The sequence below is a fragment of the Petromyzon marinus genome, chromosome 2, assembly GCF_048934315.1.
Source record: "Petromyzon marinus isolate PM22_M1 ecotype Great Lakes invasive population chromosome 2, UKy_Petmar_22M1.pri1.0, whole genome shotgun sequence".
In the NCBI taxonomy this organism is placed as follows: Eukaryota; Metazoa; Chordata; class Hyperoartia; order Petromyzontiformes; family Petromyzontidae; genus Petromyzon; species Petromyzon marinus.
In genome coordinates this window covers 24,539,604-24,683,782 of record NC_133668.1, presented here as the reverse complement: position 1 = coordinate 24,683,782, position 144,179 = coordinate 24,539,604, and the positions used below count along the sequence as shown (strand labels likewise).

The window sequence follows — 144,179 nt, the reverse complement described above, 5'->3', positions numbered from 1 at the left end:
GATAGAAACTGGAGCTTGGAGTTGGAGATCGAAACTGGAGCTGGAGTTGGAGATTGAAACTGGAGCTAGGAGTTGGAGATTGAAACTGGAGCTAGGAGTTGGAGATGGAAACTGGAGCTGGAGTTGGAGATAGAAACTGGAGCTAGGAGTTGGAGATAGAAACTGGAGCTAGGAGTTGGAGATAGAAACTGGAGCTACGAGTTGGAGATATAAACTGGAGCTAGGATTTGGAGATAGAAACTGGAGCTAGGAGTTGGAGATCGAAACTGGAGCTGGAATTGGAGATTGAAAATGGAGCTAGGAGTTGGAGATTGAAACTGGAGCTAGGAGTTGGAGATAGAAACTGGAGCTTGGAGTTGGAGATTGAAACTGGAGCTAGGAGTTGGAGATAGAAGCTGGAGCTACGAGTTGGAAATTTAAACTGGAGCTAGGAGTTGAAGATAGAAACTGGAGCTAGGAGTTGGAGATAGAAGCTGTAGCTAGGAGTTGGAGATAGAAGCTGGAGCTAGGTGTTGGAGATAGAAACTGGAGCTAGGAGTTGGAGATAGAAACTGGAGCTAGGAGTTGGAGATATAAACTGGAGCTAGGAGTTGAAGATAGAAGCTGTAGCTAGGAGTTGGAGATAGAAACTGGAGCTAGGAGTTGGAGATATAAATTGGAGCTAGGATTTGGAGATAGAAACTGGAGCTTGGAGTTGGAGATCGAAACTGGAGCTGGAGTTGGAGATTGAAACTGGAGCTAGGAGTTGGAGATTGAAACTGGAGCTAGGAGTTGGAGATGGAAACTGGAGCTGGAGTTGGAGATAGAAACTGGAGCTAGGAGTTGGAGATAGAAACTGGAGCTAGGAGTTGGAGATAGAAACTGGAGCTAGGAGTTGGAGATATAAACTGGAGCTAGGATTTGGAGATAGAAACTGGAGCTAGGAGTTGGAGATCGAAACTGGAGCTGGGAGTTGGAGATACAAACTGGAGCTAGGAGTTGGAGATAGAAACTGGAGCTTGGAGTTGGAGATACAAACTGGAGCTAGGAGTTGGAGATAGAAACTGGAGCTAGGAGTTGGAGATTGAAACTGGAGCTAGGAGTTGGAGATAGAAGCTGGAGCTACGAGTTGGAAATTGAAACTGGAGCTAGGAGTTGAAGATAGAAACTGGAGCTAGGAGTTGGAGATAGAAACTGGAGCTAGGAGTTGGAGATAGAAACTGGAGCTACGAGTTGAAGATAGAAACTAGAGCTAGGAGTTGGAGATAGAAACTGGAGCTAGGAGTTTAAGATAGAAACGGGAGCTAGGATTTGGAAATAGAAACTAGAGTCAGGAGTTGAAGATAGAAGGTGGAGATAGGAGTTGGAGATATAAACTGGAGCTTGGAGTTAGAGATATAAACTGGAGCTAGGAGTTGGAGATAGAAACTGGAGCTAGGAGTTGGAGATAGAAACTGGAGCTAGGAGTTGAAGATAGAAGCTGTAGCTAGGAGTTGGAGATAGAAGCTGGAGCTAGGTGTTGGAGATAGAAACTGGAGCTAGGAGTTGGAGATAGAAACTGGAGCTAGGAGTTGGAGATATAAACTGGAGCTAGGAGTTGGAGATAGAAACTGGAGCTAACAGTTGGAGATAGAAACTGGAGCTAGGAGTTGGAGATAGAAACTGGAGCTAGGAGTTGAAGATAGAAGCTGTAGCTAGGAGTTGGAGATAGAAACTGGAGCTAGGAGTTGGAGATATAAACTGGAGCTAGGAGTTGGAGATAGAAACTGGAGCTAGGAGTTGGAGATAGAAACTGGAGCTAGGAGTTGGAGATAGCAGCTGGAGCTAAGAGTTGAAGATAGAAGCTATAGCTATGAGTTGGAGATAGAAATTGGAGCTAGGATTTGGAGATAGAAACTGGAGCTTGGAGTTGGAGATCGAAACTGGAGCTGGAGTTGGAGATTGAAACTGGAGCTAGGAGTTGGAGATTGAAACTGGAGCTAGGAGTTGGAGATGGAAACTGGAGCTTGGAGTTGGAGATACAAACTGGAGCTAGGAGTTGGAGATAGAAACTAGAGTTAGGAGTTGAAGATAGAAGGTGGAGATAGGAGTTGGAGATATAAACTGGAGCTAGGAGTTAGAGATATAAACTGGAGCTAGGAGTTGGAGATAGAAACTGGAGCTAGGATTTGGAGATATAAACTGGAGCTAGGAGTTGGAGATCGAAACTGGAGCTGGAATTGGAGATTGAAAATGGAGCTAGGAGTTGGAGATTGAAACTGGAGCTAGGAGTTGGAGATAGAAACTGGAGCTTGGAGTTGGAGATTGAAACTGGAGCTAGGAGTTGGAGATAGAAGCTGGAGCTACGAGTTGGAAATTTAAACTGGAGCTAGGAGTTGAAGATAGAAACTGGAGCTAGGAGTTGGAGATAGAAGCTGTAGCTAGGAGTTGGAGATAGAAGCTGGAGCTAGGTGTTGGAGATAGAAACTGGAGCTAGGAGTTGGAGATAGAAACTGGAGCTAGGAGTTGGAGATATAAACTGGAACTAGGAGTTGAAGATAGAAGCTGTAGCTAGGAGTTGGAGATAGAAACTGGAGCTAGGAGTTGGAGATATAAATTGGAGCTAGGATTTGGAGATAGAAACTGGAGCTTGGAGTTGGAGATCGAAACTGGAGCTGGAGTTGGAGATTGAAACTGGAGCTAGGAGTTGGAGATTGAAACTGGAGCTAGGAGTTGGAGATGGAAACTGGAGCTGGAGTTGGAGATAGAAACTGGAGCTAGGAGTTGGAGATAGAAACTGGAGCTAGGAGTTGGAGATAGAAACTGGAGCTAGGAGTTGGAGATATAAACTGGAGCTAGGATTTGGAGATAGAAACTGGAGCTAGGAGTTGGAGATCGAAACTGGAGCTGGAATTGGAGATTGAAAATGGAGCTAGGAGTTGGAGATTGACACTGGAGCTAGGAGTTGGAGATAGAAACTGGAGCTTGGAGTTGGAGATACAAACTGGAGCTAGGAGTTGGAGATAGAAACTGGAGCTAGGAGTTGGAGATTGAAACTGGAGCTAGGAGTTGGAGATAGAAGCTGGAGCTACGAGTTGGAAATTGAAACTGGAGCTAGGAGTTGAAGATAGAAACTGGAGCTAGGAGTTGGAGATAGAAACTGGAGCTAGGAGTTGGAGATAGAAACTGGAGCTACGAGTTGAAGATAGAAACTAGAGCTAGGAGTTGGAGATAGAAACTGGAGCTAGGAGTTTAAGATAGAAACGGGAGCTAGGATTTGGAAATAGAAACTAGAGTCAGGAGTTGAAGATAGAAGGTGGAGATAGGAGTTGGAGATATAAACTGGAGCTTGGAGTTAGAGATATAAACTGGAGCTAGGAGTTGGAGATAGAAACTGGAGCTAGGAGTTGGAGATAGAAACTGGAGCTAGGAGTTGAAGATAGAAGCTGTAGCTAGGAGTTGGAGATAGAAGCTGGAGCTAGGTGTTGGAGATAGAAACTGGAGCTAGGAGTTGGAGATAGAAACTGGAGCTAGGAGTTGGAGATATAAACTGGAGCTAGGAGTTGGAGATAGAAACTGGAGCTAACAGTTGGAGATAGAAACTGGAGCTAGGAGTTGGAGATAGAAACTGGAGCTAGGAGTTGAAGATAGAAGCTGTAGCTAGGAGTTGGAGATAGAAACTGGAGCTAGGAGTTGGAGATATAAACTGGAGCTAGGAGTTGGAGATAGAAACTGGAGCTAGGAGTTGGAGATAGAAACTGGAGCTAGGAGTTGGAGATAGCAGCTGGAGCTAAGAGTTGAAGATAGAAGCTATAGCTATGAGTTGGAGATAGAAATTGGAGCTAGGATTTGGAGATAGAAACTGGAGCTTGGAGTTGGAGATCGAAACTGGAGCTGGAGTTGGAGATTGAAACTGGAGCTAGGAGTTGGAGATTGAAACTGGAGCTAGGAGTTGGAGATGGAAACTGGAGCTTGGAGTTGGAGATACAAACTGGAGCTAGGAGTTGGAGATAGAAACTAGAGTTAGGAGTTGAAGATAGAAGGTGGAGATAGGAGTTGGAGATATAAACTGGAGCTAGGAGTTAGAGATATAAACTGGAGCTAGGAGTTGGAGATAGAAACTGGAGCTAGGATTTGGAGATATAAACTGGAGCTAGGAGTTGGAGATCGAAACTGGAGCTGGAATTGGAGATTGAAAATGGAGCTAGGAGTTGGAGATTGAAAATGGAGCTAGGAGTTGGAGATAGAAACTGGAGCTTGGAGTTGGAGATACAAACTGGAGCTAGGAGTTGGAGATTGAAACTGGAGCTAGGAGTTGGAGATAGAAGCTGGAGCTACGAGTTGGAAATTGAAACTGGAGCTAGGAGTTGAAGATAGAAACTGGAGCTAGGAGTTGGAGATAGAAACTGGAGCTAGGAGTTGGAGATAGAAACTGGAGCTACGAGTTGAAGATAGAAACTAGAGCTAGGAGTTGGAGATAGAAACTGGAGCTTGGAGTTGGAGATCGAAACTGGAGCTGGAGTTGGAGATTGAAACTGGAGCTAGGAGTTGGAGATTGAAACTGGAGCTAGGAGTTGGAGATGGAAACTGGAGCTGGAGTTGGAGATAGAAACTGGAGCTAGGAGTTGGAGATAGAAACTGGAGCTAGGAGTTGGAGATAGAAACTGGAGCTACGAGTTGGAGATATAAACTGGAGCTAGGATTTGGAGATAGAAACTGGAGCTAGGAGTTGGAGATCGAAACTGGAGCTGGAATTGGAGATTGAAAATGGAGCTAGGAGTTGGAGATTGAAACTGGAGCTAGGAGTTGGAGATAGAAACTGGAGCTTGGAGTTGGAGATTGAAACTGGAGCTAGGAGTTGGAGATAGAAGCTGGAGCTACGAGTTGGAAATTTAAACTGGAGCTAGGAGTTGAAGATAGAAACTGGAGCTAGGAGTTGGAGATAGAAGCTGTAGCTAGGAGTTGGAGATAGAAGCTGGAGCTAGGTGTTGGAGATAGAAACTGGAGCTAGGAGTTGGAGATAGAAACTGGAGCTAGGAGTTGGAGATATAAACTGGAGCTAGGAGTTGAAGATAGAAGCTGTAGCTAGGAGTTGGAGATAGAAACTGGAGCTAGGAGTTGGAGATATAAATTGGAGCTAGGATTTGGAGATAGAAACTGGAGCTTGGAGTTGGAGATCGAAACTGGAGCTGGAGTTGGAGATTGAAACTGGAGCTAGGAGTTGGAGATTGAAACTGGAGCTAGGAGTTGGAGATGGAAACTGGAGCTGGAGTTGGAGATAGAAACTGGAGCTAGGAGTTGGAGATAGAAACTGGAGCTAGGAGTTGGAGATAGAAACTGGAGCTAGGAGTTGGAGATATAAACTGGAGCTAGGATTTGGAGATAGAAACTGGAGCTAGGAGTTGGAGATCGAAACTGGAGCTGGAATTGGAGATTGAAAATGGAGCTAGGAGTTGGAGATTGACACTGGAGCTAGGAGTTGGAGATAGAAACTGGAGCTTGGAGTTGGAGATACAAACTGGAGCTAGGAGTTGGAGATAGAAACTGGAGCTAGGAGTTGGAGATTGAAACTGGAGCTAGGAGTTGGAGATAGAAGCTGGAGCTACGAGTTGGAAATTGAAACTGGAGCTATGAGTTGAAGATAGAAACTGGAGCTAGGAGTTGGAGATAGAAACTGGAGCTAGGAGTTGGAGATAGAAACTGGAGCTACGAGTTGAAGATAGAAACTAGAGCTAGGAGTTGGAGATCGAAACTGGAGCTAGGAGTTTAAGATAGAAACGGGAGCTAGGATTTGGAAATAGAAACTAGAGTCAGGAGTTGAAGATAGAAGGTGGAGATAGGAGTTGGAGATATAAACTGGAGCTTGGAGTTAGAGATATAAACTGGAGCTAGGAGTTGGAGATAGAAACTGGAGCTAGGAGTTGGAGATAGAAACTGGAGCTAGGAGTTGAAGATAGAAGCTGTAGCTAGGAGTTGGAGATAGAAGCTGGAGCTAGGTGTTGGAGATAGAAACTGGAGCTAGGAGTTGGAGATAGAAACTGGAGCTAGGAGTTGGAGATATAAACTGGAGCTAGGAGTTGGAGATAGAAACTGGAGCTAACAGTTGGAGATAGAAACTGGAGCTAGGAGTTGGAGATAGAAACTGGAGCTAGGAGTTGAAGATAGAAGCTGTAGCTAGGAGTTGGAGATAGAAACTGGAGCTAGGAGTTGGAGATATAAACTGGAGCTAGGAGTTGGAGATAGAAACTGGAGCTAGGAGTTGGAGATAGAAACTGGAGCTAGGAGTTGGAGATAGCAGCTGGAGCTAAGAGTTGAAGATAGAAGCTATAGCTATGAGTTGGAGATAGAAATTGGAGCTAGGATTTGGAGATAGAAACTGGAGCTTGGAGTTGGAGATCGAAACTGGAGCTGGAGTTGGAGATTGAAACTGGAGCTAGGAGTTGGAGATTGAAACTGGAGCTAGGAGTTGGAGATGGAAACTGGAGCTTGGAGTTGGAGATACAAACTGGAGCTAGGAGTTGGAGATAGAAACTAGAGTTAGGAGTTGAAGATAGAAGGTGGAGATAGGAGTTGGAGATATAAACTGGAGCTAGGAGTTAGAGATATAAACTGGAGCTAGGAGTTGGAGATAGAAACTGGAGCTAGGATTTGGAGATATAAACTGGAGCTAGGAGTTGGAGATCGAAACTGGAGCTGGAATTGGAGATTGAAAATGGAGCTAGGAGTTGGAGATTGAAAATGGAGCTAGGAGTTGGAGATAGAAACTGGAGCTTGGAGTTGGAGATACAAACTGGAGCTAGGAGTTGGAGATTGAAACTGGAGCTAGGAGTTGGAGATAGAAGCTGGAGCTACGAGTTGGAAATTGAAACTGGAGCTAGGAGTTGAAGATAGAAACTGGAGCTAGGAGTTGGAGATAGAAACTGGAGCTAGGAGTTGGAGATAGAAACTGGAGCTACGAGTTGAAGATAGAAACTAGAGCTAGGAGTTGGAGATAGAAACTGGAGCGAGGAGTTTAAGATAGAAACGGGAGCTAGGATTTGGAAATAGAAACTAGAGTTAGGAGTTGAAGATAGAAGGTGGAGATAGGAGTTGGAGATATAAACTGGAGCTAGGAGTTAGAGATATAAATTGGAGCTAGGAGTTGGAGATAGAAACTGGAGCTAGGAGTTGGAGATAGAAACTGGAGATAGGAGTTGAAGATAGAAGCTGTAGCTAGGAGTTGGAGATAGAAGCTGGAGCTAGGTGTTGGAGATAGAAACTGGAGCTAGGAGTTGGAGATAGAAACTGGAGCTAGGAGTTAGAGATATAAACTGGAGCTAGGAGTTGGAGATAGAAACTGGAGCTAACAGTTGGAGATAGAAACTGGAGCTAGGAGTTGGAGATAGAAACTGGAGCTAGGAGTTGAAGATAGAAGCTGTAGCTAGGAGTTGGAGATAGAAACTGGAGCTAGGAGTTGGAGATATAAATTGGAGCTAGGATTTGGAGATAGAAACTGGAGCTTGGAGTTGGAGATCGAAACTGGAGCTGGAGTTGGAGATTGAAACTGGAGCTTGGAGTTGGAGATTGAAACTGGAGCTAGGAGTTGGAGATGGAAACTGGAGCTGGAGTTGGAGATAGAAAATGGAGCTAGGAGTTGGAGATAGAAACTGGAGCTAGGAGTTGGAGATAGAAACTGGAGCTACGAGTTGGAGATATAAACTGGAGCTAGGATTTGGAGATAGAAACTGGAGCTAGGAGTTGGAGATCGAAACTGGAGCTGGAATTGGAGATTGAAAATGGAGCTAGGAGTTGGAGATTGAAACTGGAGCTAGGAGTTGGAGATAGAAACTGGAGCTTGGAGTTGGAGATACAAACTGGAGCTAGGAGTTGGAGATAGAAACTGGAGCTAGGAGTTGGAGATTGAAACTGGAGCTAGGAGTTGGAGATAGAAGCTGGAGCTACGAGTTGGAAATTTAAACTGGAGCTAGGAGTTGAAGATAGAAACTGGAGCTAGGAGTTGGAGATAGAAACTGGAGCTAGGAGTTGGAGATAGAAACTGGAGCTACGAGTTGAAGATAGAAACTAGAGCTAGGAGTTGGAGATAGAAACTGGAGCTAGGAGTTTAAGATAGAAATGGGAGCTAGGATTTGGAAATAGAAACTAGAGTTAGGAGTTGAAGATAGAAGGTGGAGATAGGAGTTGGAGATATAAACTGGAGCTAGGAGTTAGAGATATAAACTGGAGCTAGGAGTTGGAGATAGAAACTGGAGCTAGGAGTTGGAGATAGAAAGTGGAGCTAGGAGTTGAAGATAGAAGCTGTAGCTAGGAGTTGGAGATAGAAGCTGGAGCTAGGTGTTGGAGATAGAAACTGGAGCTAGGAGTTGGAGATAGAAACTGGAGCTAGGAGTTGGAGATATAAACTGGAGCTAGGAGTTGAAGATAGAAGCTGTAGCTAGGAGTTGGAGATAGAAACTGGAGCTAGGAGTTGGAGATATAAATTGGAGCTAGGATTTGGAGATAGAAACTGGAGCTTGGAGTTGGAGATCGAAACTGGAGCTGGAGTTGGAGATTGAAACTGGAGCTAGGAGTTGGAGATTGAAACTGGAGCTAGGAGTTGGAGATGGAAACTGGAGCTGGAGTTGGAGATAGAAACTGGAGCTAGGAGTTGGAGATAGAAACTGGAGCTAGGAGTTGGAGATAGAAACTGGAGCTAGGAGTTGGAGATATGAACTGGAGCTAGGATTTGGAGATAGAAACTGGAGCTAGGAGTTGGAGATCGAAACTGGAGCTGGAATTGGAGATTGAAAATGGAGCTAGGAGTTGGAGATTGAAACTGGAGCTAGGAGTTGGAGATAGAAACTGGAGCTTGGAGTTCGAGATTGAAACTGGAGCTAGGAGTTGGAGATAGAAGCTGGAGCTACGAGTTGGAAATTGAAACTGGAGCTAGGAGTTGAAGATAGAAACTGGAGCTAGGAGTTGGAGATAGAAGCTGTAGCTAGGAGTTGGAGATAGAAGCTGGAGCTAGGTGTTGGAGATAGAAACTGGAGCTAGGAGTTGGAGATAGAAACTGGAGCTAGGAGTTGGAGATATAAACTGGAGCTAGGAGTTGAAGATAGAAGCTGTAGCTAGGAGTTGGAGATAGAAACTGGAGCTAGGAGTTGGAGATATAAATTGGAGCTAGGATTTGGAGATAGAAACTGGAGCTTGGAGTTGGAGATCGAAACTGGAGCTGGAGTTGGAGATTGAAACTGGAGCTAGGAGATGGAGATTGAAACTGGAGCTAGGAGTTGGAGATGGAAACTGGAGCTGGAGTTGGAGATAGAAACTGGAGCTAGGAGTTGGAGATAGAAACTGGAGCTAGGATTTGGAGATAGAAACTGGAGCTAGGAGTTGGAGATTTAAACTGGAGCTAGGATTTGGAGATAGAAACTGGAGCTAGGAGTTGGAGATCGAAACTGGAGCTGGAATTGGAGATTGAAAATGGAGCTAGGAGTTGGAGATTGAAACTGGAGCTAGGAGTTGGAGATAGAAACTGGAGCTTGGAGTTGGTGATACAAACTGGAGCTAGGAGTTGGAGATAGAAACTGGAGCTAGGAGTTGGAGATTGAAACTGGAGCTAGGAGTTGGAGATAGAAGCTGGAGCTACGAGTTGGAAATTGAAACTGGAGCTAGGAGTTGAAGATAGAAACTGGAGCTAGGAGTTGGAGATAGAAACTGGAGCTAGGAGTTGGAGATAGAAACTGGAGCTACGAGTTGAAGATAGAAACTAGAGCTAGGAGTTGGAGATAGAAACTGGAGCTAGGAGTTTAAGATAGAAACGGGAGCTAGGATTTGGAAATAGAAACTAGAGTCAGGAGTTGAAGATAGAAGGTGGAGATAGGAGTTGGAGATATAAACTGGAGCTTGGAGTTAGAGATATAAACTGGAGCTAGGAGTTGGAGATAGAAACTGGAGCTAGGAGTTGGAGATAGAAAGTGGAGCTAGGAGTTGAAGATAGAAGCTGTAGCTAGGAGTTGGAGATAGAAGCTGGAGCTAGGTGTTGGAGATAGAAACTGGAGCTAGGAGTTGGAGATAGAAACTGGAGCTAGGAGTTGGAGATATAAACTGGAGCTAGGAGTTGAAGATAGAAGCTGTAGCTAGGAGTTGGAGATAGAAACTGGAGCTAGGAGTTGGAGATATAAACTGGAGCTAGGATTTGGAGATAGAAACTGGAGCTAGGAGTTGGAGATCGAAACTGGAGCTGGAATTGGAGATTGAAAATGGAGCTAGGAGTTGGAGATTGAAAATGGAGCTAGGAGTTGGAGATAGAAACTGGAGCTTGGAGTTGGAGATACAAACTGGAGCTAGGAGTTGGAGATTGAAACTGGAGCTAGGAGTTGGAGATAGAAGCTGGAGCTACGAGTTGGAAATTGAAACTGGAGCTAGGAGTTGAAGATAGAAACTGGAGCTAGGAGTTGGAGATAGAAACTGGAGCTAGGAGTTGGAGATAGAAACTGGAGCTACGAGTTGAAGATAGAAACTAGAGCTAGGAGTTGGAGATAGAAACTGGAGCTAGGAGTTTAAGATAGAAACGGGAGCTAGGATTTGGAAATAGAAACTAGAGTCAGGAGTTGAAGATAGAAGGTGGAGATAGGAGTTGGAGATATAAACTGGAGCTTGGAGTTAGAGATATAAACTGGAGCTAGGAGTTGGAGATAGAAACTGGAGCTAGGAGTTGGAGATAGAAACTGGAGCTAAGAGTTGAAGATAGAAGCTGTAGCTAGGAGTTGGAGATAGAAGCTGGAGCTAGGTGTTGGAGATAGAAACTGGAGCTAGGAGTTGGAGATAGAAACTGGAGCTAGGAGTTGGAGATATAAACTGGAGCTAGGAGTTGGAGATAGAAACTGGAGCTAACAGTTGGAGATAGAAACTGGAGCTAGGAGTTGGAGATAGAAACTGGAGCTAGGAGTTGAAGATAGAAGCTGTAGCTAGGAGTTGGAGATAGAAACTGGAGCTAGGAGTTGGAGATATAAACTGGAGCTAGGAGTTGGAGATAGAAACTGGAGCTAGGAGTTGGAGATAGAAACTGGAGCTAGGAGTTGGAGATAGCAGCTGGAGCTAAGAGTTGAAGATAGAAGCTATAGCTATGAGTTGGAGATAGAAATTGGAGCTAGGATTTGGAGATAGAAACTGGAGCTTGGAGTTGGAGATCGAAACTGGAGCTGGAGTTGGAGATTGAAACTGGAGCTAGGAGTTGGAGATTGAAACTGGAGCTAGGAGTTGGAGATGGAAACTGGAGCTTGGAGTTGGAGATACAAACTGGAGCTAGGAGTTGGAGATAGAAACTAGAGTTAGGAGTTGAAGATAGAAGGTGGAGATAGGAGTTGGAGATATAAACTGGAGCTAGGAGTTAGAGATATAAACTGGAGCTAGGAGTTGGAGATAGAAACTGGAGCTAGGATTTGGAGATAGAAACTGGAGCTAGGAGTTGGAGATCGAAACTGGAGCTGGAATTGGAGATTGAAAATGGAGCTAGGAGTTGGAGATTGAAAATGGAGCTAGGAGTTGGAGATAGAAACTGGAGCTTGGAGTTGGAGATACAAACTGGAGCTAGGAGTTGGAGATTGAAACTGGAGCTAGGAGTTGGAGATAGAAGCTGGAGCTACGAGTTGGAAATTGAAACTGGAGCTAGGAGTTGAAGATAGAAACTGGAGCTAGGAGTTGGAGATAGAAACTGGAGCTAGGAGTTGGAGATAGAAACTGGAGCTACGAGTTGAAGATAGAAACTAGAGCTAGGAGTTGGAGATAGAAACTGGAGCTAGGAGTTTAAGATAGAAACGGGAGCTAGGATTTGGAAATAGAAACTAGAGTTAGGAGTTGAAGATAGAAGGTGGAGATAGGAGTTGGAGATATAAACTGGAGCTAGGAGTTAGAGATATAAATTGGAGCTAGGAGTTGGAGATAGAAACTGGAGCTAGGAGTTGGAGATAGAAACTGGAGATAGGAGTTGAAGATAGAAGCTGTAGCTAGGAGTTGGAGATAGAAGCTGGAGCTAGGTGTTGGAGATAGAAACTGGAGCTAGGAGTTGGAGATAGAAACTGGAGCTAGGAGTTAGAGATATAAACTGGAGCTAGGAGTTGGAGATAGAAACTGGAGCTAACAGTTGGAGATAGAAACTGGAGCTAGGAGTTGGAGATAGAAACTGGAGCTAGGAGTTGAAGATAGAAGCTGTAGCTAGGAGTTGGAGATAGAAACTGGAGCTAGGAGTTGGAGATATAAATTGGAGCTAGGATTTGGAGATAGAAACTGGAGCTTGGAGTTGGAGATCGAAACTGGAGCTGGAGTTGGAGATTGAAACTGGAGCTAGGAGTTGGAGATTGAAACTGGAGCTAGGAGTTGGAGATGGAAACTGGAGCTGGAGTTGGAGATAGAAACTGGAGCTAGGAGTTGGAGATAGAAACTGGAGCTAGGAGTTGGAGATAGAAACTGGAGCTACGAGTTGGAGATATAAACTGGAGCTAGGATTTGGAGATAGAAACTGGAGCTAGGAGTTGGAGATCGAAACTGGAGCTGGAATTGGAGATTGAAAATGGAGCTAGGAGTTGGAGATTGAAACTGGAGCTAGGAGTTGGAGATAGAAACTGGAGCTTGGAGTTGGAGATTGAAACTGGAGCTAGGAGTTGGAGATAGAAGCTGGAGCTACGAGTTGGAAATTTAAACTGGAGCTAGGAGTTGAAGATAGAAACTGGAGCTAGGAGTTGGAGATAGAAGCTGTAGCTAGGAGTTGGAGATAGAAGCTGGAGCTAGGTGTTGGAGATAGAAACTGGAGCTAGGAGTTGGAGATAGAAACTGGAGCTAGGAGTTGGAGATATAAACTGGAGCTAGGAGTTGAAGATAGAAGCTGTAGCTAGGAGTTGGAGATAGAAACTGGAGCTAGGAGTTGGAGATATAAATTGGAGCTAGGATTTGGAGATAGAAACTGGAGCTTGGAGTTGGAGATCGAAACTGGAGCTGGAGTTGGAGATTGAAACTGGAGCTAGGAGTTGGAGATTGAAACTGGAGCTAGGAGTTGGAGATGGAAACTGGAGCTGGAGTTGGAGATAGAAACTGGAGCTAGGAGTTGGAGATAGAAACTGGAGCTAGGAGTTGGAGATAGAAACTGGAGCTAGGAGTTGGAGATATAAACTGGAGCTAGGATTTGGAGATAGAAACTGGAGCTAGGAGTTGGAGATCGAAACTGGAGCTGGAATTGGAGATTGAAAATGGAGCTAGGAGTTGGAGATTGACACTGGAGCTAGGAGTTGGAGATAGAAACTGGAGCTTGGAGTTGGAGATACAAACTGGAGCTAGGAGTTGGAGATAGAAACTGGAGCTAGGAGTTGGAGATTGAAACTGGAGCTAGGAGTTGGAGATAGAAGCTGGAGCTACGAGTTGGAAATTGAAACTGGAGCTAGGAGTTGAAGATAGAAACTGGAGCTAGGAGTTGGAGATAGAAACTGGAGCTAGGAGTTGGAGATAGAAACTGGAGCTACGAGTTGAAGATAGAAACTAGAGCTAGGAGTTGGAGATAGAAACTGGAGCTAGGAGTTTAAGATAGAAACGGGAGCTAGGATTTGGAAATAGAAACTAGAGTCAGGAGTTGAAGATAGAAGGTGGAGATAGGAGTTGGAGATATAAACTGGAGCTTGGAGTTAGAGATATAAACTGGAGCTAGGAGTTGGAGATAGAAACTGGAGCTAGGAGTTGGAGATAGAAACTGGAGCTAGGAGTTGAAGATAGAAGCTGTAGCTAGGAGTTGGAGATAGAAGCTGGAGCTAGGTGTTGGAGATAGAAACTGGAGCTAGGAGTTGGAGATAGAAACTGGAGCTAGGAGTTGGAGATATAAACTGGAGCTAGGAGTTGGAGATAGAAACTGGAGCTAACAGTTGGAGATAGAAACTGGAGCTAGGAGTTGGAGATAGAAACTGGAGCTAGGAGTTGAAGATAGAAGCTGTAGCTAGGAGTTGGAGATAGAAACTGGAGCTAGGAGTTGGAGATATAAACTGGAGCTAGGAGTTGGAGATAGAAACTGGAGCTAGGAGTTGGAGATAGAAACTGGAGCTAGGAGTTGGAGATAGCAGCTGGAGCTAAGAGTTGAAGATAGAAGCTATAGCTATGAGTTGGAGATAGAAATTGGAGCTAGGATTTGGAGATAGAAACTGGAGCTTGGAGTTGGAGATCGAAACTGGAGCTGGAGTTGGAGATTGAAACTGGAGCTAGGAGTTGGAGATTGAAACTGGAGCTAGGAGTTGGAGATGGAAACTGGAGCTTGGAGTTGGAGATACAAACTGGAGCTAGGAGTTGGAGATAGAAACTAGAGTTAGGAGTTGAAGATAGAAGGTGGAGATAGGAGTTGGAGATATAAACTGGAGCTAGGAGTTAGAGATATAAACTGGAGCTAGGAGTTGGAGATAGAAACTGGAGCTAGGATTTGGAGATATAAACTGGAGCTAGGAGTTGGAGATCGAAACTGGAGCTGGAATTGGAGATTGAAAATGGAGCTAGGAGTTGGAGATTGAAAATGGAGCTAGGAGTTGGAGATAGAAACTGGAGCTTGGAGTTGGAGATACAAACTGGAGCTAGGAGTTGGAGATTGAAACTGGAGCTAGGAGTTGGAGATAGAAGCTGGAGCTACGAGTTGGAAATTGAAACTGGAGCTAGGAGTTGAAGATAGAAACTGGAGCTAGGAGTTGGAGATAGAAACTGGAGCTAGGAGTTGGAGATAGAAACTGGAGCTACGAGTTGAAGATAGAAACTAGAGGTAGGAGTTGGAGATAGAAACTGGAGCTAGGAGTTTAAGATAGAAACGGGAGCTAGGATTTGGAAATAGAAACTAGAGTTAGGAGTTGAAGATAGAAGGTGGAGATAGGAGTTGGAGATATAAACTGGAGCTAGGAGTTAGAGATATAAATTGGAGCTAGGAGTTGGAGATAGAAACTGGAGCTAGGAGTTGGAGATAGAAACTGGAGATAGGAGTTGAAGATAGAAGCTGTAGCTAGGAGTTGGAGATAGAAGCTGGAGCTAGGTGTTGGAGATAGAAACTGGAGCTAGGAGTTGGAGATAGAAACTGGAGCTAGGAGTTAGAGATATAAACTGGAGCTAGGAGTTGGAGATAGAAACTGGAGCTAACAGTTGGAGATAGAAACTGGAGCTAGGAGTTGGAGATAGAAACTGGAGCTAGGAGTTGAAGATAGAAGCTGTAGCTAGGAGTTGGAGATAGAAACTGGAGCTAGGAGTTGGAGATATAAATTGGAGCTAGGATTTGGAGATAGAAACTGGAGCTTGGAGTTGGAGATCGAAACTGGAGCTGGAGTTGGAGATTGAAACTGGAGCTTGGAGTTGGAGATTGAAACTGGAGCTAGGAGTTGGAGATGGAAACTGGAGCTGGAGTTGGAGATAGAAACTGGAGCTAGGAGTTGGAGATAGAAACTGGAGCTAGGAGTTGGAGATAGAAACTGGAGCTACGAGTTGGAGATATAAACTGGAGCTAGGATTTGGAGATAGAAACTGGAGCTAGGAGTTGGAGATCGAAACTGGAGCTGGAATTGGAGATTGAAAATGGAGCTAGGAGTTGGAGATTGAAACTGGAGCTAGGAGTTGGAGATAGAAACTGGAGCTTGGAGTTGGAGATACAAACTGGAGCTAGGAGTTGGAGATAGAAACTGGAGCTAGGAGTTGGAGATTGAAACTGGAGCTAGGAGTTGGAGATAGAAGCTGGAGCTACGAGTTGGAAATTTAAACTGGAGCTAGGAGTTGAAGATAGAAACTGGAGCTAGGAGTTGGAGATAGAAACTGGAGCTAGGAGTTGGAGATAGAAACTGGAGCTACGAGTTGAAGATAGAAACTAGAGCTAGGAGTTGGAGATAGAAACTGGAGCTAGGAGTTTAAGATAGAAACGGGAGCTAGGATTTGGAAATAGAAACTAGAGTTAGGAGTTGAAGATAGAAGGTGGAGATAGGAGTTGGAGATATAAACTGGAGCTAGGAGTTAGAGATATAAACTGGAGCTAGGAGTTGGAGATAGAAACTGGAGCTAGGAGTTGGAGATAGAAAGTGGAGCTAGGAGTTGAAGATAGAAGCTGTAGCTAGGAGTTGGAGATAGAAGCTGGAGCTAGGTGTTGGAGATAGAAACTGGAGCTAGGAGTTGGAGATAGAAACTGGAGCTAGGAGTTGGAGATATAAACTGGAGCTAGGAGTTGAAGATAGAAGCTGTAGCTAGGAGTTGGAGATAGAAACTGGAGCTAGGAGTTGGAGATATAAATTGGAGCTAGGATTTGGAGATAGAAACTGGAGCTTGGAGTTGGAGATCGAAACTGGAGCTGGAGTTGGAGATTGAAACTGGAGCTAGGAGTTGGAGATTGAAACTGGAGCTAGGAGTTGGAGATGGAAACTGGAGCTGGAGTTGGAGATAGAAACTGGAGCTAGGAGTTGGAGATAGAAACTGGAGCTAGGAGTTGGAGATAGAAACTGGAGCTAGGAGTTGGAGATATGAACTGGAGCTAGGATTTGGAGATAGAAACTGGAGCTAGGAGTTGGAGATCGAAACTGGAGCTGGAATTGGAGATTGAAAATGGAGCTAGGAGTTGGAGATTGAAACTGGAGCTAGGAGTTGGAGATAGAAACTGGAGCTTGGAGTTCGAGATTGAAACTGGAGCTAGGAGTTGGAGATAGAAGCTGGAGCTACGAGTTGGAAATTGAAACTGGAGCTAGGAGTTGAAGATAGAAACTGGAGCTAGGAGTTGGAGATAGAAGCTGTAGCTAGGAGTTGGAGATAGAAGCTGGAGCTAGGTGTTGGAGATAGAAACTGGAGCTAGGAGTTGGAGATAGAAACTGGAGCTAGGAGTTGGAGATATAAACTGGAGCTAGGAGTTGAAGATAGAAGCTGTAGCTAGGAGTTGGAGATAGAAACTGGAGCTAGGAGTTGGAGATATAAATTGGAGCTAGGATTTGGAGATAGAAACTGGAGCTTGGAGTTGGAGATCGAAACTGGAGCTGGAGTTGGAGATTGAAACTGGAGCTAGGAGATGGAGATTGAAACTGGAGCTAGGAGTTGGAGATGGAAACTGGAGCTGGAGTTGGAGATAGAAACTGGAGCTAGGAGTTGGAGATAGAAACTGGAGCTAGGAGTTGGAGATAGAAACTGGAGCTAGGAGTTGGAGATATAAACTGGAGCTAGGATTTGGAGATAGAAACTGGAGCTAGGAGTTGGAGATCGAAACTGGAGCTGGAATTGGAGATTGAAAATGGAGCTAGGAGTTGGAGATTGAAACTGGAGCTAGGAGTTGGAGATAGAAACTGGAGCTTGGAGTTGGAGATACAAACTGGAGCTAGGAGTTGGAGATAGAAACTGGAGCTAGGAGTTGGAGATTGAAACTGGAGCTAGGAGTTGGAGATAGAAGCTGGAGCTACGAGTTGGAAATTGAAACTGGAGCTAGGAGTTGAAGATAGAAACTGGAGCTAGGAGTTGGAGATAGAAACTGGAGCTAGGAGTTGGAGATAGAAACTGGAGCTACGAGTTGAAGATAGAAACTAGAGCTAGGAGTTGGAGATAGAAACTGGAGCTAGGAGTTTAAGATAGAAACGGGAGCTAGGATTTGGAAATAGAAACTAGAGTCAGGAGTTGAAGATAGAAGGTGGAGATAGGAGTTGGAGATATAAACTGGAGCTTGGAGTTAGAGATATAAACTGGAGCTAGGAGTTGGAGATAGAAACTGGAGCTAGGAGTTGGAGATAGAAAGTGGAGCTAGGAGTTGAAGATAGAAGCTGTAGCTAGGAGTTGGAGATAGAAGCTGGAGCTAGGTGTTGGAGATAGAAACTGGAGCTAGGAGTTGGAGATAGAAACTGGAGCTAGGAGTTGGAGATATAAACTGGAGCTAGGAGTTGAAGATAGAAGCTGTAGCTAGGAGTTGGAGATAGAAACTGGAGCTAGGAGTTGGAGATATAAACTGGAGCTAGGATTTGGAGATAGAAACTGGAGCTAGGAGTTGGAGATCGAAACTGGAGCTGGAATTGGAGATTGAAAATGGAGCTAGGAGTTGGAGATTGAAACTGGAGCTAGGAGTTGGAGATAGAAACTGGAGCTTGGAGTTGGAGATACAAACTGGAGCTAGGAGTTGGAGATAGAAACTGGAGCTAGGAGTTGGAGATTGAAACTGGAGCTAGGAGTTGGAGATAGAAGCTGGAGCTACGAGTTGGAAATTTAAACTGGAGCTAGGAGTTGAAGATAGAAACTGGAGCTAGGAGTTGGAGATAGAAACTGGAGCTAGGAGTTGGAGATAGAAACTGGAGCTATGAGTTGAAGATAGAAACTAGAGCTAGGAGTTGGAGATAGAAACTGGAGCTAGGAGTTTAAGATAGAAACGGGAGCTAGGATTTGGAAATAGAAACTAGAGTTAGGAGTTGAAGATAGAAGGTGGAGATAGGAGTTGGAGATATAAACTGGAGCTAGGAGTTAGAGATATAAACTGGAGCTAGGAGTTGGAGATAGAAACTGGAGCTAGGAGTTGGAGATAGAAAGTGGAGCTAGGAGTTGAAGATAGAAGCTGTAGCTAGGAGTTGGAGATAGAAGCTGGAGCTAGGTGTTGGAGATAGAAACTGGAGCTAGGAGTTGGAGATAGAAACTGGAGCTAGGAGTTGGAGATATAAACTGGAGCTAGGAGTTGAAGATAGAAGCTGTAGCTAGGAGTTGGAGATAGAAACTGGAGCTAGGAGTTGGAGATATAAATTGGAGCTAGGATTTGGAGATAGAAACTGGAGCTTGGAGTTGGAGATCGAAACTGGAGCTGGAGTTGGAGATTGAAACTGGAGCTAGGAGTTGGAGATTGAAACTGGAGCTAGGAGTTGGAGATGGAAACTGGAGCTGGAGTTGGAGATAGAAACTGGAGCTAGGAGTTGGAGATAGAAACTGGAGCTAGGAGTTGGAGATAGAAACTGGAGCTAGGAGTTGGAGATATGAACTGGAGCTAGGATTTGGAGATAGAAACTGGAGCTAGGAGTTGGAGATCGAAACTGGAGCTGGAATTGGAGATTGAAAATGGAGCTAGGAGTTGGAGATTGAAACTGGAGCTAGGAGTTGGAGATAGAAACTGGAGCTTGGAGTTCGAGATTGAAACTGGAGCTAGGAGTTGGAGATAGAAGCTGGAGCTACGAGTTGGAAATTGAAACTGGAGCTAGGAGTTGAAGATAGAAACTGGAGCTAGGAGTTGGAGATAGAAGCTGTAGCTAGGAGTTGGAGATAGAAGCTGGAGCTAGGTGTTGGAGATAGAAACTGGAGCTAGGAGTTGGAGATAGAAACTGGAGCTAGGAGTTGGAGATATAAACTGGAGCTAGGAGTTGAAGATAGAAGCTGTAGCTAGGAGTTGGAGATAGAAACTGGAGCTAGGAGTTGGAGATATAAATTGGAGCTAGGATTTGGAGATAGAAACTGGAGCTTGGAGTTGGAGATCGAAACTGGAGCTGGAGTTGGAGATTGAAACTGGAGCTAGGAGATGGAGATTGAAACTGGAGCTAGGAGTTGGAGATGGAAACTGGAGCTGGAGTTGGAGATAGAAACTGGAGCTAGGAGTTGGAGATAGAAACTGGAGCTAGGAGTTGGAGATAGAAACTGGAGCTAGGAGTTGGAGATATAAACTGGAGCTAGGATTTGGAGATAGAAACTGGAGCTAGGAGTTGGAGATCGAAACTGGAGCTGGAATTGGAGATTGAAAATGGAGCTAGGAGTTGGAGATTGAAACTGGAGCTAGGAGTTGGAGATAGAAACTGGAGCTTGGAGTTGGAGATACAAACTGGAGCTAGGAGTTGGAGATAGAAACTGGAGCTAGGAGTTGGAGATTGAAACTGGAGCTAGGAGTTGGAGATAGAAGCTGGAGCTACGAGTTGGAAATTGAAACTGGAGCTAGGAGTTGAAGATAGAAACTGGAGCTAGGAGTTGGAGATAGAAACTGGAGCTAGGAGTTGGAGATAGAAACTGGAGCTACGAGTTGAAGATAGAAACTAGAGCTAGGAGTTGGAGATAGAAACTGGAGCTAGGAGTTTAAGATAGAAACGGGAGCTAGGATTTGGAAATAGAAACTAGAGTCAGGAGTTGAAGATAGAAGGTGGAGATAGGAGTTGGAGATATAAACTGGAGCTTGGAGTTAGAGATATAAACTGGAGCTAGGAGTTGGAGATAGAAACTGGAGCTAGGAGTTGGAGATAGAAACTGGAGCTAGGAGTTGAAGATAGACGCTGTAGCTAGGAGTTGGAGATAGAAGCTGGAGCTAGGTGTTGGAGATAGAAACTGGAGCTAGGAGTTGGAGATAGAAACTGGAGCTAGGAGTTGGAGAAATAAACTGGAGCTAGGAGTTGGAGATAGAAACTGGAGCTAACAGTTGGAGATATAAACTGGAGCTAGGAGTTGGAGATAGAAACTGGAGCTAGGAGTTGAAGATAGAAGCTGTAGCTAGGAGTTGGAGATAGAAACTGGAGCTAGGAGTTGGAGATATAAACTGGAGCTAGGAGTTGGAGATAGAAACTGGAGCTAGGAGTTGGAGATAGAAACTGGAGCTAGGAGTTGGAGATAGCAGCTGGAGCTAAGAGTTGAAGATAGAAGCTATAGCTATGAGTTGGAGATAGAAATTGGAGCTAGGATTTGGAGATAGAAACTGGAGCTTGGAGTTGGAGATCGAAACTGGAGCTGGAGTTGGAGATTGAAACTGGAGCTAGGAGTTGGAGATTGAAACTGGAGCTAGGAGTTGGAGATGGAAACTGGAGCTTGGAGTTGGAGATACAAACTGGAGCTAGGAGTTGGAGATAGAAACTGGAGCTAGGAGTTGGAGATATAAACTGGAGCTAGGATTTGGAGATAGAAACTGGAGCTAGGAGTTGGAGATCGAAACTGGAGCTGGAATTGGAGATTGAAAATGGAGCTAGGAGTTGGAGATTGAAACTGGAGCTAGGAGTTGGAGATAGAAACTGGAGCTTGGAGTTGGAGATACAAACTGGAGCTAGGAGTTGGAGATAGAAACTGGAGCTAGGAGTTGGAGATTGAAACTGGAGCTAGGAGTTGGAGATAGAAGCTGGAGCTACGAGTTGGAAATTTAAACTGGAGCTAGGAGTTGAAGATAGAAACTGGAGCTAGGAGTTGGAGATAGAAACTGGAGCTAGGAGTTGGAGATAGAAACTGGAGCTATGAGTTGAAGATAGAAACTAGAGCTAGGAGTTGGAGATAGAAACTGGAGCTAGGAGTTTAAGATAGAAACGGGAGCTAGGATTTGGAAATAGAAACTAGAGTTAGGAGTTGAAGATAGAAGGTGGAGATAGGAGTTGGAGATATAAACTGGAGCTAGGAGTTAGAGATATAAACTGGAGCTAGGAGTTGGAGATAGAAACTGGAGCTAGGAGTTGGAGATAGAAAGTGGAGCTAGGAGTTGAAGATAGAAGCTGTAGCTAGGAGTTGGAGATAGAAGCTGGAGCTAGGTGTTGGAGATAGAAACTGGAGCTAGGAGTTGGAGATAGAAACTGGAGCTAGGAGTTGGAGATATAAACTGGAGCTAGGAGTTGAAGATAGAAGCTGTAGCTAGGAGTTGGAGATAGAAACTGGAGCTAGGAGTTGGAGATATAAATTGGAGCTAGGATTTGGAGATAGAAACTGGAGCTTGGAGTTGGAGATCGAAACTGGAGCTGGAGTTGGAGATTGAAACTGGAGCTAGGAGTTGGAGATTGAAACTGGAGCTAGGAGTTGGAGATGGAAACTGGAGCTGGAGTTGGAGATAGAAACTGGAGCTAGGAGTTGGAGATAGAAACTGGAGCTAGGAGTTGGAGATAGAAACTGGAGCTAGGAGTTGGAGATATGAACTGGAGCTAGGATTTGGAGATAGAAACTGGAGCTAGGAGTTGGAGATCGAAACTGGAGCTGGAATTGGAGATTGAAAATGGAGCTAGGAGTTGGAGATTGAAACTGGAGCTAGGAGTTGGAGATAGAAACTGGAGCTTGGAGTTCGAGATTGAAACTGGAGCTAGGAGTTGGAGATAGAAGCTGGAGCTACGAGTTGGAAATTGAAACTGGAGCTAGGAGTTGAAGATAGAAACTGGAGCTAGGAGTTGGAGATAGAAGCTGTAGCTAGGAGTTGGAGATAGAAGCTGGAGCTAGGTGTTGGAGATAGAAACTGGAGCTAGGAGTTGGAGATAGAAACTGGAGCTAGGAGTTGGAGATATAAACTGGAGCTAGGAGTTGAAGATAGAAGCTGTAGCTAGGAGTTGGAGATAGAAACTGGAGCTAGGAGTTGGAGATATAAATTGGAGCTAGGATTTGGAGATAGAAACTGGAGCTTGGAGTTGGAGATCGAAACTGGAGCTGGAGTTGGAGATTGAAACTGGAGCTAGGAGATGGAGATTGAAACTGGAGCTAGGAGTTGGAGATGGAAACTGGAGCTGGAGTTGGAGATAGAAACTGGAGCTAGGAGTTGGAGATAGAAACTGGAGCTAGGAGTTGGAGATAGAAACTGGAGCTAGGAGTTGGAGATATAAACTGGAGCTAGGATTTGGAGATAGAAACTGGAGCTAGGAGTTGGAGATCGAAACTGGAGCTGGAATTGGAGATTGAAAATGGAGCTAGGAGTTGGAGATTGAAACTGGAGCTAGGAGTTGGAGATAGAAACTGGAGCTTGGAGTTGGAGATACAAACTGGAGCTAGGAGTTGGAGATAGAAACTGGAGCTAGGAGTTGGAGATTGAAACTGGAGCTAGGAGTTGGAGATAGAAGCTGGAGCTACGAGTTGGAAATTGAAACTGGAGCTAGGAGTTGAAGATAGAAACTGGAGCTAGGAGTTGGAGATAGAAACTGGAGCTAGGAGTTGGAGATAGAAACTGGAGCTACGAGTTGAAGATAGAAACTAGAGCTAGGAGTTGGAGATAGAAACTGGAGCTAGGAGTTTAAGATAGAAACGGGAGCTAGGATTTGGAAATAGAAACTAGAGTCAGGAGTTGAAGATAGAAGGTGGAGATAGGAGTTGGAGATATAAACTGGAGCTTGGAGTTAGAGATATAAACTGGAGCTAGGAGTTGGAGATAGAAACTGGAGCTAGGAGTTGGAGATAGAAACTGGAGCTAGGAGTTGAAGATAGACGCTGTAGCTAGGAGTTGGAGATAGAAGCTGGAGCTAGGTGTTGGAGATAGAAACTGGAGCTAGGAGTTGGAGATAGAAACTGGAGCTAGGAGTTGGAGATATAAACTGGAGCTAGGAGTTGGAGATAGAAACTGGAGCTAACAGTTGGAGATATAAACTGGAACTAGGAGTTGGAGATAGAAACTGGAGCTAGGAGTTGAAGATAGAAGCTGTAGCTAGGAGTTGGAGATAGAAACTGGAGCTAGGAGTTGGAGATATAAACTGGAGCTAGGAGTTGGAGATAGAAACTGGAGCTAGGAGTTGGAGATAGAAACTGGAGCTAGGAGTTGGAGATAGCAGCTGGAGCTAAGAGTTGAAGATAGAAGCTATAGCTATGAGTTGGAGATAGAAATTGGAGCTAGGATTTGGAGATAGAAACTGGAGCTTGGAGTTGGAGATCGAAACTGGAGCTGGAGTTGGAGATTGAAACTGGAGCTAGGAGTTGGAGATTGAAACTGGAGCTAGGAGTTGGAGATGGAAACTGGAGCTTGGAGTTGGAGATACAAACTGGAGCTAGGAGTTGGAGATAGAAACTGGAGCTAGGAGTTGGAGATTGAAACTGGAGCTAGGAGTTGGAGATAGAAACTGGAGCTACGAGTTGGAGATTGAAACTGGAGCTAGGAGTTGGAGATATAAACTGGAGCTAGGATTTGGAGATAGAAACTGGAGCTAGGAGTTGGAGATCGAAACTGGAGCTGGAGTTGGAGATTGAAACTGGAGCTAGGAGTTGGAGATAGAAACTGGAGCTTGGAGTTGGAGATACAAACTGGAGCTAGGAGTTGGAGATAGAAACTGGAGCTACGAGTTGAAGATAGAAACTAGAGCTAGGAGTTGGAGATAGAAACTGGAGCTAGGAGTTTAAGATAGAAACGGGAGCTAGGATTTGGAAATAGAAACTAGAGTCAGGAGTTGAAGATAGAAGGTGGAGATAGGAGTTGGAGATATAAACTGGAGCTTGGAGTTAGAGATATAAACTGGAGCTAGGAGTTGGAGATAGAAACTGGAGCTAGGAGTTGGAGATAGAAACTGGAGCTAGGAGTTGAAGATAGACGCTGTAGCTAGGAGTTGGAGATAGAAGCTGGAGCTAGGTGTTGGAGATAGAAACTGGAGCTAGGAGTTGGAGATAGAAACTGGAGCTAGGAGTTGGAGATATAAACTGGAGCTAGGAGTTGGAGATAGAAACTGGAGCTAACAGTTGGAGATATAAACTGGAGCTAGGAGTTGGAGATAGAAACTGGAGCTAGGAGTTGAAGATAGAAGCTGTAGCTAGGAGTTGGAGATAGAAACTGGAGCTAGGAGTTGGAGATATAAACTGGAGCTAGGAGTTGGAGATAGAAACTGGAGCTAGGAGTTGGAGATAGAAACTGGAGCTAGGAGTTGGAGATAGCAGCTGGAGCTAAGAGTTGAAGATAGAAGCTATAGCTATGAGTTGGAGATAGAAATTGGAGCTAGGATTTGGAGATAGAAACTGGAGCTTGGAGTTGGAGATCGAAACTGGAGCTGGAGTTGGAGATTGAAACTGGAGCTAGGAGTTGGAGATTGAAACTGGAGCTAGGAGTTGGAGATGGAAACTGGAGCTTGGAGTTGGAGATACAAACTGGAGCTAGGAGTTGGAGATAGAAACTGGAGCTAGGAGTTGGAGATATAAACTGGAGCTAGGATTTGGAGATAGAAACTGGAGCTAGGAGTTGGAGATCGAAACTGGAGCTGGAATTGGAGATTGAAAATGGAGCTAGGAGTTGGAGATTGAAACTGGAGCTAGGAGTTGGAGATAGAAACTGGAGCTTGGAGTTGGAGATACAAACTGGAGCTAGGAGTTGGAGATAGAAACTGGAGCTAGGAGTTGGAGATTGAAACTGGAGCTAGGAGTTGGAGATAGAAGCTGGAGCTACGAGTTGGAAATTTAAACTGGAGCTAGGAGTTGAAGATAGAAACTGGAGCTAGGAGTTGGAGATAGAAACTGGAGCTAGGAGTTGGAGATAGAAACTGGAGCTATGAGTTGAAGATAGAAACTAGAGCTAGGAGTTGGAGATAGAAACTGGAGCTAGGAGTTTAAGATAGAAACGGGAGCTAGGATTTGGAAATAGAAACTAGAGTTAGGAGTTGAAGATAGAAGGTGGAGATAGGAGTTGGAGATATAAACTGGAGCTAGGAGTTAGAGATATAAACTGGAGCTAGGAGTTGGAGATAGAAACTGGAGCTAGGAGTTGGAGATAGAAAGTGGAGCTAGGAGTTGAAGATAGAAGCTGTAGCTAGGAGTTGGAGATAGAAGCTGGAGCTAGGTGTTGGAGATAGAAACTGGAGCTAGGAGTTGGAGATAGAAACTGGAGCTAGGAGTTGGAGATATAAACTGGAGCTAGGAGTTGAAGATAGAAGCTGTAGCTAGGAGTTGGAGATAGAAACTGGAGCTAGGAGTTGGAGATATAAATTGGAGCTAGGATTTGGAGATAGAAACTGGAGCTTGGAGTTGGAGATCGAAACTGGAGCTGGAGTTGGAGATTGAAACTGGAGCTAGGAGTTGGAGATTGAAACTGGAGCTAGGAGTTGGAGATGGAAACTGGAGCTGGAGTTGGAGATAGAAACTGGAGCTAGGAGTTGGAGATAGAAACTGGAGCTAGGAGTTGGAGATAGAAACTGGAGCTAGGAGTTGGAGATATGAACTGGAGCTAGGATTTGGAGATAGAAACTGGAGCTAGGAGTTGGAGATCGAAACTGGAGCTGGAATTGGAGATTGAAAATGGAGCTAGGAGTTGGAGATTGAAACTGGAGCTAGGAGTTGGAGATAGAAACTGGAGCTTGGAGTTCGAGATTGAAACTGGAGCTAGGAGTTGGAGATAGAAGCTGGAGCTACGAGTTGGAAATTGAAACTGGAGCTAGGAGTTGAAGATAGAAACTGGAGCTAGGAGTTGGAGATAGAAGCTGTAGCTAGGAGTTGGAGATAGAAGCTGGAGCTAGGTGTTGGAGATAGAAACTGGAGCTAGGAGTTGGAGATAGAAACTGGAGCTAGGAGTTGGAGATATAAACTGGAGCTAGGAGTTGAAGATAGAAGCTGTAGCTAGGAGTTGGAGATAGAAACTGGAGCTAGGAGTTGGAGATATAAATTGGAGCTAGGATTTGGAGATAGAAACTGGAGCTTGGAGTTGGAGATCGAAACTGGAGCTGGAGTTGGAGATTGAAACTGGAGCTAGGAGATGGAGATTGAAACTGGAGCTAGGAGTTGGAGATGGAAACTGGAGCTGGAGTTGGAGATAGAAACTGGAGCTAGGAGTTGGAGATAGAAACTGGAGCTAGGAGTTGGAGATAGAAACTGGAGCTAGGAGTTGGAGATATAAACTGGAGCTAGGATTTGGAGATAGAAACTGGAGCTAGGAGTTGGAGATCGAAACTGGAGCTGGAATTGGAGATTGAAAATGGAGCTAGGAGTTGGAGATTGAAACTGGAGCTAGGAGTTGGAGATAGAAACTGGAGCTTGGAGTTGGAGATACAAACTGGAGCTAGGAGTTGGAGATAGAAACTGGAGCTAGGAGTTGGAGATTGAAACTGGAGCTAGGAGTTGGAGATAGAAGCTGGAGCTACGAGTTGGAAATTGAAACTGGAGCTAGGAGTTGAAGATAGAAACTGGAGCTAGGAGTTGGAGATAGAAACTGGAGCTAGGAGTTGGAGATAGAAACTGGAGCTACGAGTTGAAGATAGAAACTAGAGCTAGGAGTTGGAGATAGAAACTGGAGCTAGGAGTTTAAGATAGAAACGGGAGCTAGGATTTGGAAATAGAAACTAGAGTCAGGAGTTGAAGATAGAAGGTGGAGATAGGAGTTGGAGATATAAACTGGAGCTTGGAGTTAGAGATATAAACTGGAGCTAGGAGTTGGAGATAGAAACTGGAGCTAGGAGTTGGAGATAGAAACTGGAGCTAGGAGTTGAAGATAGACGCTGTAGCTAGGAGTTGGAGATAGAAGCTGGAGCTAGGTGTTGGAGATAGAAACTGGAGCTAGGAGTTGGAGATAGAAACTGGAGCTAGGAGTTGGAGATATAAACTGGAGCTAGGAGTTGGAGATAGAAACTGGAGCTAACAGTTGGAGATATAAACTGGAGCTAGGAGTTGGAGATAGAAACTGGAGCTAGGAGTTGAAGATAGAAGCTGTAGCTAGGAGTTGGAGATAGAAACTGGAGCTAGGAGTTGGAGATATAAACTGGAGCTAGGAGTTGGAGATAGAAACTGGAGCTAGGAGTTGGAGATAGAAACTGGAGCTAGGAGTTGGAGATAGCAGCTGGAGCTAAGAGTTGAAGATAGAAGCTATAGCTATGAGTTGGAGATAGAAATTGGAGCTAGGATTTGGAGATAGAAACTGGAGCTTGGAGTTGGAGATCGAAACTGGAGCTGGAGTTGGAGATTGAAACTGGAGCTAGGAGTTGGAGATTGAAACTGGAGCTAGGAGTTGGAGATGGAAACTGGAGCTTGGAGTTGGAGATACAAACTGGAGCTAGGAGTTGGAGATAGAAACTGGAGCTAGGAGTTGGAGATTGAAACTGGAGCTAGGAGTTGGAGATAGAAACTGGAGCTACGAGTTGGAGATTGAAACTGGAGCTAGGAGTTGGAGATATAAACTGGAGCTAGGATTTGGAGATAGAAACTGGAGCTAGGAGTTGGAGATCGAAACTGGAGCTGGAGTTGGAGATTGAAACTGGAGCTAGGAGTTGGAGATAGAAACTGGAGCTTGGAGTTGGAGATACAAACTGGAGCTAGGAGTTGGAGATAGAAACTGGAGCTAGGAGTTGGAGATTGAAACTGGAGCTAGGAGTTGGAGATAGAAGCTGGAGCTACGAGTTGGAAATTGAAACTGGAGCTAGGAGTTGAAGATAGAAACTGGAGCTAGGAGTTGGAGATAGAAACTGGAGCTAGGAGTTGGAGATAGAAACTGGAGCTACGAGTTGAAGATAGAAACTAGAGCTAGGAGTTGGAGATAGAAACTGGAGCTAGGAGTTTAAGATAGAAACGGGAGCTAGGATTTGGAAATAGAAACTAGAGTCAGGAGTTGAAGATAGAAGGTGGAGATAGGAGTTGGAGATATAAACTGGAGCTTGGAGTTAGAGATATAAACTGGAGCTAGGAGTTGGAGATAGAAACTGGAGCTAGGAGTTGGAGATAGAAACTGGAGCTAGGAGTTGAAGATAGAAGCTGTAGCTAGGAGTTGGAGATAGAAGCTGGAGCTAGGTGTTGGAGATAGAAACTGGAGCTAGGAGTTGGAGATAGAAACTGGAGCTAGGAGTTGGAGATATAAACTGGAGCTAGGAGTTGGAGATAGAAACTGGAGCTAACAGTTGGAGATAGAAACTGGAGCTAGGAGTTGGAGATAGAAACTGGAGCTAGGAGTTGAAGATAGAAGCTGTAGCTAGGAGTTGGAGATAGAAACTGGAGCTAGGAGTTGGAGATATAAACTGGAGCTAGGAGTTGGAGATAGAAACTGGAGCTAGGAGTTGGAGATAGAAACTGGAGCTAGGAGTTGGAGATAGCAGCTGGAGCTAAGAGTTGAAGATAGAAGCTATAGCTATGAGTTGGAGATAGAAATTGGAGCTAGGATTTGGAGATAGAAACTGGAGCTTGGAGTTGGAGATCGAAACTGGAGCTGGAGATTGAAACTGGAGCTAGGAGTTGGAGATTGAAACTGGAGCTAGGAGTTGGAGATGGAAACTGGAGCTTGGAGTTGGAGATACAAACTGGAGCTAGGAGTTGGAGATAGAAACTGGAGCTAGGAGTTGGAGATTGAAACTGGAGCTAGGAGTTGGAGATAGAAACTGGAGCTACCAGTTGGAGATTGAAACTGGAGCTAGGAGTTGAAGATATAAACTGTAGCTAGGAGTTGGAGATAGAAACTGGAGCTAGGAGTTGGCGATATAAACTGGAGCTAGGAGTTGGAGATAGAAGTTGGAGATAGGAGTTGGAGATATAAATTGGAGCTTGGAGTTGGAGATAGAAACTGGAGCTAGGAGTTGGAGATAGAAACTGGAGCTAGGAGTTGGAGATAGAAACTGGAGCTAGGAGTTGGAGATAGAAACTGGAGCTAGGATTTGGAGATAGAAACTAGAGCTAGGAGTTGAAGATAGAAGTTGGAGATAGGAGTTGGAGATATAAACTGGAGCTAGGAGTTGGAGATAGAAACTGGAGCTAGGAGTTGGAGATAGAAACTGGAGCTAGAGGTTTTAGATAGAAACTGGAGCTAGGATTTGGAAATAGAAACTAGAGCTAGGAGTTGAAGATAAAAGGTGGAGATAGGAGTTGGAGATATTAACTGGAGCTAGGAGTTGGAGATAGAAACTGGAGCTAGGAGTTTGAGATAGAAACTGGAGCTAGGAGTTGGAGATAGAAGCTGGAGCTAGGAGTTGGAGATTGAAACTGGAGCTAGGAGTTGAAGATAGAAACTGGAGCTAGGATTTGGAAATAGAAACTAGAGCTAGGAGTTGAAGATAGAAGGTGGAGATAGGAGTTGGAGATAGAAGCTGTAGCTAGGAGTTGGAGATAGAAGCTGGAGCTAGGAGTTGGAGATAGAAATTGGAGCTAGGAGTTGGAGATACAAACTGGAGCTAGGAGTTGAAGATAGAAGCTGGAGCTAGGAAGTGGAGATAGAAACTGGAGCTAGGAGTTGGAGATAGAAACTGGAGCTAGGAGTTGGAGATAGAAACTGGAGATAGGATGATTTGGAGATAGAAACTGGAGCTAGGAGTTGGAGATATAAACTAGAGCTACGAGTTGGAGATTGAAACTGGAGCTAGGAGTTGAAGATAGAAACTGTAGCTAGGAGTTGGAGATAGAAACTGGAGCTAGGAGTTGGCGATATAAACTGGAGCTAGGAGTTGGAGATAGAAGTTGGAGATAGGAGTTGGAGATATAAATTGGAGCTTGGAGTTGGAGATAGAAACTGGAGCTAGGAGTTGGAGATAGAAACTGGAGCTAGGAGTTGGAGATAGAAACTGGAGCTAGGAGTTGGAGATAGAAACTGGAGCTAGGATTTGGAGATAGAAACTAGAGCTAGGAGTTGAAGATAGAAGTTGGAGATAGGAGTTGGAGATATAAACTGGAGCTAGGAGTTGGAGATAGAAACTGGAGCTAGGAGTTGGAGATAGAAACTGGAGCTAAAGGTTTTAGATAGAAACTGGAGCTAGGATTTGGAAATAGAAACTAGAGCTAGGAGTTGAAGATAAAAGGTGGAGATAGGAGTTGGAGATATTAACTGGAGCTATGAGTTGGAGATAGAAACTGGAGCTAGGAGTTCGAGATAGAAACTGGAGCTAGGAGTTGGAGATAGAAGCTGGAGCTAGGAGTTGGAGATTGAAACTGGAGCTAGGAGTTGAAGATAGAAACTGGAGCTAGGATTTGGAAATAGAAACTAGAGCTAGGAGTTGAAGATAGAAGGTGGAGATAGGAGTTGGAGATAGAAGCTGTAGCTAGGAGTTGGAGATAGAAGCTGGAGCTAGGAGTTGGAGATAGAAATTGGAGCTAGGAGTTGGAGATAGAAACTGGAGCTAGGAGTTGGAGATAGAAATTGGATCTGGGAGTTGGAGATGGAAATTGGAGCTAGGAGTTGAAGATATAATCTGGAGCTAGGAGTTGAAGATAGAATCTGGAGATAGGATGATTTGGAGATAGAAACTGGAGCTAGGAGTTGGAGATATAAACTAGAGCTACGAGTTGGAGATTGAAACTGGAGCTAGGAGTTGAAGATAGAAACTGTAGCTAGGAGTTGGAGATAGAAACTGGAGCTAGGAGTTGGCGATATAAACTGGAGCTAGGAGTTGGAGATAGAAGTTGGAGATAGGAGTTGGAGATATAAATTGGAGCTTGGAGTTGGAGATAGAAACTGGAGCTAGGAGTTGGAGATAGAAACTGGAGCTAAGAGTTGGAGATAGAAACTGGAGCTAGGAGTTGGAGATAGAAACTGGAGCTAGGATTTGGAGATAGAAACTAGAGCTAGGAGTTGAAGATAGAAGTTGGAGATAGGAGTTGGAGATATAAACTGGAGCTAGGAGTTGGAGATAGAAACTGGAGCTAGGAGTTGGAGATAGAAACTGGAGCTAAAGGTTTTAGATAGAAACTGGAGCTAGGATTTGGAAATAGAAACTAGAGCTAGGAGTTGAAGATAAAAGGTGGAGATAGGAGTTGGAGATATTAACTGGAGCTAGGAGTTGGAGATAGAAACTGGAGCTAGGAGTTCGAGATAGAAACTGGAGCTAGGAGTTGGAGATAGAAGCTGGAGCTAGGAGTTGGAGATTGAAACTGGAGCTAGGAGTTGAAGATAGAAACTGGAGCTAGGATTTGGAAATAGAAACTAGAGCTAGGAGTTGAAGATAGAAGGTGGAGATAGGAGTTGGAGATAGAAGCTGTAGCTAGGAGTTGGAGATAGAAGCTGGAGCTAGGAGTTGGAGATAGAAATTGGAGCTAGGAGTTGGAGATAGAAACTGGAGCTAGGAGTTGGAGATAGAAATTGGATCTGGGAGTTGGAGATGGAAATTGGAGCTAGGAGTTGAAGATATAATCTGGAGCTAGGAGTTGAAGATAGAATCTGGAGATAGGATGATTTGGAGATAGAAACTGGAGCTAGGAGTTGGAGATATAAACTAGAGCTACGAGTTGGAGATTGAAACTGGAGCTAGGAGTTGAAGATAGAAACTGTAGCTAGGAGTTGGAGATAGAAACTGGAGCTAGGAGTTGGCGATATAAACTGGAGCTAGGAGTTGGAGATAGAAGTTGGAGATAGGAGTTGGAGATATAAATTGGAGCTTGGAGTTGGAGATAGAAACTGGAGCTAGGAGTTGGAGATAGAAACTGGAGCTAAGAGTTGGAGATAGAAACTGGAGCTAGGAGTTGGAGATAGAAACTGGAGCTAGGATTTGGAGATAGAAACTAGAGCTAGGAGTTGAAGATAGAAGTTGGAGATAGGAGTTGGAGATATAAACTGGAGCTAGGAGTTGGAGATAGAAACTGGAGCTAGGAGTTGGAGATAGAAACTGGAGCTAAAGGTTTTAGATAGAAACTGGAGCTAGGATTTGGAAATAGAAACTAGAGCTAGGAGTTGAAGATAAAAGGTGGAGATAGGAGTTGGAGATATTAACTGGAGCTAGGAGTTGGAGATAGAAACTGGAGCTAGGAGTTCGAGATAGAAACTGGAGCTAGGAGTTGGAGATAGAAGCTGGAGCTAGGAGTTGGAGATTGAAACTGGAGCTAGGAGTTGAAGATAGAAACTGGAGCTAGGATTTGGAAATAGAAACTAGAGCTAGGAGTTGAAGATAGAAGGTGGAGATAGGAGTTGGAGATAGAAGCTGTAGCTAGGAGTTGGAGATAGAAGCTGGAGCTAGGAGTTGGAGATAGAAATTGGAGCTAGGAGTTGGAGATAGAAACTGGAGCTAGGAGTTGGAGATAGAAATTGGATCTGGGAGTTGGAGATGGAAATTGGAGCTAGGAGTTGAAGATATAATCTGGAGCTAGGAGTTGAAGATAGAATCTGGAGATAGGAGTTGGAGATAGAAACTGGAGCAATGAGTTGGAGATAGAAACTAGAGCTAGAAGTTGGAGATAGAAGCTGGAGCTAGGAGTTGGAGATAGAAACTGGAGCTAGGAGTTGGAGATGGAAACTGGAGCTAGGAGTTGGAGATAGAAACTGGAGCTAGGAGTTAGAGATAGCAGCTGGAGCTAGGAATTGAAGATAGAAGCTCTATCTAGGAGTTGGAGATATAAACTGGAGCTAGGAGTTGGAGATATAAACTGGAGCTAGGAGTTGGAGATAGCAGCTAGAGCTAGGAGTTGGAGATAGAAGCTGGAGCTAGGAGTTGAAGATAGAAACTGGAGCTAGGAGTTGGAGATAGAAACTGGAGCTAGGAGTTGAAGATAGAAACTGGAGCTAGGAGTTGGAGATAGAAACTGGAGCTAGGCGTTGGAGATAGAAACTGGAGCTAGGAGTTGAAGCGAATAGTTGGAGCTAGGAGTTGGATCTAGGAACTTAATCTAGGAGTTGGAGTTAAGAGTTGGAACTAGGCTTGGTCATCATCATCAAGCCTGTCCAGAATGGCGAGTGTGGTCAGCATAAACAGCCCAGCTGCATGTGTGTTCATTTTGATGGTTTGCTTTGAGGTAATTTCCCAAAGATCATGACATTTCGCTCCTCATGAATTAGATATTTTCAGCCGCGGCTCATTAAAACGCACCGAACTCCAGTAGTTTATATTCCGAGATACTCTCTGTGTGTGATGAACGACTCTTGTGGACATTTCTAATGTTTTTTTTTCAATGACGAATTGCACCGAATATTATTCAATTCGGTTTTGATCTGATACCACGTGAAAACCCATTGACACGTTTCAGATCTCACCGCCGACTTCGCGCACCAAGTCAACGATGCGAGTGTTCTTTGTTGTTTATTAAAAAAAAAAGGTTTTAATTGCCGTGCGGGGAAACTCACCGCCGCTATTATCGCAACGCGCGTCAACGTTACCACTGCGGATATTTAAACAGTAAACATCGCGCGCGCGCGTTTGGGCGGAGACGAATCGCCCTAACAACGATGACAAGCGAACAAACTTGGTCATGTTATTAACGTTCGTCGGAAGCCTTAATAAGAGTTCGCGACGGCTGAGGAGGAGCATGCAGGGGCTACTATTGCGTCGCGTGATTATCGAGCGACCTTTTTTCTTTTAAGAAAAACGCCGACTTTGCGTCATTGACTTTGTGTCATTGACTCAAAGACGAGGTCGGTGTTTTCGTTGGGCACGAGACAGTAATTTAAAGCCTTCCCCTCCCCCAACACCAAAACAATCGCCATTCGCCACGAAGTGACGGTTATGTCACCACGGCGCCTGTGCCAGGCTAGGTGCACTTTAAGGCCACGTGAAGCGTCGAAGGCTCGCTGGCAGGAGGTCTCGGGAACAGAGCCAGCAGGTGCCATGGGTTGGCTGACTGAGATTCACCTCCCTCACCCGCCTCTACACCCGTCCCCCTCACCCCCTCTCTTCCCCCCACCCCATGCCCACCACTGAGACATTCTACCCACACCAACTACCCGAAGCTTGTGCAAGAACACAATCGCGAACACAAATAAGCACGGCTTGGGGAAAGCAGCCTTGCAATGGAGAAACGCGAAATTGAAATCTGAAATGCTTTCAGAGTAGGCGGGTTCGCGACATCAAGTGTCCTGTAAATTGCACTCTCAAGGGGGCTGTTGTTTGTTGATGTTGTTGCCGCTTCTTTGGATGTCCCTGCGTCGTATGCGCCATGAGTTGTGAGGTTTGCCACGACGGCACTCCGGTGGGGTGTAAGGAAGGGGGTGAGATGCGAACGCATGCCTTCGTTTTATTATTATTATTTACACGCTTTTATTTAACTCACTGTCTGTTGCATCCTCAAATCTTGTAACTCAATTTTAACCCACTTCCCAATGTCGTATCGACTGCAAACTTGGTATACGTATGTCATGTTGATGACAATACTATATTGTATCATTAAAATAAGACATTTTTTTTAAAGCTAATTGTCCACGCTCAACTGACGTTGGCTGTAAATCACCACGGTCCCCTTACGTTATGGCAAGAAGCTTCGGCGGACACTTCCTGGAGTCGGAGTTTCTGCCGTTACTCGCACGGTACATTTAATTAAAGCGTGTTTAAAAAAAAAGCATTTTTAAATATTACTTATTTACCCGCACGCGCGCGCGCACGCACGCACGCGCCTCTTGGCGCAACGTCGAGAGGAGCCGGCCTCCCTTCTGTGCAGGATTCCGCCGAACGCTTCCCCCGCTGCCGCGGCGGCGTCTGCGGCACGAGGTTTGTCGCGAGGCGATGTCTTTGTTTTCCCCTTTCGATCGGCGAGCCATCGCACTCCCCTCGCTGTGTGTGCGCAGTACGTTGAACTTCTCTCGCACCGTACGCAGCCAACCGTGCCAATCGGAGGTGGTGGCGGCGGCGGCGGGCATCAAAACTGAACACCGTTGTATAAGCACAGTGTCACCTCGACTGTGCAGACGCAGTTTACACATAATTCACGCATTACGCTTCCCGCTTTTATTATACAGTGAAACCTTGGATTGCGTTTCCGGAACGAATAATGCTCGCAATCCAAGGTTCCACTGTAATTAGTTTGTTTTATTATCCCCTCCATCCCCAGTGAAGTTAGAGAGCAGTGGTGCAGTGATTAGCAAGCACAGGAGCTGGGGTCTGGGGCGGACACCTTTCCACCCGATACCCCTCCGTGTAAATTTGTCTGACAATTGCCCCGTCACGACCATCAGTCGCGAGCTGTCGCCTTATAAGGGAAATTGAGTCGTCGGTCGCAGTCGTGGCCAATGCTTACAGAACGAACCTCGTCGCTTAACATTAACTTCATTTGATTGGCTCGAGCAGTGGGTCTTAAACCTCTACTGCGGCCTCGCACCCCTTTGGTTCTCAATCGTAAAACCAAAAAATGCGTAATGTTTGATGAAATAAAGTGAGCTGTTACTTACGTGCCCGTGTTTAATTTGTATTTTCGATTATTTACATTCTAAGAAAAAAATCTGCCCATGTCTCGCACCCCCAGGGGGTGCGTGCACACCAACTTAAGAATCAAACGGGCTTGAACAAAAGGTGAAGGTGAAACAAGGTGTCACGATAATACTCTCGCTTTCGCCCAGAAACGATCAGCGATGAGCCACTTTGATTATCGGTGACTCGCGTCATTAAAGCACCCACAGACGACCACTCGGCTGCCCGCCGTCCAACCTCTGGAATATGTTTGATTCCTTCACGTGATGCGGTGATTTTTTTGTGTTGTTCCGATCGCCATTTGCTTCTTCGTTGCTGTTGTTTTTGATTGTCTTTTTTTTAGGTAACCCAGGTCGACACTCTTGAGACTCTATCCCGGTCTCTACTGCGAGTTCTCAGCTGGTTACACAAAATGAAACCTGACCCTATGGTTACGGCGGTGCTGCTCTGTTTTCTAGAGATTGGACAGCGAAACTCCGTGGCTGTAACTTCCTGCGGCTCCCCGTGTGGCGATCTGAAACTCGCACGGAACAAAAAATCCCCGCCCGCCTCGGCCATGTGCAACAAATTTCGTCTCGTTGGCCGCTGGTCGTAGTGCATCTTAGCGCGCAAAAGAAACCCGAGGGATTTGAATCCTTGCGCTGCGGCTAAAATGAATGCGTAAAGCAAGCAGAAGATTTGTCGTCTCCTCCGTTTGCAGAACGAATACGTTAGAAGGTCGCGCTCATAATTATCCTTGCAGCAGCGGCATATGGCTTGCCATCAAAGACGGTGACCGCATCGCGCACTTTAAGATGCGCTTCTGCGGCCGCCTGGAACAGTCTTCCTATCGCTATTAGGAAGCCACTGGATGAAGTGAAGCCACTTTTTAAATCAATCGATTGAGAGCTCATTTCTTTAGAACTGCTTTTTGTGTTCAGTTTATTGTCCCCCCACCCCGCACCTCCGATTAGCACGGTTGGCTACGTACGGTGCCAAAATAAGTTCAACATACATACGTACCTATATACACACACACCCACACGCAATCGCACAGAGACAACGAATCTCCTCGTGTTGCCCTCATCGATAACGTTCCAAGTCTGCTGTTGTCAGCGAGCACCTAGCGGGGCTGGCAAGGTGCTCGGGGCGGTGGTGTCGCCAACGCAATGCCCACCCGCCCGGGCTGCCCGGCCTTGTCCCCTGGCTTCACTTCATCGCTCCCGCGTCACCAAAAAAAAGCCCACACACAGTGGCCGAAAGTGATTTACCGAATACTTGCATTTTGAGGTGCAATTTCGAGCTGCATATCGTGATGCAATTTGCGTGAACGACGCGCTACGCCAATTATCAATTCTGATGATTATCACGTCCAGCTGGATGGATTGGAACACCGTGGTCTGTGTTGAACCCCATGGTGTAAATGTGAGTGTTTCTTGTCGTGCTTGTTGTTGTTGCTATATCTGCTGCTGAGCTGATGCTGCTTCCGCAACGCTGCGACCCTTGCGGCAGCGTGCGAGGATCGCAGTGTATTTCAGGGCCCACCCCAACTCCCCTCCAGGACTCCCCCGGAGCTAAGCCCCTGGACAGCTCCAGCCGAGATGAAGGCCTGCCTCTCGGCGTGCGACCGTGGTGCAAGGTGGCACCAGGGAGGGCAGGAAAGGTTGCGGGATAACGTCGCTTCTCGCGTGATTCGCGTCGGCTCACACGGCCGGGACCTTACCCGTAAAGTCGTGTTTGTTCACTTCTCGTGTTCAACACCTGGGAAGTAAGACAAAGATCCCCCCCGCCCCAGCCGTGTAGCCTTAACAGATGGTTGGGGCAAGTGCTTTTAGCGAGCTGCAGCTATGAACACACAAAGACAAAGATCACCCAGGTAGCCTCTAGCAGACTGTAGGGGCAAGTGCTTTTAGCGAGCAGCAATTACGGAGGCCGGCACGGCACCTCCTCGGCTCTTTCCGCCGTTGCCTCGTCCGGAGGGATTTTCCCGCTCGGCTTTGCGCTGTGTTCAATATCAGCGACAGCCAATTTTATGCGCCTGCCATTCTTTGTGCAATATCAATAGATGCGATCGCGCAGTTTAAAACCGCGTGTGCGGGAACTGGATACCGTCAAAGTCGTGGGTGCGAATTTAGAGTCAGCATGTGTGTCGCCTGATTATAGGCACGGTCATCGATTTGTAAAAAAAAATGTTTAACTTCTTTTAAAACATGCCATCGTCCATTGAGATGCAGCAGCATTGTGATCTTGACCTGGGTACACAGACGTGGTAAAAAATAATTACATTTTGTTCAATAATTTTATTAGCCCATCCCGCTGTGTATGCTTTTCGCGGAATTAACATCCGTCGTGTTTTCGGGTTGTTACCGCACGCTGTCTGACGTTTCGCTCCCGCGTGCCGCGAGCTCGGTCAGGAAAACTGGGAGCCGGTCTGCGGCACGATGAATATGCGACCGTCGCACTCTCGCTGACGACGGGGCAGAAAGCCACGCCACGCTCGTGCACGAACAAACAAATGAAAGAGCGAGCGGGTGACGCGTCCCGGTCGGCACGCTCGCTCGCGGGACGAGTTTCGGTCCCGCCCACCGGGTGACGTCACGGTGAGAAATTAAAAAAAATACCTGGGGAGTTGTCACCTAACGAGCGAGGCGGAGGGAGACCCCCTTCCTCCCCCCCTCCCCCAGCATGCGGTCGGATCGCTCCTCTCCCCTCCGTCGTGGGTCGTGACTCCCCGACAATCTCGGCTGACGACGCAGCCTGGGAGACTCCTCCGGGGTTGACGTCGATTTCCAACTCCCCCCCACCTCCCCCCCCCCCCAAGCAGCGTGGTAGCCGTTAAATGTACAGGCGGTCGGGGTGCTCCCGCTCACATAGCCACGGCCTAAAGTGGCCCCCAGGCCCCCCAAGTTTCATTCCTCACGCCGGCCGGGTCGGGCGCGGTACGCGCGGCGGCGGCGGTGGCAGCGGTGCGGCGTGCCGCGGTCACCCTCATCGCGAGTCCACGCCGTTGCCGTTGCCGGTGCTTTCGGGAGTCGGAGGCTCCGGGCGGTCGCACGAGCGCTCGCGGAGCTGGTGCAGCTCCTCCCAGCGGCGCCGGTTCGCCACGATGCCGTCCAGCATCGGCCGCAGCCGGGAGCTCATCCTCGCCAGCGTCTGTGGTGGCGGGGGAGGGTTGGGTGGGGGGGGGGGAATCGATGGGGGGTGGGGGGGGGGGAGAAGAGCCACAGAAGGGAGCAGTTGGCACAAATCTGTCACCAATTTCTAACGAGCGTAACGGAAGGGGAACTCCCCAGCACCCAACCATCAGGGGGGCGTCGCTTTCTCGCGAGCATTGGCGCACGCTAAATCGGTATCCGTTCATGTCGCCGTTATAAGCCATGGTCTAGCCACTGCTGGACCAAGGCTTCTCCAAGCCGCCGCCGCCGCCATCCTTCGCCAGTCTTCGCGATGTAGCCGGTCTATTCAAGTGTCTGCACATGAACCGACTGAATCGCTCATTTTCTGATTGAATCGCTCCATCTCCGATTGCGTCGCTCCATCTCCGATCGAATCGCCTCCATCTCCGATCGAATCGCCTCCACCTCCGATTGAATTACTCCATCTCCGCGGAGTAGACATAGCCTCCCTCGTGCGCTTTGGTCGTTATCTCTCAAAAATCCCCGCCTGACGACACTATAAACTGTGCTGTGCGTATCTTCCCCTTCTGCCTTAGCAAGATGGCCGCCTGAGGCGCGCTCGCTCCCGGGCCGCTCCCGGGGCGCGCTCCCAGCAGCGGCTGCCGGGGGCCGCTTGTGAGGGGGCCGACGGAGCCAACGGAGGGAGCCGATGGAGCCGATGGAGCCGGGGGGGCCGGGGGGGGGCCGACGGAGCCAGGGGGGGCCGACGGAGCTGGGGGGGGGGGTGACGGAACCGGGGGGGGGGCGACAGAGCCGGGGGGGCGACGGAGCTGGGGGGGGGGGCGATGGAGCCGGGGGGGCCCGACGGCGCGAGCAGAGGGAGCCGACACTGACTCACTCACACATCGTACACTGACTCACTCACATCATGCACTGACTCACTCACACATCATACACTGACTCACTCACACATCATGCACTGACTCACTCACACATCATACACTGACTCACTCACACATCATACACTGACTCACTCACACATCATACACTGACTCACTCACATCATGCACTGACTCACTCACACATCATGCACTGACTCGCTCATCATGCGCTTACTCACTCACACATCATACAGTGAGGGAAAAAAGTATTTGATCCCCTGCTGATTTTGTACGTTTGCCCACTGAAAAAGAAATGATCAGTCTATAATTTTAATGGTAGGTTTATTTGAACAGTGAGAGACAGAATAACAACAAAAAAAATCCAGAAAAACGCATGTCAAAAATGTTATAAATTGATTTGCATTTTAATGAAGGAAATAAGTATTTGACCCCCTCTCAATCAGAAAGATTTCTGGCTCCCAGGTGTCTTTTATACAGGTAACGAGCTGAGATTAGGAGCACACTCTTAAAGGGAGTGCTCCTAATCTCAGCTTGTTACCTGTATAAAAGACTCCTGTCCACAGAAGCAATCAATCAGATTCCAAACTCTCCACCATGGCCAAGACCAAATAGCTCTCCAAGGATGTCAGGGACAAGATTGTAGACCTACACAAGACTGGAATGGGCTACAAGACCATTGCCAAGCAGCTTGGTGAGAAGGTGACAACAGTTGGTGCGATTATTCGCAAATGGAAGAAACACAAAAGAACTGTCAATCTCCCTCGGCATGGGGCTCCATGCAAGATCTCACCTCGTGGAGTTGCAATGATCATGAGAACGGTGAAGTATCAGCCCAGAACTACACGGGAGGATCTTGTCAATGATCTCAAGGCAGCTGGGACCATTGTCACCAAGAAAACAATTGGTGACACACTATGCCGTGAAGGACTGAAATCCTGCAGCGCCCGCAAGGTCCCCCTGCTCAAGAAAGCACATATACATGCCCGTCTGAAGTTTGCCAATGAACATCTGAATGATTCAGAGGACAACTGGGTGAAAGTGTTGAGGTCAGATGAGACCAAAATGGAGCTCTTTGGCATCAACTCAACTCGCCGTGTTTGGAGGAGGAGGAGGAATGCTGCCTATGACCCCAAGAACACCATCCCCACCGTCAAACATGGAGGTGGGACAACTTCACCGCATCAAAGGGACGATGGACGGGGCCATGTACCGTCAAATCTTGGGTGAGAACCTCCTTCCCTCAGCCAGGGTATTGAAAATGGGTCGTGGATGGGTATTCCAGCATGACAATGACCCAAAACACACGGCCAAGGCAACAAAGGAATGGCTCAAGAAGAAGCACTTTAAGGGCCTAGAGTGGCCTAGCCAGTCTCCAGACCTTAACCCCATAGAAAATCTGTGGAGGGAGCTGAAGGTTCGAGTTGCCAAACGTCAGCCTCGAAACCTTAATGACTTGGAGAAGATCTGCAAAGAGGAGTGGGACAAAACCCCTCCTGAGATGTGTGCAAACCTGGTGGCCAGCTACAAGAAACGTCTGACCTCTGTGATTGCCAACAAGGGTTTTGCCACCAAGTACTAAGTCAATTTATAACATTTTTGACATGCGTTTTTCTGGATTTTTTTGTTGTTATTCTGTCTCTCAGTGTTAAAATAAACCTACCATTAAAATTATAGACTGATCATTTTTTTGTCAGTGGGCAAACGTACAAAATCAGCAGGGGATCAAATAATTTTTTCCCTCACTGTACACTCGCACAACCACTGACCCATTCACTCCTCATACACAGGTTCACTCATCCTGTGCTGGCTCACTCGCACATCATACACTGACTCACTCATCATGCGCTGACTAACACATCGTGCGCTGACTCACACATCATACACTCACTCACACTGCCACTGACTCACACATCATACACTGACTCACTCATCATACACTGACTCACTAATCATACACTGACTCACACATCATACACTCACTCACGCTGCTGACTCACTCACACATCATACACTGGGAGAGTCGTGCTGCCAGCTATGGTTGCAGGTTTTTGTCGTACGTGTTATGTATATTGTTTATTGTTAAATTTAAAATCACAGTTCCTATGATTACTGTTGTTACATTGTTTTTATAGCTTTATTTTGGTGATTCGAAAACATATGGTTAATCTAAATTGTCTTATGGTTGTTGTTGTTGGCTTGCACCACATTGATTTTTGCACACAACGTTTTAATAAGTTTTTTTGTGTGGAATATTTGCTGGTTTATTCCAGGATGTTTCTGTTATGCGTTGTCGCTTTAAGATGTTCTGTGTTCAAAATTTTGTTTGTTGCGGTTGCACCCGACTTAAGAGCCGCATGGATCACAGGGCTATACCTAATAAATGAAACTTGAAACTGCCATAACCCCCATGGGAGTGGGAGAGGTGGTGCCTACATCTGTAGAATCAAGTCTGAATGTCTGCCTGCTCAGGAAGGGTGATGATGCACTTCTGTGCATCGTGCGCGCTTTCAGATGCGCTTCTTCGGCCGTCTGGGACGCTCTTCCGATATTAGGAAGCCACTGGAACTATGCGACCTTTAAATTATCTAGATTGGCGAACTCATTTCCTTAGAACTGCTTTTCGTGTTTAGTTTGTTGTCCTTCCCCCGCGCCTCCGATGAGCGTCGAGCGTAGTACATCGCATCTCGCCCCATCGCTACATTATGTATGGGGAAGATAGTTTTCGCAGAACGCCTTTTTCGCTTGCCACGGCACTTCTCAGTAACACATCTCCCGCGTTCAACGAAGACTTACTTGTACATTAATTAACGTTGCTGCGTTGCCCTCCCCCCGCGCACCCCTTGCTGGCCAACACGAATCCCTGCAGCTGTCAGCGGTGGCCCCATTAGGAACACTATCTAGGCTAAAAAAGTCCCTGCTTAGCTTTCCGAGTAGTGATGGAATAGGGCGGCGCACTCCGGGGCGATGCTGCCTGCAGGCTATTCGGGGCGGCCCTGAAGAGAGCCGAAGGCAAACGCTCGCGCATGCGACGCGTGTGATGAGCATGTCGCATAATGCACGCGATCCTGCGTGTTCTACATTGCTTCATTAAACCGCGCGTACATCGAGGCTGTTTTGTTACTGTTGCCTCCCTAAGCGCGCTCTCAACCCACTCGCCAAAGTTGTCCTCCAGCAAATTCAAGCGTGCGTACACAATTACTGCGCAAGAAAGTGAATATTTATGAATTTAACAAAGCATAAAATGTTCAACGTGAAACGTGATTTCAGCTTGGTGTTGTTGTTTTTGTATCCACTACGCTGCCGAAAACGCCTTCGCAAAATAAAGCCACCGCATATGCTACGTGCCGTCGGGGTGGAGCGGTGGCACGGTGATTAGCGCACTGCGCGACGAACCCAAACACCCGGGTTCGATTTCCGGGCCACGGCTAAGATCGGTGACGAATAACCAAAGCGGTTCCCGTCACCAAAACCCGCACCGACGATCGTGGTGAAGTTTGGTCAAACGGCCCTTCCTGCCCAACACAGCGTGATAGGACCATCATCCGGCAGTGGATTGCTATAGGGCTGTTGTATCGCAGCGAGGGTTGGCAACAGCTCGCGGGGGGGGGGGCTTCATTCAGCAGTGGATCGATTATGGCCAAAGATGATGTTGATTATTATGATATGCTAAGCGAGCAGGAAGCCGACACGTAAGAGTTACAATTTGGACGGAATACAGTAGATGTGAGCATCTCAGTGGTCAAGCTCTGGTCTGGGAGGGATGAGTGTCCCAGAATGGAAGGAGCCAGGGGTCTAAAAACTAAAAACATTTATTTTTATTTTACCAGGTAAGGTCCACTGTATCTGTGTAGCTCCCTTTTTTTAGAAGGGATCTGGCCACAACCGATAGCTCACACGAAGTGGCTTGTCGCGAGGAAATTTACAGCAGCCAAATACTCTCAATGCACGCTTCTAAATGTGGAGGGGAACATCGGAGGACCCGGAGAAAAAATCCACGTGACCTCGGGGAGAGAGAGACATGCAAACTCCAAATATACAGCAGGCGTCTGGGTCGGGATCAAACCCACGACATCCTATATACCAGGCGAGGTAGTTAACATCTCGCCACCGTGGCACCGATTTAAGTGGCACCATAACACCCGACTGCACTCCTCACTGCTGTGGGGCGCCGCTGTTCTATAATTCATGGGAGGTTCACGCGCGCACGCACGCTCATGCACGCACGCGCGTATCGGCCTTATGGCTCTGCACACACCCCCCCCCCCCCCCCCGTGTGCAAAAAAAACAGCGCGAGCCCCCGTCCGAGTTGTTTGTCACGGTCGCGTGGAGTGAGGCTCTCCTCCTGCTTCTACCGCCGCCGCCGCTGCTGCTGCTAGCGCGCTCACAGAAGGGTGGCGACGGGGGAACGACCGTTCTTGCGGCACCGTCCGCCGCAACACGTCTGTCACCACCGCTCGGTAATTCTAATATTATTGTCTATCCACCACGAGTCACGCTGAGTATTAGGACTCATTTTCAGGTGGGTCCTGCTGCTGCTGCTGCATTGGGTTTTCATTTGAAGACGTTTTCAGTCGATTCATTATTACACTTGCGAGAGGAAACCGGAGCTCTCGACGGTCGGCAATGCTCAATCCCCGTACAGATGGTAACAGATGTCGATTAGTCCACATTTTGCTGTGCCGCCTTCTCCTGGCGAGCCACAGTAGGGCACCTCCTCGACTTCCACGCGCAGGGAGTTTCAAAACTTTCGATGAGCTACCAACCCATGTTGCTGCCTCCACAGCACTTGATTACTGACCACGTGCAAAGTCGCCGCAGTCCTTTATATAATAGGCACGGGGACAGGTTCTGATATGGCCGATTTAGTCAGGAATACAACTGTCTGGTCTGGCCATTTTCTTATACAGGTAATTAATATGAAGACAATACGATTATACAGACATTTGCCAATCCACCATTGGACAAATACCTCTTCACGTTGCGTCGCTTTGTGGGGCGTTGTTTTTGACCACCCTTTATCACGCTGGTGTCATTGTAGGTTGATGAAGTGCGGCGTCCAGGATCGGTTCAGGTATCGCTCGTCGCAAATCTTAGCTTTGGCCAGGAATCAAACTCAGCCAGCCGGGGGTTCACTGCGCAATGCATTAAACACTTCCACCGATTTTTTTTTTTATATCGCCACGATGCCACTGAAGGAAGAGCTTTCGGCAGTGGAGAAGCAGTGACCCCCAAGAGCCGCAGCGTGGCCACGCTTCCGGTAGCACTGAGGAATGAATTCGCAAACGTTAACTACCTCGCCTGGTATACAGAATGTCACGGGTTCAATCCCGACCCTGACGCCTGCTATATATTTGGCCTTTGCATGTCTCTCTCCGGGTCCTCTGTTTTCCCCCTCCACATTTAATAGATGCGTTTAGATTGTTTGGCTGCTACATATTTCCACGTAATAAGCAATTTCGTTGTAGCCAGGTCGCTTTTGAAAAATACGTTATCTCAATGGGCTTCATTTGGTAGGATGGGGATGGTTTAGTTGTGTTTGTATGTGTTCTGGTGATTTGTTTTCCCGTTCTTATACTTTGCACTCCAAACATGTTTTTGTATTGTTTGTTGTTGTAACGTTCTTACCTGCCCCGACTAGACATCTGTGAAAAAGAGCTTCATAGCTCATCAGATTCCTCCAGTATAAATAGTCTCTCTCTCGCTCTCTATCAATTTCTCTCTATCTCTGTCTCTGGCAATTCTGTATGGTCTCACAAGCATTATCGCTGCTGCTGCTGCTGCTGCCGCCGTTGCTGCTGTTGCCTCGCTGGCCAATGGTGGCGGCTATTGCGGTAGAGAACTCACGATGAGATCAATGATCCAGCAGTAAAGCCCCCCCCCCCCCCCCGCGGCGAATCTCGCGGCCGCGTGGGTGGATTGGTGAGTTGGTGGGTGGATTGGTGGGTTGGTTGGGTGGTTGGGTGGGTTGGGTGGGTTGGTTGGGTGGGTGGGTGGTTGTTGGGTGGGTGGTTGTTGGGTGGGTGCGTGGCGAGCGAGCGAGTCCTCCCATTAGGGCAAAAAGTGGAAGTTCACGCTCGCATATGTAAACAATAATGCTCACTCACAGCAGCATTAACAAATAATGGAACGTGGGGGATGGGTGGCTTTAATGAAGGCGCAGTGCATGCGCGTAAATCACACGCAACTAGCCCATTGTTCACGAAAATGTTCGCGTGGTTCGTTGATAGGGCAACCGATGACAAATGCCGCGCACTTCATCCGCTCGTAAATTGCAATGTACGGTACGTGCCGTAATAAGGAAATTAATAACGATGACGCCGAAGGGAAACCGGTTGTAATTGTGAAAACACTCCTTGGTACAAATAAAAAAAGTAATAGTTATTTGAAACAGAAAATAGTTTAATAAAAAGAAATCGCCCTATGCAAAGCCGCAGCGCTTTGATTCCAGCGCTGACGTATTGCTCACGTCAATGAGGTCCTGGTAGACGGCGCGAAATAATCAATTATTCTTTTCGCAAGCCAAGACCTTTTTACACGCTCGCGTGAGAAAGTGACTCTACGTCACGGTGAGATTGGGGGGCCGGGATGGGGGGCGGAATGCGTTGGGCTGAGTGTGAGCACATGCGTGGGTACATATATAAACAGGTAACAAAGATAAATATCCCCCGTATAGCCCTAACAGACTGTTGGGGCAAGTGGTGTTAGCGAGCACCTATGAAGGCTGGCACGGCATACGAGGGGGTGGGTGGCCAGCACAACGCCCGGTCGCCTATGTTTCTCCAGTGGCGATGTTTACACATGGCACCAGGTACTCATTTACAGGTTGAGTCGACCTAGGGGAGGCCCACCGATTCAGATAATCGTCACTGGTTTTGGCCGTGAGCACGAATCGATCCCGGGTGGCTGGGCTCTGGGCACAGTGCGCTAACCGCTTCGCTACCCCTCCCATATATATATGTACAAACATTTCCCTTTGCCGCAATGAAAACTAAACAGCGTTCTCCTGAAAAATTGGATACCCGCCGCATCAAGGGTGAGCAAAGCAATGCCACCCACGCCGGGCACTGCATGCAGCGGTGGCAAACGGCTCGCCCTCCCTGGCTCCGGGGAAACCCGGCTGTGCGTGCAATGCGATTCGGCATGCATGTATGGCTGTATGTTGAACTTCTTTCGCACCTTATGTAGCCAACCGTGCTAATCGACTTACTAAGCACACACATATCCGTGATCGCGTGTGTCGGTATGTACACGGCGTGTGAGAGTCCGCTCTAAACTATACTATATTGACCAAAACTATGTTTTACTTCACCAGCTAAGGCCCCATTGAGCTATGTAGCTCTTTTTCAGAAGCGACCTGGCCATCACAAATGATAGCTCAACGTAAGTGGCTTTTCATCATGCGGACATTTTATAGCAGCCAAATAACTCTAATCGCTTGACGTTTATTCTAAACGTGGAGGGGGGAAAAAAGTAACCTGGAGAAAATAAAGCGTGGCACTCCTGGACAAATGCAGAAATCATACATTATTTAATAAAATAAATGAGACACAGACAGACAGACGGACGGACGGATGACAGGGCCGGTGCACGTTCAGGATCTTGCCTGGTAGAGGGGTAGACAAATGCCATCGATCCACTCGAGTTGTAGCCCTGGTAGCTCGTCCTTACGGTTTCGATCAAAGATCGCCTGTGCACGGACGATGACACAAGTTGGGGGGGGGCAGGTGGGGCAGGTTTCACTCTCAACGCACGGGGACTGCCAAGTAGCGCAACGCTGTGCGAGAACGCCATCCGCAGTTCGGCAGAGCCCGTTGACGACGTCAGAGTAGGTGGATCACGGAGAGACGGCGTTAAGAGGAGAACCGGACCCGCCAACCGCTCTCGACCCTCAATGCTTTGTTGTGGACCACCGTGCTCTGGCATAATCAGATCGTTTCGAAATTCAGAATCAGAATCAAAATATTTGTTTATACTGGAGGAATCCGATCCGACCAGACAAAGCCCACTGAGGTAATAACTTACTTTTTAAAAGCGACCTGGCCACAAATGACATCTCAACAAATTGGCCCATCGTCATTTGGACATTTCTAGCAGCAAAATTATCTAAATCGTCCAAAGGCATGTTTCAAAATCGTACCGAGTTTGCAACAGTTCCGCGGACCAACTGCCCATGGCCCTAGCGCACCGCAGCTTCAGGAACCTCACTGCTCTACCCATGGCACGCACTCTGCCCTCTCAAAGGAGTGAAGTGACCGCCGTACCACCCCCCCCGCTCCCCCCCCCCTACAATGAACCGCCAACTCACGCCATGCGGAGCAGATCTCCCAGGAGAAGCGGCGGGGGAAGTCGCGTCGCGAGTAATAATTTAATCGCCGTCGTCGCTTCAGCCAGCCGCTCTAAGCCGCTGTCGATTCTACCACCTCCCCCCCATCCCCACCAGACGCTGATGGTCCTGGCAACTCGTTTGCTTAAGAGCTTAAGAGCTCTTAAACAAACTGGGCTCAGCTCCACGCCGGCGATCGCGGACGTCTCGGGTGCGGTCGATCGGCGAGAGCCGGGGTCGGCGCTTAGATTGTGGCGGCGCGGCGTGGCCTTACGAGCGTGAAATGGGGCTGCACTCGCAGCTGAGCCGACTGAAAAATTGGATACCCGCCGCTTAAATAATGACGGTTATATATATTTTTTATATATTGATATGTAGACAGTGCCTCTCGTTCCACAATCACAAAGCGTGGTTGCTAAGCATAGCCCCAAAGGCCCCCAAAACGCCATGCGGCCAGCAACTAACCGCGCTGCCGCTGGTGAAGTCGATCTTCTTCTTTGGTACGGCTGATGTAGTTGCAGAGCAAAACAACTACAATTTCACAATTTCAGGTGGTCAAGCCAGATAGCCGCTGTTAGGAATAGCGGAGGGTACTGCTGTGATGTCTCCTTCGTATGTGTAGCGATATACTCTGAGACACTAGGAATAGCTTTCACAGGGCACAAGGGGTAACTACACTTCAGTCAGGACAGCCAACAGACTGCCTGACTGACAACGCCGAGAAGGTGAAGACGGTGACGAAGACTCCGGCAGCCCAACGGGATTCTACTCCAAACAACAGCCCCGAGCCTTCGCTCGAGTCCCCTTTTATCCTCCTGGCGTGGCCTCGCTCCGCCCCCGGCCACGCCCCCCTTCTGGAACCTACTACTGAGTTCCCGGGTTCACCTCATGTGCCCCTTCTATCAAATTTGCCCTACATCCATCTCTCTGCTTATAACTTTAATCTAAATTGTCTTATGGTTGTTATTGTTTGGCTTGCATCCCACTGGGGTTTTTAAACACAGCGTTGATATACGGTGCTTTTTCTGGAAGACTTTGCTGTTTTTCCCTGGATTTTTTGTTTGTGTGTAGTCACTTTAAGATTTTTCTTGTTCATGTTTTTGTTTGTTGCGGTTGCACCCGTTTCAAGAGCTGCATGGCTCACAGGGCTATACCTATTAAATGAACTGAACTGAACGTAACCTGCTGACAGATAGGGCTGCTGCTGAATTAAATACAGTGTCTTGTATTGTTTTTTTGGGGGGCAGAATTCTTAAATAATAACCTGCAAAGATGTCAGGGACAAACATTCCTCTTAGCCTAACCTCCGCCACTGATGTTATTATTTTGGACAAAGCATATTTAGAGCATTTATTTTCAATAGAGAGGCAGTAATACAATGGCATTTCACGGGGGAAATTACTTTCATTTGTACAGGGCCTGCTAGCTGCAACCATGGGATCAAGTTATCCTCCTGGATTTCTGATTGCTTAGCCGTGCACAAAATAGGTGACCATGTGCATTGTCCTGCAGTAATAAAAGAGCAGCCCCCTGCACATAAAACCCAAACTCCTATACGTTCCCGGTATATTTTTTCCTTGTCTCCTCAAAATCGGAAGAAGATATTAATGAGTGAATGAGTGAACAAGAGATGTCGCGACCTCCCCCCAGACGTAGAGGCAGCGTGTGCTCACAGTCCCTCCGCCACCACGAGCGGAGCCGCGTCGCGTTTGCCGAGCGCAACGCAGAGAAAAAAAGAAGCAGTAGTTCTGAAACTAAACTTAAGCATTTTTAAAATATTTTTCAGAAGTGACCTAGCTATCACAAATGATGGCTCAACTTGACTGGAGGGGCGCCACGGAGGAATATCGCGCCACAAAACGTGTGTTGGATCTGAAAAAATAAGACAGAAAATTGCACGTGCGAGCGCTTTGTGAAGATTGGCTCCTCATTGCAACAAACCACTGCGGCCGTGCGATCAGAGGCGTGACAAAGCAGCCTTTCGCTGCTCGCGACACCAAGTAAATTTATGGTACGCACGTACGCGGCGAGCGAGATGCGGCAAACCAAGCGGCGCTCTCACCGCGGGCGTGAGCTTCAGCTCCGATCGCTCGCGGTCGCCCTGCTCAAAAAACTCGCTTGTCACCAGCTCGGCCACCTGCACGCGAACGGAGACACGCGGGCGATGTTTAGACACGGCACCAGGTTCTCATTTGAGGTTGAGCCGACCTAGGGGGAGTCCCAGGACTGATTCAGATGGCCGTGAGCGAGAACCGATCCCAGGTCGCCGGGTTCGCAGCGCAGCGTGCTAACCATCACACCACCGCTCCCCATATATATGCAAAGACATGATCCCTTGCATAGCTTTTAACAGACTGTTGGGGCGAATGCTGTAAGCGAGCAGCACCTATGAAGGCCGGCACGGCACATGAGGGGGTGGGTGGCCAACACCACGCCCGACCGCCTTTGTCTCCCCAGTAGCGATGTTTACACACTGCACCAGGTACTCATTTGAGGCTGAGTCGACCTAGGGGAGGCCCATGACCGGTTCAGATAATCGTCATTGGTGTTGGCCGTGAGCGGGAATCAAACTCGGCTCACCGGGTTCGTAGTGCAATGTACTAACCGCTACACGACTGCTCCCCACTGTGCATATATATGCACACACACAAATTTCTGTCCTGGCAAACCTGGTAAATCTCCCCAGGGCATTACAAGTCCCGAATGTGGAACAATTATAAAAAGTTATCCACCGCTAAAGATAAGGCATTTGTCTCCGTGTAGTTCTCGCCTTTCTGGTATCGTGAGATGCCCTTTTCCCTCTTCCCACGATGCGTCCTGGTATTTAGAGGGGGGGGGGGGGGAGGTCAACCCTGCTAACGTGTGTAAACCCTCACTAGCGGAGTCAGGAAAACGTCCAAATGTAGGACTTCAGAGCTCGCACAATCATTGGTGCCGGGCTCTGGCTGCCTTGCCCCACTTGTCTGTGGTTTCCCGTGCCTCCGGAACGAATCTCTCCCTCGCCCTGAGAGCGAGTGAAAGACTGTCACCGTTGCACGGTTCCCCACAACATCATTTCACGACGTCGCTCGCTTTCCGAGCGATGGCCGGGATCGAGCGGAGAGACCGAGGTGCGCGGCCCTTGCCTTCCTCGAGATATCCCAGGGCTTGGTGACGGCACCCAGGTCGCACGCCGTCATCAGCATTGACCTGCGGGGATTGCAGCACCATGACCTCGGCGTCACACAGGCGCGCGGGCTGCAAGAGCCGTAACAAAAGTGGCCCTAAAATTTCAGATTTAAAATTACGCAGGTGAATAATATAATCATTAATAATATAAACGGCCAACTTTATCTGTGATGAATATGATGAACGCTGCACTTCCCATCGTATTCATGCAAACCTACGCGCCCCCTGCATGAACAACGGAGGCGCAGGGACAGACGTTCGATTACGTTGGAATCGATCTGCAGATGGCGGTCTTCTCACACAGCCAGCTCATTGTCGCCTTATCTCGATCCCGCAATCCCAAACAGGTGTAAGTCCGCATCGAACCGAACCCCCAGCAGTGACGTGCGGTGAGGTCAATGGCTGGCGAGGCACTGGCTAGTGTCAAAGCCAGATTCACACACTGAGGGGGGCGTGGCCTCACTGAGGGGGGCGTGTTAGACACGTCCCCCTCAGTGAGCCAGATGTGATAGCTGCCTCCCCTGGTGCTTTTTCATTGCATTTTCATGACGAAACCAGCGAGCCTAAATACAGGGTGTTTAAAAAAGATGGACCCGATTTGAAATCTCTATATCTCTGCAACAACGAACCGCCCATGAATGAAACTCTTACCACTTGAAAGGGCGGGGCATAGAGTTTCAAATATTTACCGCTAGATGCCTCTCCCAGCGCACAAACAGCCCCTAGCCTCAGTCATTCGCAAGATGGTGACCCCGCAACACAAGGCGTTTTGCGTTCTGCAGTTCAGCAAGACTGAATCCGTAATTGTGGTGCAGCGTGCGTTTCAACGGCGTTTTGGCATTGATCCGCCAATGTCAAAGAGCATTCATCGTTGGTACCGACAATTTGAGGAAACGGGCTGCTGTTGATGTAAGGTGAAGAGCACAGGGCGACCACGCACCTCGGAGTAAAGCATGAGAAGAGAGGTGTTTGGGACGAATTCAACTATCATCTCGATATACTCTTTGGTTTTTTCGGTAAAGTCACAAAATAAATAAAATAAAATAAATAAAAACAACTAAATTAGTTGTTTTCATTTTTTTTACCTATGTGACTTTACCAAAAAAAACAAAGAGTATGAATCCTTGCAGTCGCGAAAGCTAAAAATCTATCGTCTCGATGTTGTCCGTACAGCAGATGGAGGGCACATCGAGCATTTATAAAATGGTTAGTAAAACTTTAAAACTCATTAAACCGTTTGCAACTTTTTGTGTAATTGTAACATTTTGCCATCGTGAAATATACTGATTTGAAATTGGGTCAATATTTTTAAACACCCTGTATATTTATACACATACGTGAAATAAGTTACCTGGCATATGGAAGGTGAGGACATGAAATGAAGGGGTCTACAAACATTACATTGGTGACATACTGAGATAGTAACAGGCACGCGCTTAGTAACCCAGTTGCTGAGGGGTTGCGCAATCAGGGGAGGCTGAGCTTGTCACTGCCTCACCTCTCGCCTCTTCCTGTATTTGCAGCGGAGCTCCGCAAATTTGGCGATTTTGACTCTAAAAATGATTGGAATCGTACAGAAATTACATTTATAACACAGATCAGTGGAAAAATATTAATATTTATTCAACGGTTTTACTTAACTTGACTACTATGTTTGTCGTGGTCAAATCTTGTAATCAAAATGTAGTCTACTTTCTGTTGTCCAATGAATTACAAATTTTGCACACGTACTTAGATCCGGTGACAATGCATGCCTGTATCAAAATCGGCCCCAATTAATCAATTAATTGCCTCTTTTAAAGCAATTAACATTTTGTATGGACGGCTTATTAATTAAATACTTATTTGGGTAGGTCAAAAACGCCGCGGTCCAAAAAAGTCTGGAATCGCCTCGCCCAAGAAGCAGGCGCCACGTGTAATAAAGATGTCATCCACTTCCCGTTGTCCAATCGAGTTATTTACTTTTTAGTGCACTTTAAAATAAAACCGTTGTTTTGACAAAACTTTTTTTAAGGAGTTTATTTTATTTGATTATTCATATTTTTTTACTTTCAGTAACAGCTATTTTCATTGGCGTATGGAGTATGGCAGGTGAGGCTGTGCCTCCCCTGCCTCCCCTGACCGCACGTGCCTGACCTCCAGCAAGGACATCTACTTAACGACGTTTTCAATGAAGTCTTCCAGATGTAAAATGATACTTATACATAAACAACTTTCTCTGATTATGATGAATATGATGAACGCTTGAGAGAGAGAGAGAGAACGAGGCTATTCAATGTTGATTCCCAAAATCGACTTGGCCCCCACCGACACGACTTTTGCCATTTGTTTTGCGATGACGACAATTTCCCATTCTCCCCGCATACGCTATCACAATCAACAAGTCGCAGGGACAGACGTTCCATTACGTTGGTAAGCGCACAACTTTATCTATCTTTCTATGATGAATACTAGGTTGTTGGGGGGCGACGCAGGCGCCCCCCAACCAATCATATAATTGTTTACACAGAAGAGACTCGCTTTGTTTCAAGACTATTTTTTGTTTTTCTTCCAGAGGGCCCTTATTAGGCTTTCGGAGTCGGGGTTGACGATCGCTAGTCTGCGTTTCCCAATTTAGTAACTCGTGTAAACTCTTCAACTTTGGTAAATGTTGGATCGATGACACCGGCACACAATGGCCCTCTCGATGGGGATGTCATCCATGGGACCTTTAGCGTTCGCCACGAACCGCAATACTCTTGCATTCTTTACGGTTACTACAACACCCGCGCATATGAACCATTAAAAGGTTCATTTTATCCCGCGAAGAAATGCGGATCAATCTTTTGAGCTGTTATTGCCTCTTGAAAAGCCACAGAGCAGTAATGCATAATTTATTGGAAATTACTATAATGTATGTGTGTGCACGTGTGCACGTGTGTGTGTGTGTACATGCGTACGCGTGTGTGCGTGTGTATTAGTCATAGCTTTATTTCTGGTTTCTGATGAGGGATGCAAAATTTATATGGAAAAAAAATGAGCCGCGCTCGCTCACCCTGGCTCCACGTACCTTAGCATCTCTCTTTGGTCCCGTGCGTTCCAGTCATGCGTTCCCATGGACACCAGCTCAAAGAACTTGGTCCTCTGCCTGGTGAGAACAAACGCAGTAAACACAAGAGCCCTCGCATATGAAAATAACATCGAAGAGCGAGTATCCTGCGATCGTGATGATTGCGCGGTTGTCTGGCTTGACCATCTGAATGTGAAAATGTAGTTGTTGCTTTGTTTTTACATCGGCCCTGCGAAAGAATATTAGGCCCTGCCCTTTGCTTTCATGTGTCCACGTGTGTGTGTTTTCACAACGTACGTGTGCTTGCAGTGCGTGTGTCCGTGTGTGTTTGGCTGTTTGCACATGTGCATGTGTTTGCATCGTCTGCGTGTCCGCGTGCGTTTGCACCATGCGCGCGTTACTGGAAATAGAGTGTGAGGTCCGTGGCCAGGATCGCTTGCTTGAGCAGCTGCATCATGCTGCCGTACTCGCGCGAAGAGAGTTTGCCGAATATGTTCTGGCCCTGTGGGAGAGGCGAGTGAGAGATTACGGGAAGACGAACGGACCCATTGGAGTAGCAGCAGCGGCAGAAGCAGCAGTGGATGCAGCAGAAGCAGCTTCAGAAGCAGCAGAAGCATGAGAAGCAATACATGTATGTATATTAGTGTTCTTTCACACCGTATGCAACTAACCGTGCAAATCGCAGCTAACCGTGCAAATGGGAAGTACGGGGAAAGGACAACAAACTAAACTGCAGCAGATGCAGGAGAAGCAGAATCAGCAGAAGCAAAAGCAGGATAAGCAGCAGCAGATGCAGTAGATGCAGCAGGATTAGATGCAGGAGAAGCAGAATCAGCAGAAGCAAAAGCAGGATAAGCAGCAGCAGATGCAGTAGATGCAGCAGGATTAGATGCAGGAGGAGCAGAATCAGTAGAAGCAGCGGAAGCAGGATAAGCAGTAGATGCAGCATATGCAGAAGCAGCAGAATCAATATATGCAGCAGCAGGAGGAAATGCAGCAGGTGCAGGAGCAACAGAATAAGTAGAAGCAGCAGCTACAGAAGCAACAGAAGAGCTACAAACAGCAGCAGCAGCGACGACAGCGCAAAGCGAGCCGCACGTGCCGGCATGCCCACAAGGCTCCCTCAGCATTCATCCATTCATTCGTTTAGACTGTAGTAGAGCCATCGTTTATTTATGAGCGGCTGATGGCCCGTCCCGGGCTAGCCGCATGCAGCTGCCCCTGGCTGTCACGGTGGCGAGATGTTAACTACCTCGCCTGGCATACAGGAGGTCGCGGGTTCGATCCCCATCCCGACCCTGACGCCTTTATATTTGGAGTTCGCGTGTCTTTCACCCGGTCGTCGCGTGGATTGTTTTTCTCCGGGTCCTCCGGTTTTTCCCTCTACATTTATAAACATGCATTTGGAGGATTTTGCTTGCGATAAACTTCCTACGTGATAAGGCGCTTCGTTGAGCCATCATTTGTGGCCAGGTCACTTCTGAAAAACGAGATGGATAGCTCAGTGGGCCTTACCTGGTAAAATAAAAAAATATATAATTTGTCGTTTCTTTCTCCTTCGCACTGCTCCCATTTTGGAACGCGTATGGTGTGGCGTATCGCATTGAAGCCAAACCATGGTTGGCATGGGGCCCTGGTGCGAAGAATCGGAGTCAAGACAATATGTATTTAAACTGGAGGAAATCCGATCAGCTATAAAGCTCTTTTTCACAGATGGCCAGTAGTTTTCGCTGATGTGGGGGACCCCGTGTTACAATTTCCACGCCCCTCCTCCCCATCTTCGTAGTCCACCCGTCTAAGGGGCCCGATGCAGTTGAGTTGCATAGCCTGCACACTCGACAGCTGCTACACCAGTGCCGCCTTCGGCGTACCTCGCTCTGCAGGATCATCACGGCATGGTTGAAGTGGTGGTGCTCTAGTGTGGCCGACGTGCCGTAGAGCCTGGCAAGAGCCGAGCCACTCCTACGGGCGCCACGGAGAAGAGACACGGAGAGGGGGGGTTGGGGGAGGAGAGGGGGCGGGGGGGTGGAGGGGGGGTGATAGTTTGCTTCCGACCTCAAAACTAAGGGGGGGGGGTCCCAATATATGTATGTTGTGTGTCGAACTTCTTTTGCACCGTACTTAGCCAACTGTGATAATCGGGAGGCACGGGAGGACAACAAACTTAACATGGTGTGCTGCTGTGTGTACTGCTGTGTAGGGACCTCGTGGCATTTTGGCCGGGGTCTCCCCCTACCAATGATTCACTGCTAAGGGGGTAAGGTTAAACTTCGGTCAGCCAAAGGGACATTTGGTGGTGCGGGGCACCCCTTGGTTGGCGCATGGGGCCCTGGCCAGCCGCTGCTCCGCTCACTTTGCCTGGAAGGCATTGTTGGTGCCACGGTGGTCGAGGTCGTGGCACAGGCAGCCAACCATGAGCGCCAGCTTCTCCGAGTCGGTGAACACCTCGGATAGCGCCGCCGTCTGTGTGTGGGGGGGGGGGGGGGGACAGCGACACGGTGAGCCAGACAATGATGGCCAGGGGGAGGAGGGAGGTTATGGACACCGGGAGAAATTATCAATATTGTTCATTTATATTACTATAGAATAGTGCGTCCTTATATGGTGCCCGATCCGAAAATACGACGGGGACATCAGAGTGACACACGCCGCTGCTACGCCTGACGCGGTAATCTGGCTTGACCACCTGAATGCAATCCACATCGGCCGTACGAACGGAGATTACTATTCTTCTCTATCCAGGAACACCTCACAAGAGTCTGAAGACTCTCTTTCAGGAGGGTTCTGTCAAGCTTTAGGAGTAGTCGTAGTCATAGTCGCAAAGCAATCAATGGTCCGTTTCAAATGTTCCTCCAGGTGTCGCGATCGATCGCTCCGAGCCAGGCTTTAACTTCGTATATATCCAGGTATCACTGTACTGTAGGTGTCATCGCAAATTTAGTACAGCAATTCACAGGTTAAATGTTTCAGCATCGGGGATGTTGGAGGCCATTGTGGGGTAAGATGGTGTGCGGTGTGTTTGTGTATGTGCAGAGTCGTCCCTAGGGGTTATGGCGAATCGGGGCGACCGCCCCGGGCCCTGGACTTTGGGGGGAGGGGGGGGCGCGCTTCAATGTCACGGTGTCAGATGTGTAGTGAGTCCAACTGAGTCGCAGACGTTATCTTGGGAGCAACACTATTTATTCCGCAAATTAACACATCACACAATCTACACTCGGGTCTCGAATGTCTATCTAACCAAGCTACGCCAGAACTACACACAGTTCGCTATCCCGGCCCGGACCACAAGCTGGGTCCCGGACTGCGTGGCTAGAGGCTTCTTCTCCCCGACCTGGATCTTCTTCACACCAGCACACGAAGAACCTCTAGCTCCTCACGGGGCCCCCGTTATATGCCCCTGGGCTGGGGCTGGCTCCGCCCCGCCCACCTTCCTGATCTCTCGAGCTCTTTCTCGAAGGTTCCTGAGAGCTCTTTTAGACCATGTGACCGCTCAACGGCCCCTGTCCACCGGTGGTCCCCCTCCAATATCATCCGGTCACGTGTCAGCAGGTCAACCAGCGTATCATGCCCTAACATAACCCTAGCTGGCTGACACTCCCTCTCGCTCCCTCACCGGGAGCCCGCACCGCACACTGCTCGAGGTGCCTCCGTGCTGACCAGCGCTCACCTATGCCCCGCTAGGGCTGGTACTACACCCCGTAAGCGGGATACACAAAATGTCAGCACATTATCTGCCATGACTTCGTAAGCCCGGCACCACACAGTGACAATGACAGTCACTACATCACCCCCCCCCCTTCCGTAGCTTCCCGCTGTCCCGGCCGACACGAGTGGCCGCGTGCGAGGCATCAGTCATGCGGCGCCTGGGGGTGGAACAGAAACACTCTCCTGATGCACGCCCCAGCTCGTCGGGTAATTTAGGAGATGTGCCCACTGGCACCTGCGGACAATGCAACCAGGCCCTGTCCCCCGGCGACCAATCGCACAAGGAAACACGGGCACCTTTGAGCCGCTCGTTGGCCAGCTGCCTGGCCCGAGAGTTAACACTGGTGGCTTCCCGCGCCTCGTAAAGTTTTCCGATCGTGAACCTAATCGAGGCAGAAATTTTGGACACCTTCGGGGCGGACACGGCCAGTAATTGGACATCGATGGGAGAATCATACTCTCTCCCATACATCAAAAAGAAGGGAGAGTAGCCGGTGGACGTGTGAGAGGTCATCCTATAAGCGGCAAGAACCGCAGGAATATGCAAATCCCAATCGGCCTGTGACTCGCTGACCAAGTGACTCAACCTGGAGGTCAGAATCTGGTGTAGGCGTTCGACCATGCCATCCATTTGCGGGTGGTACGGCGACGTGCGTACCTTTTTCATTCCCAGCAGATCGCAAACCTCACGCAGCAGCTTGGGGGATTTTTTTTTGCCCTGATCCGTCGAGAGGCGCTCAGGGGCACCTTTATCCAGAACATAGCCATTAAGGAACGCCTCGGTAATAGCCACAGCCGATTGATTAGGGAGCGGCCAAGCCATAGGCCAGCATGAGAAATACTCAACGCTTACGAGTAATTTGATTCCATGCGCAGAAGCGGGAAATGGCCCGAGAATATCGAGGGCAACAATTTCATTTGCCCATGACACCTCGATGGATTGCAGCGGAGGACAACAGGATCTCGCCGGCGGCTTCCGCCGGGCACATTGCACGCAGCCTTTCAGTAGAGCCTCAACGTTGTGATAATTGACCGGAATGCTGGTCCACAATCAGCCCGTATTGGAGCGCCGCATGATCGGAGCGCACCTCGAAGTATCGCCCGTACAAGTATGGCCGATATTGTTGCACAAAAACCACAATGGCCAATAGGTCCCGGCGCGTTAAGCAGTACCGCTGCTCAGCCGGAGACAGCACCCTGCTGCCATAGACGACCACGTGCTCCACGCCATTTACGACTTGGGATAACACCGCACCAATGCCGGTATTACTGGCGTCCGTGTCCAAAATAAACGGCACTGAAAAGTCGGGATAACGCAGGGGAGGGGCGTTAACCAGCCCATCGCGAATAGAGCGGAATCCAACCTCCTCCTCCCCCCAATGAAATTTTTGGCCCTTTGCTGTCAGGGCGTGGAGAGGTTTAGCTACTGATGCGAACCCCGCGACAAATCGGCGATAATAAAAGGCAAAGCCGATGGAAGTGCGCACCTCGCTGGCCGAGGTGGGGGTCGGCCATGTCCAAACGCAAGCAGTGTTCTCGGGGTCCGTTGCGATACCCGATTCGCTGACTATGTGGCCCAAGTATCAAACAGATTTTTGGAGCAGATGACATTTTTGGGTCGTGAATTTAAAGTCGACCGCACACATCTTAATGAAAACAGCCCGCAGGCAATCCAAATGCTCATCGAACGTGCGGCCGAAAACGATGACGTCATCCAAGTAGATTAGGCACGAATCCCACTGGAGGCCCACCAAAACCAATTCCATCAACCTCTGAAAAGTGGCCGGCATGGAATGGAGCACCATCGGGAGCCGGTTAAACTCGAACAACCCCTGCGGTGTTCAAAAAGCCGTCTTGGCCCTAGAGGCCTCGTCAAAGCGGCAACTGCCAAAAACCTGACAAAAGGTCAAGGGTGGAAAACAACCACGCGCCCGCCAGAGCATCCAATGAATCGTCCATATGAGGCAAGAGGTATGCATCTGCGACAGAAACTTTGTTAAGTTTCCGGCAATCGACACAAAAACGCAGACTGCCATCGTGCTTCTTAACAAGGACGATCGGAGCGCCCCATGGACTGGTGGACGGCAAAATGATATCCGCGGCCAACATTTCATCAACCGCCGCACGAACGTGTTCCTTTTCGGCCGGACTCAGGCGGTAAGGATTGTGCCGAATGGGGGCGGCATCACCCATGTCAATATGGTGGCTCAACAGGGACGTGTGCCCTATATCAAATTTACATTGACTAAAAATGCCTGAAAACTCCCGCAGGATCGCTCTCAGCTTTCATATTTGTCCCGCGGATATATCGCCGCATTCCAAGCATAGCTTGTCCATCCATGCCTCATCCACAATCGGAGGTCTGTGAGACCGAACGCCGACCCCGACATTTCCCGCGACATCCACCTCCGGATACACCGGAGACGCGTGAAATGGAACCCTCCTGAATAACCGTAGTGTCCGACCTGGCATTAAGAACTTGTATGAACAAAGCCTGGTCCCGGGAGACCAGCGTCTGAGCCGCAATGAGCGACATCCCCCGACTAAGCTTATTCGAGAGACCCAACACAATACCGTCCTCCACAGTGCGTGCATACGCCGCCCCGACGGCAATTCCAAACAGCATTGACCAGGGCTGTTCCAAACAGCCCTGGTCAATGCAAATTTTCCGGGGGCATCTTGCCAAGAAAATCAGTCCCTAGCAAGCACGGGACAACCAGGGCCGTAGAAACCAAAACATGGCCCGACAATTGGAGATCGGCAATGCGCAACGCAACGGAAATCCGAACGATTATCCACAACGATCCGACGTTGGCGGCGAAACATGGAGCATCCACCGGCTCCAAAACTCGACACCGGGGGTGCAAAATGTTGCAAATTAGTTCAGAAATAATGGTTGAAGACACGCCGGTATCAACAAGCATGCGTACTTCATCCCCCTCAATGAACCCAAGCACGGCCGACGATCCCGCGGTCACCACGACCACGCGATGAGCCAGCTCCAACCACTGATTTGGTTGGTCCGCACATTGCGAACATGCACGGACTCCCCCCGAAACTGCACGAACCCCTCCGGGGCCGAGTGTGAGGTGCGCTGCGACTCGCCTTAGAGGGCAGGGAGTCGTAGGAAGGTGAACGTCCCGGGGCCCGCCGATGAGCAGGTGACCCGGCCGCCGCTGGATTGGGATGAAGCAGCCCTCGCCCGCCGCCGATCGTCCTGCCGCCAATCTCCATCATCCTGACAATCACCGCTCCGCTGATACATCGAGCATGCGGAACCAGGCTCCTCATCCGCGTGGGCCTCGGGCTCCGCGGAAGACGCAGAGCACGCCACCAACACCCTGCCACGTTGCAGGGTCTGCTGCGCCTATATGCACCTGGTGATCTTGACCAAAGACACCTCCCCGTCCTCGGTGGGAAGCACAGTACGGAGATCCTTGGCGAGTCCCAACATCTTCTCGAGGACCAAGGCGTCAAGGCCATTGTGATCCATTTTCAGGAACGCGGCCTTCGCCAGCGCCAAAAGTGCACTCCTGTAAGCGAGGGCCGACTCACCATCCTCTTTCCGCCTCACGGACGAACTTCTGACAGGTGTTCAGTGGAGGCTCGAAAACAGCGGCCATCTGGTCAAATGCCTGCGTGAGGGTGAACCTCTCGGACAGCGGGATGGTGAGGAACGCCGCCAAAGCATCATCGACAAGAGCGGCAGGCAGCGCCTTCAGCGCGTCCCCCTCCGACTATCCCGCCAAGTCGGCATTAGTGAGAAATCGCCGCGTAAATGCCAGCCAATCACCGCTGGCAGCAACAAATTCTTTAATGAAGGGAGGCCGACGGCGGAGCGACTGGACGTCGATCGATGAGGACGTCCCCGCTTCAAGCTTGGCGGGCTCCACGCTCCCCACCAGCGGCAGAATGGCACTCGCAAGTGCGGGCAGCGGCGATGGCGTTCCCACCTTGTGTGAAATGGTGGCCGAGTCACCCCGTGCGGAGAGCTCCGCCGCCCCCTCCTTCACCGTCGAGGATAGGGACCGTATCTCGACGAGGATGGCGGGCGCCGCTTGGAGGAGTTCAGCGAGACGGCCGTGCGCGTCCCTGACGAGCTCCTCCACTGAAGGCGAGGCGCTCCGTGCCCCGACTGCGCCGTGCTCCGTGGGCAGTGTCTCTGCTCCTTCCTCGTCGTCTTCATTGTCTGATGCACGTACACGAACTCTGCGACGCGTAGACATGACTCGTCTACCGCTAGCTACAGCCTAGCAAGTTGGCCACTTCCGACACCAGTTGTTGTGAGTCCAACTGAGTCGCAGACGTTATCTTGGGAGCAACACTATTTATCCCGCAACTTAATACAAACTCACACAATCTACAGTCGAGTCTCGAATGCCCATCTAACCACACTATGGCAGAACTAGACACGGTTCGCTATCCTGGCCCGGACCACAAGCTGGGTCCCGGACCGCATGGCTTGAGGCTTCTTCTCCCCGATGTGGATCTTCTTCACAACAGCACATGAAGAACCTCGAGCTCCTCACGGGGCCCCTGTTAGATGCCCCTGGGCTGGGGCTGGCTCCGCCCTTCACCCCGCCCACCTTCCAGATATCTCGAGCTCTTTTTCGAAGGTTCCCGAGTGCCCTTTTAGACCACGTGACCGCCCAGCGGCCCCCGTCCACCGGTGGCCCCCCTCCAATATCATCCGGTCAGGTGTCAGCAGGTCAACCAGCGTATCATGCCCCAACGTAACCCTGGCTGGCTGACGCTCCCTCTCGCTTCCTCATCGGGAACCCGCACCGCACACTGCTCGCGGTGCCTCCGCGCTGACCAGCGCTCACCCAAGCCCCGTTAGGGCTGGTACTACACCCCGTAAGTCGGCTACACATAATGTCAGCACATTATCCGCCATGACTTCGCAAGCCCGGCACCACACAGTGACAATCACAGTCACTACAGATGTACCACTTCTGATTTACTTTGAAGACGTTGGGGTGGCTGGGGGGGGAGCTCCACATGGTGTGATTTTCTCCGGACTCCGTATCCCCCTCTATGGACGGCACTCTGCGGTGTGTGTGGTATGCGTGTGGTGTGTGAGGTGTGCGTGTGTTGTGTGTGTGGTGTGTGTGGTGTGTGTTTTTAGGCGGTAGTATAGCGGTTAGCGCGCTGCGGTACGAACCCGGCATCTCGAGTTCAATTCCCCACTTACGGCCAACACCAGTGACAATTATCTGAATCGGTCCTGGGCCCTCCCCTAGGTCAACTCAGCCTCAAATGAGCACCTGGTGTGATGTGTAAACATTGCCACTGGGGAGACAAAGGCGGCCGGGCGTAGTGCTGGCCACCCGCCCCGTTGTGTGACATGGCAGCCTTCATAGATGCTACTCGCTAACAGCACTTGCCCCAACAGTCTGTTAAAGGGTATACGGGGGGGCCTTTTTCTTTGTCTGCGCGTGATGAAAGGGGCCACCCCCCACCGTCATCATGGCGAACATGCACTGCGCCACGTTGAAGGCGTGCCGCCAGTTGTGGTACTGCACCAGGCGGTAGTTCTTCCTTACGGTCAGCAGCCACCGGCACAGCGTCTGTGTGTGGTGAGGGGAGGGGTGGCACACGTACGGGCACAATGGGGTCAGGGTGACGGGGGGGGGGGGGCTGCAGTGTCAGTTCGATGAGGGGGGTGGGGGGTTATGGCTGAGAGGCAGGGGGGGACACCGACCACCCCCCACCGCCGCCCTCTTGAGGCTTGTCACGATGCGTCGATTCAACTTAAATTACAATAAATATGAAGACAAAAATCCAAACCCATCGCTCAACCTGACGCACTCTTTTTTCCCCTCCTACCGGATCTCAGATCTCTGCTGGCTATGACAAAGTTGTTGTTTTTTTCTCCCAGCGAGGGGGTGGCTTATTTATTTATCGCAGGCGACACAAGCATCTTAGTACATCAATGAGGCACCACGGTGGCGAGATGCAAACCGCCTCGCCTGGTGTATAGGGGGACATGGGTTCGATCCTGACCCTGACGATGTCTGTATATTTGGAGTTTGCGTATTTTATCTTCTCTGGTTTTTCCCTCCACATTTAAAACAAGCGTACAGAGCATTTGGCTACTTTTGGTTTTCACTTGAAAAGTGAATTCGATGAGCTATCATTTGTGGCCAGGTCACTGCTGAAAACGAGCTACACATGTGAGTGGGCCTTACCTGGTAACATTTTAAATAGTTTAGTATAAATAGTTGGGCCAGGTGGCTCTGCGTTAGAATGCGCAGCTCGCAAATTGGAAAGTTCCCGACTTAAAATCCTGGTCAAGGGGTTGACTCTGTCTCCTCCACGGCCCGGCACCACTTTGTTTGTTATCATATGGAGATACTCGGCCCTGCCCGAGGAATGTGGAATTTCCTATCGCTGGTTCAAGAGCTGTTAAACAGTGTTCACTTGAACGGGAAATTACTTGAATTTTGACTTAAATTAATTGGAGAACAACAGTTCATTCGAACTGCATTTTGTGTTTTCAGTTTGTTGTCCTTCCCCCATGCTTTGCGATAGAAGTTCAACATTACATGCACACATACAAAAAGCGGGAGGCAATGTTGAATACAACAGTGGATGTAAAACCCCTGAAGAAGAGAGATTACAGTCCAACGTGACCCCCGTAGCCCCGTCACGGGGGGGCGCGCGCACCTCGTAGTCAATGCGGAACGTCTGCACGAGCCCGAGGTCGGTGAACATGCGCAGGGAGGCGGTGATCATTGCGTCGTGGTCCAGCGAGAAGTCGTCGAAGTGGAACTCGTCGATGCCAAGCTCGCACACCAGAGGGATCTCCGCTGCCTACCAAGGAAGGAGGAGGGTGCAAGGGGGGCAGAGGGGCAGGGGAGCAGAGGGTAGTGGGGAAGCTAACTCCCCCCCCCCTTTTTCCTGAAGACAACCGTTTGCGTTGCGATTGAAACGTCGTAGTTTTGTTATTTTTTGCTTATTTTCTTTGAACCTATCTTCGTGACTTTACCGAAAGACCCAATAATATGAATTCCTGCAGTCACGAAAGCATTAAGTCAAGATTTAACCGCCTCTACGTGGAGGGTTTCCACACAACTATTAGATCTTTTAACAAACTTCGAGACAAAAAGGCTCACCTGATCGAGTCGCTCACATTTCTGAAGAGATGCCGTGACACCAAGGTAATACCGATCGCCTTTACACTCACATCTGCTGCTGTCACTTCTCCCAATGCTAAACGGATCTTGTTCAGGGCTGGCTTAGCCCTGATCTCAGAGAGAATAAGATTGCTCCGATTTGAACTAGACAATTTAGACAAGACTCCTCGGGTCATTGACGGAAAAAAATGTCTACATCTGATTGGAAACATGTAGACAACATGACAGCCTCTTCAGCCACCTCAATGTCAAAGATAAGCTGATTTCCAAGTTAAACCTCTTTTCCAAGAAGAAGCCAGGTCCACACATCAAAAGGTTAGACGTTGACAAGATTGTTATCAATCAGAGTAACAGTCCAATTTCAGACAGCCTAAAATCGGTTCTAGCCAAAGGGTTGAATTTCGCAGTCACCCCTAAACACATCCCAGTTCATGATATCATTGTCCAGGTCGACGTAGCCGAAATTGCCACTATCCTCAAAAACGCGAAGACACCTATTAGTAACATCAGTAAAGATTAGTGCTTTGAGCTTTCTCAATTAAAAAATAGAGATTAAATCATCATTCTCTCAGCCGACAAGGGCAATGCCACGGTTATCATGGATAAAACCACATACAATGACAAAATTCAGGACCTACTTAATGATGGTAGCTATATCAAAATTAAAAGAAATCCCACCAACCGATTCATTACGAAAATCAACAATATCATCACTGATTCGACATCTTTGATCGAACCAACCAAGCGGTTTTCTTTAAAACCCTCTGCTGCTAGACCACCTAGATTGTATGGCTTACCAAAAATCCATAAAGGGACACCCCTTCATCCTATCGTCTCCACCATTGACTCACCCACCTACAAACTGGCCCGATTTCTGTCTGAGACCTTACAACCATTCTTTGGTAAGACCATCTCAGCTGTACTCAACTCAGCTCACTTGGTATCGTTAATTAAGGACATCTCACTATCTCCAGGTGATTTGCTCGTTAATTTTAGATGTGGTTTCTTTGTTTACCAAAGTTGCTGTGTTTGACACCATTGCAATCATTGAAGATTTGGTCCAACAAGGACTGAATGCTGGTGAGACACTGCCTCACCAACACTTACTTCACCTGGAATGGAACATTCTACAAACAAGCTGAAGGTACCCCAATGGGTTCTCCCTTATCTCCAGTTGTAGCCAATGTTTTCATGGAAAAATTTGAGACAGATGCCATCCAGGCATCCACTCTACGTCGGTCCTTGTGGAAGAGGTACGTAGATGACACATTCGTCATCTGGCCACATGGCCGACCAGCTTTGAACCAATTCCTCAACTACATCAATTCCATACACCCAGCCATAAAATTCACCATGGAGGTGGAAAAGGATGGAAAGTTACAATTCTTGAATGTTTTAATCGAAAAGAGACCAGATGGCTCAATGGGACACTGTCTACAGGAAAGCCACCCATACGGATGCCTACCTAAAACCAGACTCTCACCACCATCCATCCCAGAAGAATTCCCTCATTAAAACTCTACACCATAGAGCTCAATGTATTTCCGACCATCATCACCTAGCCAGTGAACTGGAACACATACACCAAGCTCTCAAGATGAATGGATATTCAGACTACACAATCCGTAAAGCTATCACCCCAACCGTTGGGAAAGAACCATCTGAGGACCCAATCAAAATCATTACCTTACTATACATACAGCGCTGTCTGTCCTACCAGACAGTCTCGTCCCTTCACCTGATGAAGGCCGCTTGTGTTGTGGCCGAAACGTCGTGAGAATATTATTGTGTTATTTTATTTTATCAATTTATTATTTTATTCTCATTCTACGTGACTTTACCGAAAGAACCAAAGAAGATTCTTCATATATATGTACACATACATTTTGGAAACATCTTCACATCTGGCATTTCCGGTTGAGTTTGAAGGAGTCGCAGGGGTGGGTGGGAGGGCTTGCACACACAGTGCGAACATGGTCCATTGTCCGAAACGTCGCTTATTACATCTGTCTTCCGTGTCTCCTGCCAGTGATATATATTCAATCGACGAATATGCGCGAACACAAATCGTCCGTTGAAATCCCGACGACGCCCGCAATGGTGGGGGCTGTTACCTTCAGCGTGTCTACCTCGGCCTTGGTGCAGGTGGCGTGGTAAGACAGCACCTGCAATCGCGACAACGGGGTGGGGTGGACGTGACGGTCAACGCGGCGTTTAGCGCAGTGGTTCTCAGCGCTTTTATTTGGCTACTGTGCACCCATTGTTGTATGTGTATACATGTGAAGTAGGCTGGAAAACAGGAAAACTCAAAGTGTGTTGTTGCTGTTGTTCGGAAAAATGGAAGGAACCCGAAAGAGAGGAAGACCTAATGGAGAATGGCTTGGACGACGACATTAAGAGTTTGGTGCCAGAAAGATGTGCACACTGCTTGAGTATATTGGCACAAGACAGAGGAAAGTTTAAACAAATGACGAATGTGCAGTGGACACCTATGGGCTATTTGCCCATGGATCGTGATGATAATAATCCCTTGTTGAATTTTGTTTCAACCGAGTACGCCCCTTGCATGACCCAACATGGTTCTGAGAAAGAAATGTATGAATCACGTACATCAATATTGTAGCCAATCGTCCATTTTGTGAGGTATCCTTATCTGAGGCATCCTCTCTCTGAGTCATCCTCTCTCTCTCTCGGAGTCATCCTCTCTCTCTGAGTCATTCTCTCTCTGAGTCATCCTCTCTCTCTCTCTCTGAGTTATCCTCTCTCTCTCTCTCGGAGTTGTTCTCTCTCTGAAGCATCCTCTCTCTGAGTCATCCTCTCTCTCTCTCGGAGTCATCCTCTCTCTCTCAGTCATTCTCGCTCTCCGAGTCATCCTCTCTCTCTCTCGGAGTCGTCCCCTCTCTCTCTACGAGAGCAAGCGCATACTGTGCAGCGGCGGTGGCACAGGGTCACAAGTTGAATTCTTATTCATGCTCATCTGAGCAGGGCATCACGTGCCACAGGGTCGTTTCTGTGCTAAAGTGGCGATTATTCACGCATCTCAACAAGTCTATTTCACCTGCTGGTGAAATAAAAGATACCGCTACAACTACTCAGCAGCACAATCAGAATTTTTATTTATACTGGAGGAATCCGATTAGCTATGAAGCTCTTTTTCACAGATGTCCAGCAGCAATGGGGTGGGTGGGCGTGGGGGGGAGGTGTCTTCCAGGATTTCTGTCAAAATGTGCGGTGATAATTGGGATCTGGGCCACCACAAGAGCTGTCCATAGGGTATGGCGAATCGGGGTGACTGCCCCGGGCCCCACGCTTTGGGGGGGTGGGCGACCGTGCTTCGACGTCACGGTGTCAGATGTAACACTTGCGCAACCTCCCCCCCACCCCATGGACGGCCGTGGCTGCCACCACGCACAGGTTTAGTATGTACGTTGAACGTCTTTCGCACCATACGTAGCCAACCGTGTGCTGCGCTAAATCGGAGGTGCGGGGAGAAGACCAACAAACTAAACGCAAAGAAGCAGTTCAAAAGAAAGAAGTTTTCAATCTCGATTACAATAAAACCTTGGATTGCGAGCATAATTAGTTCCAGAACCGTGTTTGTAATCCAAAGTACTCGTATATCAAAGCACTCGCATATCAGTTGTGATCACATGACGCTCGCCAAACAAAGCGTATACGTACTACTCGTATTGCAAGACCTCGCTCGATTATCAAATTAATTTCGATTTAAAGCTTTCGTGACTGCAAGGATTCATCTTCTTTGGTTCTTTCGGTAAAGTCACGTAGAATGAGAATAAAATAATAAATTGATAAAATAAAATAACACAATAATATTCTCACGACGTTTCGCCCACAACACAAGCGGCCTTCATCAGGTGAAGGAACGAGACTGTCTGGAGGACTGTCTGGAGGACAGTCTCGTCCCTTCACCTGATGAAGGCCGCTTGTGTTGTGGCCGAAGCGTCATGAGAATATTGTGTTATTTTATTTTATCAATTTATTATTTTATTCTCATTCTACGTGACTTTACCGAAAGAACCAAAGAAGATGTATCAAATTAATATTTAAAAAAAAATGTGCTCGTCTTGCAAAACACTCGCAGACCAGGTTACTCGCAATCCAAGGTTTTACTGTATTTAAAAGTGACATAGCTCCAGCGGCTGGCTTCCTGGAAGGAAGAGCAAATGCGCCTGGGGTCTGAGAAAGAGTGCGCCACGCGTCAACGTGAATGATCAATGGGCGGCGGCGGTCGGCACTCACATCCAGAGCCACCGACTGCTTGGCGAAGGACTTCTTCACTTGATTGTACATGATGGTGTTATTTATTCCCAGTCCACAGAAGATGACAAAAGCCTGGCGAGAAAACGGTGCACGACAAAAAACAGAAATCAACCGTAATGCTTCGCCCCGCGTTAAAGTTAAACCAACACAAAAAAGAAGAGAGAGGGGGGGGGGGGGGATAAGTGCACTGATTGACGCCTTATTTCGTGACAGCAAGTAAACAGCGGTGGAAGGGGAGAGAATAATAAAAAAACATATATACCTCGAAAAGCCTTTGATCATCGTCGTCAAAAGGCTTGCCATCGATCCGGTTCAGAATCTGCGCAACACCTGCACACAAAAGCCACCACGGGTTGATATTCCAAAGTGCCTGGGATTCGATTCCTGACTTAAATTAAACTAAACACATATTTTTTTATTTTACCAGGTAAGGCCCACTGTAGCTATGTAGCTGTTTTTCAGAAGCGAACTGGCTATCACAAATGATAGCACAATTAAGTGGCTTATCATGTGGAAACTTATCAGCCAAAAACTCGAAATGTGGAGGGGAAAACCGGAGGACCCCGAGAAAATGCCTAATAGACAGCAGGCGTCTGGGTCGGGATCGAACCCCCGACTTCCTGTATACCAGGCGAGGTAGTTAACATCTCACCACCTCGGCGACTCGGGCGCTGCGTGAAGCGATGCCATCATTATTAGCGACGTAGTTGAATGCGGTATATGATGGCCATAAACAAGTCTATCCTGGGCATGTGTTTACCCGTTCATTCAGGGGTGTGTGGGCAGCACCATGCCCAGCCGCCTTCGTCTCTTCAATGCTGATATTTACGCACGGCAGAAGCTACTCATTTCAGGCTGAGTCGACATAAGGGAGGCCCAGGACTGTTTCAAACATCTGCCGCTTGTTTTTTGGTCATGATCGGGAATCGAACTCTGGGTCGCCGGGTTTGTAGTGCAGTGCGATAACCGCTATAGTGCTACACTACTGCTCACAGATGCATGTGTGTGCGCACGCATACAGACACGCACACACTTTATTTGTTTTTAGTGTCACTCTTGTCAAATTTTCCTGTGCCCTGCAAGTTTTCTGTTGAAACAGAAGCCAGCTCCCGCTGCACGGAGAGGGAGAGGCACGCGGCATATCGTGGTGCAATACACGTGGTGGTGGTTAGGCCTCGGCAAGGTAAGGTAAAAGGTAAAAACAACGAGCCTACCTTTACCCTACCTTTTACCTTACCACAATACAATAATTCTACCCTACTTTTTACCCTTCAGCAGGTAAGGTAAAAGGTTAAAAGCAACGAGCCTACCTTTTACCCTTACCCCATACAAATTACCCGATTACAGGGTAATTACTGGGGTACTACTACACATGCAGGTAAATGCTAGGTAGAGCGCTTTATTCATATAGAATACTCTCAATGATTCCAATTTTACATGCTTTCTTTTAACTCACTCTGTTGTTGTCGTTGTATCCTCAAATCTTGTAACTCAATTTTAACCCACGTCCCAATGTGGTATCGACTGCAAACTTGGTATACTTATGTCATACTGATGACAATACGATATTCTATCATTAAAAATAAAATACAAATATTTTTAAACATCTTTTATATGTTATGTTTCGGCTTGGGTCGAACTAAATAAAAATATTTTTAAACATTATTTTTTATATGTTATGTTTCGGCTTGGGTCAAACTGTCCACAGTCAACTGACGTTGGCTGTAATTGCCCACGGCCCCTTAGGTTGTGGCAAGCTCGGGTCCACTTCCTGGAGTCGTGGAGTTCTGCCATTACCCGTACATTTCATAAAAACGTGTTAAATTTTTTTTTTATATTACTTATTAAATGGAGGCCACGGACTGCGCCACGGAGCTTTTAGCGGTAAACAAGGCACCGTATTTACCGGGTTAATATTTCGCGCTACGTTTACCCTACTGGGTAATTCTTCCGAGCTACCTTTACCCTACCCTTTACCTTACTCCTTTGCATGTCGACACCTTTACCCTTTACCTTTACACTTTTACCCGGTAAAAAAGGTAAATTACCTTACCTTGCCGAGGCCTAGTGGTAGTGGCGGTGGCTGTAATGATGTCCTTTTGCGACGTGAAGTTTTGCGGGTTTCGGTCCATACCCGACCCTAGTTCTAGTACCCGCACCGCTGTGGTTTAGTTTATAGTGGAACCCCTGTTTTACTTGACGCACCCAATGACTGGGTGCAGAGTATAACAAGGATTACTGCAAAATAACAGCGTTTATTTTTAATTCAAATTTTTATAGTTATTAAATTTTTTTATGGTGGCAAGTTTGCTACTTACCCGCAGGGAGTGAAAATATCACCAGCAAATAATACCAACCAAAATCACCATCATAACAGCAGCAATAACAAACAACACAATTCTATAACCCGACAATACCTGTTTCACGGATTTCTTCAAATACAAACGCCGACGGATGACAACTACGGAGTGTTCCGCCAGTTCTTGAACAGATTAGATAAAACGTTCCAACGACAACTCCAGCCTTAGGCGGTCACCTCCCCTTCTTCCCCAGCTGTCGAAGCCTCCCCCCACAGTCTTCAGCATTCATGAGGGCTACTTTCATTCCAGCGGCGGGGTGGTTTTTCGTGACGATCCACTCCTGGGTGGCGGACAGGTGAACAGAACCGTTGTCCACTGCAAGACTCCAGATGGTTGTGCTCCTAAGCCAGCCATCTGCCGTCACCAACAATCCTGGCCCCAAGATGACGCTTGCTTACACAGCGCACATTTGATCAGACCAGTAGGCCATTGAAGAACTACCAGTTGATTGTGCTTATGAGCCAGCGAAACTGCTGTTACACCGCTCCTGGCTCCAAGACGATGCTTGTTGGGATGGCACACTTGTGAGCAGTCAACAGCAGAACCCCAGTCGCTCACAGGCCAGCAAGTTGTCGTCACCACCACTCCCGGCTCCAACTTCAGACCGTCGTCCTCTTCAAGGTGGCCGCCTCGTGGCAAAAATTCACCTCCATAACAAAATGGCCGCCTCACCAATACACCCGGGCACACTGCGGTCGTGACGCAGTTTGAATATCTGACACCCACGCTATGTTTCTTTTTCACCTGACACTTTGCTCAGCTCCCGAAATTTTCCTCTGTCATTACTTAGCTTATTTCAGGCCCCAATGGCCCTCACTTCAGGAAACCAAATGTTCTAACTCGTATTCTCTAAGCCGCATGGCCGCCCTGCGTATCCCTTCACTCCTCGTCCCTCTCGTCCCTCCCCTGTCACCTGGTTCCCCTTTCCAAAGCTCCACCCACTCCTGTCAATCCGAACCCCTCACCGATCAAGAGACACCCTGCCCACGAAGCGTCCCTGCCCCCAAACCACAGTGGCCCAGGCAGTCAGAGCCACTCAGCCGCAATCTCACGGGGAGGCGAGCGATGATAGCCCACGAGATGCGACTCGCTAAGCCCATGACCGGTTCGGACACTGGAATTGAACTCAGGTAGCTGAGGTTCACAGGGCAGCAGTGCATGATCAACCGCACCATGTTCTCCACCCAGTTCCATTTTCATCATCATCATTATCACCACCATCAGCCGAGGTCAATCCACTGCTGGACGAAGGTCTACTCCAAGCTGCTGCTACCAAGCACTTCTGACGATCCTGCTATGTGAGCAACCGGCACACGAACGGATTGAATCGCTCCATCTCCTTCGGTGGGTTCGTCCTCTTTAATGCGGATCATGTAGTTACCAAACTCACTCAGTAGGGGGCACAGCTGGTGCGTCTGCCAGTCATCTCAGTCAGTCAGCCCATGGCACCTGCTGGGTTTGTCCCGTGACCCTTTCTGCCAGCGAGCCTTCGACACTTCACGTGGCCCTCGGGGTGCACCTTGCCTGGCACAGGCGCCGTGTTGATGTCACCATCACTTCGTGGTAACTGGCGGGTATTATTGCTTGCTCAGCTCTTTTCGGTTCCGCTCTATCGACTTTGGCTGCTCGGAGCTCGAGTCGGCGAGACCGCTGCAAGTGTGACGGGCAAGAGACTCCTAGCCGCTGTTGAACGGCCACTGAAGTGGCTTTCACCAGCCTCCCCCGGGCGTCTGCTGGGAGCTGCCAAATGAACACTGCCACTGCGAGCGGCGGAGGAGGAGGAAGCAGGAGGCAGTGCCGTCTCGGCAGGAATTAATTAAACTCCAGCAAAAGGGGAGTGTTTCACACACTCCCTAGGAAAATGCATGCTTTGACTGAGCTCAGGGCATCCGCGTTTCTCCTCCCAATACTGCTTGTCAAAGCACTTCACTCGCAAGCAAAAGGTTGTGTGTCCAAGTCCCGGTCGGGAATCGACGAAGGTTATTATCATCGTCACCGTCGTCGGCATCAGCAATGATCAATCCTCTGCCGGACGAAGGCTTCACTCTGCACGCAAAAGCCGTCTGCCCCCTCCCTTAACGATTTCACAACGCGGCGAATGATCGAGCCTCCTCCTGCACACCCAGGGGGATTGGAGCGGGGAGTTCGTCGCCAACAAGGCAGAAGCGTTCCTGAGCCCGTGACGCACGGCCCTCGTGACTGGAACTCTTCATGAAGAATGAGTGACGGGTCCTGGGGAATCTATTAAATTGGCCACGTAGCTCGGCGACAGAGCAAGCGACTCGCAATCACAAGGGGGGGGAGGGGGGGTGGGGCTGACTTAGCCCATCAACCCACTGAGGTCGATTAAAATCACAACCAATTGTGGGGAGGTCTATACCGTGTAGTGGTTAGTCTGTTCTGTTCGCGTTAGCCATTGAGCGTTGATGGGCACGAACGGGACTTACCGATGATCTCGTGGCTGCTGTTCCAGATTGGCACACACAGCACCGAGCAGATGTGAAATCCGGACATTTGGTCTGCGTGCTGCATCCAGACGAATGCACACACGCACACACGTACAAGCGGTATCGGTATATATGTATGTTGCACTTCTTTCGAACCGTATTTGGCCAACTGTGCTAATCGGAGGTGCGGGGGAAGTACAACAAACTAAACACAAAAAGCAGTTCTAAAGAAATTAGTTTTCAATCTAGATTTAAAAGTGCATAACTTCAATGGCTTTATAACATCATAAGGAAGAGCGTTCCTGCCGTCCACAGAAGCGCATCTGAAAGTGCACGGTGCAGTGACCATCTTTGTTTGATCACTAGCCAGAAGCTGCTGCTGCGAGGATGACCGATGTTAGCATACTCATGTACCATGAGTGAGTTTATACTGCTCGTCTCACATTTATAGCCCTGACCCAGTGGTGGAAACCCCACATCCATATGGCAGGGGGCGAGTCTATCCATAGGACAAACACATTTTTTTGATATCCCCTTGCTTGACCACCTCTGTTTTGAAAGACTGCGTTGATGATTTCGGTGGAGCCGTTAACTGAGCTCGAATCGTGATTGGTAAGTTTACCTATTCCAACCCTCTGTGGCTTAATCCACCATCCATTCGAATCAGAGGGGAAGTCAGCGGCAGTTGTCTTATCGAACAATTGCTCCCGACCATAGCAATGTGGAATTTCCTTCGTTGGCTGAGGATGTTTGATGAGCACTGCTCCGAAGCAATATTGATTTTTATTAAACTTAACTATTTTTTATTTACCAGATAAGCCCACTAAGCTATATAGCTCTTTTTTGGAAGTGACCTGGCCACAAATGACAGCTCAATATAGTGGCTTATCACGTGGAAATGTATTTTTCTAAATGGGGGGGGAAAAACCGGAGGACCGAGATGAAAATCCACGTGACCACGGGGAAAGAGACACGCAAACTCCAAATGTACAGGTATCAGGGTAAGGATCGAACCCACGACCTCATGTATACCGGGCGAGGTAGTTAACATCTCGCCACCGTGGCACCATATTATTATTAAAGTTAGCAAAGCAGAAGCACTTGCCATCAATAAGACAAAACAGCAGCAACAGAGAGAGGGAGAGATGAACTCAGGTGGGAAGATGAGATGTCTCAAACTCCTTCATCGCGTCTCAAATCCATGAGCGCAGAATCTTTGACTGAGCTCTCGGAAGCACTTTCGCTCCATACGCCACAGTGTTGTGCAGCACAAGGTCCGGCGTTTCGCTCTTAATGCTGGGAACATCTTCGGGAGCCCATATGGAGCGATCTCACTTCTCTGCAGGGGCTCCCGAAGCCCGTGGAGCAAAAAACACCGGACGGGGTTCGGTGTGCCCAATATCGAAATCTGAGATCCACACCACTCCGCCGCGGCGCGAACCTATGCGGTGGTGGTGGGCCTCGACTCGGTCATTGGCAGGTGAGTGGCGGTGGTGGAGGAGGAGGAGGGGTGGGCCGCTCGCTCACCTTTGTGTCGAAGCGTGGGTCCTGGTAGACGTCGCTGATGTTGACGGGGAGGCCTGTGGAGGCCACCAGCTCGGCGATGCTATTGTTGATCAGCCAGTCAGAGCTCATGGCCTTCTCCAGGCTGCCTTCACACCGGGGGGAGGGCAGCCGTCACGTGACGTACAAAGGTGACAATGTCCACATACGGCGACAGCTTTGCGCTCCCGATGACGCTGCCCCCGGCGAGATTGTCGGCCGCCGGCTCTCTGTCGCGCTTCCGCAAATGTCGTTCGGCCGCACGCGAGACGTCAGACATCGTCGTGCGCAACAGCAGGCAGTGCAGCACCACAAGCACCCCCCCCCCCCGCCGAAAGCTGCTTCAACGCGCATGCACGCACGGTGAGCTGAAGTATCGATCGTGATACTATGAACGAATCGTGATGCGTCGTCCCACCCCAAGAGTGCACTATTAATGATTGGCCTTGGCATGAACTGTTTAGTGCGAGGCTGAGAGCAGTGTGGGAATTGATGTGGCGGAGGGGAGGAGGAGGGGGGTTGATCGGCAAAGTTGATTTCACTACGTGGGCCATGAATTGATATTGATGACCGCTTCTGAACTTGCAAGGCCATCCCTAATGGTGTAAGAGTGCAGCAGGAGGAGATGTGTGTACAGTACGTACGTATGTGTTAACTTCTTTTGCACCGTACGTAGCCAATTGTGCTAATTGGAGGTGCGGGCGAAGGACCGCATGAGATGGTGAAGTCTTGCCGTGGGATGCTCTGATGCGATGTTTGGTAACGATCAGCTGGGGAATGAGACATCATCACCTGCTCTCCGTGTCGCCGCTGCACTTGGGCGACATCAGCTCGAAGGTTTTGCTGAACTTGACAACCTGCAGAGATGCAACGGGCATTCAACCATGTTTTTTCTTCTTCTAGGACTACAATTCGGACAGAAATAGTTTTGAATCGTCAAGTGGCTTAATACACAACAACAACAACCGCCATTCGCCACTAAGTGGCGGTCACGTCACCACAGCACTTTATGCCAGGCTATGTGCACTTTGAGGCCACGTGCAGTGCCGAACGCTCGCTGACAGGAGATCATGGGACAGACCCAGGTGCCATGGATTGACTGACCAAGATGACTGGCAGATGCATCACCTGTGTGCTTGTCAAAATATGACAAATACTTCGAGCCAATTAGGACTGTAATTCACAAATAAATAATTTGCCTACTCTTATTATTAAGGAATAAATGCCCGTAAAATACCATGGTGTTATGACATACGTGGACTAACTGCCTCTCTCCATGCACGCTGGGATGGTGATAGTGCAAAGTCAATTTCATGCATGCCATCAAACTATTGCTCTATTCCATACACAACCCATGTTTTTTTTAATGTACATAACCCCTTTCCCATTCGGAGACGTCTGCAAGTTACAGGGTGGGTTGCGTTCACCGCTGAATCTCGGATCGCGCAAACGGTTGAGCGTTAATTTTATTGAGACATTGCACTCGCCGCAAAGAACCGTAGCGACACGATCGCACTCTACAATGGCTGGCGCCAAACTGTGCCACATGCCCTCCCGCATGGCCTTTTACTTATGTTCCTGGTCCAACGACGTATGTGAATAACTAATGACGTAAATGTACGTTACATAATTGGAAATTGAAAAGGGATCATTATCTTCACAATGTCACGATCGCCGCATGTGTTATTGGGACGATATCAGAACATTTGACCGTGAGGTTGCCCAATTTGCGGAGGCACCTGCTCACCGGCGACTCGATGTCCTCCAGCAGAAGCACGGAGCAGCACTCGCACTTCAGCAAGGCCTGGGCGCGGTGCATGATCTTGCGGACAACCTTCTCCAGGTGTGTCTGCTCCTCGAACAGGTCATTGACCACCTCCAGAAGGGCCTAGAAGTAATTCCACGTAGCAGCCCCCCCACTCCCGAATGACACTTTGTCACTTACATCATTCACCCAGCCTTATAGCACAAAGGACTGGCCAGGTGGCACCGGTGTTGAGAGCAACTGACTCATCATGGGAAAGTTACACTTTCAAAAAATGTGGTTCAGTTGGTCGCCTCGGCCTACCGTCACTTTGGAGTTCGATTAATGATTTATAATAAAAGGGCCTTTGTCCAATCTGCTGCCGAATGAAGGCCTCCCCATGATGTGTCGGTCAAGAGGATTGTTTGGCTATACTTCACCATTCTGGTCAGTGCGTGTTTGTGAAGGGGGGCCCAGGAGCAGTTCCAATACCACTCGCCACTCATGTAATCCATCGCCGGGAATCAAACTCATGCGACAACACTGCTCCTCCAACAGCATTTAAGGTGTCAGCGTAATGAGTTTCCCTTTGTGGAGAGTAACATTCGTAGTGGTGTGGACAGACTAGGTCTTGTCATGGAAATATGGAATTGTATTCTCACTGGCTCCAAGCTGCTAATGCTCATTTGCGCAGAGGGAATACTTTGACTTGAAACCATAAACATGCAGGGAAATAAATTCCCCTTCTCAGATTAGTGTACGGCGCCAAATAAGTTCAACATACATGCAACATACATGCATACATAAAAACAGAAGGCAGAGACATCGCTTTTCAACAATCAGCGTTTACAAATTGAAAACATGGCTCGAGAGTTGTTCTGCCCCATGACAGATATGGGGGTGTTGATTACACAGGAACTTCCTGATATCGTGTTGAGTTTGGTCACGTGACCAGAACGTTACGATTTAACATTCTCTAAGCCATGAGGCTGGGTATCAGCCATTACACAGAGTACAAAATGGAGGCACAAATAGCGTCTCAGTGAAGACAGGTGCATCTGTTCATTGTGGGACTTTAAAGAGCATTGTCTGTAAGTTCGTTTACATTCTAATAAGACTGGGAATGCTGTTATAATGTTGGGATTGCCGTTATAATGCTGTAAATGCCTTTATAATGCTGTTAAATTGTTATGATAAATATGAGGCCTAGTTAACAACGAAGCCTGCCACTTGCATTATTGTGAATGTTACTTGTAATTGAATAAGTCGAGTCAGACTTGTACCCATGTAACTTTAATGTGATCTTGAGAGCAAGGATGAAGAAGTATCTCATCCATAGTTCAGTGTTATGTGCAGCGCTGTGCATTTAGTCTGCAGTATGGTGATTACACAAAGTGACCTTATTTAACACAGTAGCTTGTTCTCTTGTATAGTTATTCAGTGCTAATGGAGGTGCCTGGTCCATCCAATACCTATTGAGTTTCATGTTATCTAAGACAATGTTATAATGCTGCAGTGTTCATTGTGAAGTGGAGTACGAAGGTGCGTTGTGGAAACAGCGTGATTACATGATCACACAGTACGGGTTATCTTGGGTCAGCCTGTAGTGAAGGCAAATACAGTGCAGGTTATGTTGGGGCAATTAAGCTGGGGTAACCGTGGACGGCTGTGATTGGTTGGTGCTGTTGCTGGGGCTGGAGAGGCGTCTGGAAGTCTGAGGAGAAACAGGTGCGACGGTCACGCTGAGCGCCGTTGGGACGCGGGTTAATTAATTGGGGGTGTAATGAGAGCGGGTACAAGAGTGGGAGTCGGAGTCAACAGAGGGGGTTGAGTTGAAGGAGGTGAGCTTGGAGATGGGTTGAAGTTGAAGAGCTTAAGGGAGCTGGAGTGAAGAGTTGGAGTTGGGAGCTGGACGAGGCAAGACGTGGAGTTTGGAGAAGAGTTTGGAGACAGAATTGGAAACAGAGTTTGGAGACAGAATTGGAAATAGAGTTTGGAGACAGAATTGGAAACAGAGTTTGGAGACAGAGTTGGAGACGGAGTTTGGAAACAGAGTGTGGAGCGAAGCTGAAGAAGAGAAGCAGCTAGCAGTAGAGAGAGCGTAACGATAGCGGAGCTGAAGACCCTGTGTGCGAAGTCGCTGTGTGCGAAGACGCTGTGTGCGGAGTTGCTGAGTGCGGAGTCGCTGAGTGCGGAGTCGCTGAGTGCGGAGGAAGCGAAGTAATTGTGGGGAGTGGAGAGACAAAGGTGGCGGGCGAGTCGAGTGAAGCATGGCGAGCGAGCCGTGGCGACTAGGATACTGTGGAATGTGGAGGACATGCTGAGAGTTGTAAATAAAGCGGTGTTCGAAGAAAGACAGAAGTTGTCCGAGTGAAATCTAACACTACAATTGTATTGATATTCCAAGTATTAACAGATGCTGTATTTTGTGCTGTGTTTTTCCATCAGTTTTGCCTCATTAAATTCATTAAATACGTTGGAGTCGGATGTTCACCCTGGCTCTGAAAGTTTATTGAATGCGCGGTTAACTACTCAGATAGTGGTGCAACGCAGCGCACAGTGAGGCCGAGACAAGAGTCAATTGGGATTAAAGGCCCCTTTCGTGAGAAGGAAAACTAACAAAAATATGGTAAAAATGTCATGACCGAAAAATTATTCCATGGAATGTTAAAACTTACAGTGTAAAACGACAAAATCCACACGAAAATATGTTGCGCCAAATATAAAACATGCCTGCTCTGCTTACAATCACACACAGAACACGGCAGCAGCTACATATATGGGCAGTTTCTATCGGCAGGCATAACCACGGCAAATACATAGTTGTTTTTTAATTAAAAGAAACGCCCAGTTATTACATTTTAACAACTCAAGGAATACATTTAGACCTGCTACATTGCGTGGGCGGAAGTGTGACTCTTGGTGTCTCGTAAAAGTGGGTCGATGCCATCTAGAATCAGGCGTTAGTGACGCCAGTATATTTTAAGGCGTTAGTGACGCCAGTATATATTTTCAGGCATTAGTGATGCCAGTATAATTTAAGGCGTTAGTAATGCCGGTAGATTTTTTTTATGTGTTAGTGACACCAGTATATTTTAAGGTTTGAGTGACGCAAAAAAATAATCGCTCACTGGAGAGAAGACCAGAGAGGAAGTGACCAAATAATTCGTCAAAAACACTGGCCCCCAATAGAAAAAAATTAATAAGCGACGTTTTGGGCATTGACCCTGTATTTAATCTTTCAGGGCAGTGTTGTTGACAAATGTGATGAGTGTTTTTTGCGTGTTGTCGTTAACTGCGTTTGTGCCGCCACTGTCAACACAGCAGCATTACCACAAACTTTATTTAATGTTGTAAGAGCAAGTGAGCTCTCCTGGGGGACAAAGAGGCAGTTAATTGAAACTATAAATAAATCATTTTATTTTACCAGGTAAGGCCCACTGAGCAATGTAGCTCTGTTTCAAAAGTGACCTGGCCACAAATGATAGCTCAACGAAGTGGCTTATCATGTAGAAATATATAGCAAAATACTCTAAACGGGTGTTTATTCTAAATGTGGATGGAAAAACTGGACGACCCGGAGAAAAATCCACCTGCCCACAGAGAGAATATGCAAACTCCAAATATAGAGCAGGAGTCAGGGTCGGGATCGAACTCACCACCTCCTGTATACCAGGTGAGGTATTTAACATCTCACCACCGTGGATTGATTGGCAATGAGCTGTTTTTTTTTAATTGGGAGCTCTGGACGTTCCCAGGGATTAAACAAAACATTGATCCGCATCTGATCGGGCAGCTTTAGAAGCGTACCACACAAATCCATCATTGAGATTCCAAGGGGTTAAGGCGCAGATAAATTGTCCTTTGAGGTTCACTCAAGTCCCATGGAATTTTTTGTAAACAATGAGCGGCGCGTGATCCAAAAGTGGTGGTGGGCGGGGGGGAGGGCGATCATTTTCAACCATGGACACGTAGTACGGCCGGATATCCCCGTCGTCTTGGCCTCTTTATCTCTGCCTCTCTCGTTCTCTCTCTGGGGGTGGGTGCATGCGTAGATCGCGTGGAGTGGGTCGAGAGCTGCTCACCCGACTGCGGTCGTATTCCTTGCGGGACGCGGCGAACAGCTGAGCGTTGGCGATGCCGATCCCGCAGAAGGGCAGGTACATCTGCAGCACCTGCGTGGACAAATCATGCGCCGCGATTTTGGTGAGCGGCCTGTTTAACACACCGAATGGGACAAAACAAAACAAATCTCACTTGCTCTACTGTATTGATAAGGCAAATATTCCCCAGTATAGCCTTCACAGACCTTTTTTTTTATCGGTGGGCAAGTGCTGTTGGCACGTGGCAGCGATGAAAGCCGGAACGGCACACGAGAAGGGGTGGGTGGCCTGCTACCACGCCTGGCTGCCCTTGTCAAGGGCCGGTTCAGATCATCGTCACTGACGTCGGTAGCTGTGAGCGGGAATCGAACTCAGGTCGCCGGGTTCGTTGCGCTGCGATATAACTGCGCCACCGCTTGCTGTATAATCATGATCATCAGCAGCTGGGACGATCTTTCCACTGCTCGATAAGCAACATCATCCATAAGCCGTGAAACCATCTCACGCACTTTTACGATTAAACAATCCATCGGGCTCCTGCGCACGACATAATCTCATCGGCTGCCATATCAGCGTCAGATGATGTTGACATAACACGATAATAGGGATTAGTTTAGTACACACAATTGAATGGATGTACAATGTGCTTGCAAGTTGATATTTACGTGCGAAATGTCGTACTCAGATTGCAAATGTTGTGGCTTTGCTCTCCAACACACTGGTATTGCTGTACTAGTGTTGTGTCGTAACTATTGACACCCAGGAGACTTGTAAAGGAAGACGGAGACGAGGATTGCTACATAGCGCTGCTTTCCATTTATTCACAACTGTTACACACTCTTATACACTCTGTTGCCACTCTCTACACTCGACGCTTACACACGTCAGAACTCTGTCCTTTACGCGGACATCCCTCAGCTATCTCAGCCCCGGTACGGCTTCCCCTATGTCCATCACCTCGTCTGCCCCGGGCGGGGGCTCACCCATCACCGCCCGGCGACGAGGTGAGACCTCTACATCTCTAACCCCTCGATGACATGACGTCATCACATCACGTATTCCCTCTACAGATGACATGATGTCATCCAACTACTCCTCGACACTAGTAACGAATTTGCACGTTCTGTTTACGTGACAAATCATATTAATTGGATGTGTCGGGCGGTGGCGGGTTTAACGACACATTTATATATTTACGCGATCTAACCCAAAAAAAACCCTCTATCATGGATGATAGCGGTCGCGAAAGCCTCCTACTACGTTTTAAAACAACAAGATAACCCGAAACGAAGTCAGGCAACAGCCCTTCCGTCACAGCACAAAGAGAATCCAAAGGTGCAGGCGGCCAGGGACGTCGAAAATAGGCGACGTGTCGGGCAATGCCCCTCTGCCTCTGGATATCTTGACCTCTCTGGCCTCTCCACGTGCACTGAAGAAGGGTGACTGCCCGAAACATCGCCTATATTTTTGTTTTATTTCTAGTGCAGTGCTATTGACGGGTGTACCACAGTGATTTGTGTTTGTTCTTGGCTGTGGGTATGCATCACTGCCAATGCAGCAGCAGCAGCGGCGGCGGTAGCACAGCCTGAAGACTGCGTGTGGTTAGATTCAGCGTTAGCTGATGCTCAAGTCGGGTGGCGCGTTGCGCTGCTTTACTGAAGGCTGACGACGGCACGCAACATTGTTCAATGAGGGTGATCAATAAGGGGAACCAGTTCAGCTGTGTTCGCATTGATTCATGCCTAAGCATTGTCTCTGCACGCGTTTCTTGGACGGCGCCAATCGCTGCAACCCCCCCCCTCCCCACGGCCTTTTGACCAAATCGCCTGGAATGTGCACGAAGACTCTAGCTTGGACAGCTAGCACACATCGATGGGCCACCCAAAATGCAAAAAACACAGGCGTTATAGGCTGTTGCGAGGCTACGGTGCGGTCAGCGGTGCTGCAAGACTCCATTGTTATACGCTCCCCGTTGTATTCTCCCCGACATTGTCAATTCACACTGACCGGCGTGGTGAAGTATGTTGTTCAAATTAACCCCACCACGCGAACATCGTGGGTAGGCCCTCGTCCTGCAGTGGATATACAGAGGGCGTTATGGCAATGCTGTGTATATATACGTGCATGATATTCTACTGCTAGCAATAATGCACAAGTGCAGACAACAAAAACAAATTCGTAGCATACGTGCTATGAAGAAAGGACCATCGCTAACAGCGTCGCCTGTTCTATATATACTTTTTGTATGAGCTATGTTTTTATTTCTTTTTTTTTACCAGCTAAAGCCTACTGAGCTGTATAGCTCTTTTCTCAGAATTGACCTGGCCACAAATGATAGCTCAACAAAGTGGCTTATGACGTGGAACTTTAGAGCAGTAGCCATTTACTCTGAACGCACGATGTTCATTATAAATGTGGAGGGGGAAAAGCGGAGGACCCCGAGAAAAATCCATGCGACCACGGGGAGAGTGAGCATGCAGACTCCAAATATACAACAGGCGTCATGGTCGGGATCGAACCCACGACCTCCTACACACCAGGCGAAGTAATCAACATCTCGCCACCGTGCCGCCCCTTTTTTATTTTAAGACCCCAGTCTCGTTGACGGGTGCGTTTCGTTGTTTTTGTTTGTTGTTGCAGACCACAGATAGACAGCGAGCTTTATTTGGTACAGCAGGCGATTGCCCGTCGAGAGCAAACACCTCTTTGTCAATGGGCGGGGGGTGAGATCTGTACCAAAATAAACGCCGAGGGACATGCACAACGGGCGGCGATCCCTGCCTCTGCCACCGCAAACATCACCTGTGCGCCAACGGTGTCGCCGGGGCTCCAAGCGGCTAACCGGCAGAACCTCGTGACTGATGTCCGTGCTGGGGAAATAAAATCCCCCCCCCCCCAAAAAAAAAAGAAATCTCAAAGCCAGAGGGGAAAACGTGGACTTTATTGCATCCATTGCTCACCGGCGTGCACACTAAGCGAGCTGGTAATTGGAGGAGTCCCCTGCTCTGATCGGTGCTGAGTGGCCCAAATAAAAGAGCCGCCTCATCCGTGAGGGAGCCTCCGGTGGCCGGAGACGAATCAAAGGGGTCAGGTCGCCGGGGCCATGGATTTCTGTCGATGCCGCCCAGGGAAATTAAACCGGGGCGTGCGAGCGGTGCGCCGCACGCGTCTGGTGGGCGGGGGATGTGTGCGACTGGAACGATTGCGCGGTGCTGAGATCGGAGAGGGGGGTGGCTAGGGCACGGGGCGGGGGGGGGCTATTCTGATACCAGAACAGTCTTAAATACCTGAGCCCAGAATGGCAATGACCTGGCCAAGCCCCCTTCCCCCAAAGAAAATCCCCCCCCCCCCCGCCTGCTCTATGAGTCCAGTGTGCCTGATACCGTCGATGTAACTGGTAATGCCGTCCAAAACGTCAGGATGTTGCAATGCATGATGTGAGGGAGGATGTGGAATCAACATATAAAAAGAGAGTTTAGGAATTTCCAAAACTTTATTTGGATAAGCACGGTGGAAATGTTCCACTGTTGTTGTGCCTTTATTTTACCCACGACAAAGGTCACGTGTCACACGTTGGTCATCATTAATAACAGAGGTCATCGGTTCCTTCCGGTCTGAATAAAGACCCCATTCGACTCACGTCAGCACATTGACAATTCCTCAAGCGAAATGTGCGACTGACAGACTGACTAACCCACTGAAAATGTGTGTTTCCGTATCGTGCAGACATGGTTAGACACGAGTACGTGGACTATGCCATGGATACGCGAGCCCCAGCCATAGCAATGTGTAATTTACATTACTGTCTTGGGGCTTCTAAGCAATTGGAGTGCACCAGCCACATTGACTCGAGCGGGGACACATAAAGGCCCGGCCGCCTTTGTCTCCCCAGGTACTCATTTGCGACTGAGTCGACCTAGCTGAGGCGCAGAATCATTTAGCGTAACTAGCGTGGGGGCAGGGGGTGTGCCTTGCCCCCCTCTACCAAAGCTACGAGTTGGGGCCCTCTTGACAACCAACATTATTAACCGCCGTGAGAAATGTTTTCAACAGTGTTGGGGCCCCCACCTGACCGATTGCCGCAACCCCTTGAGCTGATAATGTAGTTACTACGCCACTGCCCAGAAGCGGTTCAGATAATCGTCACTGGTGTTGGTGGCCGTGAGCGGGAATCTAAACTCAGGTAGCCAGGTTCGTAGCGCAGCATACACTGTCACCGCTACCTCCTTCCTGCACATTGACGTTGAATTGATTTGAAACTGAATCCCGGTCGAGTTCGTGCAATCTTTAGCCCAGATAGTGCAACGATATAAGTTTTTTTTTTGCTGCACGGCCCACCTGCTGCTCCCAACGCAGCTCCAGATGGAAGGTGTTGAGCGGTTATTTACATTTTCGCCGTTCTGGAATTATCAACACTATTTAAATTATATATATAAAAAACACACGATGAATCATTGAACAATTGCCCATTAAGAGCGTTTTAGTAAGGTGCCATTAAGGCGGCGATTGCAAACTGGCAAATGCGTTTGATTTTCAATTGCGACCATGGCTGGGAGCGAGAGCGCCTGAGCACCACGCGACTGGCTGGCTCTCGCCCGCAAGCCATCACTGGGGAGCGTTTAGAGACCGAGGCATTGCCTATCGATCGCCTACTTACACTGCTCAACACCTAGTAGTAGTGAGTAGCAGTAGTAAACTTTTGCTGCAAACAACTCACTTATTTTCCCTAGCTTCAACCCCACGACTCCCTTAATATCCCCCGCATAACCGCCACCCGTTACTGTTTACCTCTTCACATTGTCATTTTTGGCTTTCACTCATTAACCCCACTCATTAAATCCATTCATCGTCATTTATTGTTAACAAACTCTGGGATAAGAAGGCTCAGCTAATCGAGTCTCTCACCTTTCTAAAGAGATGCCGCGACTCTAAGGTAATACCAACCGCATTTACACTAACTTCTGCTGCTGTAACTTCTAATGCAATACGAATTCTATCTAGAACTAGCTTAGCTCTTAAATGTGTCGTATTTATTACGACACATTTATAAATAACGCGATCTAACCCAAAAACCATTATTATGAATATTACGAACTAGATCAGTTAGACAAGACACTCTACAAATCACACTTATCATTGATGGCAACAATGTCCACATCGGATTGGGAACATGTAGACAATATGACTGCCTCTTCAGCTGCAATGATGTCGACCAAATGTAAGGACAACTTGATTTCCAAATTCAACCGCCTCTCCAACAAGAAATCGGACCCACACACCGAAAAGCTAGACGTTAACAAAGTCGTAATTAATCGCAGTAACAGTTCACTTTCTAATGGTCTGAAAACCGTTTTAGCTAAAGGACTAAACTTTGCAGTCACACCTAACTACATACCAGTTAATGATATCATTGCCCATGTCGACGTGGCACTCAAGGGCCTGAGTCATATCGCTGCAGATGTAGCAAGGTCTGAAATCGCTGCAACCCTCAAAAACGCCAAGATGCCAGCTAGCAACATCAGCAAAGATGAGCGCTTTGAATTATCTCAATTAAAAAAGAGGGATGACATTGTCATACTCTCAGCTGACAAGGGCAATGCCACTGTCATCATGGACAAAATAGAAACATAACAACAAAATTCAGGAACTACTCAACGATGGCAGATATACAAAAATATGAAGAGACCCCACCAACAGCCTTGTTACTAAAACCAACAAAATCATTTCTGATTCAACAGCATTAATTGATCAAACCAAACAGTTCTCGTTGAAACCTTCTGCGGCCAGGCAACCAAGATTATATGGCCTTCCAAAGATACATAAAGAAGATACACCCCTTCGTCCCATCGTCTCTACTATCAACTCCCCCACCTAAAAACTGGCTTGTTTTCTGTCTGAAATCCTGCAGCCTTTTACTGGAAAAACCACCTCTGCGGTATTAAACTAAACTCACCTGGTATCGACAATCAAGGGTATTTCCCTGTCCCCAGACGACCTGCTTGTCAGTGTTGATGTGGTTTCCTTATTCACCAAAGTTCCTGTACCTGACACCATCGCAATCATTGAAGACTTGGTTCATCAAGGACTGCATACTGATGTACCCCCCCTGGTGAGACACTGCTTAACCAACACATACTTCACCTGGAATGGAACTTTCTATAAACAAACTGAGGGCACCCCAATGGGCTCCCCCCTTTCTCCGGTTATAGCCAACGTTTTAATGGAAAAATTTGAGACTGACGCCATCCAGACTGCCACTCTACGCCCGACTTTATGGAAGAGGTACGTGGATGACACTTTTGTCATCTGGAAACATGGCCGGCCTGCTTTAGACCAATTCCTCGACCACATCAATTCCATACACCCAGCCATCAGATTTACCATGGAAGTCGAAAAAGATGGCAAGCGACCCTTTTTGGATGTCCTAATTAAATGGAGACGTGATGGTTCAATGAGCCACTCTGTCTACAGGAAAGCTACCCATACGGATGCTTACTTAAAACCGGATTCCCACCACCATCCATCCCAGAAGAATTCCCTCATCAAGACTCTATACCATAGAGCCCAATGCATCTCCGACCAGGAACACATTGCCAGTGAACTCAAGCATGTACACCAAGCTCTCAAGGCTAATGGTTACTCCGACTACACAATCCGCAAAGCCATCACTCCAACCATGAAGAAGGATCCTCTTGAGGAGCCATTCAAAACCATCACCTTACCCTACATTGTGGGGGTCACACAAAAGATCTCCAAAATCCTGAATAAACACAAGATCCAGGTCCGATTCAACACAGTACATAAAATCCGTGATCTGGTTCCGTCGGTAAAAGATGTGGTTCCAGACATACAGTACCCAGGTGTCTACAAACTAAGTTGCCTCTGTGGTAGCAGCTACATTGGAGAAACCAAACGACATATCTCGGACCGCATCCGTGAACATAAAGCAGACTTGAAACATGGTAGGACGAACACCTCAGCTGTGGCAGATCACTGTTATAATTCAGTGGGCTCACATGACATTGACTTCTCCAAAACGGAGGTTCTCTGCAAGCCATCCGGCTACCATGAGAGATTCGTTCATGAGGCCATCCACATATACAAACACAGAGACAATTTCAACTGAGAAGATGAATTCTGGCTTAGTAACCATTGGAAAAACGTTATAAAACAATCGGTTCTTGATTGATTGTATTTTACGGTGACCTTCAGGCCGCAGTCCATTCGCTGGCACTGCCTCTTAGTACCTTTCACACGACGGTCAATGGTATGGTTTATAGCATGTTGTATAATAATAAATAGTATAACAGTGTAATGTTTAACATAATTCATAAGGCAATATATAGTATCGTAATTGTATAGTGAATATACAGCAGTGTGGTATACAGTAGGGTTGGCAGAATAATACATAGTGTAATGTTAAAAGTCTAATATTTTAAGTCTAAAGTATAGGGTAGTGTATAGTAACGCATTGTATAATTCAAGGGTGGGGTTTGTCTATGGCAGTGTATATTACGGTGTATAGTCGTGTAATTTAGAAAAAAAAGTTTAGTTGGAGGCATATCAATGTAATGCATAATGTTAGAGCTTACATTGGGCTGTGTATACGATATTATACAATGCAATTTAGATTGGAAGGTATAATATTGTAATGTATAGTAGTCTAGTTTATAGCATCGTTGTAATGCAACACAGGACAGAGCAGCACATCGTGGCTGTTTCTCTCTCTCCCCCCTCCTACGTTCCGAGCATAGATGGACTCGTCCCTCTGAACAAAGCTCGTCGCTTTCTGTGGTGCTAACGTTGAAAAGAAAAAAGAAACCGCCACTTTTTCCGACATAGTTACATGCTAATCCCTCACACTAACATTATGCTAATCTCCCAGTTACATGCTAATTTCTGACTTTAACATCCTGCTAATCCAACACATTAACACGGCTACTTCAATGCTAAATTCTTCTGTTGATATGTAAACTCCTTCGTCAAGGCGCTCTGCTCCTCCCACCCAGCTTAAAAGATGCTGCCAAGCTTGGCAGTGTTCACTGAAGCGCTATCTTCCCGACAGTTCTGTTTCTTCACCTGAGGAAGGCTACTTGTGTTGTGGCCGAAACGTCGTGAGATTTTTATTTTGTTATGTTTTATTTTTATTATTTTATTTCCATTCTACGTGACTTTACCGAAAGAACCAAGAAGATGAATCCCTGCAGTCACGAAAGCTTTAAATCAAAACTTTAAAGTAGTTAAATTAACAATGTATTACTGTTAATTATTATATTACTACGCTGAGCGCACGCCAAAGCACGCATCTGCGCATGCGCGAGAAAGCTGAGCTATGGTTGCCCCTAGCAACGCACACACGCGATCGGTGGGGGTAATAGTACTGAATTGTTAATTTAACTACTTGAAAGTTGACGTGAAATACGAATAGTGCTGGCTCACCTCGGGGCTTACGGCATGGTACCCGGCTACTTTTTCAAAACTTAAACCCCACGATTAGCGAGCCAATCCTTCGCAAGTGTGCGTCCACAGACAGACAGAAGGACAGACAAAAAATAACGTTTATAGGTAAGATGAGACTAGCGGGAAGTATCTGGTGTTGCCCGAGAGAAAAATATATTTCAAAACTTATCTTAAAATCCTTACATATACAGATGTAGTGTAGTAGAACGACACTACTGTGTTGGCTCGATATGGGGGCTGTAGGCGGGTGTCACGGAGGTCGTGTCAGGCCGTGACACTCTGTGTGAATCCAACAGGACACGTGACCTTATAAAGGGAGGCCAGGGGCCCCAGGGTGGTCACGTGGTTGGGGACTCAGGCCTTCCCGAAGGATCGGGAAGGGGGGTGTGGCCTGGGGCAGAGCCAGCCACGCGGGAGTGGTTATAAGCGGAGTGTGGACGGAGAGCTGGGCTGTTGTAAGCTGTCCTCGTCCAGTAATGTAATATCCCCGTGTATTAGTTAGGTTAGGAATGGTGGCTACCACCCTATGTCGTTATCCTGTTAATGTTAAGAGCTACCCGTTGTGTTAGTTAATAAATAGTGTTGCCTCAAAAGTTCCAGTGTGCGCCTGAATTCAACCCACTACACATACACAGCTACTAAGCTATAGTGAAAGCCCGGTGGACCGTTTGTCCATTTCTCCACTGACAAAATTATAAGAGGCTTTCAGAAGTCCAAAAAGTTATAGAAAGTGGGGGGTAAATGGTTGATCTAAAAGGTTACCGAAAATTGTCGACCACCAACCACTAAAAATATATATTTACCCCTGTGTAGGTATATATACCTATAGCAGTGCATGGTATATATACCTACACACCCTATATACAATAGAGTAAGTAGTATCGATTGACTCTGCAGTTGTTTCTAACGACTGTACAGTAGCATCTACTGAGCCAGTAGTAGCTACTGACTGTATAGTAGTATTTACTGACTGTAGCAGTATTTACTGACCATAGTGGTATGTATTGATTGTTTTAGTATCCACTAACTCTATATAGCAGTATCTACTAACTCAATAGCAGTATCTACTATCACTACAGCAGTGCATACCGACTGTGGTGGTTACCTGCTATCACTACAGCAGTGCATACCAACAGTGGTGGTACCTGCTATCACTGCAGTTATGCATACCGACTGTGGTGGTACCTGCCATCACTACAGCAGTAGATACCGACTGTGGTGGTTACCTGCTATCACTACAGCAGTGCATACCAACAGTGGTAGTACCTGCTATCACTGCAGTTATGCATACCGACTGTGGTGGTACCTGCTATCACTACAGCAGTGCATACCGACTGTGGTGGTTACCTGCTATCACTACGGCAGTGCATACCGACTGTGGTGGTACCTGCTATCACTACAGAAGTGCATACCGACTGTGGTGTAACCTGCTATCACTGCAGCAGTGCATACTGACTGTGGTGGTACCTGCTATGACTACAGCAGTGCAAACCGACTTTGGTGGTGCCTGCTTTCACTACAGCAGGGCATAATGACTGTGGTGGTTACCTGCTATCACTATAGCAGTGCATACCAACTGTGGTGGTACCTGCTATCACTGCAGCTATGCATACCGACTGTGGTGGTACCTGCTATCACTACAGCAGTTCATACCGACTGTGGTGGTTACCTGCTATCACTACAGCAGTGCATACCGACTGTGGTGGTTACCTGCTATCACTACAGCAGTGCATACTGACTGTGGTGGTTACCTGCTATCACTACAGCAGTGCATACCGACTATGGTGGTACCTGCTATCACTACAGAAGTGCATATCGACTGTGGTGCAACCTGCTATCACTGCAGTAGTGCATACTGACTGTGGTGGTACCTGTTATGATTACAGAAGTACATACTGACTGTGGTGGTACTTGCTTTGATTACAGCAGTGCATACTGTGGTGGTACCTGCTTTCACTACAGCAATGCATACCGACTGTGGTGGAACCTGATATGATTACAGCAGTGCATACTGACTGTGGTGGTATCTGCTATGATAGCAGTGCATACTGACTGTGGTGGTACCTGATGTGATTACAGCGGTGCATACCGACTGTGGTGGTAGCCTGCTTTCACTAAGGCAGTGCATACCGACTGTGGTGGTACCTGCTATGACTACAACAGTGCATATTGACTGTGGTGGTAGCTGCTATGATGACAGCAGTGCATACTGCTGTGGTGGTACCTGCTATGATTACAGCAGTGCATACTCACTGTGGTGGTAGCTGCTATGATTCCAGCAGTGCATACTGACTGTGGTGGTACCTGTTATGATTACAGCAGTGCATACTGTGGCGGTACCTGCTTTCACTCCAGAAGTGCATACTGACTTTGGTGGTACCTGCTGATTACAGCAGTGCATACTGACTGGTGGTACCTGCTATGATAATAGCAGTGCATACTGACTGTGGTGGTACCTGCTATGATTACAGTGGTGCATACCAACTGTGGTGGTAACCTGCTTTCACTACAGCAGTGCATACCGACTGTGGTGGTACCTGCTATCACTACAGCAGTGCATACTCACTGTGGTTGTACCTGCTATGATTACAGCAGTGCATACTGCTGTGGTGGTGCCTGCTATGATTACAGCAGTGTATACTGACTGTGGTGGTACCTGCTACGATTACAGCAGTGCATACTGACTGCGGTGGTACCTGCTACGATTACAGCAGTGCATACTGACTGCGGTGGTACCTGCTATGATTTCAGCAGTGCATACTGTGGTGGTACCTGCTTTCACTACAGCAGTGCATACTGACTGTGGTGGTACCTGCTTTCACTACATCAGTGCTTACTGACTGTGGTGGTTACCTGCTATGCTTACAGCAGTGCATACTGACTGTGGTGGTACCTGCTACGATTACAGCAGTGCATACTGACTGCGGTGGTACCTGCTATGATTACAGCAGTGCATACTGTAGTGGTACCTGCTTTCACTACAGCAGTGCATACTGACTGTGGTGGTACCTGCTTTCACTACATCAGTGCTTACTGACTGTGGTGGTTACCTGCTATTCTTACAGCAGTGCATACTGACTGTGGTGGTACCTGCTATGATAACAGAAGTGCATACTGACTGTGGTGGTATCTGCTATGATATAAGCAGTGCATACTGTGGTGGTACCTGCTTTCACTACAGCAGTGCATACTGACTGTGGTGGTACCTGCTTTCACTACAGCAGTGCATACTGACTGTAGTGGTACCTTCTATGATATAAGCAGTGCATACTAACTGTGGTGGTACCTGCTATCAATAAAGTAGTACATGCTGACTCTATAGCAGTATATATCGACTCTATAGCACAAAGTACTGACCTGAAAGAGTGGCGTGGTGAGGCCTAGTCCCATGCAGAGCGTCCGGCCTTGCCTAGATTGCCCACTGGCCGAGGTGGCACCTTGGCAGGCTGGACCGCTATCCCCCACCATCCCCCCGCCCACGCTACAATAAGACTATCTAAGCGCTATCATATTAGTATCTACCAACCCTATAGTACTAAGTGCACACATGGGGGGGGGGGGGGGAGAAGAGGACATGACACTTGTATGAATTTACCTCAGCCTTGTGTTTATTTTTTTTGCATTTTGAACGCGAATGAGAAATCCCCAACCCCTCCACTGATGACGCATGTGCGTTGCTAGGGGAATAGCGCTGGCTCACCACAGGGCTTACGGCGTGGTACCCGGCTACTTTTTTCAAACGTAAACCCCATGGTTTGCGAGCCAAATCCTTCACAAGTTGCGCCCACACAGAGACAGACAGACAGACGGACACAGACAAAAAATGCCTTTTATAGGTTAGACTAGCGGCGTTGCCCGGGCAAAAAAGACATACAAACACATCGACTTACATACTCACACACAGACATCGACTTCAGACACGCACAAAAAAACAAAGATAAAGATCTCCCATATAGCCTTAACAGACTGTAGACGCAAGTGCTGTTTGCGAGCACCTATGAAGGCCAGAACGGTACACGAGGGTGTGGGTGGGCAGCACCACGCCCGACCGCCTTTGTCTCCCTAGTGGCGATGTTTTTACACACCGCACCAGGTACTCATTTGAGGCTGAGTCGATGTAGGGGAGGCCCAGGACCAGTTCAGAGTCAAATCCTTCGGCAGTGCGCGTCCACACAGAGACAGACAGATGGACACACAGACAAAAAATGCTTTTTATAGGTAAGATTCCCCCCCCCCTTTATTTAGGTGCACACCACTTAAAAACTTTGCGCCCTAGGTGATCGCCCGGACGGGATCACCCCTGCCACGGGCTCTCCCCACCCCCCCCTTCCCACGACCGATAGTAGGAGACTGACAAATGGCATCCGGGAGAAATGTTTCGTTCGCATTCACGGATTCTGTATGTGCGAGCGAGATTTATCCTGCTGTACTCTGTGGCCATTCACCGCGCGTGTGTGAGCGCGCGCGCGGTACGAATCTCGTTTTGTTGACACTTGCGGCGAACGTAGTGGCCTCTCGTGGCTACGGGAGTCGCGCGTGTCTATTTACGTGCGCCAGGGTCATTTATTTTTCGATTGACATGTAAATGTACGTGAACTGATGCCGCGAATGCGTCACTCAGTGTTTTATGTAAAACCACTTGTTAATCAAGAAACAGTGTTATAATGTAAGTAATGACATGCCCCACGGTTATACGGTATGTATATACAGATAGTGCTGTCTCCAACTCTTCTCCATTCTTACCAGATCTCTGGCATCTCTACGTGTGTTGTGCGGGAGGGCCATTGCCCGAAACGTCGCCTGTTATATTATTTGTGCATCTCCTGTCATTTTAGATACAATTCCAGCGCGAAGAAATGTTTCCAGTTATGAGAGGAGCACTCATTATAGGTGGGGTGATGTCAATTGTGTGTCGATAAAGGGGGAGTGGGTGGGGGGCTATATTTATGAAGTGGGGACGATACTGCAGCGACTTCTGATGGGAGTTTCACGATGCCATCTTCTGGGACCATTCTCACACACAGAGTGGTGCGCTGCTCACTCGTTGCAAGAGTTCTGAATGGAATGTGGAATGTGTGTCTCTCGTGACAATGAGACGAAGAGCATATTTGGCAAATAACCCCACCAAAAAGAGGCATGGGACGGCGATTTCATTTGGGTCTCATACACACGAAGAACCATGCTGGTTCGTGTCCTCTCAGTCTTGTTGCTGCTATACAATTTGCATGACACTTCTCGTTTGTATCGTCCCATTTGTATTGTCCGTCTTGCTTAATTATCCAAAAAGCACCACTATGACGACGATGATGACGACGATCACGACGACGATGATGACGACGATGACGATGATGACGATCATGACGAAGATCCTTTTGACTCGTGCATGGAACTACTCTAAATATGCCGATTAGTCGCATTTTCAGTCAAGCTAGAAAAAGGCATGGGAAAACTATTTATTGTTTCATAAGTACGAGAATGGGCACGTGAATACACCTAAACACATGGATTATTACCCATCACCCCATGATCGCGTGTCGCACGCGGAAAGTAGCTCACTGTTACATTCCAAATAACGTTCGCTTGCCAGGTCAACGCAAATTCATCACCCGTGGCAATGTCTCTTAGGATGCATTTGCGCCGTTACTGTAGGCTAAGGTTGGGCTGAGGGTCATTTAATATTCGCTTAAGGCAGAGCCATGAAGGATGAGTTGTGGTGGAAAAGGAGAGTGGCTGGCGAGGAGGAGGAGGTGGTGGCGGGGGGAAATGAGGGTTATGATTTAACCATTCGCCTGGGAAATGCCCGCGTTTCCCCCATGTAGCCTTAACATATTGTTGGGGCAAGTGCTGTTTGCGAGCACCTATGAAGGCCGGCACAGCACACGAGGATGTGGGTGATCAGCACCACGCCCGGTTGCCTTTGTCTCTCCAGTGGCGATGCTTTTCACACACCACACCGGGTACTCATTTGAGGTTGAGTCGACTTTGGGGAGGCCCAGGACCGCTTCAGATGATTGTCACCGGTGTTGGCCGTGAGCGGGCATCGAACTCGGGTAGCTGGGTTCGTAGCGCAGCGTAGCGCTCCCCGCCACACTACCGCTTCCCGCCCACCCACCATCTGTCCTTAGCTCACCACCCTCCCAACTCCTATTATACCGCTCTCTCTCTCAGGCGCGCGTGTGGGATGGGGAGTGTATTTCGTGGCAGGGGAATACTGTTCGAGGCTACACCTTTGTTTTGAGCCTGTTTAACGTCAGCCGCATGACTGACGGCTCAAAACAAAGAAGCCCTTACGACCGGGCCACACACGTACATGCAACAAAGATCATCCGTATAACCTGCACAGACTGTTGGGGCAAGAGCTGTTAGCGAGTGGCACCTATGATAAAATGGGTCAGCAGTAACAATTTCAGAGAGAGAGACAAGTGTTTTTGAATAGCTGTCGATCTCGCAACATAGACCAGCGTGATATTAAAAATATATCTAATTCTTGTTTATTCATTTGCGACGGTGACTGCCGTAGGACCAGATGACCGAGTTCTAAATCAGAAGACTGAATCTGAATCGTGCAGGTCAACTTCTGTGTATCAACCACCAATCAACATCATCCTCCAGGATCGATAAAATACTGTTCCATTTTTTGGGGGTAAGTCGCGACAGTTACTTTCCTACGAAGGTCCTGGCTCATTGTCACAGAAATGTGGAAGTCCTACGATAGCACGGAGATGGATATGGAGAGTGGAGATTCGCTACACCAATTATAATGAGCTTTATATAATAATAAAATGTATAGCCCTATGTCAGTCCACTGCTGGATGAAGACCTCCCCACGTCATGTCCGGTCACTGGAGTTGTTTGACTATTTACCACCACCACGCTGGTCAGTGCGGGTTGAGTCGGTGAAGGGTTTGCGGTGGTGATGGAGGCCCCAGGACCAACTCGGATGTCACTCGCCACGGTGGCGAGATGTTAACTACCTCGCCTGGTATGAAGGAGGTTGTGGGTTCGATCCCGACTCTGACGCATGCTGTATATTTGTAGTTTGCATGCTCTCCCTGTGGTCGTGTGGATTTTTCTCCGGGTCCTCCATCTTTTCCCTCCACATTATAATCAACACGGGTTTCGAGAGCATTTGGCACGCTATAGATTCCTACTTAATGAGCCACTTGGTTGAGCTATCATTTGCGATCGCTGGGTCGCTTTTGACAAACAGCTACAAATAGCTCTTTGGGGTCTTACCTGGCAAAAATATTGAATAGTTTTGTTTTGAAATTAGCACTGACAGGTGAGCCTGCTCGTAGCAACGGTGTGCGGTGGAACTACCGCGCTAAAGATCGACACGCCATGACATTCAGAGAAGCGCGCTTTTGAGGTCGCGATCCCAAAAGGGGCACGCGCGCGCACAACACCAACGTGTCACGGCGCACGCTCGCACGCACGCATGCTCGATCACACCAGCGGCGCATCTAATCCTGATGGCCGGTGTCATGAATCCTCACGTAATTGCCACCCCTCCCTCCCACCACACCTATCTCTCCTCTCTCTATTGTTGGCCTGAGAAGAAAGCTGAGCTGTGATATTATTTTGTTCTGTGTGTGTGCGGATCGCACTTTCGCTGGCCGCTGCTGTTGCTACTTCTGGTGAAGACAGTGACCTGGAAGGACACTGCCTGACACCTGGGCAGCCGTTCAGGCTACTCATTGACGTCACTGCTGCTCTCGAGGCTCCCACGCCCGACACACGTCCTTCCATGCACATCACCACCGATCAGAGAGAGGGGGACTGGTGGGGGGGGTTTGTTCGCTGACGAGTGAAGAAGGATGGAGGGCGAGCAAGCAAGCGAGCGATGGTGACGGCTCTGTTGGGCCGGCCGACTCCGTAATGCGCACGTCGCTTGCGGTCAGTGGGTTGGTGGATGGTTGGGTGAGTGGGTGGGTTGGTGGATGGTTGGGTGAGTGGCTGGGTTGGTGGATGGTTGGGTGAGTGGGTGGGTTGGCGGATGGTTGGGTGAGTGGGTGGGTTGGTGGATGGTTGGGTGAGTGGGTGGGTTGGTGGATGGTTGGGTTAGTGGGTGGGTTGGTGGATGGTTGGGTGAGTGGCTGGGTTGGTGGATGGTTGGGTGAGTGGGTGGGTTGGCGGATGGTTGGGTGAGTGGGTGGGTTGGTGGATGATTGGGCTAGTGGGTGGGTTGGTGGATGGTTGGGTGAGTGGGTGGGTTGGTGGATGGTTGGGTGAGTGGGTGGGTTGGTGGATGGTTGGGTGAGTGGGTGGGTTGGTGGATGGTTGGGTGAGTGGGTGGGTTGGTGGATGGTTGGGTGTGTGGGTTGGTGGATGGTTGGGTGAGTGTGTGGGTTGGTGGATGGTTGGGTGAGTGGGTGGGTTGGTGGATGGTTGGGTGAGTGTGTGGGTTGGTGGATGGTTGGGTGAGTGTGTGGGTTGGTGGATGGTTGGGTGAGTGTGTGGGTTGGTGGATGGTTGGGTGAGTGGGTGGGTTGGTAGATGGTTGGGTGACTGGGTGGGGTGGCGGCTCGGGGATCCCTGACACGCCAGTTTTTTGGGTTGCAGCAAAATCGACTGTACACTGGGAGTACTTGCGGAATTCACATGTCGTCTGTTTGCTCTAGAGGCAGATGTCTTAAACCCTGACAACAATTAGTGGAAATTCCCAATTACAACGGCCGAGGTCAGTCTCACCGTAAGGCGACCTCCGTTGGCTGTGATGCCGACATACCTAGGATTGTGTTCTACCAAGCTACACTTTTGTTAGGACGTTCTTAACCACGGGTTTTTCTTTCTGCCCTTTTGCATTCGACTGTTACATACATTTTTCGTAATGTAAACTACTTGTTAAGAATCTTGACTTAAAGCTATCGTGACTGCAGGGATTCATATTCTTTGGGTCTTTCGGTAAAGTCACGTAGATAGATACAAATTAATAAAAGTAATGAATATAAAATAAACAAAAACTACGTTTCGATCACAACGCAAGCGATCATCAGGACGATTATTATTTTTATTAATTTGTACCTATCAAACGATCGTTATCAGGACGATCGCTTGTGTTGTGATCGAAACGTAGTTTTTGTTAATTTTATATATTTTTTATTAATTTGTACCTATCTACGTGACTTTACCGAAAGACCCAAAGAATACTCGTTAAGAATTTCGCAGAAGCTGGCCGACAATGTAAATATGTAATTTTTTTTTTTTTTTTATATTTAAAGTACACTATCTATAATGGCTTTTGCGGCTTGATTGAATTTCGCCTTTGGCAGGAGCAGTATTGTCTCGTTTAGGCAAGCCCCGGCCCCGCGGAAGAGCCGCGCAGCTGAGTGTGGTCACGAGTGATGGACGGGCATATGATTTAAAGGGATGTTAGTTTACCGATGCCAAATTTGAGGCTCACTGTGGCGGTAAAAAAATTACGTAGCGTGAAAAACAGCTTCCATGTAGAGGGCCTCTCCAGACTCCCTCACATCCTCCCCTGGTCCTTCGGGTGTTTTTTTTCTTCCAATGAGGTTTTTGGACCTTTCCTCTGCTTCATTACGACCCCAACGCTTTCAGCAAACTGCTCTCTGCCCAGAGCTCTTTGCAAAACGAACACAAAACAATATGACGATGCGAGATGTTAACTACCGCGCCTGGTACGCAGGAGGACGTGGGTTCGATCCCGACTCCGACGCCTCCTGTATATTTGGAGTTTGCATGTCTCTCTCTCCCCGTGGTAGCATGGATTCTTCTCTGGGTCCTCCGGTTTTCCCTTCCACATTTAGAAACACGCGTTTAGAGAGTATTTGGCTCATGCTATAAATTCCCACGTGATAAGCCACTTCTTTGATCTACAATTTGTGGTGAGGTCGCTTCTGGAAAAGTTATATAGCTCAGTGGGCTTTACCTGGTAAAATAAATAAAAATTGTTTTGTTTTTATATGAAGTGGAGGCAGCCCTCCCAAGGCCTTAAAATATAAACCAAAATTATGACCAATTCCATTAACGAGCGTTTTTGGAATTCGATTTGTGCGTTTGGCAACAGCTCGAGGTTCTGATGCCCGCTTTCACCTCTCAGCTGGCACTGCTGCCACTCTCGGCGATGAGCCGACGGTACGAAACCCTGTGGGCAATTTTAGCCGACAAGTCGGTGGAGCCAACCAGAGAATGGGAATGGTCCCCGTGGAAAGATCAGAATCGGAATATTTATTGATATTGGAGGAGGAATCTGACGAGCTATGAAGCTCTTTTTCGGCGATATCCAGTAGGGGTCGATCAGAACGTTATAACAACAAATAATTAAAAAAACACGTCAGGAGTGCAAACTATAGGCAAGGTAAACAAATAACTTGCATTCTTTTTAAATAAATAAATGTATTTTTTTATCTGACTAGGTAAAGCCCACTGAGTTATTAGCGTCTTTTCCAGAAGCGACCTGGCCACATGATAGCTCAACGAAGCGACTTCTCACGTGCAAATCCACAGCAGAAAAATAATTATCTAAATAATCTAGACGTTTGAGGGGGAAAACTGGAGGACCCGATCGTAGGGTAGAACACACGTGGCAAGACCTCACACGGTTGTGGCTGCTACTGGCTTTCTCCAACGCCTTGCGTGGGTCGTTAAGGTGGCGTGGAAATTTCTGCCTTGCCTAGTGGCGTCTGGTGGAGTGAATGCATGTCATACGCTTTGGTTCTTTCGGTAAAGTCACGTGACTGTGCCGAAAGAACCAAAGAGTATGGATTCCTGCAGTCACGAAAGCTTCAAATCAAGATTGAATGCATGTCAGTTATATCATGATTTGTATGTATATTATACTGTGTATATATATTCATAGTTGAGCGACAACCCAATAAGACGAAAGTTAATTTCGCAAAGGAGACCTGGGGTACTAAAGTTCAGTCATAGCATCAGTAACGGAGCTTTCAGCACGTGGTGCGAAACTTCGAGCAACACACGGGCCCAAGGATCACGATGCTAACCCAGCTCACGAGAACAAACCTTCCCACTGCAATGTGCCAACAACATTTGATTATTTTTCTTTTAATACAAATTAGTTTGTTTTATATTTAGGGGTAATATATTTTTTTGAAGGACATGTCTGTTACCCAATAACTGCTATGAGTGTAGCTATTCATGAGGTGATTAAAAATATATATTATTTAACTCGCATCAGGCCGCACGGTGTACATAGCAATCTTAATAACCACTCGATATCTCTCTGACCTCTATACGAATGCGCGATGAAGAAGGGCCATTGCCCGAAACGTTGCCTGTTACATAATTTTATTTTGTTTTAAGGCCATATACACACAGTTACTGTTGAACGTGTGGAGTGTTTTTGTTTGTTCGCTAACACATCGGACGGCTGCGATTCACAGCTCTTGGCGACCTGCTGCTGGATGAAGGTGTCCCCATGCCATATCGGTCGTAGGGTCCCCTCGACCATTCTTCACCCACGGCGGTCATTGCCCGGGGTACAACAAAGGGATGGGAAGGGTCTGTACAGCAGTTAAACTTGCAGCTACTCGGCGCAGAAAACAAAAAAAACAATCTAACGTTAATCAATCAGTCACATCAGTCTTTATCTGAACGTGCCAATATCACCCTCAATAAAGTGGGCACCAGTGCCCATTACAGCAACAGGGAAACGCGACACTGGGGGCACGGAGCAACAGGAATTAGAAAATAAAATAATCAGTCACGACCTCGGCGGATAACATCGACTGAGCAAAAATTGCAAATGCGCGCAACGAGTAGCATAAGTAGTAAATAAAATACATAAGTGAAGACATTGTTTTTTATTATTTTAGAATTTAACATGAACGAGTAACATTTGTTTGAGCAGTCACGGTAAAGTGTCGGTGTATGATCATCTTTATATGCTCTGGATGAGAAACAAAAACAACCGCAAGATAGTTTTTTTTTTACTTTTGTTTTGCGTGTGCCAATATGAAACATTTGCCGTAAGAGACACACTTCCCATTCCTTCATAGCTCCACGCTACACACTGATTCCCCGTGCACATGCGAACATTTCAGTCCAATACACAATAGAACGATGTTTGTATCTTACCTATAAAATTCATTTTTTGTCTGTCCGTTTGTCTGTCTGTCTGCGCGCGCGCGCTTCCGAGGGATTTGGCTCTCAAACGGTTGGGTTTACGTAAAAAAAAAATGTTTTGCCAGGTACCACACTGTAAGCCCCGCGGTGGGCAAGCGCTATTTCCTTTTCCCGTCCGTCACCTATAAATGAGCTTAAATAGAGTTTTTTTTTTGCGATCTCTCAACATTTTTTTAGTTTCACTATGATTTATTTCCATTCACCGCTCGGGGCGGGATAACCCAGCAAGCTGCGCATGCGCACAACGCTCATCGCGGTCAGCCCCTAGCAACCCACACGCGCCATCGCCGGAGGTGTGCGGCCTTTTTTTTATTCGCCTGCACACTCTACAAGCAAGGTACGTCGCACACATTAGTATTATAAGCATTTATAACATTACACTTTGCACTGCTGACAGCGGTTGCCCCTAGCAACGCACACATGATCGGCACAAATTTTAATTCGCGTTAAACATGCAGCTAAAACACACAAAACGCTGAGGTTATTTCTTCGCAGTGTGATGTCCTCTTCCCCCCACCCCACCCCAATGCGTCCTGTTACTACTATAGGGCCTCTAGATATTATTATTATAGCGCTTAGATAGTATTATTGAAGCGTGGCCGGGGGGAGCAGTCCAGCCCCCAACCTGCCAAGGTGACACCTCGGCCAGCTGCACACTCTACGCGAGGACGGGGGCTCTGCACGCGACTAGGCCTCACCACGGCAATGTTAAGTACCATTTCCTTGCTTCTTTTCCTAACCTCACATTGATAGAAACCCAGTTTTTTTTTATAATCACCTTGCTAATATTACATTAACTATGTTTGTGTGCAGACTACTATTTTTGTTTGCCTGCTCACAACTAATCTTTTAACAATCACTTTGTCATTATATTTATTATTTATCAACTCACCTTCATATAAAACTGTTTTATATAACCACCTTGTACTGTATGTGTGCAAACAACTAATATTTATCTTCCTTGCTTCTTTAACTAAACTCACGTACATATGATCTTGTTATTGAAATAATATCCTTCAAAATATTAAACCATTGTTAATATTCTTTCAATACCTTGGTCATTAATATTTTTATTGTGTCAACCAACGTTGACAGAAACCTGATTTTTTAAAGAATAAATTAGCAAATATTACATTAATAATGTTTGTGTGCTGACAACTTAAAATTTATAAATTTACTTGGTAAATAATATTATATTTTTAATTGTGTCCAAGTCTTTGCGTGTGAGTCCATGTGCGTGTCTGCCACCATGTGTGTGTGTCAGTCGATGTATGTGCGACTCGATGTGTGTGTGCATGAGTTGATATCTCTGTGTGTCAGTCACTGTGTGTGTGTTAGTCAATGTGTGTGCGTCGTGTGTGTGTGTACACAACTATTATTTAACAATTAGGTTACTTTAATTTTAAATAATTGCGTGTGTGTCTGCGTCGATATGTGTGTATGTGAGTCGACGTGTCTGTGTGTGTGAGTCCATGTGTGTGTGTCAGTCGATGTGTGTGAGAGTCCATGTGTATGTACGTGAGTCGATATGTGTGTGTGTCAGTCGATGTGTGTGTTAGTCAATGTGTGCGTGTGTTTTGTGTCTGCGTAGACAACTAAGATTTTACAATTAAAATAGTAAATTTCTTAATATTTATGTCTGTCTTAATACATGTGTGCGTGTGAGTCGATGTGCCTGTGTATGTGTGAGTCGATGTGTACGTGAGTCAATGTGCCTGTGTGTGTGGCTCCATGTGAGCGTCTTAGTCCATTTATTTGTGTGTGTGTGTACGTGCATGTGTGTGTGAGTCGATGTGTGTGTGAGTCGATGTGTCTCTGAGAGTCTTATGTGTGTGTGCATGGTCGCTGTGTGTGTGAGGGTCCATGTGGGGAGCGGTAGTGTAGCGGTTAGCGCGCTGCGCTATGAACCCGGCGACCCGGGTTCGATTCCCGCTCACGGCCAACACCGGTGACAATTATCTGAACCGGTCCTGGGCATCCCCTAGGTCGACTCAGCCTCAAATGAGTACCTAGTGCGGTGTGTAAACATCGCCACTGGGGAGACAAAGACGATCGGGCGTGGTGCTGGCCACCTACCTCCTCGTGTGCCGTTCCGGCCTTCATAGGTGCTCGCTAACAGCACTTGCCCCTACAGTCTGTTAAGGCTACACGGGGGATCTTTGTGAGGGTCCATGTGTGTGTGTGAGAGTCGATGTGTGTGTGGCTCCATGTGAGTGTGTAAGTCAATTTCTTCGTGTGTGTAGGTACATATCAGAATCAGAAAGGGGTTTTATTCGCCATGAAAGTTCGCACAGACAAGGAATTTACTTTGGCAGGAAGGTGCATACATTCAACATATAGTAAACTTAAATCTAAAATAAGTGGTATACAAGTCTAAACTATACTAAAGGTACAAAGTCTAACTAACACTAAGGGGCTAAAGTATGTAAAGTTTTGAATAAATATTGAATATAAAGTAGCTATAAGCTCCAATCTAAAAATACAAAAAATACAAAATGGTAACATACAAAAATACAAAAGGGTAACATAGTGTAAATGTGGCAAGGTGTAATTTTGTAGATAAAATGTTAAAGTAAGTGTAAGCCCTTGGCCTTGTTGAAGAGGCCAGCAGTGGATGGGAAGAAACTGTTTTTGTGGCGTGAGGTTTTGATCCTGATGGACCGCAGCCTTCTGCCAGAGGGGAGTAGCTGGAACAGAGAGTGTCCAGGGTGAGAGGAATCGGCCACAATCTTCCTCGCTCGCCTCATGGTCCTCGAGGTGTGCAGGTCCTCGAGGGTTGGTAGATTGCAGGCAATCACCTTCTCAGCAGTGTGGATGATACGCTGTAGTCTGCTCTTGTCCTTGGCAGTGGCAGCAGCGTACCAGACGGTTATGGAGGAGGTGAGGATGGATTCAATGATTGCTGTATAGAAGTGCACCATCATTGTCTTTGGCAGAATTTCTTCAGCTGCCGTAGGAAGTACATCCTCTGTTGAGCTCTCTTGATGAGGGAGTTGATGTTCAGTTCCCACTTGAGGTCCCGGGAGAGAATACTGCCCAGGAAGCGGAAGGACTCTACAGTTTTTACTGGGGAGTCGCACAGGGTGATGGGGGTGAGTGGGGCTGTATTCTTCCTGAAGTCCACAACCATCTCAACTGTCTTTAGAGCATTTAGCTCTAAGTTGTTCTGGCTATACCAGGTCACCAGGTTGTCAGCTTCCCACCTATAGTCAGACTCATCCCCACCAGAGATCAGCCCAATGAGGGTGGTGTCATCCGCAAACTTCAAGAGTTTGACGGGCGGATGATTGGAGGTGCAGCTTTTGGTGTACAGGGAGAAGAGCAGTGGGGAAAGGACGCAGCCCTGAGGAGTTCCGGTGCTGATGGACCTGGAGTCAGAGACTTGTGTTCCCAGCTTAACGCACTGCTTCCTGTTAGACAGGAGGTCTGTGATCCACCTGCAGGTGGAGTTGGGCACGTTCAGCTGGAAAAGCTTGTCCTGAAGCAGGGCAGGGATGATGGTGTTGAAGGCAGAGCTGAAGTCCACAAACAGGATCCTGGCATAGGATGCTGGGGAGTTCAGATGCTGTAGGGTGAAGTGGAGGGCCATGTTAACTGCGACGTCCACAGACCTGTTGGCTCTGTAGGCAAACTGAAGGGGGTCTAGGAGAGGGTCTGTGATGGCTTTGAGGTGTGCCAGAAGCAGGCGCTCAAAAGACTTCATTACCACAAAGGTAAGGGCGACCGGTCTATAATCATTTAGTCCTGTTGGCCTTAACTTTTTGGGCACAGGGATGATGGTAGAGGACTTGAGACAAGGTGGTACATGGCATGTCTCCAGGGAGGTGTTAACGATGTTGGTGAACACCGGAGACAGCTGGTCAGCGCAGTTCCTGAGGGTGGCTGGAGAGACAGAGTCAAGCCCAGCTGCTTTGCGTGGGTTCTGCCTCTTGAAAAGTCTATTAACTTCTCCCTCCTTAACGTAGAGAATCATCTCTGTAGTATAGGCGGGGGATGGGGCCTCTTGGGTGGGAAAGGGTAGTTCAGGACAGTCCAATTGTCTTTCAAATCTGCAGTAGAACTCGTTCAGGTCGTTGGCCAGGCAGGAGTCGTTAGTGGTGTGGGGGGCTCTGGGCTTATAGTTGGTGATCTGCCTGAGCCCTCACCAGACAGAAGCAGAGTCGTTAGCAGAGAACTGGTGTTTTAGTCTCCGAGTACAGTGGTTTAGCCTCTCTCACCACCTTGCTAAACCTGTTCTTCGACTCCTTCAATCTGTCTCTATCCCCACTTCTCCAACCTCAACCTTCTGAGCTTTGCTGAGACCCAGGGCTTGTTGTTGTTGAAGTTCATCCTGGTACGTGTTGGAATACAGCAGTCCTCACAGAAGCTGATGTATGACGTCACAGCCTCTGTGAGTTCATCCAGACTATTGGTAGCAGTCGTGAACATATCCCAGTCAGTACAGTCCAAGCACGCCCGCAAATCCTCCACAGCCTCACTGGTACACTGTTTAGATGTCCTCACAGCAGGTTTACAGAGCTTTAGTTTCTGCCTGTATGCAGGAATCAGGTGGACCATGGCATGGTCTGAGTGTCCCAGTGCTGCTCGGGGGATGGCGTGGTAGGCTCTACTGACTGTAGTGTAGCAGTGATCCAGAGTGTTCCCTTCTCTGGTAGGGCATTTAATGAATTGTATGTATTTGGGGAGTTCGTGGCTGAGATTAACTTTGTTAAAGTCGCCAAGTACAATAACCAGCGAATCTGGATTTGCTCGCTCCACACTCAGAATCTGGTCGGCTAGCATGTGTTGGGCCTCTTTAACCTGAGGACCCGGCGGCAAGTAAACTCCGACCAAAATCAGCAACGCGAACTCGCGAGGCGAGTAGAAAGGTTTAAAGTTTATACAAAATGATTCAAGGAGCAGAGAACAATGTTGCAGAATCACTGTGACATCTACACACCAGCCACTGTTAATGTAAAAACAAATACCACCGCCTTTCGTCTTGCCGGAGAGTGCTATGTCATGATCCGATCTTACAAGATGGAATCCTGCCAGTTGTAGCGCAGTGTCCGGAATCAGATCACATAGCCATGTCACCGTGAAGCACAAAACAGAAGATGAAAGAAAGTCTCTGTTTTTCACCATGTCTGTTTGTTAGTCCATGTGTGTGTCTCTAAAGTCGATGTCTATGTGTGTGAGTCCATATGTGTGTGTAAGTCGATGTCTTCGCGTATTTGGGTCAATGTCTGGAAGTGTGTGTAGGTCGATGTGTGTGTCTGTCTTTTTCGCCCGGGCAACGCCGGGTACTTACCGCTAGTTTATAATATAACCTTGTTCTTGCTCGTCAATACACAGAGCAATTTCTTCACTTAACCATGGGGTTCTTTTCTTTCTATCTCTCTCCCTTGCATCAGTGCCCTTAAAATTGGATGTTTTTTTTCTTCAAGAACCGTTAGAGCCTATTGTGATCTGCACCATTCATGCAGGCATTCAATCCAGCAGTAGAATGAGAATGGCAGGTAATTTGTTTTTGTTAAGTGAAAGGCCCTAAAAGGTTGCCCTGTGAAATAATTAAATGACAAATCCCACAAGACTATCAGATTTTTTTTATTAAATACTAAAATATACCCGGCATTGCCCGGGCCCAAAAAATATTTCAAACCTACTCTTAAAAATCTAACAGCAGTGCATACTGACTGTGATGATACCTGCTATGATTACAGCAGTGCATCCCGACTGTGGTGGTACCTGCTATCACTACAGTAGTACATGCTGACTCTATAGCAGTATTTATCGACTCTATAGCACAAATTACGAACCTGACAGAGTGGCGTGGTCAGACCTAGTCCCATGCAGAGCCCCCGGCCTCACCTCGATTGCCCAGCCGGCTGAGGCTGGGGGCTGGGCCGCTACCCGCCCCACCATCCCCCGCCCGCGCTACAATAATACTATCTAAGCGCTATAATATTAGTATCTACCAACCCTATAGCAGTAAGTACACACATTGGGGTGGGGGGGGAGAGAAGAGGACATGACACTTCGATGAATTTACGTCAGCGTTTCGTTTTTTTTTTGCATTTTGAACGCGAAGGAGAAATCCCCCCCACCCTCCACCGATGACGTGCATGCGTTGCTAGGAGTAACCCCTGGGCAGCTTGAGCCACTCGAGTAAATAATTAAATAATGGTGCATATCACTGCATTGTTAATTAAACTACTTGAAAGTTTACAGATGGGAAAACGGAATAGCACTGGCTCTCCAGGGGGCTTACGGCGCGGTACCTGCCTACTATTTTTTTTTACGTAAACCCCACGGTTCGTGAGCGAAATCCTTTGCAAGTTGCGACCACACAGAGACGGACAGACAGACAGACAGATGGACACACAGACAAAAAATGACATTTATAGGTAAGATAACTGCACGCATCGGGGTCGGGGGGACATCACACAGTGAAGATTTAGCGTCAGCGTTTAGTGTATTTTATAGCATTTTTAACTCGAAAGAAAATGTCCCCCTCACTCCCACCGAAGGCGTGCGACTTGGCATGGGCCGTCCCTCCCACCAAAGGCGCGTGAGTTGGTATGGTCGTGCACGCGTCATAAATAACTAAATAAAAGTAAAGCGCACAAAAATCGCACCAAATCTTAAACAAATTTAAAGTTGACGGATGTGAAAAAGGAATAGCGCTTGCTCACCGTGGGGCTTACCGCTTGGTACCAGGCTATTTTTTTTAACGTAAACCCCACCGTTGGAGAGGCAAATCATTCACAAGCGCGCGAACAGACACAAACCCACAAACAGACAATTTTTGACTTTTATATATATAGATGGTGGGAGGGGTAAATACTAACACCAGAGCATAGATTTTGGATTTCACAAACACGCCTTGAATATAAATAAATTACCTGACAGTCTCATTCTACTGCTGGATTAAAAGCCTCCTGACATCGTGTTGTCAGTCATGGGGTTTTCTTTTTAAAAACCATACTCTATTTACCACGCCCGTCAGTGCAGGTTTGCGAAGGAGGGAAGAGGTAGGACACGCCCGGTTCTGATATCACTCACGTTACTATTTTTGTTTTAAAATTTTCTAGGGAAGGCCCACTGAGCTGCTATATAGCTCGTTTTCAGAAGTAACCTGGCAATCACAAATGATAGTTAAACGAAGTGGTTTATCACGTGGAAATTTATAGCAGCCAAATACTCTAAACGCATGTTTCTAAATGTGAAGAGAAAAACCGGAGGACCCGGATAAAAATCCACGTCACCACGATGATAGACACACACACTCCATAGTAAACAGGCGTCAGGTTCGGGATCGAACCCATGGCCTCCTGTATACCAGGCGAGGTAGTTAACATCTTTCCACCGTGCCAACCCTCTCTCGCTACCGTGGCAGCTTTGGCTGGGAATTTAACTCGTTTTTTGCTGGATTAATGGCACAGCACGCTTACTACTCACACCACCACTACTACCACTTCGCTCTAGTCTGAGGATGGACAGCCGGTCGCTTTTTCTTGACTTATTTACTAATAGCTAGCACTGACAGAAGCCAAGTAATCATGAAATTAACTAAGCGTACAACCTAATTGTCCTCACGCTCTGCTAATGCATGGCGTACAGTCCGCGACAAGTAGGAGGTCTCAACAGTGCTGCGACTACCCAAATGAATGATTTCACTCGTGATATTATGACCGAACAGCCTAACAACATGCACGAGCTTTATTGGCTTTGTGATTTTACAAACACTGCGCACGGTGGTGTGTGTGTGCTCTTGTTACAAATGTAGTGACTGACTTGGAGACGTAAATTCTTGGAGGCAGTTATTTAATTAACACCGAGCACACTTTGTACAATACACACCCTACACTTTTAACACTCTCCTCTGTCTCTCACTTATACACAATTCAACACTGGTTGCTCGCCTACACACAACACTAGCCGTCTGACAGTGACGGCGCTGAACTAAGACAGCCAACTACCGTCTAGCAACGCAATATCAAGTGACGACGACAGCGACGACGGCGGCAAGACAACAGCGATGATGGTGACGATCTTCAGCAGCAACGACGGGGATCCCACTCCAAACGACAGCCCCGAGGTCCCCTCGCGGGAACCCTCTTATACTGTCAGCATGGCCTGGCTCCGCCCCGGCCACGTCCCCTTCTGGAACCTTCTAGCGGGTTCCCGACGTGCCCCTTCCGTAACCTTTCCCCTAGATCTCTCTCTGATCTATCATGTGGCCTGCTGTCAGTCAGGGTTGATATAAGCTGCAGATCCCCTTCCCTGCCAGCAGCCAGCGCTATGCTACTATGTGACCGATTCTATGTCACTACATCACCCCCCCTGTGAAAAAATAAAACAGCCATCCCAGCTGACATCAATCACTTACATAACGGTGAATTTCACAAAGTACAAAATGCGCCAACGCAACAAACCCAACACGACGAACAACAAACCACAACAAAAAAAACCCCGCAAAGCCACATCACCGGTGAAACCTCTCAACAATAACCCCAGTCCGCAAGAAAGAAAATTATACTCGACGTGCCACAGCCCGCGAGCGTTGGGAAAGACTCTAAGTCAACTCTCAACAGCTCTCCCGCCAAGTCCAGCATCCCGCTGTGGACGGCGAGAGGCATCACGGCCTCCCCCCCTGCACTCGGCATGCTCCTCTCCCGATGGCCATCCGAGCGCACAGCCGTCGGACCACCCGACCAAGGCGCAGGCCGCCCTGAAGTGGCACTAAAACGCCGTTCCGTCACCTCCCACCGCTCCGAACTCGCAGACGGGAGGCAGGCGCCCCCATAGAGGCAGCGCCCCCACAGACCCCGCTGGTAGCGACTTGAACATGGCGGGAAAAATTTCCCGCTCGGGCGACAAAATGGCGGTCGCCCACTGTGCCGCACCCGTGGTGGACAAAATGGCGGCCGCCCGCGTGGGCGGGAACTCCGTAGTTTCCCGCGCTGGTGCGGCGGCAAAAATCGAGCTGTCCGCCCGCTGTTCCTGCGCTGCCGCATCTCCGGCAGGCGTTGCAGATCCGAGCTGGGCCACGAGCTCCGCTGCCACAGAGAGCAGCTCCGCGGGACGTCAGGTAAGGTCGTGCCATCCCTCTCTAACCAGCGGTTGCAAGGGGCCGACGTCCCTGTCCCACTGCTTCACTGCTTCTCTATCCCAGGTCGCATGAACGGAGTCCCGGATTCCGGGGCTGTCCAGGGGGCCGCATCCCCATCGTCGACATCTCCCAAAGACACTATTGGTGGGTTCTTTGTCTTGGCTGACGAATTTTATTTTCTTGATTTTTTTCGAAGAGTAGTGCTTCCTATTCATAGAATATGAATAGGAGGCACTCTTTATTAATAACCTTAACACTTACTAACTACATTTTCCAGTCAGGACAGCTGGCAGACTGCCTGACTGGGGACGCCGAGATGGTGAATACGGTGACGGCGACGAAGACTCCAGCAGCACGACGGAATCCCACTTCAAACGACAGCCCCGAGGTCCCCTCCCGGGACCCCTCTTATACTGTCAGCGTGGCCTGGCTCCGCCCTGGCCACGCCCCCTTCTGCAACCTTCTAGCGGGTTCCCGATGTGCCTCTTCCGTAACCTTTCCCGTAGATCCCTCTCGGGTCTATCACGTGGCCTACTGTCATTCAGGGCTGCTATAAGCTGCAGATCCTTTTCCCTGCCAGCAGCTAGCGCTATGCTACTATGTGACTGATTCGACGTCACTACAAGAAAGATACCATTTCACCACCCACACCATCCCCGCACCATCCACACCACCACACCACTTGCACCACCACACCACCTAAAACCACCCACCCCACTGTATAGCCTTAACAGACTGTAGGAGCAAACGCTGTTAGCGAGCACCTTTGAAGGTTGGAATGGCACACAAGGGGGTGGGTCGCCAGCACCACGCCCGGCCGCCTTTGTCTTCCGAGTGGTGATGTTTACACACCGCACCAGGTACTAATTTTAAGGCTGAGTCGACCTATGGGAGGCCCAGGACTGGTTCAAATAATCATCACTGGTGTTGGCCGTGAGCGGGAATACTCAGGTCGCGGGGTTCGGAGCACAGCGCGTTAACCGCTACACTACTCACCCCACTGCACCACCGGCACCACGCACATCACCCACACACCGCACCACGAGTCCCGTGTGACCTGTCCTCGTGACTCGGACGCACGTGCACGCACCCTTTATGGCACAGAACGGGACACTCCCCCTAATCCGCGGATGTCATTCATGGCAGCTCTTTGATCTCCGTATCAAACGCGGGGGGGGGGGGTTGTGGGGTGTGGGTCATGGGTGAACCGCCTGTGTGAGGATGATTCCTCTATCGGAGCCCGGGGCGGACCACATAAGCGAGGGAGGGGTTATAGTGCGACCGCCGCATGTTTTGTGCACGGTTCCACGGTTCGAGTCCCCGCAGCGAACTTTGGCTAATACGGATGTATTAACCGTTACCAATGAATACATAAATACATAAGTACCCACTCTGTATGCTTTTACAGTAGACGGCGGAGATCCCCGTGACGTTATTTGAAGAAGCGTAGGCGCTGCACATGTTGGCGTCTCGGTCAAAATTCGCCAATATTTGAAAAACATTCCCTAACAGCCCCACAATGTGACCTATTACACTCACATGATAGACGTGTTTCCCTTTGAAGGCGTTGTTAATAGCGAATGTCGCATTGTTGTTTGTGTTTGTGCACCACTGCCAACGCAAGGGGCAGTATCGCCAAATGAATCTGTTCGCTCGTGGATCAAGTCTCGGAGAAACGTCCCTTCACTGACCACTGCTCTGAGAATGTGAAGTCCCACTGGCAACTCCACTCGTCTATCAAAAACGGCGCCTTCGGACTCACAATTATCAGAATATTGATTCATGTTGGAGGAATCCGATGAGCTACAAAGCTATTTTTCATAGATGTCCAGTAAGGGCGAGTCAGAACGTTACAACAACAAGCAATGCAAAAAACACGGTAGGAGTCCAAAGTATAGGAAAGGTAAACACATCACTTAAAAAAATACACACAAATAAAACCAAACTATCTTGCCAAGTAAAGCCCACGTAACTTTTAACGAATTTTTCAAAAGGGACCTAGCCATAAATGATAGCTCAACAATGTGGCTTATCATGTTGAAAATCCATAACAGCTAAATGATCAGCATGCAAGTTTCTAAATGTGGAGGGAAAAACCGGAGGACCCGGAGAAAAAAATCCACGCCACCATGGGGGAAGAGACGCGCAAACTCCAAATATACAGCAGGCGTCAGGGTCGCGATCGAACCTCCGACCTCCTGCATACCAGGTGTGGAAGATAAGATCACAACCACCTTGACGTCCCTTACATAAATACATGAAATGTATACAAGTTAACATTGCGTGACTTAGCAAAGCTTGGGAAAGGAAATAAATACCAAACATACGATCTCATTTGTAGTTGGACCGCACTCACCTTCTCGTCGTCGTCGCTGAATGGTACCCATCCCGGTGTCTTGTTGACGGCCTGGGCCACTCCGATCACCTGCCCGTCGCTGTCGTGGATGGGCATGCAGAGGAGAGACATCGTCTTGTAGCCCTTCAGCTTGTCCATCTCGTCGCTGAATCGCCGGTCCTTTGGCGAGACATGCGAAGCAATGACAAAGATGCCCCCACCCCAACCCCGCTCGTGTAGCCTTTACCGGGAAGGCACGGGGCAAGTGCCAGTCGCGTAATGAGAATGGGGGACTCAGGGGTGCCTTGCCCCCCCCCCCCGCCCACACCTGGTGGCCAAAGCTACGAGTTGAGGCCCTTTTCACAACCACCATTAAATGTTTTAAACAACAGTTGTAAAAAAACAACTTATTTCAAACGCGGTTTAATTTTTATTTTAAAGAAAGCGCTTGCATTTACATTCCCCGTTTTCTTTTTTTGTTTATTACAATTATTACAGCGGTAACGTTCGGCTTCCGCAAAATTGGAGGCCCCACCTGACCGAATGCCGCACTCCTTGAGCTGATAATTATGTCGTCACTGCGCTACTGGCAAGTGCTGTCAGCCGAGCAAACTTCCCCAAGGCCAACGTGGTGCAGGATGGGGGTGATGTGGCCCTTTGTCGCGAAGGGCCACCCTTTTTTAGTCTCTCCGGTCCTGATGTTTGCATACTGCACCGGGTGCTCACTTCAGTAGAAATCAAACGAGGGGAGGGCCCCGAATGGTTCTGATATCGCTCGGCACTGATTGTAGCCATGGCCGGAAATCGAACTGAGGTTGCCAGGTTCGTATTGCAGCACGCAAACCACTTCGCCACCGCTGCGCAAACACAAGAGTGCACACACAAGAGTGCACACATGAACAAAGGTAAAGATCCACCGTATAGCCTTTACAGGCTGTTAGGGCAAGTGCTGTTACACATATGAACACATACGTATGCACACAATCGACATGCACACACGTGCATACGCACAGACACACATGTAAATACGAAGATTACCTAATTAGCTTTATGCCCATAGGGCATCATTCCCATTCAGACGATTGCTTATTATCATCAGACACAAAATTGGCATTTTATCCATGGGTGGCATTGGTGCTCATCTTTAATTGGTGGCGCCTAATCAGTGGTGAAACGTCCACGTTACTATGACAGGGGAAAGTCCATCCGCAGGATACACATTTTTATTTTATATTCAACAATAACGCGATACGTGCAGATAAACAAAAATACCCGACACGCCTTGCCATCGTCTGCCGACCGGACTCGACCAAGCGCGGCCGTGATGGCGATGCGTGTGACACTGCTCTTGAAGTCGGAGTGCAGCGGCGGCGTGGGCTCGGAGATGTGGGTGGAGGAGGGGAAACCCGCGCGGCCACTGCCGCCGCTACGGCTATTGGCGCGCACACAACGAGCCGAGGAAGTGCCTTAGAGGAACGACGTCAGCCTGGCCTGGCATCATTGAACGCCACGCGCCGGCGGTTGGAAGCCAAAAGCCGCGCTCGACGGAGTCTCGAGGCGCTCCGCGCGTGGCCCGCCCGGCTCCCAGGCAGTGCACGCCTTTCTATCTGGGTCAGAGAAAGGGGCCCAGAACGACCCCAGTCTCTAGACCCTGACATTGACATTAAACAGGCACCTTCCAGCCGAGTACCAACACCACTGCCACCGCCAACACCACCACCACCGTCACTACCACCACTACAGCCACCACCACCACTGTGTATGTTGAACTTATTTCGCACAATGTATGTAGCCAACCGTGCCAATCGGAGGTGCGGGGGGGAAGGACAACCAACTCAACACAAAAAAAGCGGTATTGTGTTGAACTTTATTGACAGTGGACTGCACAGTTATGATAAGAAAACCGAGTGCTGACTGGCAACGATATGTCCAATGGATAATTGGTCTACAGCTGAAAAGGTGGCAATTGTGCATTACAGGGGGCTCTGTTCTCAGCGATACCGTGATCATGAAAAAAATCATGAGGTTGGGGCACGTGCAGAAATTGCGAATATTTTACGCAATAACACTAAGCCGCACCTAATAAAGAGCCTCCACTCTCTTAATGACCGCCAACTGTTCGATTCTCAAACACACTCGGCTGGCACTCACACGCGCCACAGGGAGAAATCTGTTCGGACACTGCGGGCGGGCGGGCATGCGGGCATGCGGGCGGGCGCCTAGGCAGACGAGCGCAGTCGCCTGGCAGAGTCAGGAAACAAATTAAAATATTATTTAAAAGATTGGCGCGTGGCCACGCGGGGAAGAAAAGATAATTATAGCGCGATGACCCACGGGCTGGAACATGATTGATAAGCGAGTCGTCATTGCGACCTTGAGACGGGTTTGAGTGCGAGCCGAGTGCTTTGGCTGTGAGTTTCCCTATTGGACAAGTGCTAAATCACCCTCGAACCTTGTTCACCGATGTTTGTTGTGGTTTATCTATGTATATAAAAGAGAAATGTGTGAATGTGTGTCTGTTCGAAATGTTTAGCATACTTCCCGACATGCAACAAACTTGAAATTTGACATGTGGGTAGTTTCCAGACTGTACACCATGCAAAAAGTATAAAAATATAATTTTGTATTTTTTTTTGGCGGGGGGGGCGCAATAAAGATATATTTTGCACGGCAAGTGAGCTGTGACGTCACATCTGTGATGTCACCCGCATGCGGAAGCGTTACGTAGTGTGCCTGCTGATGTCACGCATCCCCCCCAACCCTCCGCGAGTAAAGTGCCATTAAATGTGTTGCAGGTCTAAGGTATTCTTCGCGCAGCATTGGTTTATTATTTGAGTCGTTTACTGCTGTACGCACCCTGAAAGTTGTGTGTGTCTGCAGCAAGCGCGTCTATGTGTACCTATGGACACGCGCGCGTGTGTGGGGGGAGCGGTAGTGTAGTGGTTAGCGCGCTGCGCTATGAACCCGGCGACCCGAGTTTGATTCTTGCTCACGGCCACCACGGGTGACGATTATTTGAACCGGTCCTGGGCCTCCCCTAGGTCGACTCAGCCTCAAACGATTAACTGGTGTGGTGTTTGAACATCACCACTGGGGAGACAAAGGCAACCGGGCGTGGTGAATCCAAGTCCTGGGCGAAGCCGGGTAGTAAAGCTAGTTTTATATATATGTATACATTTCTTTTAAAGCCGTGGTTCCCAGCAGCTGAAATGATAGTTATCTCGCCGTGGTAAGATGTTAATTACCTCGCCTAGTATACAGGAGGACGGGGGTTCGATCCCGACCCTGACGCCTGCTGTATATTTGTAGTTTGCGTGACTCTGTAGTCAACTGGATTTTCTCCAGGTCCTCCAGTTTTTCCCTCCACAATTGGAATCAACACGCGTTTAGAATATGTAGCTGCTATACATTTCCACATGATAAGCCACTTCGTTGAGCTATCATTTGTGATAGCCAGGTCGCTTCTGAAAAAGAGCTATATCTATTCATTCGCATTTTTTCGAGTAAAAACTCGCCCCGACTAAAGAGGGCATGGCAATACTTTACAGTATGAATTAAATTTTGATTTAAAGCTTTCGTGACTGCAGGGATTCATATTCTTGGTTCTTTCGGTAAAGTCACGTAGAAGGGAAACAATAAAATAATAAAAATATAAAACAATAAAAATTCTCACGACGTTTCGACTGCAACACAAGCAATCATCATCAGGTGTGAAACCCACAGCAAGAAATTTTGAAAAAAGTGGCGGTTTTTTAACGTTAGCACCACGGTAGAGCGAATTGGCAGTTATTCAGATGGAAGAGTCCATCTATGTTCGGAAAAGAGGAGGGGGGAGACGAAAATAATGGATGCGGTCTGAAAGCCACCGTAAGCGTGAACAATCAATTAAGACCCGAAATGGTTTATCAAATCTTTCCAATGATTGCTAAGCCAGAATCCATCTTCTCGGTTGAAATTGTTTCTGTTTGTATATGTGGATAGCCTCATGAACGAATCTCTCATGGTTGCCAGATGGCTTGCAAAGAACCTCTGTCTTGGAGAAGTCAATGTCATGTGAGCCTACTGAATTATAACAGTGATCTGCCACGGCTGAGGTGTTGGTCCTACCGTGTTTTAGGTCTGCTTTGTGTTCACGAATGCGGTCCGAGACATGTTTCCCTTCTACGTGACTTAACAGTATGAATTCAACGAAGGTAGTCCTACCTATACAATCAAGACATATATAAACATATCAAAATGAAGGGACACACTCAAAGGAAAATCTAAAACGAAAAAAATAAGTCTTGCATCGTTTCCTGAACTGTTCGGTGTTCGGAGCCGATCTTAGGGGCTTGTGGAAGAGAGTTCTACATCTTAGGCGCCACACTCGAGAAGGCCCGTACTACCGCCCAGCGTACCAGCGTAGAATGAAAAATTATAGTTTGTGCTAGCAGGTCCTGGCCTGAGGAGCGCAATGTGTGGGGAGCCAGATGGAACTGCAGGTACTGAGGACCAAGGCCATTTTGAGCTTTGTAAGTTATTACAGTTAACTTCAATTGTACGCGATAGCTGGCTGGTAGCCAGTGCAGATCACGGAGGATTGGTTTTATGCGCTCGAAACGGCTAACACGTCTTAAGCATGTGGGCAGCCGCAATCTGCACCCGCTGCAGTTTCCGAATCAGTTCACGAGGCAGCTCAGTATACAAAGCATTTCCGTAATCCAGGCGCGTTGAGACAAAGGCGTGAACCACTGTTTTGAGATTACGAGTGGATAGGAGGGGTCGCAGCCCTCGATGCACTCGTAGGTGATAGAATCTCGTTTTTGGCCACAGCCGCAACCTGAAGGCCAAGCTACGATCGAATGGTACACCTAGGTTGTGCACCACTGTTGCAGGGAGAGGGCGTACTCTGTGAATTAATGGGAGCACAAGCTCCCCCCTGTCCCATCCTCAGCCGACTCTCTGACCCTACACTCATCAGCTCCGTCTTGTCAGAATTAAGCCTTAGCGAGTTCTGCTGCATCCATGCAGCTACCTCTGCCAGACGGTCTCTTAAGCAGGCGACAGCTACATCTTTGTCACCCGAGAAGGAGACATATCTGGGTGCCTTCGGCGTAATGATGGCACTGTAACCCGTTCCTCCGGATGATACCTCCCAGCAGGCTAACACAGACATTGAATAAATGGGGAGATACGACTGACCCCTGAGGGATACTGTAAGGGGAGGGACAATCGGGAGACACATGGGGACCCAATGCCACCTGCTGGGTCCTGCCCTGCAGAAAAGATCCAGTCCACTGAAAGGCGGTACCTCTGATTCCTGCCAGGTTCCCGTAGGCACCGCAATAAAACCCCATGATCAATTGTATCAAAAGCCGCTGACAGGTCCAACATAACAAGAGCTGAAATACAGCCCCTGTCCATCGCCATGAGGACATCGTCTGCCACGCAAACCAAGGTGGACTCAGTGGGCTTCACCTGGTAAAATAAAAAAAATACTAAAAAAAAGTGTACATAGAAGGCGCATAAACTGTAGCGCAAATGATGATGATCCGGTGGTTAGCACGCACGTGATACACCCGCGATTCTCAGCCGTGGCTAACGTTAGCGGCGAATGATATCTAAAACCGGTCCTGTGGTGCCATAACACTTCACCAACCTGCACCGACCCACGTGGTGAAGTATGGTCAAATAACCCCAATAAAGGGCACACTAATAGTGTCAGCCATGGTGATTATTATTATTATTATTACGTGACAAAGAGCTAAACATTGTTCTGGCTAGTAATCTCTATAACTGCATAATGCAATATTCGAGGTTAAATTTATTTGAAGCCACGCCTACATAATAGTATAACACTTCATGGTCATTGCATCACGCCAGGAGACGAAGAACCCCTCCGGATCCCTCGCAGGGCGACGCGACCCCTCCATGTTCGAGGGCGGTCCCACGCGCACGGGAACAGGATAATATAGTGACCTCTGGATAAATTCCGAAAAAAAAATGCTCATGAGCTGCCTCGAAACTGTCGCGGCTGTTGATCCCTTCCAATGTCGTTGTGTCAGCAGCTGTGGGTGTGAGGAGGAGTCTCCGTGTCTGTCTCTGGGTGTCTGCAGCTCCTCCCCCCCTGGCTGTCCACAGTGCTGACTCTGCCTTCTGCTCAAATCCACACTCAAGAGGTTCCCTATCCTCTTCCTCTTTATCATCCTCATCCTCCTCTGCTTACAAGCTGCATTGTCTCTTTACCCCGAACCTAAGGGTATGTTCCTTGTGGTGCAATTTCTGATTTCTCCCTGTGTCCCTGAATCACTCTCCCAACCTCGAAAGAGGCTGCCCGTTGTGTGCAACGCCTACGTTTATCTGTATCGTGCACGGTCCCTCCGTTCCACATCACACCAGTGTGGTCCAGCTCAGTGTGGCGTAGCTTGGATGGCATGGGTCCTGGTGCAAGGAATGAATTTGGGGGAGAGAGCTGTGTACATGCTGTCTCTCTTCCCCCACCCCCTTCTTCGGCCTGTGGGCCCTGGTGCACTGCCTGGACACTCGATGGCTACGCTACTAATCCTTCCGTGTAATTCTCCTCTTTACCGATAACCGGAATTAAACAACCCCCGTTCAGCCCGAAGCTTCTCCCCAGTGTGTGGCAGCTTGAGATGCATTTCATCTAGAAGATTGCAATAGGGGAGAAGCTTCAGGCTGCACGGGGGGTAGAGAAAGTGTTGGTTTCGAGACCCTCACACAATTATTTAAATGGACTGTGCTTTATATTAAATCGAAATTTGGACTGTGCTTTGTCGAAGTGAAGTTGTGCCAATTTATGTCACCCAAGAGAGGGGTAGGGGGAGAGAGTGAGTGGCTCCGAGTCAAAAAGAAGGCACGCTCACAAACGGGCAATTCAACCTTCTTTACTTAGCCCGATTAAAATTTTCATGCAATTATATCGTTACCCATAATAGAGATTTGTGGGTTAGATCGCGTAAATATATAAATGTGTCGATAAAACCCGCTTCCGCCCGACACAGCCAACTAGTAGAGTTGTCACGTAAACAGAACATGCCAATTCGTCACTAGTACAGCACACCGGTGTGTTGGAGAGCCAAGCCACACCATTTACAATCTGAGTACGACGTTTCGCCAGTATTTACAACTAGCTTCATCAGGCGACAGCCAGATTTGTGGAGAAGTCCACCAGTTGCGTTCCTTATACAGAGGCGTAGATGTGGTGACCACACTTCTGTGCTCTTGCGCAAAGTGGGGGGGGGGGGGTAGTGGGGATTAATGAGTCAACGTACATTATGTATGCACATTATGCGAGCCCTTTGATCTTGTCTTTCATGTCCATTGTGTGTATTAAAATAGCCGTACCAACGGTAATCCCTATTGAAGTATGGTGGCCTGTTTAGGCATGCATTTAAACAATTTATTATTTGATTAATAGGGTTTTCCCCTTTTTTCGGGAATAAAACTGAAACCTTTTTACAAGGAATCATGTGTGCATTAACCACAATGCTTGTGGTCAAAATGCAAACAAAAAGCACACTGATAATATATGCATTGTCCTTGAAACTGATTGGTCCACACCAGAGACGGCTTTCTTTTGAGCCTCGTCTCAATTGGTGCTAGACCAGAGGACGCCAAAAGGCGTACAGCTCAAAGACAATGCACTATCAAAGTAATGAGGGCTCGGGGTAAGCATCTACATCATTAGACCTCCTTTGCCAGTACCAAAATATAATAATAGGGTTTTTCCCCTTTTTTCTGGCGAGAAAAAAGGGGAAAACCCCAATTATATTTTTCTGGTGAGCAAAAAGGGGAAAACCCCTATTATTATATTTTGGTACTGACAAAGGAGGTCTAATAATATTATTTGATTATTTGTTTCCACGCAGCACTAAGTCGATAGCTCTCTGAACGGTTAAAATAATTTTAATTCTTTCAATTTCGATAGATTCTCTAATTAGTCTTGGCCGGTCATAGCTAGTTTTGCACAGAACTTCAACATTATCAAAATCAATTGAGTGTCCTTGTTGGCACACGTGTTCTGCTACTGCTGACAGTTGTATTTTGGAGTATTGAATATTTCTCTGATGTTATTTTAGTCTCGTGTTGATCATTCGTCCTGTTTGCTAACATAGCATTTGCCACAAGTGCAGTTAATCCTGTACACACATTCTGTTAATAGCTTCGGTAATACATCTGTTGTACCAGATATAAATTTCTGTATTTTATGTAGCGTGCCAAATCTGTGTTGGATGTTTTGTTTTTACAAACATCTGGCTAGTTTATCAGTTACTCCCGCAATGTATAGTATTTTGATTGTATTAATTACTTGGGCAATTTCAATGCTCGTGTTATTTGATTTGGTTATGGCATTCAATGCCCTGTTGATTTGTGCATCATTGTAACCGTTCATTTGCAGCGCTTTAACATGATTAATTTCAATTCTCAGACTGTCACCATCTGACACTTCTTAGCTCGATAAATGAGCGTCTTGATAAGAGCAGATTTCTGTGCGGGGTAATGGTGTGACTGCATCCAGATAGACGTCAGTATGCGTTTTCTTTCGTTCTGTCAGCTTCCACTTTCATGGTGAACTGGATGGATGGGTTTTGCGAGTTTAGATGATTTAGAAATTCGAGGGGGTGGGGGGCCTTTATGAAGACACCACGTTCGCACATCTAACCAAACACAGAGAGTGGCTTATGGCATTAGGCATTTTTGGGCCAGAAAAAAACCCAACATAAGTGTAAAATCTCCCGTTACACGTGGGTGGCACTGGCTTTAAACAATGCTCGCAATGTCACTACTCTGCGTCTCATCTTAATCCAATCCGCACCGTCAATGGAATTGACGTGGTTTTTTAGCATTTGCTGGAATTCTGGCCTTTGAACTCGAGAAAAAGAAGAGCAACAACCCACGCACTCCGCTTCAGTGACGCGAGGACCACACAATGCCCGGCCGGTAACGGGCACGTGGTCCTCTAACGACGTGGGGAAAGTGGGGGGGGGGGGGGGCAAACAGCCCTGCACGGGAGAAGTTCCACCTCCCTGGCGAGTGACAGGAACCCCCTGTGACTTATGCTGGCTGATCGTAGCCGGAAAGGAGGACACCATCCCTCGCCAATGCGTTTCACGTCATCTCTGCAGCATCTTACTACGTCTCACTGCGAGAGCGGCGGACATGAGATTACATATAAACACATACATGTATGTCTGATAGCGAGGATTAAAGAGGATTGGCGTCTGGTGGCAACCGGACGTACAGCCCTCAAGCCAAAAAATGGAAAGTCCTTGTGAACAAATGTCCCTCAGTGTGCGAAGAATCTCGGGACCCAATGACTGCCGCTGTTGAGAGTGCAGACCCGGGCAGTGGTAGTACGGTGTCTGCACATATCAAGATGGAGAAACAAATGGAAAGAGCAGAAGGTTGTTTCGGGATATTGTAACAATGACAGGAAAAGGTCAGGAATTAGCGGACTGCTTGAGGAAGAGGAAAGTCGACCTCGCATGCATCCAGGAAACAAAATGGAAAGGCAGCAGAGCAAAAGAGATATACCGTGGTTTTAAATTGTTATACCATTTAACAACAGCAAGGGAAAATGTGGTTGGAATTGTGCTGAGTGAGGAGATGAAGACAAAGGTTGATGGAAGTCAGAAGAGAGAATGATAGTCAGACTGGTACTGGACAGCGGGGTTGTAAATGTGATGTGTGCGTATTTACGTGAGAAAAGGGTATTGAAATATTGATGGGGCTGTTTGGGATAACCTGGATTGGGTAGAAAATGCCAGATGCGTGGAGAGAGAGTACATTGGTTCCCATCTTTAAAGGGAAAGGTGATGTACAACAGTGTGGGAACTACAGAGGAATAGCATTGATGAGTCACACCATGAAACTCTGGCAAAGGATCATAGAAAGGAGACTGAGGAAGCTGGTGGATATTGGCGAGAGTCAGTTTGGATGCAGACAGGGAAGGTCAACAATGGATGCAATCGTTGCACTGAGCGTATTGATGGAGAAGTTCAGAGAGAATAATCGGCACCTGCATGCGGTGTATATTGATCTAGAGAAAGCGTACGACAGGGTGCCTAGAGAGCTCATCTGGCGGTGTATGAGAAGAAGAGGTATTTTTGAGGTAAATGTCCGGCTGATCCAGGATATGTATGAAGGAGCGAAAATGCATGTGCAAAGCAGCTATGGAGTGCCTGAGAGCTTCAAATCAAAGGGGGAGTGAAGCAAGGTTCCGCCCTGAGCCCCTTCCTGTTTAGCCTGGTGCTGGACTCACGAGAGATATTCAGAGGGAGCCCCCCTGGTGTATGCTGTTGGCTGACGACATTGTGCTATGCAGTGAGAGCAGTGGTAGTGGAAGATGACTTGAAGATCTGGGTGCAAAAGATGGAGAGAATGGGTTGAGGATAAGTAGGACAAAGACGGAGTACATGGTGGAAATAATGCAGAAGGAGGATTGCAAATTGGAAGTGACCAGTTAATGAAGATGAGCAAGTTTAAGTACATGGGTGCAACAACATGTGCTGATGGATCACTAGAAGGAGAAAAGAGAACAAGAACAAGGGCTAGATGGCTGAAATGGTGAGAGATGACTGGTGTGGTGTGCGATAAGAGGGCTAAGTTTGGTTGAAGGGAAGAGTGTACAAGACGGCACCTTTGCATGGGGCCGAGTGCTGGGGCAAAAGAAAGAGGGAGAACCAATCGATGGAACTCAGAGAGATGAGGATGTTGCGATGGATGTTGGGTTTAACAAGGTAGGACAGGGTGAAAGATGAAGAAGTGAAAAGAAGACTCAAGGTTGTATAAATTACAGAGAAGATGAGAGAGAAAAGGCTGTTGTAGTTCGGTTATGTGGAGAGACAACAGGAAAATTATTTGGGTCAGAAGGTGCAAGTGATGCAATTGGGAAGGAAAGAAATCAAGAGGAAGGCAGAAGAAGAGGTGGGGGGGGGGGTTGGGGGGGGTGATGTGGTGCAATCGGACACGGTGGCCCGAGGAGCGGAAAGAGAGGTGGTGCAGGACAGGGCAGCGTGGAGAAGGTTGGCAAGGACAGTGGACCTCACATGAGTGGGACACACGTGTAGTGGGTTCACGGAGAGTTGAGACGACTTGTAGAGGCAACGTGTTTATTACAACGATAACAATAGCAGTCTTACACAAAGGGGCAATGGCCCCTTTACCTACTGCCTGGGGAGGTACGGCCTCCAGGCTAGCGTGCCCTATCACTGGGGCTACGGGCTCTGAGTCTTCTGGCTAAGAGTCACCTAGGGGAGGCTACACTGACCCAACCCAGCCAAGGTACGGGTCCCGACCACTGGCCCACTCGGTTCCGGCCCTTACAAGGACGTCGGGCCCGAGGGTTCCCAGAGTCTTACCACTGGCCCACTGAGTCCCGGCCCTTACAAGGGCAGTGGGTCTAGGGGTCCCAGGGTCCTTGGCTAGCTGGTCTTCTGGCTTCGGTCTTTGGACTGGCCCCGGACCCGTCCAGAGGTCCGGCTTTTATACACCTCCCCAGGTGTGTCCATCCCTGGCCACGCCTCCCTTCCAGAGAGTTCTATTCCAGGGGGGGGGGGGCCTCGGGGGATCCTAGAACAACCCGCAGCCCCCCCCTACTTTGGGGCTGGGGAATGTAGCGACCCTCATGCCGGTCCAAGTTACTGCCCCTGGTGGGCCCTGTCTGCTACTGTAGCCCATTTACAGCGCTACACACACGTGGAAGAAGAAAAGTAAACGCTGGGGATAGTCACAGTGGTCTAATGCACGCGACTGGTTGTGATGCTACAGTCTAAATTATAGACTGCCAGTACAATCACCGAGGTTAAGAACCAAGCTACAGTCTACATTATAGACTGCCAGTACACTCACCGAGGTTAAGAACCAGGCTACAGTCTACATTATAGACTGCCAGTACAATTACCGAGGTTAAGAACCGAGCTACAGTCTACATTGTAGACTGCTAGTACGCTCACCGAGGTTGTCTACATTATAGACTGCCAGTACACTCACCCAGCTTAATAACCATTGCAACAGTCTACATTATAGACTGCCAGTACACTCACCAAACTGAATAACCAGGCTACAGTCTGCATTATAGACTTCCAGCACACTCACTCCGATTAAGAACCAGGCTTCAGTATTTTTTTAAATTCACTTTATTATTATTTTTTCTATCTACGTGACTTTACCGAAAGAACCAAAGAATATTAATTCTTGCAGTCACGAAAGTTGTAAGTCAAAATTTAAACTAGAGGGGCTTTGTAAGAGTTCCCTCTCGCGGAAGCATGACCAAGTCTTTTCAGGGTTGCAGCTTTACCAGCAAACGATGGTGCAGGCGATACGGTGCAGAGTGACGCACTTGCGCCGATAGAGAAACCTGCTGTTCGTGGGTGCGAATTGGCACGGTTTCATCAATCCCGACCCTGACGCCTGCTGTATATTTGTAGTCGCGTGGATTTTTCTTCCGGTTTTTTCCCTCCCCATTCAGGATCAACATGCGTTTAGAATATTTGGTTCCTAGAAATGTCCACATGATAAGCCACTTTATTGGGCTATCATTTGTAGCCAGGTCGCTTCTGAATAAAGAGCAATATAGCTCAGTGGGCCTTACCTGTTAAAATATATATAAAAAAACATAGTTAATAGTTTATAAAGTAAATGGGAATGATTCAAACTCTGTGTCGTTGAATGGGTCTGGGAGCTGGCGACCCTCTGGCTTCTCCCAGTACGTATGTATGTCTGTGTCTATGTTGAACTTCTTTCGCACCGTACGTAGTAAAGCGTGGTCGCAAGGGAATCTGCCCCTCACCCGCATGCCACTCTCATGCCGGAGCAGAACGCAAGCGACGCATGAGTGTCACGCCTCGTGACATTTGTTTAACCCACTGGATCTCCTCGTATGCTGCCAAATGGCATCGACACAAGAATACATCGTGTTAAAATCTATATATATACACACGCACGTAAGTTTGTTGAAAATTTTTGGCTGAAATAACATATTTTTCAAATAAGTGTGGAGCTGATAACCACCCCCGACCCCCATTCCCTCCTCCCCACCTGCCATCCCCATAGATGACGTTCCATCATAACTACTTCTGAGGTCACTTCAGTCACGGGTTTCTGTCCACACACGGGGCAACACCGTTTACCTGCCATGCAAACATTGTTCGGCACGTGCAAAAGAGCTCCACCGCTCTTCGGATTCCTCCAATATAAATAAATAATATGCTTCTGTTTATCAAACTCAAAATGTTATATCCTCAGAGCTGGAATTTATTATAATGAAATATTAAACAACTAAGTTGAAAGTGGTTTTGTTGCTTTTGTGGTTATGTGTGTGTAGTCATTGCATGATGATTAGGCTGGAAAACCATCAACTCGCTACCCTTTAGAACCGGGACGGAGGGGGGGGCGGTCTATCCGTAATTGGACCCAGGATCTCAGTAGTGGCTAATCAGTGTCTCTGACCCCCGAACCACCCGGCCGCCTCACCATTCGCCCTGGTGGTGAGTAGAGGCACGGGCAATAAACAGGGGAATATAGGTGAGAACCCACCAACACCACCATCACTGGGATTGCCACCCCTGTGGTACAAATAAACAGGAACGTATCACGGGAAGAATATCTCACCAAAGCGAAAGAGGCGAGGATTGCATACAACTTACAACTGCGACTTTTCAGGTTGAATGCTTAAAACGCACAGATTTGCCCATCCACCTATCTTAAAAGAGATGATCCTACGAAAACCAGGACGGATGGCATACCTAACCACACCACCACTAATGTCATCACTACCACCGCCACAAAAGTTATCACTACCATCGCTGATGCCATCACTGCCACCACCACTAATACTATCAACACAATCACCACCAGTGCCACCACGACCACCACCAATGTCATCATTACCACCACTACCACCAACAATGTCATCACTACCACCACGACCACCACCTTTGTCATCACTACCACCACTACCACCATCAATGCCATCACTACCACCACCGATGCTATCACTGTCACCACCACCACCACCAATACCATGATCATCACAACCTCCACCGTCAACGCCACCACGACTACCACCAACGCCATCGCCGCTACTTTAACCGCCAGCACCACCGACACTGTTACCTCGTAAGCGTCCGGGATGTTGACCGTCTCCCCGTGCTCCGCCACGTAGCCGACGATGCCACTGCCCCAGGCCACCTGCACCTCGCTCGAGGTCTCCCCCCACCTGTCGCACGGAAGGAACGCGGAGCTGGCGCGCACATCGTAGAGCCTTGACACGAGGGTCCTCTTGCGCGGCGAGCCCTCCACCAGGAAGAGTGAGCAGCGCTCCGCCTCCACCATGATGCACACGTTGACGAGGATCTTGCGGCTCAGGTTGGCGAGGTCCAGCTCGTTGGAGATGTCTTTGACCATCTCAAGGAAGAACTCGCGCTCGTTGCTCTCCTTCAGGCGGAACTTGCAGTCGATGGCGGCGCTAGCGTACTGCGGCAAGCTCACGCGCGACTCCAGCAGGGCGCTCAGGATGTGCGCCGTGCTGGGCGGCAGGGAGCTTGCCTTGCGGAACAGCGCCCTGCGCCGCACGCTCGAGAGGGACTCTTGCTCGCGCGGGTTCGCCTGCTCGTCATATGTCCTGTGCGCCGTCATCGCTTTGGAGCGCGCGAAGCAGCGGCGCAGCTCTTTCTGCGACGCGCGCTTCTGCAGGGCGCCGTCCACCGTCACGGACAGCGCCCTGCTGAACTCCTCGGACGGAGTGGGAGTTGTCTCGCCGACCTGCGGAGGACGAGGCGCCGGTGCCCTGCTCGGGCTGCAGGGAGACTTGGGCAGGTGCGGGGCACGCGGCGATGGTCGTGGTGGCAGTGGTGGCGACTGCTGCTGCTGCTGCGCGGCCGCCTGGTTGTGCAGCTTGAGCCACTTCTTCACGGAGCTGCAGGTGCCCTTGCGCAGGAGGTAGTCCTCGAACACATCCGGGTGATTGTCAAGGAACGACTCGATAGCAGTGCAGTCCAGGCCGCTCATGATTGCATTCGGGTGCGATTGGGTTGAGTGAGGAGCGCGTGGGACTTGTTAAGTTACGAATCGGAGGTGGAAGAGCCAAAGCCGGGTGGGTAGTGGTGGTAATGATGATGGTGATGAAACTGTGAAGGCGTGGGAGCACAGTCGACCGGGTTTACGACTGTGGAACAGATGCGCGATTGGGGCAGAAGGAAGGAAGCGATGGCGAGATGCGGTGGCATCAATGTCACAGGCCACGGCGACCACCACTCGATTGTGATTTCGATTATTATTTTTGTTAATTGAGTCGTCAGCTTTTAAAGTGTCGAGAACAAGGCGACGGTGATACACGCGGTGCGTCCATCGCGGTCATCATGGAGACACCGCAGGAACAACGGTGGACACTCAGCTTCCTGTAATCGGTGCGCCTCATTGTCGTTCGCCTCCTCTTCCCGTCCAATACTCCATGGCCGCGCTGAAACAGACGAGAGGAACACCCACGTGGAGCTCGAATAGGACTCCGCTCCGTGGATTTGCGCGCGCGTCGCACAAAAGCCAAGCCTCGGATGAGGAGTGCGAATGAAGGTGGAGACTTCACTTCCCTCCCCCCTCACCCCCTCTGTTTAAATGCCAAAAGGACAGTGAGATTAACCATTCACTCGGACGAGCAGCGTCCCCGGGGGAATTGATTGACGGTCCTGGGTAAAATGGGTGCTGCTAGTGCGTAAAAATGGCACTGGTTGCCAAATCAATATTAATGTCCATAACTTACATTCGCCCGTGTATTTATTCAGCGTCTCAGTCATGCGTAACTATTGAATGAAAGCGTCGAGGACGGGGGGGGGGGGGGGTTCAGTGTTTATATAATACGCGTTCAGTTTGCTTGCGTACGGGTAAGAAGAATTATGAAAGCGCACGTTGCGTTACGCATAGTTACGCACCCGCGGTACTGCACGACGCAGATCAACGTTAACTTGACCGTTAAACCACGCGGGTTTACCCTTTGAGACTAAAGTGGTCACGTCGACGATTAAGCACAAAAATAAAATAAGGACAATAGGCGCAAGACATTGAAAGCGAACTGCTGAAATGAGAATAAAACCACGCCAGCGATCTACTCAGAGAGGCGTGACGAGTATACATACACACTGTGTATATATCTGGGCACGAGAGAGCACATTTTGAGAGCCAGCTAGCTGACACCACGTATCGTATTACATTACGCGGAGATAACTTTCCCCCACTGTTGAAACGAGGCGAGTGCGTGCGCGTTCGCACCAGCTCTTACCAGACAATACCCCCCCACACACACACGGAGCCCCCCCGCCTCCTTCAGAGTGGTCAGTTGGGGGGCTCTCTCCGTTCTTTCATCGCTGTCCTCGTTGCAGTGATTCGTCGTCGGGAGAGGAGACGAGAGCAGAGGTCGCCTGACCACGCGCGACTATTTACAGGGAGACTCGTCTGCACCGTGGCGAGCGAGCGGTGTGCATTGAGTGGTGCGGCGAGTGCAGTGGAGTGCCGCTGTTGTGGGGACGCGGAGGAGAGGGAGGGAGCGAGGGAGGGACGGAGGGAGCGAGGGAGGGACGGAGGGAGCGAGGGAGGGACGGAGGGAGCGAGGGAGGGACGGAGGGAGCGAGGGAGGGACGGAGGGAGCGAGGGAGGGACGGAGGGAGCGAGGGAGGGAGCGAGGGAGGTCCGATTAGCTTGGGGGGGGGAGCGCGGTGCTGGGATGGAGTTACAATTGTAATCAACGACTTCCACGACGATCTTTGTCAGAGTGCTTATTTATTAACTGTGGTACTGCACAGCTCTCCGGGTAGTTTCCCTTGCACAGCACCATAGACGAGCGTCTCTCTGTCTGGTCCACCAGCGAGGTTCGCTCCGCTCCCCTGGACTCGCCGTTGGCTGGCGGCACGCCGGAGAGAAGAGACGAGCCTCGCTGGGGAACCCCGCCACGTGGTCGATGGCGCAGAGAGGAGTTGACGGGCGGCGACGCAGCCCGGACCCAAGGCTCCCCACACCGACCACGAGTCCTCCCCTGCCTCTGCTTATATTCACCCTGGCGGAGCTAGGCTAGGCTCCGCCTCTAGCCACGCTCCCTCGAAGAACCTTCCCGATGGTTCCCGAAGCATCCTTCCCGACTCACCCCGGCACCTTTGGCCCAGATGTTATTCCCTCTAAGGATTGGATGCCGATTACATAATAGTGCCTGTACCCAGTTACCCTCTGGCACCTACTGGATGGCGCTCTCTCATTACACAATTACACACGCACGCACCAACGTCGCCCCGACGTGTGGGGTCATAGTCACTCTGGGTCTGATGATTCTGAATTGGATTAGATATTAACGGTGGTAATAATAGTAATGTGCCATATGTATATCGATCCAGGAACCGCTGCGCCGAGTTTCAAGATTCTTATGTTAAGCCCTGTTTCTGCAGAATTGTGATGCTTGGCAGTTCCTTTTTATTGTGTTTTGTTGTTATTATTAATGAGTGTTTGGCTTCACGTGCGGGTGAACGAAACCGGCGTACCTACACGCACGAGGGGTATAATCCACCCCAGCGCCGCAAAGATAGACTCAAGAATGCATTTGCTATGCTGCCATATCCTGGCTACCCCGCAAAATTAGCTTGTCAACGCGAACCTGCCCGTTATAACGCTGACCTCATCGATAATGTTGATGATGATGATTATGGTGGTGATGGTTATATGTTGAACCTCTTTCGCACCGTACATAGCCAAACCGTGCTAACCAGAGGTGCGGGGGAAGGACAACAAACAACAATGATGGAAAATACATTAATATACCACGTACATCTAATGGGCCAAGCCATCCTTCTTGGGTGGAGAAATCCCATGACCGGCCACGTTCCCACTCACTCGTCCACGCGAGCGCGACAACGATTCCGCATGTAGGGGGAGAAGGGAGAGCAGTGGGCCTTCAAGAAGCAGTGGGCACTGGAGGAGGCCGTGTGCTCGGTGGCAGACGACGGAGAGCTCTGCATGCAGATATACAGTGAGGGAAAAAAGGATTTGATCCCCTGCTGATTTTGTACGTTTGCCCACTGACAAAGAAATGATCAGTCTATAATTTTAATGGTAGGTTTATTTGAACAGTGAGAGACAGAATAACAACAAAAAAATCCAGAAAAACGCATGTGAAAAATGTTATAAATTGATTTGCATTTAATGAGGGAAATAAGTATTTGGCCCCCTCTCAATCAGAAAGATTTCTGGCTCCCAGGTGTCTTTTATACAGGTAACGAGCTGAGATTAGGAGCACACTCTTAAAGGGAGTGCTCCTAATCGACAGCTTGTTACCTGTATAAAAGACACCTGTCCACAGAAGCAATCAATCAATCAGATTCCACTCTCCTCCATGGCCAAGACCAAATGTTATAAATTGATTTGTTATAAATTGATTTGCATTTTAATGAGGGAAATAAGTATTTGACCCCTCTGCAAAACATGACTTAGTATTTGGTGGCAAAACCCTTGTTGGCAATCACAGAGGTCAGACGTTTCTTGTAATTGGCCACCAGGTTTGCACACATCTCAGGAGGGATTTTGTCCCACTCCTCTTTGCAGATATTCTCCAAGTCATTAAGGTTTCGAGGCTGACGTTTGGCAACTCGAACCTTCAGCTCCCTCCACATATTTTATATAGGATTAAGGTCTGGAGACTGGCTAGACCAATCCAGGACCTTAATGTGCTTCTTCTCGAGCCACTCCTTTGTTGCCTTGGCCGTGTGTTTTGGGTCATTGTCATGCTGGAATACCCATCCACGACCCATTTTCAATGCCCTGGCTGAATTAAGGAGGTTCTCACCCAATATTTGACGGTACATGGCCCCGTCCATCGTCCATTTGATGCGGTGAAGTTCTCCTGTCCCCTTAGCAGAAAAACACCCCCAAAGCATAATGTTTCCACCTCCATGTTTGATGGTGGGGATGGTGTTCTTGGGGTCATAGGCAGCATTTCTCCTCCTCCAAACACGGCGAGTTGAGTTGATGCCAAAGAGCTGCATTTTGGTCTCATCTGACCACAACACTTTCACCCAGTTGTCCTCTGAATCATTCAGATGTTCATTTGCAAACTTCAGACGGGCATGTATATGTGCTTTCTTGAGCAGGGGGACCTTGTGGGCGCTGCAGGATTTCAGTCCTTCACGGCGTAGTGTGTTACCAATTGTTTTCTTGGTGACTATGGTCCCAGCTGCCTTGAGATCATTGACAAGATCCTCCCGTGTAGTTCTGGACTGATTCCTCACCGTTGTCATGATCATTGCAACTCCACGAGGTGAGATCTTGCATGGAGCCCCAGGCCGAGGGAGATTGACAGTTCTTTTGTGTTTCTTCCATTTGCGAATAATTGCACCAAGTGTTGTCACCTTCTCACCAAGCTGCTTGGCGATGGTCTTGTAGCCCGTTCCAGCCTTGTGTAGGTCTTCAATCTTGTCCCTGACATCCTTGGAGAGCTCTTTGGTCTTGGCCATGGAGGAGAGTTTGGAATCTGATTGATTGATTGCTTCTGTGGACAGATGTCTTTTATACAGGTAACAAGCTGAGATTAGGAGCACTCCCTTTAAGAGTGTGCTCCTAATCTCAGCTCGTTACCTGTGTAAAAGACACCTGGGAGCCAGAAATCTTTCTGATTGAGAGGGGGTCAAATACTTATTTCCCTCATTAAAATGCAAATCAATTTATAACATTTTTGACATGCGTTTTTCTGGATTTTGTTGTTATTCTGTCTCTCACTGTTCAAATAAACCTGCCATTAAAATTGTAGACTGATAATTTCTTCGTCAGTGGGCAAACGTACAAAATCAGCAAGGGATCAAATACTTTTTTCCCTCACCGTCGGAGGCCGTTTGACTGTAGGAAGGGCTGCGTGCAGATGCAGCACTTGTCGTAAAAAAAAAATTGTTGGGTCTTTCATTTAAAAGGGGGGGGGGGGGGGGTTACATAAAGCAAAGCATTGAAAAAAACGAAATGATGAACGAAGAAAAGTGCCGACTACACCGAGCATCTTCTTGTTTCCTCTGATCGTAAAAAAAGAATAAGAAAAAAAGAGAAGGGAGAGAAGTTTGTCAACCCAACCGGTGATGCTGATGCTCGCGTCGAGTAAGCTGAAAGTGCTCAGAAAGGAAGGTGATTCACGCTTGGGGCTTCCCCTGGTATTCCCGTTTCGTCTCGCATGCCACGCACCCACCCATGAAATTTTACTCAATTGCGCCCCCCCTCTCACCCACCCACCCCTCCCCCCAGGAAATAGGGGGGGGCAGCTGCCCCCACATTGCCACTTGTGGTCGGTACGTAAAGTATCTTACGTTATACATTTCCTTAGTTTGCAATATAAATAAGCAAACACACTTCAACTTGTAACACTGCGCCGCGGCGCAGTGTCTGCTCATCACTCTCGTAGAGACACAGAGAGAAGGGACAACTCAGAGAGAGAGAGACAGAGGAGTTGACTCGGAGAGAGAGAGGGGAGGGGGACGACTTGGAGAGAGAGACAGGGGGCGACTCAGAGGGAGAGAGAAGGAACGACTCGGAGAGCGAGAGGGGGGACGACCTGGAGAGAGAGAGAGAGAAGGGACGGCTCGAAGGCACGAGCAGGAGAAACCACAGAAACATCGTAGGTGCTGTGATGATTTCCTCCTAAGTGCGAGATTCCGCGCATGCACATCCCACGCCGGAGATGGAAATGCTGGGGATCAGCTCCACGTGTGTACGGGTGTCAGATGATCCCTGACGTCACAGGGCCGCGAGAGATGGTTATGGGATTGCAAAAAGGCCTGCCCTTTCTCGGCGGCGAGGTCATCAATGATCCCGGCAGCGTACCCCGGGCATGCTTTTTGCGTTAGCGAGCGCATGTCCTCGGCGTAGCTGCGGATGTCCTCGCCGGGCTGGCGGTGTAGCGCATTAATGCTACCCTTGCCTCCTCCCGGTCGCAAGCGCCGAAGCGTTGGCCGAGGTGGTGCATTAACTCTCCCCAATGCGCTGGTGCGCTAGTGGGTAGCGCTTCCACAAAGTCGGCTGCCCGCCCATCCAAATGAATATCTAGATGCTGCAGCGCTTGCGCGTCCGCGTAGCCATTCATCTTTTTCGCATACGTGAGGTTCCGGGCAAACGATTTCCATGACGGTATCCCTTGCCCGGTGAACACGTACCTTACTTTCACTTGGGGTGGGGTGCCTATCTCCCTTGGAGGCGTGTGGAGTCGTACCGCCTCTGACACCAATCTGTGGGGGCCGGGGTACACCCCACCGCCCTAGCCGGGCAGGTGGAGCGCGACGTCCGCCCCTTCCACTCCCTCCACCACTGCGTCAATCGGCCCCCGCCAGGCCCCCGCCGCCCGGGTGATCGACCCCCCATGTTAGCGCCCCCTCTGAGGGGCATCGCGAGATCGCTGGCTCACTGCCGCGCAGGGTTATTCCACACCCGCACACACACCAACGCTGATGGCGCAGTGGCGGCGAGCACGCGTGCGCCCCTGCCGGCAATCAGATTCTAAGATTCAATTCTAGATTTAAAGCTTTCGTGACTGCAAGGATCCATACTCTTAAAGGTCGCGGTCTGAGCGTGGCTGTGTTTCACTCCAGCGCTGTCCACGAGATAGTCTGGTCCCTTCACCTGATGAAGGCCGCTTGTGTTGTGGCCGAAACGTCGTGATTTTTGTTGTTTTATTTTTTACCTACGTGACTTTACCGAATAGAACCAAAGAGTATAGATTCTAAGATGCACACGCCCCGCAGTTAACACTACGGCGGCAGCGCGAACACACGCGCGCTTGCGGGTGGCTATATTCTAAGATGCACACGTCCCCACAGCCACCACTACAGCGGCACGCAAACACGCGGCGATATTCTAACACACGCACGCCCCCCACAGCTAACACGACAGAGACTGTGTGAACACGCACGCGCTGGCAGGTGGTTGTGCGCAGTTTTAAGAGAGCAACCAGGGTCGACGTGATTGTAATAATATAGACGTGGAATCATCAGCATCATCATTTATAACACGTAGCCTTTTGCGATCCATATTATTCATAATAAAGGTTTTTGGATTAGATCGCATCAGTATAAATGTGTCGTACCCCTCCACCACCCGACACAGCCACCCGACCCAGCCAATTAGTTAATACTTCAGCCCACCGGTGTGTTGGAGTGTAAATCCACACCATTTACAAAATGAATACGACGTTTCGCTGTTAATCATCATCTTCATCACCGTCATCATCCTCATCAGGCATGATCGATCCACCGTTGGATGAATGCCTCCCCAAGCCGGTGCGAACTAACGATCCACCTGCAACATCAACCGATCTTAACGCTCCGTCTCCACGATGAATGTTTCCCTATTGGGCGGATTTCCCTCCTTTGGCCCTCTAGTCCACTCCACTCAGGGAGGTACTCTTGCCCACTGGCTCGTCATCCCTTTCTCGCCGACGGCGTGTCTCGTTTCCACAAGCCGCACCACTGCGCTATTGTTCTTAACAAGTTAAACTCTCAAGTGGGGTTAACCCGCCCAGGCGTTCACTCGGTCACGCATTCCTCTACATCTGCCGCTATTTGTGATAAAAAATAATAACAATAAGGGATGAAAACATTGAATACCGTGCAGCTCGGTTTTCATGCTCGTGATATGCTGCGGTAATTACTTTTTTTTCCATGGCTTATCCAATGCATTGCAATTTGATTTGTGCTGACACTGCTTGATTGTGATGTTTAGATTGTATCCGCTTGTGCGTTGCCACCGCTGTCTATATTCGTGTCTTCGTTAAGGAATAACCCCAGCTCTCGATTGCAAAACGGGATGTCGACCTCGGCAATTTTTTTGACCCATGTCAATCCAGACCCGTGGTTCTTAACCTTTACTGGGGCCTTGCATCCCTTTCGGATTTCAATCGTAAAAAAGGCATGAGAGTGCAATGCAGCAGCCCTTTTGCCCACTTCAGCAATTGTTTCTTGCTGTGGTTGTTCCACCTGATGACGGACGCTTGTGTTGCGCCCGAAACGTCGTTATTTAATCTATTTGATTTTATACCTACGTGACTTTATCGAAAGAACCAAAGAGTATGGATCCCTGCAGTCACGAAAACTTCAAATCTAGTTTGTATAGCTGTTATTCAGAATCGACCTGACCCACAATTAAGAGCTCACACGAAGTGGTTTATCACGTGGACATGTATAGGAAACAAATCCACTTAAATGCGTGTTGATTATAAATATGTTTGTAAAAACCGGAGGACCCTGAGAAAAACCTACATGACCTACATGACCTACAAAACCTACATGGGGAGAACATGAACACTAAAAATATACAGCAAGTGCCAGGGTCCGGATTCGAATTCGAACCCACGACCTCCTGTTCACAAGGCGAGGCAGTTAACATCTCGCCACCGCGACGCTTCGAAACATTATTTCTTACGGGGGCCCTTGACTGTTGGTCGATGACGCCCCCTCGTGTCGCGCAGCAGAATAACGAACAAAGGAGTAGACGCCGACCAATCACAGACAGCGGATCCGATTCAGCAAACACATTTCTCCACCATCGACCACGTGCACATCATGAATCAGATAAAACTCGTCAATTGTGCGCGCTCCCAGCTTTGGTTCAATGAAGATGACGTGGACTGATCGTGAATGGAGTCGGAATGCGAAATCGAGTCACTTCCGGGAGTCATTGAATTGCCCGGGGTGGTGGTGGCATTTAGAGTAATTGGCTGCTATGAATTTCCACATGATCAACCATTCTGTTGAACTATCATTTGTGGCCAGGTCGCTTCTGAAAAAGAGTCGTATAGCTGAGTGGGCCTTGCCTGGTAAAAATTCAAAAGAGTTTCAGTTTGTTTTATTCCAAGACCTCAGCGGTACCGGTTCAGAGGGCTCACTTTCTGGGCCACCCGTCCACATGCATTGAAAACAATATTGTGTTAAAATACCCTCAATGGAGATGCAAAGGCTCAGTCGAGGTGACACGATCGTCAATATGCTTAATTCACAGTTCATAGCAGCGTTCTCAATGCATTTGTGTTTCCTTGTACAATGACGGCTCGACGGAAAGAGCAAACACTTAAATACACCGCTCCAGCCGGGCGCTGGTGGGCTGTGCTGGCATGCAAGCCGTGTGGAGGCAGCGAGGGTTGGTGGGTCACACACATCTGTGAAACTCCCTATCCATGGGCGTCAAAGTTTATCGTCATTCTCCTGGTCGGCCATGGTATAATCATGCTACTTTTTAAAAACAATCGATGCCTCGAGTTTGCTGGCTGGCTGGCTGTGAGCTGGGCTCCTCTCCACCATTACGCCAACTCCGCTCATCCTCGCAGCAGCAGCAGCGGCTTTTGGCTGGACATTGAACAAAGGCGGTGGCTGCAACGTGGGCTTTCCGATGCGCTTATGCGGCCGTCTGGAATGCTCTTTCTACAGATAGTAGGAAGCACACTGTGAGCTATGCACTTTTAATTATCTAGATCAGTGGTTCTTAACCTGGGTTCGATCGAACCCCAGGGGTTCGGTGAGTCGATCTCAGGGGTTCGGCAGAGCCCCCGCCACGGAGGTCCGGACACACTTGAATTATTGTGTAAATTTGTGATGACACACACGGCCCGCTGGCCATCACTGGCTGCAGATGATCATGCTACACTGCTTGGCCAATCAGCGCTGCGGGGAATTTAGTGCGTACTCAGTAGTCAACGTGTGACTGTTGTTGTCGTACGTCGTGTGATTTCTTTAATATTTTATCCATACTAACTATGTCGGGCAAAAGAAGAAAGTGGTCGGACGAATATGTACAACATGGATTCTCATGTATCACGGAACGTGATGGGAGTGAGCGTCCTATCTGCATGATTTGCAACGCCAAGTTGAGCAACTCTAGTCTTGCACCGGCAAAACTAAAGGAACACTTCTTGAAGCTGCATGGAGACGGGGAATACAAGAACACAACACTTGCTGAATTCAGGGTGAAGAGAGCCAGATTCGATGAAAGGGCCACTCTGCCTGCTCTTGGATTTGTACCTGTTAACAAACCGATCCTGACAGCATCGTACGAAGTTGCTTACCTGATCGCAAAGCAGGGCAAGCCACACACCATTGGTGAAACACTTGTGAAACCAGCTGCATTAAAGATGGCGAATCTGATACTCGGAACAGCGGCCGAAGGTAAATTATCCCAAATTCCCCTTTCAAATGACACCGTCAGTGACAGAATAGAAGACATGAGTAAAGACATCTTGGCTCAAGTAGTCGCGGATCTGATTTCAAGCCCGGCAAAATTCAGCCTTCAACTCGACGAAACCACAGACGTTTCTGATCTAAGCCAGCTTGCTGTTTTTGTACGCTATGTGAAAGACGACATGATAAAAGAAGAGTGTTTATTTTGTAAGCCTCTTACAACAACAACGAAGGCAGCCGATGTGAAGAAGCTTGTGGATGACTTCTTCAGAGACAACAATCTTTCATGGGATATGGTTTCTGCAGTTTGTACGGACGGAGCTCCAGTCATGCTGGGAAGAAAGTCTGGTTTTGGTGCGCTAGTAAAGGCCGATGCACCACACATCATTGTGACGCATTGTATTCTGCATAGGCATGCGTTGGCAACAAAAACCTTACCTCCAAAAATGGCAGAAGTATTAAAAACTGTGGTGGAATGTGTTAACTATGTGCGAAAAAGTGCTCTGAGGCACCGCATCTTCAGTGAGCTGTGTAAAGAAATGGGCTCTGAATTTGAGGTTCTTCTGCTCCATTCTAATATTCGGTGGTTATCCCGGGGACAGGTGCTGAATCGTGTTTTTGCCATGCGTGTGGAATTAGCCCTGTTTTTGCAAGAGCACCAACACTGCCATGCAGATTGGTTCAAAAATCCTGAGTTCATTCTCATTTTAGTGTACATGGCTGATATATTCGCAGCTCTCAATCATCTCAATCAGCAGATGCAGGGTGGTGGAGTCAATATCATGGAAGCGGAAGAACACCTGAAGGCTTTTCAAAAAAAGCTACCGTTATGGAAACGACGAACAGAGAACAATAACTTCGCAAACTTCCCGCTTCTGGACGACTGTGCAAGTAAGATCGAAGATGTGTCTGGAATCTGAGATATTTCTGTATCCACGGAACTGAAGCAAACAATTGCCACGCACTTAGATGAGCTTGCAAAGTCTCTCGACGGATATTTCCCTACAAGAGAGTCATATCCAGCATGGGTGAGACAGCCGTTCACGTTTGCTGTTGAAACAGCAGATGTCAATGATGAATTCCTCGACGAAATCATTGAAATTCAGCAGAGCCAGGTTCAACAGCAACTCTTCAGAACAACAACGCTCTCAACGTTTTGGTGTCGACAAATGAACAAGTATCCAGTTATTGCTAAGAAAGCCCTGGATTTTTTTTATACCATTTGTTACAACATATCTTTGTGAGCAATCCTTTTCGAGGATGCTGGACATAAAAACGAAGAAAAGGAACAGACTTTGCTGTGAAAATGACATGAGAGTGGCACTTGCCAAGGTGAAGCCACGCATATCTGAACTGATCTCTCAAAGGCAACAGCAGAAGTCACATTGATTTCCAGGTATGTAATTTGTTGTGAGTTTATGCATTGTGTTGGTTTTATTCTTTGAACAAGGTAATGTTCATGCACGGCTCATTTTGTGTACCAGTAAAAAACATATCTACGTCTTGAATTTGAAAAAAATCACATTTTATTTTTCACTAAAGAGGGGTTCGGTGAATGCGCATATGAAACTGGTGGGGTTCGGTACCTCCAACAAGGTTAAGAACCACTGATCTAGATTGAAAACTATTTTTTTTAGAACTTGCTTTTTGTGTTTAGTTTGTTGCCCTTCCCCGTCACCTCCAATTAGGACGATTGGCTACCTACGGTACGAAAGAAGTTCAACCCCAACAATAACTCTTTTAAATTTTGATTTAAAGCTTTCGTGACTGCAGTAATTCATTTTCTTAGTTCTTTCTAAGAATATAATAACTCTTTTGTTCGTGGCTGCAGTCCGTTGCGACTGAATAGGTGCAAAAAATAGTTTAGAATAAATGTAATATTAAAGGGCTGGGAGCAACGAATACAAAAGACTGGCGCGGCTCATACAAAAAAAAATCGACCTATCTTATCTATAAACATTCTTTGTCTGTCTGTGTGTGTGTCCGTCTGTGTACGCGCGCTTGGGAGGGATTTGGCACTCGAACGGTCGGGTTAACGTAAAACAATTTTAGCCGGGTACCACGCCGAAAGCCCCGTGCTTGGCATAGGCTATTCCATATTCCCATCCGTCAACTTTAAAGTAGTTTAATACACAATTTAGTGATATTCGGTATTATTTAATTATTTCCCCGCACCGCTCAGCGCGCGACAGCACACATTTGCGCATGCGCGAAACGCTGACCGTTATTATACACGATGTAACCTACTAATTATATATAAAAAATGGCTATTATTCCCCACAAACTTTGCTTTTGTGACCAGGACCTTATGTGAAGAAATAACACAAATGCACACCACGTGTTATCATTGAAAACAGCTACATTTCTAAATATCACTGCCCGGTCGTGTGCTTTGCCGGCCTTCATAGCTACTACTCGCTAACAGCACTTGCCCTGGCAGTCTGTTAGGGCAATACGGGGGACTTTGTCTTTGTATTCGTATGTGTGAGAGTGTGGGAGAGTGTTAACACATTGGCAGCTTCCTACCCACGCTTGCATACCTGACGGCTCGCACAATGCCATACACATGCTTATTAAGTTAGGTGAGTGTACTGGCAGTCTAGAACGTGGACTGATTGCCTGGTTATTAAGTTAGGTGCGTGTACTGGCAGTCTAGAATGTGGACTGGTTGCCTGGTTATTAAGTTAGGTGAGTGTACTGGCAGTCTAGAACGTGGACTGGTTGCCTGGTTATTAAGTTAGGTGAGTGTACTTGCAGTTTAGAACGTGGACTGGTTGCCTGGTTAGTAAGTAAGGTGAGCGTACTGGTGGTCTATAATGTAGATTTATTGTTGATTCTGTCTTAAATGTATTTAATTTGTTTGGTTTGCTAAGGTCACGCTAATTACTCATATGGTGTACTGCGATGGTGATTTTAATGTTATAGTGCTAAATAAATACTACTTTTTTATAGTAGATTACATTTGGTGTTTCATTTTGTTATATTGTTGGAAAAATCAACCATTGCATATTTGCCGTACTGCAGCTTTTAATTTCACATTGAGCTGATGGAGCGAGCACAATAATATTCGGTTTTTTTGGGTAGAGATTGTTTGCAGTGCATTCACATCTAAAAAAGCATAGTTGTTTCATATCTTTATGGTCATTTTAGTTATTGGCCTAATTGATGGTATATTACCATTATTGGATTCGAATATCTTGCAATATTTTATTATTTTATTTCTACAGTATTATCACAGTGGCTGGCCAGCATTTAGTATTAAATACTCTACATATTTCTTTTACATAGTTTGGTTAAATGTTTCATATTTCGGATATTTTTTTTTATTTAATGTTAAATCTTTCAGATGTTATACGTTTATTGTGCATTGCATATGATACGCAAGTGGTATCATTTTTGACATTACACTGGACACTTTATAGGTGAGACAGATTTACAGCTCCCTTAAAACACATTGATGTTTAAGTTTTATAAATTGTTTTTATGTTCGTTTATATTCACTGCTAGAGATTAAACTATGTTTCGTGATAGTAAATCTATTCACAGTTAAGAGTTTGATATATTTTATACAGTATTTTTCTAATTTGATTAATATTGTCAATCGGACATCTTTCTCTAATATTAACATTTCCACTCAATCCCGTCAATACAGGAATTGAGCCATTAGGTGATGTTCATTCCGTTTGATTGCTGTGCATCTACACATATTTACAGGTAAGAAAACTTATTTATGATTTTTTTTTATTTAATCCTTTTGCTCGCGGCAAATTTATAAATCAAAATGATGGCTAAAATATATTTTACATTATTTTTTTAAATTAACAATTGTATTTAACTTGTTGGGTTTGCTTGGTTCAGGCTTATTTTTCATATATATAGTACTGCAAAGGTGATTGATATGTTATAGTGATTCAAAATAGGACGTTTTTTTATGATAGTTGATTAAATTTAGTGCATTATTTCGTTATATTGTTTGCTAAATTAACCAAAACTAAATGGCCGTCCTGCAGCTTTAATTTCAACATTGAGCTGATCGGGAGAGCACAATTACACTTTTATTTGTGGAATTGTTTGTTTTCATTCAGATATAAAAAAGAGTAATTCATATATATCTATTTATGCTAATTATTATTCATTGCCAAATATGTCATTTTAACAATATTGTATGTTAATATATTGCATTATTATATTACTTCATTTGTGATTTGTTATCAATGCTTGCCTTTTATAGAGTGTTTTGAAAATACTCTACATGTTTTTAGAAAATAGTTTTACTAAATGTTACATATTTAAGACGTTTTGTTAATTTTACATCTTTCAGATGTAATATGTTGAATGTGTATTGCATCTGATTAGCAGGTCTTATCATTATTGAGAATTCGGGTGGACACGACAGGCAACACACAGATTTACAGCTCCTTTAAAACATAGATAACTATTACCTTTTAAAATTTATATTATTGCTATTTTTATATTAACTGACATGGATTAAGCAATGATATTTTTCTGATGAATTTTTATGATAGCAAATATATTCAGAGTTAAGAGTTTGATATTTAAACACGATTTTTATCATTTAAGACACACATTGTTTCCGTCATGGTTCAAGAATATTTGCACTCTATCCCGTCCAGTGGTTGAGCAGTGCGGTGATGTGAATTGGTTTTGATTGGTGCGCATCTGCTCATATTTACAGATGCACGAATTTTCCTCTGAACAACACTTGGAAATAAAAATCACAGGAGGAGAGAGGTAGGCCAGGCCGATTACGCTAACAAGCTTGCTGAGTGGTGGCGGGAGTGGGGTTTTCCTTCGCGGCAAAAATGCCAAAAAGAAAAAATCAAGCCTTTCAAGGAAAAAATAACACACAAAGAGAGTTGCGCTGTACCACGCAAAGCAAACACTGCAGGAGCAGCAACTTTCTCAAACAAACAACGAAGGCACCTCAGTAGCACAGGCTGAGGAAACTGAAGAGCAGCGTGCACAAAACAAGCGACTGACTGCACAGCCACTGCAGCAACCCAAGCTGAGGTCAATCCTGAACAGCGTGCATCTCGACAAGCTAGGGAGCGCACACGCACTGCAGCAGCACAGGTTGAAGAAAACCCTGAACATTGTGCATCTCGACAAGCCAGGGAGCGCACAGTCACCGCAGCAGCACGGGTTGAAGACAACCCTGAACAACGTGCATCTCGACAAGCCAGGGAGCGCACAGTCACCACAGCAGCACGAGTTGAAGAAAACCCTGAACATTGTGCATCTCGACAAGCCAGGGAGCGCACAGTCACCACAGCAGCACGCGTTGAAGACAACCCTGAACAACGTGCATCTCGACAAGCCAGGGAGCGCACAGTCACCACAGCAGCACGGGTTGAAGACAACCCTGAACAACGTGCATCTCGACAAGCCAGGGAGCGCACAGTCACTGCAGCAGCACGGGCTGAGGAACCACAACATCATAAAATGGTGCGCCAGAGGAAAGTGCGTCATGCTGCTGCATCGCTGCATCGAGAACAAGAAGAAATAACCCGGACTGGAACAGAGCAACCTATATTTAC

The 144,179-nt window shown here is 47.9% G+C and overlaps 1 protein-coding gene and 1 long non-coding RNA gene across 4 annotated transcripts; one reads left to right on the top strand and one right to left on the bottom strand.

Moving 5' to 3' along the window:
* Positions 1-33,481: 33,481 nt before the first annotated feature.
* Positions 33,482-135,265, bottom strand: PDE11A (phosphodiesterase 11A). Of its 3 annotated transcripts, none has more exons than XM_032958513.2 (21): positions 134,614-135,265; positions 127,568-128,912; positions 113,474-113,632; positions 81,438-81,527; positions 77,356-77,496; positions 76,401-76,465; positions 75,594-75,714; positions 74,067-74,145; positions 69,522-69,589; positions 69,239-69,331; positions 67,093-67,143; positions 64,509-64,655; positions 63,302-63,409; positions 56,488-56,597; positions 56,006-56,096; positions 54,536-54,636; positions 54,135-54,212; positions 51,043-51,106; positions 49,980-50,054; positions 47,198-47,281; positions 33,482-38,729 (listed from the first exon to the last, which is right to left on the bottom strand). In XM_032958513.2, exons 2-21 carry the CDS (start codon positions 128,459-128,461, stop codon positions 38,565-38,567), a joined length of 2,784 nt encoding a protein of 927 aa, XP_032814404.1. In that variant the 5' UTR covers positions 128,462-128,912; positions 134,614-135,265; the 3' UTR covers positions 33,482-38,564. The 3 variants fall into 3 exon arrangements, with proteins under 3 accessions (XP_032814404.1, XP_032814406.1, XP_032814405.1); XM_032958515.2 differs by lacking the exon at positions 134,614-135,265 and adding an exon at positions 129,726-129,970; XM_032958514.2 differs by lacking the exon at positions 134,614-135,265 and having other exon boundaries at positions 127,568-129,719.
* LOC116944751 (uncharacterized) lies at positions 101,371-116,257 on the top strand. The gene is made up of 3 exons (XR_004403158.2): positions 101,371-102,360; positions 111,181-111,261; positions 111,395-116,257. It is a non-coding gene; the product is annotated as an uncharacterized LOC116944751 (long non-coding RNA).
* Positions 135,266-144,179: the final 8,914 nt, after the last annotated feature.

Excerpts from the sequence above, each read along its gene's own strand:
- PDE11A (XM_032958513.2), bottom strand. The coding sequence starts at position 128,461 with ATGAGCGGCCTGGACTGCACTGCTATCGAGTCGTTCCTTGACAATCAC. Across the intron at positions 69,590-74,066 it reads CAGCAGCCACGAGATCATCG|GTGTTGCGCAGATTCTGAAC; the intron begins GTAAGTCCCGTT and ends TTTTGTGTGCAG. Across the intron at positions 54,637-56,005 it reads TGATGATCCTGCAGAGCGAG|GGCCAGAACATATTCGGCAA; the intron begins GTACGCCGAAGG and ends CCTCTCCCACAG.